The 121,896-nt window shown below is 57.3% G+C and overlaps 2 protein-coding genes across 7 annotated transcripts; one reads left to right on the top strand and one right to left on the bottom strand.

Annotated features, from left to right (window-relative positions):
* Nucleotides 1-6,840: 6,840 nt before the first annotated feature.
* KIDINS220 (kinase D interacting substrate 220) lies at nt 6,841-74,073 on the top strand. 6 transcript variants are annotated; one of them, XM_028517369.2, is made up of 30 exons: nt 6,841-7,006; nt 13,730-13,864; nt 15,062-15,160; nt 16,115-16,213; nt 20,381-20,479; nt 21,611-21,712; nt 23,969-24,067; nt 25,368-25,565; nt 26,283-26,381; nt 26,649-26,747; nt 28,034-28,132; nt 28,925-29,102; nt 31,795-31,959; nt 32,885-33,064; nt 33,851-34,016; nt 34,510-34,661; nt 34,822-35,111; nt 36,253-36,393; nt 37,103-37,346; nt 37,470-37,558; nt 38,861-39,005; nt 40,137-40,299; nt 52,729-52,907; nt 53,899-54,125; nt 56,656-56,769; nt 57,481-57,537; nt 68,937-69,065; nt 69,318-69,416; nt 70,375-70,611; nt 72,804-74,073. In XM_028517369.2, the coding sequence occupies exons 2-30, from the start codon at nt 13,757-13,759 to the stop codon at nt 74,055-74,057; spliced, it is 5,310 nt and encodes a 1,769-aa protein (XP_028373170.1). In that variant the 5' UTR covers nt 6,841-7,006; nt 13,730-13,756; the 3' UTR covers nt 74,058-74,073. The 6 variants fall into 6 exon arrangements, with proteins under 6 accessions (XP_028373170.1, XP_028373173.1, XP_035883522.1 ...); XM_028517372.2 differs by lacking the exon at nt 57,481-57,537 and having other exon boundaries at nt 21,614-21,712; XM_036027629.1 differs by lacking the exon at nt 57,481-57,537 and having other exon boundaries at nt 37,103-37,342; nt 37,466-37,558.
* Nucleotides 74,074-87,080: 13,007 nt separating this feature from the next.
* Nucleotides 87,081-89,577, bottom strand: ID2 (inhibitor of DNA binding 2). The gene is given in 4 exon segments (XM_028515715.2): nt 87,081-87,819; nt 88,614-88,677; nt 89,027-89,449; nt 89,452-89,577. Coding segments are annotated over 3 exon segments (591 nt in total). The 5' UTR covers nt 89,563-89,577; the 3' UTR covers nt 87,081-87,819; nt 88,614-88,620.
* Between the last annotated feature and the right edge of the window lie 32,319 nt (nt 89,578-121,896).

Here is a 121,896-nt window from a genome sequence, read left to right as displayed (position 1 = left end):
CCTGCAAAGCAAAGGGTTGCCGGTTCCATTCCCAGTCACGGCACATGCCTGGGTTACAGGCCACGACCCCCAGCAACTGCACATTGATCTTTCTCTCTCTCTATCTCCCTCCTTCCCCTCTCTAAAAATAAATAAAATCTTTTAAAAAAGTGTCTCAGAATGGGAGATGTTTAAAAAAACAAAAAACGGGCCCCAGCCCTGAGCTTGGGTGCACTGTTCACAGCCACCCCTGGGGAGACAGCTGCCCGACACCCAGCACCCGAGAGCCCATGAGAAGGTGAGCCCTCCCACCAGCCAAGGGGGCCACCAGTCCCCCCAGAAGTTGATTTCCTGTTTGTACATTTTCTCGGTGCGTGTGAGCCATTAGCCCCGAGGACCGAGATGCTCCCATCCAAAAATCACAGACAGACAAGCAGTGGGAACCTGCACTGCAGCCCACTCGCGGCATTGACGATAAAGCTTCTAAAAGAGTTGCCCTGGCTGGCGTAGCTCAGTGGATTGAGCGCGGGCTGTGAACCAAAGTGTCGCAGGTTCGATTCCCAGCCAGGGCACATGCCTGGGTTGCAGGCCATGGCCCCCAGCAACCACACATTGATGTTTCTCTCTCTTTGTCTTTCTCCCTCCTTTCCCTCTCTAAAAATAAGTAAATAAAATCTTAAAAAAAAAAGTCACCGGCACAGTCCCTCTGCTTCCTTACTCGTCCCCGCCTCCACCGAGGCCCCCCTGCAAGGGGCCACTCTGGCCTCTGTGGCTGACACGACGACCAGTCCCCCCCCCCCCCCATATGTGCAGCCTTAGGCCGCGCTGACCACTCTCCCGAGCACCTTCCCTCGGCTTCTGGGAGGCTGCCCTCCCCCGCCTCTTCCTAGACAGACGCTGGTGCCCCGTGTTTCCCCAGTAATTCTCTCTCGGGCGCAGTTAGGCCACAAGCAGGTGAAGTTAATGAGAGCTTTTCCTAACGTTCACCGGGAAGAGCCACAGAGCAGCAGTCAGTGAGGGGGTTCCAGACACAGCCAGCCGCTCTGGGGAGACAGCCCAGGTGATCAGCATCTGACTTCTGAGTCAGTTACCCAGGGAGAAGCTGCAAAGGACACCCTGGGGACTTCTGTGCCCGTGGTCAGGCGCTCCTGCCATTTTTTCCATTAGGGGTGTGGACCCAGGACCCCGTGATGTCAGCAGGGTTTTTTTTAGCAGACGGTGGGGGTGCCCTTGGGGGGGAAGTCCCTTGGGAATGGCCGAACAAGATCAGACTTCTGTGCAATGCCTGCTTGCCCTTGGGGGGGGGGGGGTTGCGTGCAAGTTTCTTCTCTGCCCGGAGGCACTCCACGCTTCTCTCTCTGACCCCGCGGCTCCATTGTCGTCGTTGGAAGCAGGAGCCTGGTGGTCCCACACAGCTCCGTATGGCCCATCTTCCACCCCCGCCCGGGCCCCCAAACCCTGGCCCTGTCCTAGGAACGCAGGGCCAGTTGTAAGGGAAAGAGCCCCCAAGTGCCTCTGGGGCTCCCTTCCCCTTTGGCTCCAACGAAAACCCAGGCGTCTCCTGAGACTGGTTCCCTGGCAGCCCTCTCTCCACCGGGGCCCGGAGGGGAGGTCCGTGCCCTCTGTCCCTCCTGTCACCTGCAGACAGTCGTCCCCGCTTCCTCCCTGAAACACCCGAGCCAAGAAGCTCCTGCCATCCCTCCTCGCCGCTGCTGCCCGGGAGCTTCCCGGGTCGCTCCCTGCTGGAAAAGACCGGACCCGGTCCCTGCTCCTGCCTGGCATATGGCCCGTGATGATTCTGAGACCCCTGCAGGAGACCCCGACAGCTCCCGGCCTCCCAGGCCCCTGGCCTGCTGGCCCCCGATGGCCATGACCCCCGTTCTACTCAGGCCACCCGGGTAGACGCTTCAGACCTGGTCACTGCTGATCTCTCGCTCCGGGCAGTGTTGCTTCTCGGCCAGCTTCCACTCTGCACCTCACGCCCTCTGGTCTGCAGACTCCATCACGTCCATGATCCTGCCTATGACCCCGCCATCCTCGCCAGCAACCTTCACTCACGGCCTTCCCCCTCCCTCACCAGCGGAGGCCCCTTGCTGTGCGGGGGCCCAGGCGTCTGTCCTGAGAGCAGAGGGACCCTGATATCAGAGGGAGGGGGAAGTGCGGCGCATCGGAAACTGCTGAAACGTTAGGTATCTGTATCGCTTTCTTCCAGAACAGTTCTGGATTGACAGGAAACGGGAAGCTAGCCCAGTGCTCCCCAACCATTAATATCCCACGTGTGGCACTTCCGTGGAGACTAACGCACCGATGTGGGCACGTTGTTACCGATGGCCCCCACTGCACTCAGACCTCCTTGCCTTGGTCAGACCCCCAGTGCCCTCTTCTGCCCCAGGGTCCTGGGTAGGGCGCTTCCCATGCAGTCATTGTGTCGCGTTGGCGGGGACGATGCTCAGACCTTCCCCGCTGCTTCTCAGGACCTGGCGGCTTGGAGGACGGCTGGGCAGGGGTTGCGGGGAGCGTCTCCCCACAGGATCGGCCCGGTGTTCTTTCTCCTGGGTGTATTTTCACAGGAGAGCGCTTCCTTTTTGAAGAGGCGTAGATCTTCCAACGTCGCACGTCTGTGATGGAAAGAGTGTGGCAGGGACGAGCTTCTGGGCCTGGCGGGGACACACCTGCCTGGTTCCCCAAGTACACAGCTGCCTGCGGCCCTGGGCACCTGCTCCCAAATGCACCCAGAACCCGACTTTCGATCCGTGCGTCTGCCACCCCGGCCCGGACCACTCTTGCTTGTAGCATCGCAAAAAACATCCCTGCTTCCACCCTGGCCTCCCGGACAGGCAGCAGGGGCCCTGCTCTCTCAAAGTCTCCGGGGGGCTCCCCTCTTCCCTGCAGCAACACTGACTTCCTTGGGGTCCGAAACGCCCTGCCCTGCGGCTAAGCCTCTGGTCCCCTCCGCTCCTCCCCTCGCCCCTGACCTCGCCGCCCCACCCCCTGGACCTCTTCTTGTTCTCTGAACACCCCTAGCTTGTCACCACCCTGGGACTTTGACCCCGCTGTCTCCTCTGCGAGAACCTTTCCTCCTGGTGCACCACCTCCTCCTCCGCCCCTTGGCCTTTGCCACATGCTCCTTCTCCACGGCAGGTAGGACCACCTGTGGCCTCCCAGCCTGTGCCTGGTCCGGTGGTTGTCTGCCCCCCCCCCCCACTTTGGGATGCAAGTTACGACAGCAGGGACTCGCCCTCCCCCGTGTCTGTCCTCGCACTGCCGCCTGCAAGAGTGCTGAGCGCACAGTAAGCACTCGGCCCTGTTGGTGGAGTGAGCGAATCTCAGAGAGGCTCCTTCCCTACCGAGAGGAGCCTGGCCTGTGGTGAGGGCTCCTTGACGGGAGCAGGTGAAGTGACTGAATGAGCGAACGGAAGCTGATCCCACTGTTGAAAGCCTCTGCTGGGACGTCCTACAGTGCCCCCCGTGTTTTCCCATGAGCAGTCTCTCCCGGTGGGGCTGCAGCAGACTCCGTGTGCGGGGGTCACCCAAACTGTGTGCTTGTTGCTCTTGCCTCAGGCTTCGTTTCCAGATATCTGATACACTGGTATTCGGCTAGTGTTACCTGCTTCTCTCTTCCACCCCTCTCCCCTCTCACGTTATGGTTAGACAGTTGCGTTCGTCATGTTTTGACTGTACATCACTCACCTCCCTGCTTAAGTAAAATACTGGCCACAGAAAGTTCTAGACAATCTGTAAGGGAAAACCAGCTCAAATCTTATCTTGACTAAGAAGTCCCTTCAGCTTCCTCCACATGCAATGAATCTCTTCCTCTTCAAAGCGTATATCCACATACCCAGAGCAGAGCACGAAGAGACTACACAAGGCAGGAAACACGGCGGCCGTAGTTAGTTCAAAGGTCGAGCACGTGAGTGACCGGAGTCCAGAGGGGAGAGAGACAGAAAGATGGTATTGGTGAAAGGCATCAGCGACTGGGAACTCAGAGAAGGTCACGCAGTGGAAGTGCAAAGGGCCAAGAAGGACAATCTTGGAGAGCTTATTCTAGAAGATATTGCAACGGATTACAAAGCGATAGTAATCTGAAGTGTCCTATTGGTTCCAGAATATCCAAACGTATACACAAATCATGTTGAAGTCAGTTTAATTCAAGAAAGAACCATTTAGTAGGCAATTTGGAAGTCGAGAGGAACAGGTTTACTTCTTCATGAGAAGCAAATGGAAAAGCAGTTATCTTTTAGGTTACATGTTGGTTTTAGAGGAAAAAACTACAGAGATAAAATAGAATTATTAATTAAAAATAATAATAAGAGTAGTTGAGCCCTGGCTGGTGTGACTCAGTGGATTGAGCACCAGCCTGTGAACCAAAGGGTTGCCGGTTCGATTCCCAGCCAGGGCACATGCCTGGGTTGCAGGCCACGGCCCCCCAGCAACCGCACATTGATGTTTCTCTCTCTCTATCTCCCTTCCTTCCCTCTCTAAAAATAAATAAATAAAATCTTTAAAAAAAATTAAAAAAAAACAAACCCTGAAGTCCTTTCCACATGAACTGATATGAAGTCAGTTATAACTGTTTCTCTCCTCCCCAGCTCTCTCCCTGCCTCTCTCTCCCCATCCCCTCTTGAACACAGGGCCCCACGGTCCCCCCTCTCCTGTTGCCTCTCCTCTCTGTCCTTAACTCTGTGCTGCTGTGCACCCCTCTTCTCCCCAGTGCCACCCCAGAGAAGAGGAAACCGCCATCTGTGTGTCTTTCATGTAGAAGGGATGAGACTGGCAAAAACACCATGAGGTGTGATGGAGACAGCCCTCATTGATTAAGACAACAAAATGACATCTCGGGGGCATCCCTGGGACGCTTCCCCTTTTCAATAATAGATGTTCCAAATAATGTCTTTGGTTAATAAAAATTGTGCCTCAAGTCTCTCTTTGAGAGGTCAGGGAACTGTGAGTGGTGAGATTAACAGAGACGTCTTCCTCAAAGTTCTGTATTTTTCAAATATTTCATAATAAACACATTCGCCTTTTATAATCAGAGAAAGACAATTTTAAGAGCAGAGCCCTGTGCAAACCATCCTAAGGCTTCCAGGGAAAATTCTACCCGTGATGAAATTAAAACCATGTGAAACCACTGGACTGCCGGCACCACCATCCCGGCACGCTGGCGCAGCCGAGAAGGACGGTTCCAGGGACCGTTCGCTCCTGGGCGAGCATGTGAGGAATGGGGAGATGGCTCCGAGTTTTCCTTCTACGTAAAACCACAGGAGAAGAAGAAAAGCCAGACTCTCGAAGTGATTTCAGTGATTTGCTGAAGCAAGAAACCCGGGAAAGTGAAACAGTGGGTAGGGGGGACTACTGTAAGGGGGGAAAGTGAAACAGTGAGTAAGGGGGGACTACTGCAGTTTGCTTCTTCGTCCAGAGCACAGGTTCCCACCCGGGGCGACGCATCCCTACGGAACCACAGATTCGTTCCCTGGAGCTCTCCGGACCGGTGGTCCCTAAACGGCCACCCGCCAGCCAAGGATCTGTGTAGGTCCTTGACAACAGTGTGACGAGGGCTGGGGGGATGGGCTGGGACGGGAGTAAAAGACAGAAAACTGTACTTGAACAATAATTAAAACAAAAAAAGGAAAAAAAAACAGTTTGACATTTAAAAGGGACATTCATATTTGAAGTCACTGCTTTGGACACAGTGGGACCAAAACCCAGGTCTGAGGATGGTGTTTCATTGGAATCAGCTGGGGAGACATTTTAAAATCCCCGACGAGTGTCGTGTTGATGTTTTTCAAAGGTCCGCAGATGTTTTTGATGCGCTGAGGTTCGGAACTACTGAAGAGCATCTAACTCCCAGTGGATAAAGTCAGCAGAGTATGGCTCCATCAGGCTTTGGTGCGACACGCATGGGACAGTGAGAGCATCCCGGAGTGCACCGCGGGATGGTGAATTGCTTTCTGCCTCAAAGGCTTGCCCAGGACAGACGCTGTTTCAAACTGTGTGAGCGGAATCGGTGTGGAATGAGCATGGAGTGAGGGGGGGGCGGGGGCGGGGGAATGGGTGGGGGCAAAGACAAGCAAACAGGCTAAAATCGGCTTTAAGGTGTAGTTTTGGGTACCTCCTGCGGCCCCAGTACCGAGGAGTAAGAGGTGAGTCCAGAAGGTGGAGTGACAAGCCTGCGTGAGGTCATCCAGGGAGCTGCCGGAAGGGGGGACTGCGTGAACTGTACCCTAAAAGACAAAGAGGCTTCATCTGTTGGGATCAGCCGGACGCAGGCAGGGAAGAATGTCCAGGTGTGGGAACACTTTGGAAAAGAGAGCAGAGGAGGAGGAAGAGCATGGCCCAGTGTTCCAGAAACTGCAAATATGGCCAAGTGGCAAGCGGGGCGAGTCAGACGTCACCTCTGCAGAGATGGGGGTGGAAGCCGGACCCCGGGGACTGCGGAGTGGGTGTGAGCGAGCCAGGAGCCGGCGGGCCCTCTGGACCAGGAGTGGGGAACCCCTGCGCGTTCAGAGAAGGCGGAGTCTCGCTGTGGGGCCCCGAGGAAGGGATGTGAGCCGGCCTGCATTTGCAACGTCTTCCGAAGTTGCTCTTGCTTCCTAGGTCTCTGCGGTAAGCTTAGGTTCTGATGGTGAATGGGGAATATAAATTAACCACGACAAGAGGGGTGACGTTGACAGTGACGTGAATATGGCCCGGCACGTGTCAAAAACACCTGTTTGGAGGCTAGAAGGAGGCGGCAGGGCCTGGGGACTCGCGTGCCCTGCACGCACCTGCGCGCGCGCGCCCGCCGGCGCCGGCAGCCCCTCCAGCCACGCCCACAGCGCCGCCAGGCCTCTAGGGGCGTGTCCACACGCCGCCCCGCCCTCCCGAGGGCACGTGATCTGTCAGCTCGGAGAGACGGAGGAAAATGGCCGCCGGGTGTGTGCGGGGCTACGTGCTGGAAGCCGCTTCGTCCGCGTTTCCCGGTTTCTAACAGCGCCTGCGGCAGAGCCGGCCCTTCCCGCCCGAAGCGTCCGTGGCCGGCTGTGAGACGGTGAGTGTCGTGGTCGGCCTCGCGGGGCGGCCGGCCGGGGAGGGGGCGAGCCCGGGGAGCCCGGGGGCCCGGGCCCCCCCCGCCCCCCGCGAGTGCGCGCCGGCGTGAGGGCCGGGAGGGCTCGGACTCACGGCCTCAGGTCCGTCTCTCCGGGCCCGGCAGGCGCCTCGGGGCGGGAACGGGAACGGGGGCGGGGGCGGGTGAAACAGTTGTTTCCCCGGTGCGGAGCCGCCACCCGCTCCCCGCCGCCCGGAGTGCCCCGCCCCTGCCCCCCGCCGAGCGGGCGTGCGCGCGCGCGCGGGGCCGGGGCCGGGGCCGGGGCCGGGGCTGCCAGGCCAGGGCCTTGGTTTCCCCGTTTGCTGTCCTCCCGGGCCCCGTGGCTCCGTTGTCCTGTGCCGCCGGCCTTCAGACGCCTGGCAGCAGAGCGGCGAGCCATCGATTTGTCCCTTATGCGATTTATTGCCACGGAGACGATTTCTGGGTCACCACCCACGTTGGATCGTTTTTCTTTCAAGTCGTTTTGACATACAGAAACGTGTAAAACAATGAAGATCATTTCTCTTGCAATAACCGTGTCTGCAGCCCCCTCGCCGGCCATCGGGGGCGCTGGTGCACCAGGCAGCCTTGTCCTTGGAGAGTCCGGGACAGCTGGCCCCGGGGTGTGGCCCGGCGACGCCCCTCCGGACCCGCAGCGGGGTTCGGATACGTTCTGTGGGTGCCCGCACGTGGGCAACGCTGGGGTCCAGACCCCCGAGGGTGTCTGGAAGCGCCGCAGGGCGCCCGGTGCAAAGCCCAGGTCGGGAATCACCGCGGCCAGGTGGGGTTCTTTGTTCTCCGGCGCGGCGGGCCAGGATGCTGGGCTGAGCTGGGGCGGAAGACGGGAGTGCCTTCTCTTGTCAGACGTGGGTCCTCGTGGGAGAGCCAGCTACCAGACAGGCAGGTGTCTCAGGTGACAAGTTTAGAAAAGGGTTGTAATGGGAACAAAAAACCCCACCCTAAACCAGAGGGACCCTGTGACAGGTGTAGCCCCGCAGAGGGGGGGGCGCTCAGAAAGGGGAGTGAAGAATCGGCAGCATTCTGGGGCGATGTGCAGGGGTTGGTAGTTCTCCAGTCCGCGTGTGCGCCGCACGGGTTGAACCCCTTTTCACCCAGACTGTGCAGGTGTTTAAAGACTGTGACACTGAGGCACTGAGGTCAAGAAATGGGCCCGCCGTGATAAAGTGGTGATGGTGGAGTCAGGAGCCCGCCCAAGGCAGCCCGGTTCAGGGTCCGTGCTTTCTGGCACCGTGCTAAACGGCGCTTCATGAGGAAGGCCTCTTTGAAGAGATGTCATTGAAATGAAGGTGGGACAAGGCTCCCATTTTTGTCGTGTGTTCAGACGTGATTTCCAGCGGCCTTGTTTTTGTCCTGATGTCATGGTCAGAGTGACCGCCCCCGGTGTTGGTGTTCTGGGAGGGGGTCTGTGTTCCCCCGAGGACACCAAGGCCCGACCAAGGGGCTGCTTTTCTCTCTCTCTGCCCCGGCTCCGGGATGCAGGCATCCAGCTAGAGGGAAGGTGGGTCCCGCCCCAGGAGGTGGGGGCTGAGGGCTGATGTGGACGAGGGTGAGTGGGGTGGGAAGCCGAGTGTGGCGAGTGTGGCGTGAGCAGTCTAAGTTTAGGTGTCCACGGGGGGTGGAGGTGTCCCAGGGCAGGGACACAGGCTGCTGAGCGTGAGCATTGTCTGGGCAGGCTTCCAGGAGACGGCGGTGCAGGAGGAGACGCTGTCCAGGCCCACATGTGGGGGATGGGCATCTAGGAGGAGGGGCAGTGAGTGCAAAGGCCTGGAGAGCAGGAAGTGGCGGGGGCAGCGCCAGACAGTCGAGCCAGGAGATTAGTCTGGCTGCGGTCAGTCCGAGCTGTGGCTGTGAGTGGGGAAGCAAGGTGGGGCAGAGGGTGGGAGGGCGACAGCCCAGGCTGGAGTCGTGGGGCCTGCCCTCGCCGTCACTGTGAATAACTGAGTTTGTGAGTCCTCACTGCCCTGCAGGGAGCACAGCCTTCCGCAGAGGGGACTGTGGAGTCGGACCTCTGCAGTGGCCGTGAAAGGCTTGCAAGGGCTTTGGGGCCTTGGCTGACTTGTGAGTAGCAAAGCCATAATCTCCTGTTCTCCCAGTGGAGTCTTTGGGGAACTGGCGGAAGGACTTAAAAGAGGAGTGTGTTTCTGATCGCTCTTGCTTCCAGGTGGCATGGGGGCTGGAGGAAGGGGAGACAGGCAGAGGCGGCACAGGTCGGGAGACAGTCCTGGGGGCGCCGTGAGAGGCGTCGCAGGGGGCCGGTTTGGGGCCGGCGTCTGGACCACAGCAGTTCCTCTTTTCTGCAGACGGAGTGGACACGGCGTGGCCTTGTGATGCCTGCCCAGCCCTGTGACTGTGACTGTGGCCGATGGGTTCCCTGTGGGCCCCTGACACAGTCCGGGTGGTCAGAGCCTTGTGGGGGACTTTCGGGTCTGCGATCAAATCCAGACTTCCTCTAGTTTTAGAAACTGTTCGATTTGGGCTGCCGAGCTGTTGGCAGCCACACTCCCGCTCGTGTGGAAGTCGGTCTAGAACACAAGTGGATGAAGCCACAGAGAATGAGAGTTCTGCCGGCACCCAAGGTCCAGGGGCCCCCGTCTTCCCGCAGTGCGGTTGTGGGAAATAAACCAGCCTCCTTAAAATAAATGTTCCGTTTTGCCTAATCTAGTGTAAGGTTGTCTCTCTCGCTGTTGGCAGTCTTACTTAGCATTTAGATGGTTCGGGTCCCAAACCGGGGCCCTGAGAGCGGGGCTGGCGGAGGTCGGGCGTGGGGAGGTGGATTGGACGGAGAGCGGAAACGGCCGTGCTCCGGAGAGAGAGGGGCGCTTTGGCCGGTGGGCGTGAGAGGGGTGCTCGCCGTGGGGGGCAGACGGGATGCTGGGTCCAGGGAGTGGTGGGCAGGGCCTCCTCTCGGCTGCCTCTCCGAGCGTGAGACTTGACCCTGGGAGAGGCTGGTGTACACGGGATGTCGGATGTCGATGGCGACTGTCAGCACACGTCTCTTACTGGTCTCCAGTGACGAGAGCACCCCATCCTAGGAAACCCGGAAATGAAGGTTCTAAAGAATATTAAAAATTACATTAATGCCATTTCAGTATTTGAACGTGTGTATATTTTAAATAGTTGAGGTGCTGTATATATAGTCTTGTTCAGCTGGTTTTTTTCTCCCTGTTAATACAGCACAGGCGTTTTTCTATCAGTATGTATTTTGGAGACATTTGATGACTGTATAGTTTTCCAGTGTGAATGTATCATAATTTATGTACTCGTCCATCTTAAAGGTTTTTGTACAAAATGTAAGATTAAAATCTTCATGTTTCTTGTGCTTTTAGAATTGATTTTTAGAATGAAGTTACTGGATCAAATAATGTAGCTTTCTGGATGATTATTTAAAAGTAAGGCATTATTGAGGCACAGTTTTCATGCAGTTCACTCTTTTCAGTGTTCAGCTTTGAGTTTCGACCAAGCCAGATAATCGTGCGACTCCCACCACAGGCAGGACGTGCAGCAGTCTGAACCCCCCCAGCTCTCTCCCACCCTGTGGTCGTCATCCCCCCCCCCCCCCTCCCCGTCCCTTACTCCCCCCCACTGTGCGGACTGTTCCTGTCTGTGGAGTTCTCCCGCTCCAGAGTGTCGTGGTAGTGGGCGGCAGTGCAGCAGTTTCTGTCTCCTGGCCCCAGAGACGGGCTTTTGTCCCACACCCGAACCTCGTGCACCTCGTGCCGGCCTCCCAAAGCCTTGGTGCACTGCAGGGCCAGCTCGGGGATCAGAATCTCTCGCTTTTAAGGTAACTTTTGTCAGCTGAAAAGCTCCCGTTCCCATTGTCTGAATCAGCGGGGAGGGTGGCCCTGGGGACACAGTCCTGCCCCGCGGGAGCAGGCGTGACTCCTCTGTGCCTGGGGACCTGTGAGACACTCAGTGGCAGAGCCTCTGCGCTGCGGAGCGTGGGTGAGGGGCAGGTGTGGTTCCTGTTGGGGGAAGAGGAGGGGAACGGAGGTCACCAGTCCCCTGCAGTGCCGTTCCCCCGACAGCAGCGGTTTGCAGTTTGGGTGGGCTCCGAGTGGTCCGTTGTCTTTTTTAAGCCATGCTTTTAGCATTATATATAAACAATCTGTGCTCAATCTAAAATAAATCTTCGTTTTCTACTGGAAGTTTTGTGCTTTTCTACGTGACGTTTAGGTGAACTCTGTGTTAGTATATGCATTTGGTGCAAGGTGTGAGTTTTGTTTGTTTGCATTTGCTGTCCAGTTGAATACAACCAAGTCCCTGCTCTTTGGGGACTCGGACTCTAGTTGTGGCAGACGGACAGTGAGCACACGTGTGTCACATTTCTGACGGTGGTGAGTGCCACGGAGAACACACGGAGGGCCGGGACTCGGGGGCGGGCAGTGTGGGGACCGCTGTGGAGCGTGAGGCTGTGACTGTTTTACGTGGCACGGGCAGCCCCCCTGGCGAGGCCACTGAAGGACGCGATGGAGTGGCCACGGGCCCGTCTGGGGGGAGAGAAGCTGGGCAGAGGAAAGGCTGGTGCGGGGGCCCCAGGGCGGCGCAGTGCTGGGCGTGTTTGAGCAGGGAAGAGGGTGAGGAGCGGTGGCAGGTGAGGTTGGAGGTGACACGCGCTGCCCCTTACACTGAGGGCCTGTACCCCGTGTGCTCGGAGAGGCCAGCGGAGGGCTGTGAGCGAGGAAGGACCAAATGGGACTCAGGGCCACTCACGAGGGAGGTCTTCAGCCGGCAGCTGCAGCCGCAGCCTCGCCTGGGTGCTCGTTAAAGATGCAGGGTCAGGGCCGCGCCCAGACCCCGGCAGAATCCCTGGGGGAGCGCCCCCTCGGGGCTCTCCGAGGCCTCTGCGGGATTCCGAGGCGTGTTCCAGTTTAAGAAGCTCTGGGCCAGCTTACAGCTTCACAGGGTTGCTGTGCTTGCCTTGCGGGGGGTAGACTGTGGGGAAGGCAAAATGGAGGTAGGAAGAGCCGTTGGAATCTAGATGAAGGTCATGGGGGCTTGGACCAGCACGGCTGTGATGGAGCTGGTGAGTTGTGCCATGTATTTTACAGGTAGAACCAAAAGGGTTTGCTAAGGGAGTGACCCTGTGTGAGAAGATGGGGCCAGTCATAGGTTTTGGTGTTGGAAGACGAGAACTGGAGCTGCCGCCTCCTGGGGGGGAGCAGACGGCAGGGGGAGCAGTAGCAGGGGGAGCAGAGGAGCCCCTTCTCCTCTCTGGGGAGGGTGCGAGGGAGGGGTCCGGAGTTGGGGGTTGGGATGAGTTAGAATGACCCGAGTGTGCGTCTCGGAAAGACAGGGTGGGCATTTGGAAGCTTGTAACTGAGCAAACCTGGGCCCGTCCCTGTGGCGCCTGGGTGCATGACCCAGCAACTCGTGTGGAGGAAAACAGGTTTTTATTCGCAGGATTCCAGCCTCGGGGGTGCTGGGAGCTCTCCTGCTCAGAGCCCTGCTCTCCCACGCGACCCAGCACTTCCCCTGATCCCCACCGGGCTGTGAGCCGCACCAGGCCCAGAAGTTCCCCGTGGCCTTATCTGTTCTTAAGCCGGCCTCCCCAACAAGTCTCCACCCCCTCTGGAATGTGCACTGTGGGTGTCGGGGGCCCCCGCCAGGGTCCCGCAGCAGCCCTCTCCTCCAGCATGTGGGGTGTGTTGTCCTCAGCCTCCATGTAGTGGTTCAGGAAAGCATGTGCCGTGTCTCACTGCACCGTGGTGGGGTCCAGGGAGGCACGCCTGCAGAGAGTGGTCTCCATATGTCCTTCGGAGATGCAGAAGTCAGCATTCCCCAGTCACAGTTCAGCATTCCAGGCGTCCCCCACGAATCTGCGCGTGGTCAGGCAGGTGCCCATGATTCCCAGCTCCATCAGCTCTGCCGCCGGGCTCCCCAGGCCAGCTTCCCCAGGCCGGCTTCCCAGCGGGGCTCCCCTTTCTGAGTCCATCCCCCACTCACTACCGCACGCCTCGCCTCCTTCCTGCCTCACCGGGCTGCGTGGCGGGAGCCCGACTGCAAACTGCTCAGCTGCTTGTGCTCTCTCCCTGGGGCCGCGTGGCCCAGCCCCCAGGGCCCCTGCCCCACGGCGGCCTGCTCAGAGGAGCGGACGTAGCTCCCCGCTGGCTACAGGCGGCGTGGCTGAAGCTCTCACGGCTGCGTGTTGCTTCCTCGAGACCCCGTGGAGGACCACCTTCTTTTCGCTGCCCTCCCTTATTTTAAGTGCCGACCCGGAGCTTCCCACATGACCTTGTACCCAGCCCTTCCTGTCGTGGGCTACTCTTGCCAGTTCCCCTTTGTTTCTGGTCTTCCTTCGGCTGCCGTCTTTAGTCAGGGCGAGCGCTCTTCCTGGACACAGGGGCCTCTGCCCCTGCCTCGGGAGCAGGTGCTGTGTCAGGGCTCCCTCGGAGTCTCACCCACATTTCCCCCTGGGTGGTAGCACAGGTATTAGCTTGCCCATTGTGATGCCAAGTATCTTAAGTGCCCATGCGTCCCCCCGTGCATGGCTGTGGGGAGTATGCTCTGTTTGGGGGGGTTGGGGGGCTCGCTCCGTATCCTGTTACGGGCTGAGCTGGGGTGCTTTGTTTTCAGTCCTGCCAGGGGAGGTGTATCGGTACGAGTCAAGGTCAGACTTTTGTTTCGTATTCACCAATTATGTGTATTTTCTCTAATCTGCTTTCACAGGCATTGGGACCACAGCGCTCTGTGAAGATGTCAGTTCTGATATCGCAGAGTGTGATCAATTATGTAGAGGAAGAGAACATTCCTGCTCTGAAAGCTCTTCTAGAAAAATGCAAAGATGTGGATGAGAGAAACGAGGTGAGACCAAGTGTCTGAAATTCAGTTCTTTCATGACCGTTTGGGGACTGCCTGCTGCTGTGTGCACGGAGGTGCGCCGAGGACGGCGGCTGTGCGGGCGGTGCCAGCGTGAAAGCAGGGCACCGTTTCTCACAGTGGGAGGGCGTCAGACTCCTTGTTTTTGGAACGCGTTCGAACTTACGTAAATGATTGTGTATTGAATTGAGATTTAGGGGTGGCTTTTTTGCAGATGGAATAATCGATGTTCAGGAAGTTTGATGACTAAAATCTAGAGTGTTTCCAGGAAGCTTTAGAGAGCTTCCAGACCCAGCGTTCCTATAAATAGACTAACCAAACAAAATTAGGGCTTTCTGGGATGTTTTCTTTAACGGGGCCCCAGTTCTCTTTCTGAGCTGTTCCTTCCGCACGCCGTGGGGTTTAAAGGCCCCCCATCTCTGAGAGGGAGTTAAATAGGCCGTGCGTCCTCTTCGGTAGACAGGGAGGTATAACATATACTCACCATTTTCATCAGCTTTAGACACTTCTCTTCGACAATACCAGTAAATAAAATGTTGATCTTATTTCATCCTGAACAGCCACGCTGTAACATTTTATGGGCTAATAGACCTTTTGTATGAATTTTTAATGGCAAAGTATGTATTTGTTTTATAAAACTTAATAAAAATAATTTTGGTTCTTAAAACTGTGTTTTCAATACAGTGTAATTTTTTTTGTCAGTGGTTAAGATAATAAGAAATGATTTTAGTTTTCACATATACATACGTAGATATGAATGTGTGAACTTTTGTGCCTTTAGTTCTGGTGATTTGTCAAATATATATTATTAAAACCACATTCTGTATTATAACCTAACTGGATTGTCAGAGACAATTTGGTTACCATAGGTATCCTAAGATTTTTATATACATGTGGTAATTCCTTTCAGAGCCTGGTAATACTCATATACTGATTCCAAATGAAATTTCAGTGCCATAAGAAGATTACTCATGCTGTAGTAAAAAAAAAAAGTTTTACTTTTTTCTTGGTTGCATTATTAGGAAACTGGAAACTTGAGATGTCAAGGGTGTTTCTAACTTAAAGAAATTCCGTAACTGGCACTGAACGTCACGTTAGGAAAATGTAAGCGTGTGCCTTTGACTGGCAGTTCGGTCGCAGCGCGCACCCTGACCAGCTCTCTGTGCCCTTTGCCCCCTGCAGTGCGGCCAGACCCCGCTGATGATAGCCGCGGAGCAGGGCAGCCTGGAGATAGTGAAAGAGCTGGTGAAGAATGGAGCTAACTGCAACCTGGAGGACTTGGTGTGTGTCGGAACAACTTGCCTTTGTTTTCTTTTCCTTTGCTGTTTGTTTTACAAAGGGACTCGGAAATAACAGGTTACAAATTACACTAGCAGTTATATATCACCTGTGGCTGCAACGGGCCACGTTAACCTTCTGAGAAGGGAGAGGTTTTCACTCTGGACGAAGGTTCTCAGCACCCCCTGGGTTCAGACGCCGACGGTGCGGGCGGGGTAGGAAGCGTGCACACGAGTTAAACGCCTGCCTGAGAGACGCCCGCCTGGGAGCCAGGCCGTCACACGACTCCCTGGGGTGTCCCCTCATTGCCATGGGTGTCATCGCATCCGTCACGTGGTGGCGGCCGGGAAGCGGTGCCCCCCCACAGCACTCCGAGGGGCGGCCCGCTCGGGCCCCGCAGTGGTTTGTAGGCCAGAAGGTTTTTCCACGCCTGGTTTTTAAAACTTATTGTCTTAAATCGATGGTTTTTATTGAAGGGTCATGTGAATTCAGCGGCACCCAGGAATGCAAGTTCGGACAGCTCGCTTATGGCCTGTGTCTAAAAGGGAGAAGAGCTCTCTCTCTCGCTAGCGCGCACTCCCCAGCTGTCGCGGGGCGCTCCACTGCCCTCGCTTTGCATCGCAGTGCAGCGTGGGGGGCTGGCCACGAGACTGGCTTTGAGGTTGAGACAGGCGCCTTTTCTCCCTTGTACAGAACACACTGTGTGATTAGAAGTCTGGCGGAAAGACTGAGCCAGCAGCTGTGGGACCACGTCTGCGCCGTGCAGTCATGCACGCAGATGGGCCCCCGCGGGGCTCGGCCCCCTCGCGGGGCTCGGCCCCCTGTGGGTTGGGAGTCGGTGGGTCGGTCGTGTCAGTGGGGTACGGCCGTGTGGTACGTACGTTCGGCTTTCTCTGTCCTCAGCTTGAAGCAGTGCTTCGGTTTTGAAACAGCAACACCTGTGTTTGTGTGTTCAAGGATAACTGGACAGCACTCATATCAGCCTCCAAGGAAGGGCACGTGCACGTGGTGGAAGAGCTGCTCAGGTGTGGGGCCGACGTGGAGCACCGAGACATGGTACGCGGGCCCTGGGCGGTGTGCGGGAGCCGGCTGCCGCGCGGCGACGGTGACGGACGGGCGGGGGCTCTCGTGTCGTTGCGTGTGTGGGGCTGTCACGGTGCCTTCAGGGGCTGGGGCTGGGCGTGGGAGTGACCCTCAAGAAGCTTTCAAAACTCAGGTGGTATCATATGCCTCTTTTAGAGTAGTCTCAGTCATCACTTTCAGAGTTTAAAATTCAGAAATATTGTTAAAAATACCCATTACCCTTTAATGTGTCAGTGTTTTGGAACTTATGAGAGAATTGTTTAAAGAGGAACTTTAAGAGGGACATAGTATAGTTTTAAAAATATTTTTGTTGTAATTTTCAGTATAATAGTTACAAATTTATTTATATATTTTTAAAGATTTTATTTATTTATTTTTAGAGAGGGGAGAAGGGAGGGAGAAGGAAAGGGAGAGAAATATCCATGCATGGTTGCCTGTTGCACACCCCCTACTGGGAACCTGGCCTGCAACCCAGGCATGTGCCCTGACTGGAAATCGAACCCGTGACCGTTTGGTTCACTTGCTGGTGCTCAGTCCACTGAGCCACACCAGCCAGTCTGTAACTTTATTTTTAAAATGTAATCATGTTCAGACATGCTATCTATACCCATTGTAAGCTTAATGATATGATTCTTAATTATCTTAGCTACTTATGTATATTGGCATCTGCTTAGAGCACAAAAATAAAGAAAGGGATTATTTCTGGCTTATTCTGCAAAATGTTTAGTCTTCTCAAAAGTTAATTTTCACAGTGGGAGAAAGAAAGGAATCGATCTGCTTTGACATGTAAAACCTGGGTTACTTTGCTGATGACGTTTCATGAAGCATGGAGGGTCCGCGTGTTTGAGAAGCTGCCGCATTCTACCACCTCGCTTGGGCCGTGTGCCGTTCCTTGTTCTCAGGCCGGGCCGGCAGCGGGTTCTGCTCTCGGCGGCACGGCTCCAGGGGGGGCAGCCTGGGAGAAGCGCCCTTTGCTCGGAGTCACTCAGCTGCGAGGCAGGCGGCTGAGGTTTGAGCTCGTGTGTGCGAGAGAGTGAGGGTGTGTGGAGATGCGTGACAAAGGTATAAAACCTCATACACTGTGTAAAAAGTGATTTCTTAAACATTTTTAGTTCTTCACATTTCTGTTTCCCCTAGATAATTATCACGACACATTTGGACATTTAAAGGGTGTGTGTGTGTGCCTGTAGGACCCCACCAGCCGGGGAAACCGAGCGCTGTGTCTCGCTGAGGGGTCAGTGCTGGGGGGCCCTCACCGCGGAGGGCTGGGGGGCGGCGGGAGCCTTGAGCTGTGAGGGAAGGCGTGGCCCCTGCAACTCGGGTGGGGTGAGGAGGGTTACCCTGCAGGGTTGCTGGGGTTCGGGAGCCATTCCGGGACCCAGTGTCAGCACGTCTCGTGGGGAGTCTTTCCTGAGAGGGCCCGAGTGACTGGCAGACCGCAGCCCCTGCTGAAGGCGGCGGTCCCCCTCTTCTTGCTTTGCCAACCTGGGCAGAGTCGTCGCAGCGGCAGATGGGTATCTCGAGTCTTGCAGAGGGAGGGGCGTGGTATTGGAGGGAGGGGCGTGGTATCCAAACAGGTCTGCCCGGAGTTTCACAAGCGGACATATGGGGGGGGGGGTGGGATCTGACTGGACTGAACCGTCCAGCCCTGCGGTCTGACCGACACTGGGTCGGCCTCTCCCGCCTCTCCTGGCGCCGACACCGCCACCGCCACCACTGCAAATGGCTCGTCCGGCATCTGTGGGAAGTCTCCTTCCCCTTGACTGGCCGGCACTTCTCACGGTTGGGGTGGGACTGCGCTGCACTGGGCAGGGCTCCACGGAGCCGAGCGGCCCTCCTCGGAGCCCCGCGTCTAGGCACCTGGTGGCGATGCTGACCTTGATCTCCCCACTGTCAGATCACTCTCTTTCCCTTCGTGGGCACTCAGTGTTTGGGGGGGGGACCTTGATACTGTACACAATAGCCCCGCTTTGACGACACGTTCACTGACGTGTTGTCTCGCCCGCCGGTTTGCCGGCCTGCAGCGGCGACTCCCGGGTGTAGTCGGCGGCTCATTTCTTCCCCTCGTCCCCCTGCTCGTTTGTCGCGCTCTTCTGGGAAGGAGTGCTCCCTCCCTCTGTCTGTCTCATACATAAACACACATGGGCTCACGCATGTCTCTTTCACTCTGTGAGCTGTCATTCAGTTCTCTCCCTGGTTTGTTGCTCAGGCTGCTCCGGCTGTGGCTGTGGGAGCTTTTGCGCCCTTGTGAGACGCCCTGCCCTCTGATGGACTTCCCGTGTTGTTTAAGTGCCCCCTACTGCCTGGCACCACGAGGTGCTTCAGGCCCAGGTTTATCTTGCGGGTTCCCTCGCTCACCTTCCTGACTGCCTGCCCTGGACTGTTTTCCATGGGGCCTCGGTCCCCAGTGCTGGGCAGCGGTAGTTAGAAGTCAGTCCTCAGGTGTTAGGCGTGCGTATGGCTGCCGGGCTTCGCTGGTCATAGCCCTCCTCGACGGAGAGACGTGGGAGTACGTGCGGGCGCTAACTCGAGCGCGGGCGTGCGTTCCTCTCTGCGGCACCTGAACGTGTGCGCGAGTGCATCTGTGATTCAGGGAGAGGCCGGCTGGCGCCGCCAGCTCCGTCCCTGCAGCCTCCTTCCGTTCCTCCCTTCGTGGCTCCTCTCGGACGGCGACAAACCTGGCCCTTACTATGTTCGCGCTGTGTTTGCGTATTTGTCAGCCCCGGAAGACAGATAAAGTAGTTTCAGGATTCTTAGCCCATGTCCAGAGAGAAACAAGTTTACCTACTAAGTACGGTGTTTGTGTACAGTTATTTTGGTTTTTAGCATTATTCAGTCCAAGTATGTTTTCCAAAGTTACCAAGGGTCAGCTTCTGAGTAATTATGTGCTTCAGTCGTGACATAGATTCATTTGTCCCAGGCCGTGTCTTCGTGTACCCTGGTTGACTTTTACAAATATTTCCTGCAGTAGGATTCGCTGTCTGTGGCGGGTGTGTCTTTGGTTTCTGACGAGTGCGTGACGCCGTGTGCCCACCCCACGGGCCTGTGGGGGCAGTGTCACCGCTTCAGCTGCCCCGCGCTGCTGCGGCTGCTGCGGCCGCTGCGGGGCCAGCCCCTCCGCTCACTCCCCCGCCCCTCGCCGCCATGGACCTGGTCTCCCGTCCTGCACTGCTGCCTTTTTTAGATTAGGACAAGCACTTCTTCACTCTCTTTTTTTAGTGATGGTGAAACAAAATCAGAAGAAGTGATTTATATTCTCAGAATCAAATGTGAATTGGCCCAAGTACTGATTTTTAAGGAAATAAAATGTTTCTTATAATTTGATTACATTGGTCTCTTTTATTGAATTGTATTATAGCTAAAGGGAAAATTACTCAAGAAAAGAAGATTGCTTCTGTAGCATAGAAAACAGAAAGTTACCCTGCTGCTAATTCACACTGATGACATCGTTTGCCCCGGAAACCCTGATCCGCAGGTTGCTGCCGGAGTGCCCTCTCTCTCAGCAGGAGGCCCTGCGTGGCCTGGGCCTGCCAGGTGTGCTGGGCCTCGGGAGCAGGGCGTGCTTGCCGGGACCCGCTCCGGGAGTCTGGACTCAAACAAGGAGGGGACTGTCTCAGGACAGAGCAGGTTCCGAAGAAAAGGTTTCGAGCAGCTAGGACAGATGTTGGGAAAGGTCCGACATAAGTGTTCCACGTTTCAGTTTTTGTGGTGCAGTGCTGCGTTTGGAGTGTTTATTTGTGGGCTCGAGAGACCGGGCTGCTTCTAGGTGCTTTTGTGCGCAGGGTCCAGCAGAAGGAAGGCCTGTCTGCGTGTGGATGGTGGGGTGACAATATCGGCGTAATGATGCACAGTTTTAATGTGAACACTTCACCTGAAATGTCACATGCTGTGCTTGAGTGTGATATCATTATGCTATGGAATTACATGCTTAGGACTTTGTAGTAAGAGATTTTATAATAAAAAGGGGTGTTATTTGTGCCAGACCCTGTATTTCTCTGGGGAGCGTGGGAACTGAAAACTACACAGTAGTGCCCTCATAAAGCAATGGTTTTATAAATAACGGTCACAGAAGGAACTTCATTAGTGGCATTTTTGTGCCTGGAGACTCTTCAGATTTTTTTCCCTCCACCACTTCCGCAGGGAGGATGGACGGCTCTGATGTGGGCGTGTTACAAGGGCCGCACCGAGGTGGTGGAGCTGCTCCTTTCCCACGGTGCCAACCCCAGCGTCACCGGTCTGGTAAGCGCGGAGGGACCCCTGCTGTGCTGGGGGCGGTGCGTTCTCCTAGCAGGTGCTCAAGGCTGGTCATACTCTGGGCTTGACGGCGAGTAGAAGTGACCTAGATTGTCGTCTTTGCTTTTAAGATTTTACTTATCTATTTTCAGAGAGGAGGGAAGAGGGGAAAAGAACGGGAGAGAAACATTGATGTGCGAGAGATACATTAATCGGTTGCCTCTTGTACGCCCCCTACTGGGGACCCGGCCTGCAACCCAGATGTGTTCCCTGACTGGGAATCAAACCGGCAACCTTCTGAGTTGCAGGCCAGCACTCAATCCACTGAGCCACACCAGCCAGGACAACCTAGATCTTCTTAAAGATAAAGATAAAGAATGTGATTTTAAAGTACAGTGAGACTTTTTTCTCAAGCTCAGCTTATTTCTTAGTTTTTATCGACAAAAGGCAACCCTTAGAGCTTAAATGATAATTATAACTGGTATAACATTTCAGAAGGAGTTTTAAATTCTGAAGACATCTTACCTGTTTTCTGTGGGCACATATTCTTCATCTAAACTTTTTTTTTAAATAGACATCTTTCTGGGCATTTTCCAGATGGTGATACACACATCCCTACTTGGTGTGACTCTTGATCTCAGACTGCAGATTAAGAGACTTTCATTGATGGGATCCTTTCACAGTATGTGTGTATCAGATCATGCTGTACACTTGAAATGTCTCACAGTTTTACCAGGCGCACCCTAATAAAGCTGAAAAAAGAAATGTATTTTTATTCAAATTAATGGAGGGATTATATAAGAAAAGTTTCCTATTTCTATTGTTAGTCTTACCCATTGGCTAGATAATCGCATCAAATGTGTTGACTCTGTAAAAAAATAAATGAGCTCATAATATTTATTTAAGGTTGAGTGCATCTTAGCTGTCAATTATATATTATGAGTATTGTGTGTTTTTAAAGTAGAGAATGGTCTGTAACTTGATTTTTAAAACATTACTTTGTGTTATTCCATTTATTTACTTTTCTTAGTGAATGCATGCTGTAAATATCCACCTAAAAGATTTTTTCTCTCCCCCGCTCCCTGTCCTCCTTCCTTCCCTCTCCCCCTGGCCGCCCGCCTGCGCCCTGCCTCCCAGCAGCACAGCGTCTACCCCATCATCTGGGCGGCAGGGAGGGGCCACGCCGACATAGTGCGCCTCCTGCTGCAGAACGGCGCGAAGGTCAACTGCTCCGACAAGGTGGGTCCGGACGGTGCCCCTCGGTGCGCCTTGGGACACGTGTTTGCGTACATCTCACGAGGCTGCCAGGACGTGCCTTCCAGTGACGCGTATCAGGACACTTTATATGGATACACACCTCACAGACGGTCCCTTCCGTTGCTTTCGTGTCACGGTCATCATCCTCAGGAAGATAGATGGGGCACTCGCCGTCTTCACTGTTTGCTTTTTCTTTACAACTTTTCTTCCTAACTTTAGTCCCGTCTGCTTTCCGTGTTGTTGCCAGAATGATCTTTCTAAAATTCGAGTTATCTCTGTCCTATGCTCAACGTCCTGGAGACACCAAGCCCCGTATGCCATGTGAAGGTGGGCCCTGCCTCCCTTCCTGCCCCTTCTCCCGCCCTCTGCACCCCACACGACCCTGTGAGCCCTATCTTACCAGGGCGGCTTGTTGGAACGTTGCTTAGGCTAGGAGAGACCTAAACCCTAAACCCGTTCGTAGGAAGGGGGAGTAAAGGGGAAAGACTGGGTGATGGGGGAGGAAGTCACTGAGTACATTTCTAGGTGAACCAGGAAAACGGGATCCACAGTGCACAGGGAGGGGTTGGCTTTATTGGGGGTGGAAGCCAGGAGTTGGGGCGAGACAGACTTGTGGAGGCGGTTCTGAGTGCCGCCCGTGGAAACGTCTGCCATGCCGGGCGTCTGGGCGAGAGGTCGGGAGCCTTTGGTGACGAGAGGGGGAGGGCCTGCTGAGGAGGACCGGGGGATGGGGCGCCGGTGCCGCCCAGTGCTCTGCGAAGAGGGAAAGGGACGTGCAGCGGGCGTCCCGTGGATGGGTGAACGACCACGCCGTCTTTGAAGACGTCCGAGGTGTCTGATTTATAGACTTGGGGAAGGTGTTTCAGCCAGAGGAACGTTATCCACAAGGGAAGAGGCTAGAAAAGAATTTAATTCTGAGAGAAGGTAGATGCCGGAGAGAAACTGGGAAGCTCCTCAAGGGTTCCTTATTCTGTCTAAGGCTGCTCCAAGGCCTCAGCCGTGACCTCTGCCCTCCTCCCCCATGTCCCACCCTTCATTAGGCTCCGCCCCCGAGGGCTGTCCTGGGCCCCGCCCTCCAGAGCCCCGGGCTACAGCTTTCCGCAGTTCGGTTCCCGAGACGTTTGATGTCCGGGGGTGTCCAACCTTCTAGTGTCTCTGGGCCACACTCAAAGAGGAAGAGTTGTCTTGGGCCACACGTTAGATACACAAACGCTAACGAAAACTGGTGGGCAAACAAAAAGGTTTTAAGTCAGTTCACGGTTTCCTGTGGGGCCGTGTTCATAGCTGTTGGGCCACATGCGGGCCATGGGCTGGGCACCCTGAGTGGGCTTCCCGGCGCAGTAGCTGCCAGCCACATGTCGCTATTTAGACTTAAATCAATTAAAATAAGGTAAAATAACTCAGCTCCCCAGTCAGACTTGCTACATTTCCAGTGCGCGATAGCCTCAGGTGGCTAGTGGCTGCTGCTGCGGCTGCTGCGGGGCAGGCTTCACGGAGGTCCGTTTCCATCTGCGGTCTCCCGGGCAGTTGAAGGTCACGGTGGGTGTTCGTGTGTCTTCTGACTGCCAGGATCCCCAGAGGAATAAAAGCATTGCCATTTTATGCACGATTTATAGTCTTTGGTGCCTTTGGAGTCCTGTTCCAGCAGAAGGTTCTTAGTGCGGTGTCTAGGCTGCAAGTGCGGAGCTGACGCGGGCTGTGGGTGAGCGTGCAGGCTGAAGCCGGGCCTGCTGGTTCGTCGTGGGCCCGGCTCCCCCTCCTCATAGCGCTGTGACCTTGAGCCTGCAGCTAGCCTCTCAGGGCCTCATTTGCCGTGGCGGGAAAGCGTGACACTGCCCCCTCTCCTTATTCGTGTGGTAAAGATTCCAAGAGTTTACATTAAAGCAGTTCAAGCTCTTATTGCCTGTAGTCAGACTGTTGAACTTGCAGTTGTATTTCACAAAATACGGGAAGCAACGGAAGCTTGTTGAACACTAGAGTGTGTGCCTTCACGATGGAGGAGTTGGCACTCACCGACTGTCGAAGGCGAGGCCGGGTAAAAGACGCTCTGTGCAGCGGTCAGCCGCCTCTCCCAGGAAAACAAAGGGGGTGGTACGCTTCCGCTGCGGTTAGGGCTCTGCCGGGTGTGCGCGGCGATCTGAGACCCTTGAAGTGTAGGACCTCTATCAGCATTCAAGGCGAAAGTTTCTTTTCATGCAGCGTTGGTCACAATTTTACATGTATTGTTCGTTTTTACAGTACGGGACCACCCCTCTGGTGTGGGCTGCACGGAAGGGCCACCTGGAGTGTGTCCGGCATTTGTTGGCCTCGGGGGCTGACGTGGACCAAGAAGGCGCTGTGAGTGTCTTCCCTGTTTCACCCCTGGTAATGGGGACGTGCTTTTAGTTGTAAGGGAGAGAATGTTTTTTCCTTAGTGTGCACCTAGAGAAATTTCCCACAGTTTGTAAGTGATGCTTAGAAAAATAAGCATTTTCTTGCTGTTATCCTGATAAATACGTTATAGATATTATGTGCTGTAAATTTTTGCTCTTAAAGATCTATTCCTAATGCACGTAAATTTTGGGAGACTACAAATAAAGAATATTGTTCAGTGATCTTGGTGTAATTAAAATAGTCTCAAATCAAATAGTTTGAAATACATGAATTATGGGAAAAGAGTTTTGTTTGAAATGTACTTAAATTATTAAATAAAATTAAAATTAAAAATTTGTTTAAATTAAAAAGTAATACTGTAATATTTGTATATTCTTAACTGTGAATTATTTTTGTTCTTCAATAGATTTAAAAATATAAAAATATCAGAAATTGGAGGTCTAAACCTAGAAAGCTTTAAAAGTGGTTCAAATACAACCAACTCACAATTATTAGTCGCTCCCTGAGCCCCTTGCTGTGGAGCCAGCCGGGTGAGGGGTGCCGGAGGAGCCCCCACACGCTGCTTCTCTGTGCGAGGGGCGGGGCTGCGCCCCAGGCGCGGGCTGCAGGCTGGACGGGCTCTCCCGGTGAGGGTGCGGCTCACAGCAGAGCAGAACCCGCAGAGGTGACTTCAGTGCTTGCAGTAGTGAGGCAGACTCTCCTGTTAGGTGGTCATGGTTATAAATCGGAGGTGCCGTTTGTAAAAGAGCAGCTGAAATACGAGTCTTCAAAGATGGGGTCTCCGGATCACGGTGAAAGACAGCAGACTACATTGTACTTCTATTAAAATGTCCTGTAGCCAGTCAGTCATGTTTTCAGTTTTTTCCCATAGATTTTGTTGTAGACCATTCTTGGTTGAGTCTGAAAGACCGCACTCGGGGTAAGTTAGTTTAGAAGGAGTTTAATTTTGAACCATCCGGTCAACTGTGGAGACCTCGTCACGGTGCCGGTGCCGGGAGGGCGCACCGCTGTAGCGAGCCCCTTGCAGGGCAGCGAGCGGAGAGCTGAAGGGCGGGGCCGTGCTGCCGACGGGGGTGCTCTCCCTTCAGAAGTGCAAGCAGGCCTCCTGGCCCCTTCGGCAGGCTGCTGGTTACTCATACGGACGTTTCCTGTCAGAAGTAACTGGTAATAGGCCACCTCCTTGCGAACACCAGTTTTATGATTGCGGCTTGAATCGCATGTTTCCTAGAATACGCTGACTTCTCGTGCTTCTCTCTGCACGTAGAACTCCATGACCGCGCTCATCGTGGCCGTGAAAGGAGGCTACACGCAGTCGGTGAAGGAGATTCTGAAGAGGAGCCCCAACGTGAACCTGACGGACAAGGACGGAAACACGGCCTTGATGATCGCGTCCAAGGAGGGGCACACGGAGATTGTGCAGGACCTGCTCGACGCCGGGACCTACGTGAACATGCCTGACAGGGTAGGCAGCCTGCGTGTCTCCCCGCGGTGACCCTGCGGGCAGGGTGACCCTACCTAACCTCACCACCTCGCACGGCCCCCCATGCAGGCGCACTTGGTTTTAGGATAAGTTTTATCTGCACCTTCGGCACCAGTAAGTTACAGACTGTCGAGTCACTGCGAAGGGTGTCCTTTCTGGTTTTGTCGGATGGTGTCGTTACTGAGAAGGTCACGTGTGCTAGTAGTCTGCACCTGTCCTCGATGTGTGTCACCGTGGGTGTTCTCCATGGCCTCTGGGCTTCAAGGACCTCCCCTACACTGGGGATTTTCCAGTTCCGTCTCCTCCCAGAAGTCTACACTTGTGTATGCAACTCCATGTGAGCCCTCTGCTCGAATGGGCTTGTTTTTCTTTTTAAAGATTTTATTTATTTATTGTTAGAGAGAGGGGAAGGGAGGGAAAAAGGGAGGGAGAGAAGCATTGATGTGTGGTGGCCTCTTGTGCAGCCCCTCCTGGGGACCTGAACCTTCGTCCTGGAACTTCGGGGTCTTCGTCTGGAGGGCTCGTCTTCTGTCTCTCGCTCCAAGGCAGCAACTAAAACTTCTCTCTGTGTTTAGAGATACCTTTTTCCCAGGAAATTTTCAGGAAAAACCTGTTGTATTGACACGTGACTAACCTTGACTTCCACCCGGTGTGTGTTTGTTCTCACCATGAGCTCACCTCGTCCTTTTGCCTCCTCAGAGCGGGGACACCGTGCTGATTGGAGCCGTCAGAGGTGGGCACGTGGAAATCGTGCGAGCGCTCCTCCAGAAATACGCCGACATAGACATTCGGGGGCAGGTGGGTGCGACGATGGCGCCGTCACGCGTGTCTCTGGGCCCGATGGGTCTACGTGGTGGCCGATCTGAGTGCCACTCCGCCGACTCTCCTGCGGAGACAGGCGAGCGGGCACTGCCGGGCCCAGTGAGTGCCCGAGTCACCCCGTGTCCCCGCCGCGGCTGCGGGGTCTCTGCGTCAGCGTCGTCAGATCTTTCATGTTTACGTGTAGCAGTGTTTAAACGCTGCTTCTCACAGGAAGCAGTTGCTGATTTTCCCTTTCTGACACAGGACAATAAGACGGCTCTGTACTGGGCGGTAGAGAAAGGAAACGCAACCATGGTGAGGGACATCCTGCAGTGCAGCCCGGACACGGAGATCTGCACCAAGGTACGGCGGCCGGGGACGGCCGGGGGTGAGCGGGCGGGTGGGCCCGCGTGTCTTTCCATCGTCCTGGTCTGGGGTTAGCATCATACCGGTCTCGCTGGCGACATGCTGTGTTACAGTGAGGAGCGGCTTTGCGTCCTTCCAGGGATGTGTGCTCACAGGGAAACCGAGTGTGCGGTTATCACTTTAGGTAACTGTGCCCAGAAAGGACGTGCCAGCTGCTCGTCAGCCGAGGATGGACCACGTGCCCGGCGTTCCTCTGTGCTCCCACTGTGCGGGGCGCAGAAGGCGCCAGGCGTGGCTGTGGGCCTGCAGACCGGCCCCCTGGTCTAGTCCCTGAGAGCCCGTGAAAACAGAGGCCCCCGTCAGACGCTGGCAGTTGCGCCTGGCCTCGTGTGTGAGGTTCTCGGTGGGGAAGGTGTACTTGGAGTTTTAGAGCGAAGTGGCAGGAACTCTTGGTGAAGAACACAAAGTTTGGGTGTCCCCCGTAAGACAAGGCTGTTGGGTCTGCTAGCGGTGGGGACGAGTGTCTTCCCGCACCAGTGCTGGCGACGCGGCGCCCGGCAGAGGGTCCCTGGGCTGCCTGCTCCTGTGCAGGTGGTTCCCGGTGACCTCGCTTCTTCCTCTGTGGCCGGGTCTCGGCCACCATCACCACCTGCAGCTCTGGCCAGGCTTCTCTCTCAGCTCAGTGCCAAGCTGTGGTCTCTTCCTGTTTCTCTTGGGTTTTTAAAGGAATCGTGAATTCTTGACGTTTTCCAAAAGCGTACTGCTGGGTCAGATTGTTCTCCCTGCTACGCACAGGCCTTCACAGAAGGGCACAGAAAGGAGAAGTGGCACAGGTGTGGACACTGGAGGAATCTAGACGCTGGCCTGCCTGGGCCCGGACGGCTGGGCTGTGGACAGCTGGGCTGTGGTTGGCTGGGGGGGCCGTGGTGAGAAAGGGCGGCGTCTCTGGAGGTGTCGCCCGCATGTCCGCATGGGGCCGGGGACACGGGGTGGGGGATGGAGCAGTATCGAGGGCCAGCACCTGTGGCCAGAAGTGGCAGCGAGGCAGTGGGTCACATCCCATACTTGGCTGAGTGACATCAGATTATTTTGATACAAAAGAATGGTTGTGAAAGGAAAAGCAGTTTTCTTGTTAGTCTTTACAACTCTGTTTTCTTGGGAACTTTGTTGACATCGACTGGTTCCAGAGTCAGATCACGAAATCTTGCACATGCGTGTGTGTGACGTGGAACATCCAGGCGTAGCACTCTCAGCCTGGCAAACCCTTGTGTGTGTGCCCACAGGACGGTGAGACCCCGCTGATAAAGGCCACCAAGATGAGGAACATCGAGGTGGTGGAGCTGCTGCTGGACAAAGGCGCTAAGGTGTCTGCCGTGGACAAGGTGAGGCCCTGTGGGCGGGACACTGTCCGGACTGGAAGGTGGCTGGGGGCTGACCTGTGCATCTGGTGGACAAGGGGTCAGACTGCAGTGGTGCCGGGAGATCCCAGGGCTGCAGCCGTTTCCTGGCGGTTCCCTGCGTGCTGCGCTGAGGGGCGGGGGGCGGGCCCCACGGGCCGGCCGGAAGCTGCCTCAGAGGACCCCGTGCTGCTGGAGCCAGGTGGGGGCTGCGCGAGCACTGCAGGCGGGGGGCGTGTGAGGGCGGAGCCTCCTGCAGATGCGCAGCGGGGAAGACCCCGCAGGACTGGAGGAGACGGACCCCCAGAGCAGCCGGCATCCCCGTGCCGGCAGGAGAGGGGCCTCCGTCCCACGCCCAGGCTCTGCTGCTCTTGCGCTAGGTGGGGCAGCAGTGCGGGTCGCGGAGCCTCCAGGCAGGAGAGGGGAGTCTGCAAGCCGGAGCCTGGGCTGGCTGAGGGGGGCAGCTGGCATCTGCGGGCAATACGTGCTGGAGGGGACCGGGCCGGGAGGAGCTGCGGGGTGACTTCGGGGACGGGGAGGGGAGGCGGGGAGAGTGACCTTTGTTTTGGACAGTGTCCCCAAGGAGAGCTGGGTGAGGAGAGGGAGGAGGACATTGCCAGGGAACCTGAGATAAAAACCCACAGTGTTTGTGCGCTCCACCTGAAAAACGCGAGGAGTTCAGGTTTCCAGCTGTTTCACAGAAACAGGACAGTTGTTGCTCTGCATGTTCCGTATTTAAATACACGGAGGTTCACGTCTTCTGCCGCTGGTTTCCAGAAGGGGGACACGCCTTTGCACATCGCCATCCGCGGGAGGAGCCGGAAGCTGGCCGAGCTCCTGCTGCGGAACCCCAAAGACGGGAGGCTGCTCTACAGGCCCAACAAGGCAGGCGAGACGCCCTACAACATCGACTGCAGCCACCAGAAGAGCATTCTCACTCAGATATTTGGAGCCAGTGAGTACTGGGCTTTGTTCCCGCCTGAGCTTTTAGAAGAATGAATGTTCTGTGAAACAGTGTGGGGGCCAGCAGCAGTTTCGCATCTGTCACTTGACCGGGAATCACAGAAGTTGAGGAAGTGGTTGTTGTACTGCGGACAGGTGCTCCCCCGTGTCTGGGCTCTGTTGCGTCCTGTCGTAGCTTCCTCAGTGCGGTGCGTTCGGAGGGCCCAGTCGGCTTCCGAAACTCCTTCTGCCCTCACTGTCCCTCCAGAGGGACTCTGTGCTTGCAGTCCCGGCGCGCCCTGGTTCTGCGCGCGGCCCAGGCAGCTGCATTCTCTGCCCCTGTGGGCACCGGGCCGGCCTGCCCCGTCCCGTCCCCACGAGTGCACCCTCCTTGTTCACACCCTCTGCCCACGGCTCCTGTCGCTGCCGCCTCCGCAGTGGCGCTCTGTCTGCCCGTCCTGCCCCGCTTGCCCTGCCTGCCCTGCCCAAGCAGGCTCAGGCTCTGCCCTGTCGGGTACTTGAGCGGTTGTGTCTGTATTTTCTGTTTTAACACTTACTATCTATATGTGGCTTGTTATCCTGTCCCTTTCAGAATTTTCTCACGTCCAGATCCCCAGTTCCTCGGGGCCCGCTGGTTACCCCTGCGTCCTCTGGAACATGTAGTCAGTGCCTTGGCTGCTGGGCCGAGGTAGTGTTTGATGGACAGGAATGCACGTGAGAACGTAAGACTCACGTGGGGTCTTTTGAAACTGCTAGTAGAGCAGTTGTTCCTTGAATGAGAAAAGAGGCGTGTTACCAACATAGCCAACAAGGAAACCAACAGGAGGTGGCAGAATCCCGCCTGCCACCTTCCCCGTAGCTTCTCACTGCATGTGGTCTGTGAAGAGGACTCTTGCGTTGTAAAATATTTTGAATGATAATAACACATACTCATTAAATCTCAAGAATGAGGACACACATACAGTATCAGTACTACGAATCTCCCCATCCCTATCGCCTACTACATAGTGGTTTGAATGACCCAACATTTTTGCCTTTCTAAAAATGTTTTATACCGTATCTGTAATGTTAAAAAAATCAGGTCATACTGTATTATAAAAGTTTTTAATAATGAACTGAACCATATTTTGATTGTACAGTCTTTCATTTGTAGTATTTTAATAGTGCGTTCAGGCCTCCGTTGATAAATATTTGGTTTGTTTTGCTAAAAGCCGGCACTGCAGTGACCATCTTTCTACCCACATCCAGTAACTCTTATCTTGGGGTTATTTTCTTAGAATAAGCTCCCCAGGGGAGAGCTGGCCGGTCAGCGCTTGTTCGCAGCCTTGGTAGCCTCTCCAGAAGGGCCGGAGCGCCGTCTGCTCCCGCGGCCCCGCCCACCCGGTCCCTAAGGGGGCGCTCACTGCGGCCTCCCTGCGCGGTTACCGTGAGAGCACAGTCACCGTCAGAGTGTGGTCCTTCCGCACGTTCCCCGCTGCTTGGGTTTTTGCCCTTTTTCTCCTTGTATCCCTAGCCAACGTTTTTCTTGCATTTTTAATATTTTTAAAAATGGATTTTAAGTGTCTGTGCGTGTTACGGATAGTGATCCTGGATCTAGCCTATCTGTCGCATCCCTGCCCCCGCTTATTCTGTATTTCATTCCCTGTCCAAAAGTTACAGTTTCTTTTTAGTTTGTCACTCTCCTTCTGCAGTTCTGGCTTTGGTATTCTGTTGAGAACGGCTTTTTCCAAGGAAAGATTTAAAAAGTTTATTCTGCCCTGGCTGCTGTGGCTCAGTGGGTTGAGTGCCGGCCTGCAAACAAAAGGGTCTCTGGTTTGATTCCCAGTCAGGGCACATGCCTGGGTAGTGGGCCAGGCCCCCAGTAGGGGGCGCATGAGAGGCAACCACACATTGATGGTTCTCTCCCCCTCTCTCTCCCTCCCTTCCCCTCTGTCTAAAAATAAATAAATAAAATCTTTTTTAAAAAAGTTTTTTCTCCTATTATTTTTATGGTTTTCTTTTTTACATTTAATTTTTTAATGTTTCAGAAACTTTTATTATGTAAGGTATGAGATGTTTGGAGTAGTAATTTTATTTTTTTTAAATGCATGTCTGACTTCTTAATACCAGTTACTAATTCATACTTTTTCCACTGATTTGAAATGTACATGTGTTCATATCCTGTGTGAGTTCTATGGTGTTTTAGTTATTGTATCTTTACGGACAACTACTTTTTGGAAGTCTTCACATTTTCTTTTTAGCTACTCTTAATGTTTTTGCTCTTCACTTTTTCAAAACATTCTCTGTTGTTTTTTTTTATTGGAATTGCCTTAAAGTGATAGATTAATTTGGGGAGAATTGATAGCTTTAAGCCATTGAACCTTTCTGCCTGGAAGCGTGGAGTGTGTCCTCTTCTCGGGTTAACTGTGGTCTTTGGTGACTTCTGCAGGTTCGTTCATGCAGCCGTTACACGCATTGCATTTGTCCCCATGGACTGCTTTCTGTTTTACCCGTATTGCGCTCGTTCTAACGTGTACCCTGCTCCGCATTCCAGCATCTCCCAAATCGGACTGCATCTTGTCCTTGATGTCAGTAGGCATCTTAAGTAACATGTGGTATTTAAGACTGTCTGAACCCGTTTTTACACGGGTCCAACCGCTTACGATAACTCTTTCCCCTAATTAAACAAACAGTGGACGAGAACTGACGTCTCCCTTCACTCCCAGGACACTTGTCCCCCACGGAGACGGATGGGGACATGCTGGGCTACGACCTGTACAGCAGTGCCCTGGCGGACATCCTCAGCGAGCCCACCATGCAGCCGCCCATCTGCGTGGGGCTCTACGCCCAGTGGGGGAGCGGCAAGTCCTTCCTCCTCAAGAAGCTGGAGGGTAAGGGGCCGCTCGTGTGCTCTGGCGGTTTCGTGTGCTGTGAGTAGAGGGAAACAGAGTGCCGTGTGTGGGTACGTGTGTTACACCGTGCACTCAGTTGGAAGGAGTGGGTTCTGACTCCCCTCGTCGGTCCCCCATGCTCATTTAAGTTCTCTTTCTGAAAAGAGGCCCAGTGTGTCATGAGCCAGTGACCCCGTATGCAGCAGCAGTTTCTGCCTGTGCCGTTGTAGACCGCACGTCCAGTGTCCCTCACGCACTGACAGCGTGCGTGGCCGCACCTGCCCGCACCGCCTGTGCCTGCTCCGTGCTGCTCGCTCTTGCAGACGGACCAGACGCTCTTCCTGGGGTGGTCCCTGTACCAGACTCTTCCTAGACAGCTCCCCACTTCCTGCCTCCCAACACCCTCGTTCTCGCTCAGCAAAGTGTCAGTCGTCCCTCAGGGGTAGGTTTCAGCACCGCCTACAGAGTTTGCACCCGGTGTCGTAGAAAGAACGACTTGTTTAAGGCTCACCTGGGCTCGGCGCCCACCCGGAAGAGCTGTGACCCCCAGTGTGATTGGAGGGCACAGTGTGGCAGGGGGGGCGGTGCGGCGAGGACACAGCGAAGTCACCTTCCCGGTGTCCCATCCAGAGACGGTACCTTGTGCTGTGTAAGGCAGACCTCAGCAAGCAAGTGTCAGCAAAGCCCCGCGAGGGACCTACCTGGAGGAGGACTCTGTGCCTCTTCCACAGGACGCAGAGGGGGGGTCGGAGAGGCGGGTGCCCCTCAGGAATGGGACTCTTCGCTGGTCACAGGGGATCTTTGGTTTCATCCAGGGGGGTAGCAAGGGCCCAGCAGCTGTTCACATTCAAACGCGGCGCTTTCGGGTTGAGCTAGGAGTCGAGTTTCTTAGACCAGGAGTGACGTCTTCGCCCTTCCTCTCCAGATGAAATGAAGACTTTCGCGGGACAGCAGATCGAGCCCCTCTTCCAGTTCTCGTGGCTGATCGTGTTCCTGACGCTGGCGCTCTGCGGCGGCCTCGGGCTGCTGCTCGCCTTCTCGGTGGACCCCAGCCTCGGCGCGGCCGTGTCCCTCAGCGTCCTGGCCCTCCTGTACATGCTGTTCAGTGAGTCTTTGCTTCGTAGCTCCTTCGGAGATGTGGGAAGTAGCGAGACCGTTGTTTTACTTAGAAGATTGTATCTGTCTCTTAAAACCTGTGAGTTTTTTTCATAGTGAGGTTAGAAAGTTGATGTTTTTGCTGTTTTACAAGCCGGCCTAAAGGGACGCTGCCCACAGCTGGGCTGGACTGGCTTTAAAACTAGCGTTCTGCTTGTTCCTAGGGAAGCGGAGCTCGGATTTAGGGTGCTCACTGCCCTTCTATATGTCAGTCAATGATTTATCTTTAAGTCGTTTTTGAAAATAAGTCCTCATAGCCATCACTGGCATGCTCTTGAACTTTCGCATGTTATTTAAAAACAAAGTAAAAAATGTGTGTGTGTGTATATACGTATATACATGTAGAGATATATATATACGTGTACATATATAATCCCTGTCTTCAGGGTGTCTTCAGTTGTAAGACAGGAAATAGATCTAGGACTGGAGGAACTGGTCATTTCAGCAGTTGTAAATGGTGGCGAAGTCCAAAGTATTCACATTGGAATCTGAAGTAGGCCATGTTTCTGAGGCATTGTCTTTCCTATGTCGTATTTGAGTCTGTCAGCTTTCCAGTTTTCATGTGCCTTCTATATGTTGGTGGAGGTTCATTGAGGAACTTTTTCAGTTAGGAAGTAGCATAGAACATGAAAAATTATGTAAACCTACCAGTCGTACTTGATACTTGTTTGGAGAAAAGAGGCCGCTGGACTGATGGTCGTTTTGGATAGTTATTTCCTTCAACTGTGCATTTCAGTCGTCATTTACTTCGGCGGCCGAAGGGAGGGCGAGAGCTGGACCTGGGCCTGGGTGCTCAGCACCACGCTGGCCAGACACATCGGCTACTTGGAGCTGCTCCTGAAGCTGATGTTCGTGAACCCGCCCGAGCTGCCGGAGCAGACCACCAAGGCTCTGCCTGTGCGGTGAGCGGGGCCCCTGTGACGTGGCTTTGTTCTCTTTTAATCCTCACCCGAGGGTATAGTTACTGATTTTAGAGAGGGAGGGAGAGAGACATCAATCAGTTCCCTCCCTCCCGAGCACGCCCCAGCCAGGGTTCGAGTCTGCAGCCTTTTGGTGTAGGGACCAACCGAGCCACCTGGCCGGGGTGGGGGTGCCACCTCCTGGTCGTGTCACGAGGCCTGTGAGATGTCTGGTCCCTTCCCAGACGCGCTCATAACCTTTGTCCTCTCTGCCTGTAGTCAGAATTGCTTTGTGTAAAAGTGCCACACGTGACTTTCTCACTGTCTTGCCAAAGAAAAACGTGTGAGCGGTTAGAAGTGGAAGATGCCTGACTTCAGGTTCTTTTCCCTCCTTTGAGTTTAACGCAGGACTGGGAATGCGACACAAGGAAGCACGGGGTAAAGGATGGGTGTTGCCGTGGCTCCCTCGGGCTGAGGAAGCCCCTCCCGCCCCAAGGTTCTTGTTCACAGACTACAACCGGCTGTCCAGTGTGGGCGGGGAGACGTCCATGGCCGAGATGATCGCCACCCTCTCGGACGCCTGCGAGCGGGAGTTCGGCTTTTTGGCCACCAGGCTCTTCCGCGTGTTCAAGACGGAAGACACGCAGGGTAGGACTTCCCCCTCCCCTTCCCCCTCCGTGTGTGGGGGGGTTCGGGGTGTGCCTTGAATGTGCGTGAGCATCAGGCCTGTCGTGCGCTGTCCCCACGGTGCCCGGGATTCCCGGGTACGGCAGGGTCAGTGACGGTGAGGCCGCCCGTTGTGCCGCAGGTAAGAAGAGATGGAAGAAAACGTGCTGCCTCCCGTCTTTCGTCATCTTCCTGTTCATCCTCGGCTGCATCGTTGCTGGGGTCACCCTTCTGGCCATCTTCCGGGTCGACCCGAAGCATCTGACAGTGAATGCTGTGCTCATATCCATTGCGTCCGTGGTGGGCTTGGCCTTCGTGCTGAGCTGCCGGACCTGGTGGCAGGTGCTGGACTCCCTGCTGAGCTCCCAGAGGAAACGCCTGCACGGCGCCGCCTCCAGGCTGCACAAGCTGAAGAGCGAGGGGTTCATGAAAGTAAGCGCTCGGCGGCCGCCTGCGGGCTTTGGGCTTGGGGGCGTGCGCAGTGTCGGTCGGGTGTTTCCTGTGGACACGCGTGTCTGAAGTGGGAAAAGTTGTAACAAGGACACGTTTTTATGAAGTAGACTTTCCTAAGACATCGGAGGAGCTAGCGCGTTGATGACTTCATCGGTGGTAACCCCTACCTAGTAACATGGGTTCCTCAGAGCAGCGGTTTTCAGCTGGCGCGGCGCTGCAGGAACTCCTGGAACACCACGCGACACCTGGCTGTCGAGTCAGGGGCACGGGCCCTCTTCCCTGAGACTGTCAGATAAAAACAACAGCCGCCCACACAATGGCCGCCGTCCCGTGGGAAAGCCCTGTCTTGCACCGTAAACGTGCAGGTCATGTAGCAGAGTTGCATCTTACTGGTCTCGTTGCATAATAAAGCTGCATCTGATTGGTTAATTTTGGGGACCAGAAATCTTAATATACAAGTATAGGCACCTGATTTTTTAAAAAGTCACTTTGGAGCAAAAAGAGTAGGTAATTACTATTGTTTTTGTGTAAATCAAAGTCACACCTTTTTTTTGTTTTGTCAGATCAGCCAAAAAATAAATATTTTGTGACGTGCCCAGGATTTAGTTGTTAGTGGATGTGTGCCGTGAGGTGAGCAGGGCTGGAAACTGCTGCCCTGGAGCCAGGAGAGAGAGAGCGGCCTGAGCCGCCGAGTCGGGAGACGGAAAACGGGGTGGTTCTTTCAGAGCCCGGGGGCAGAGCACGGCATCCGCCGCACCTCCCTGTGGTCAAGGCCACGCCCCGTCAGGGAGCCGCCTGTGTCGGCCATTCAGATTTGCATTCGGATCTCAGACGTTAGACGTTGGAGCCTGTGATCTTGAAGGAGGTCACTGGGCCCAGTGTAATGGAGAACGGGCTGCGACAGGGCCTGCCTCGCTGTGAGGGTGCTCGCGGCACTCGCGGCACTCCCGTCCACGTGGAGTTGCCCTCGGGGCTGTGACCGCCCACTGCGGTTCCAGGGGACCGTGGCTGGTGGCGGGGCTGTGGGTCCCTTTCTTCTCGGTAGAGGACTCCCGTCAGGCTCCGCGGGGACCGTGCCGGGCCCCCTCGCGTCTTCAGGGCCGCCTCTCCTCCCCACCAGGTCCTGAAGTGCGAGGTGGAGCTGATGGCCAGGATGGCGAAGACCATCGACAGCTTCACGCAGAACCAGACGCGGCTGGTGGTCATCATCGACGGGCTGGACGCCTGCGAGCAGGACCGAGTGCTCCAGATGCTGGACACCGTACGTCTCCCCACCCTGACACTTGCGGCTGTCACCTGCGGCCGCTGGGGGGCGTGGCTTCGTGAATAGCTCACGTGGAATCAGAATAGCGCTTCTTCTTTTGTGATAATGACCGTTTTCATGCTGAAACACAGCGAGAGTAAAGAACTCGTCCCAAACAGGTTGAGACCATTGTACCTTAGTGGCGGAGTGAGGAGAAACCCGCGTGGAGGAGCTCTGAAGGCCACCCTCCGTGGGACTCTGGCCAATGGTTAGGGCTCCAGTGGGCGAGGAAGGCAGGGAGCCCACAGAGCCCGTGGGGTTCTCGTTCACGCCGGGCACGCCAGGGCTCTCTGTGGTGCGTCGTGTGCACCGGTGCGTAACAGGGCAGAGACCGCTGTGCCCAGGGCCTTGTGCGTGTTTACGGCATCTCTCGCGTGTGTCCGTCTTACCTCTCACGTGGACCGTGCGTGTCCGGCGGAGGGCAGGGCCCGTCGTTTCCCTGGGAGGCTTTGCCGCTGTGCGGCGGTGAGAGCCTGTCAGGTGGAGGCAGTCCAGGCGGACGCGCGAACGACGCCTGTCTGCATGCAGAAGAGCAGCGCCCCGGCGCGGAGCAGCTTGTGAGGAGCACAGTCGTCGAAGGGTGGCGCGGATTCCGAGGAGACCTCCTCTGACTCGGGGTAACCTGACGCTTGTGTGGTGAGCGCACGTGTGTCCCCCCCCCCCCCAGGTGCGGGTCCTGTTCTCGAAGGGCCCCTTCATCGCCATCTTCGCGAGCGACCCGCACATCATCATCAAGGCCATCAACCAGAACCTCAGCAGCGTGCTGCGCGACTCCAACATCAACGGGCACGACTACATGCGCAACATCGTGCACCTGCCCGTCTTCCTCAACAGCCGCGGGCTGAGCAGCGCCCGGCGGCACCTCGTCGCCACGGCCACCAACGGGGACCTCCCGTGCTCGGACGCCATGGGTGAGTGGGCGGGGCAGGCTCCGTGGGGCCTCCGGGACGGGGTCTGCAGTTTCTCCCGGGGTCCCGCCGCCTCGTGCCGTGGTGAGTCCCGCCGGCACAGCGGCGCTCTGCTCTGTCGTCCAGGGGCCCAGGAGGACGCGGACCGGCGGGTCTCGCAGAACAGCCTCGGGGAGCTGACGAAGCTCGGCAGCAAGACGGCGCTCAACCGGCGGGTGAGGCGCTGCTCGTCTCGAGCACGTGTTGCATGTCGCTGTCACTCGCATAGAGCGGAGGGGGCGTCACTTTACAGTCTCTCGTGAGCCAGACTCATCAGGTGACCTTTGTCACTGGTTCTCCTTCTGCTCGGCGGTTCTCGGGAGCGTCCCGCCCCGAGCCTGCTCCCAGCCGCCTGCCCCTCCAGCCCCCGCCCACTGGCACCCGAGTCACCCAAGTCGCTGCGGGGGGTTGAGAGCCCCGCGGGCACTCACCCTGGGCGCCGCTGGCCCGCAGCTGTGAGGGGAAGGCAGGGAGGCCCCGTGCCCCAGCTTCCCATTGGCCTTCCCCCGCCCCGGGTGGCTGTGGGGTGGGGGGCTGCCTGCTGCCCCCACACAGTGACTGCCTGCCCTTCCCCGCCGCCTGGCTTTCCTCCTAGAACACTCTAGTGGCCCCTGTCCCAGCCCACACCTTCACTGGCGCTGTTTTTGGGTTGTTTGGGTTTGGGGGTTTTTTTGTTTGTTTTAAGTGTGTGATCCATAAATCTGGATATTTTACATTTAAAAATGTGCCTTCAGTGACGTTTTGACATTCTGACTTTATGCCTCACCCCACGCAAGTGTGGATGCAGAATTAGTGTCACGAACGGCAGTTGATGACATGAACTCAGGTGGGGCGTGGCTTGCCCTTTGAATTCCTGCCCTGAGAGTTTGCGCTCCAGGGTCCCTGGGGGGCGACCACCGTTCCCTCGGGCCGTGACCTCTGAAGAGAAGGCGCCTTGTTGTGCTGTTGTGCCCGTTCCTCCTCACTAGGTGGCACTGCTCGCCCTGTCCCCCGTCAGGTGCCTTTCATTGACGTAGTCCCTTTAATGGAGTGCATTCAGTGCAGACGTGAGGATGGGTACAGCAGCCGTGCCTTTCAGATAGTTGTCACACATTAAAAAATAAAGATAAGAACACTGAGTCCTGAAAACTAAGCAAGGAGCTATTTGCTTTATTATTTCAGGGTTCCTATAAATCCTGAGCTCCTACGAGAGTTCGAATTGAATGCTCTTTCTAGAACTCTGCCTACTTCCCACCTTCAAGGCGCTGCGCTTTCTCTGGCTCTGCAGCCGCGAGTCGAGCTGTGGCTGAGCTGCGCCCAGGCTGCTGTGCAGCCCCGCCCTCGGGGGTGGGGGTGCACCCACTCAGTCTGCAGCCTCTTCCTCTCCGACCGCAGACTGAGGCTGCGTTGTCGGGCCGTGAGCACGCGTGGCCTCCCCCGGACGCCCGGCATCCTCAGCCTGGCAGGGCGGCTCACCCTCCCGACGGCGTCTGTTTCAGGACACCTACCGGCGGCGGCAGATGCAGCGCACCATCACCCGGCAGATGTCCTTCGACCTGACCAAGCTGCTGGTGACGGAGGACTGGTTCAGTGACATCAGTCCGCAGACCATGAGGAGGCTGCTCAACATCGTGTCTGTGACAGGTGACTGCTTCTTACCGCCTTCCCGGAGGGAAGGGGCTCTGACGCTAACCGAGCGTTCGGTGTCCGAGGCGAGGCGTGCGCTGCGCTCACGTGTCGCCACGGCTGGCCTCCGGTTTCATCTGCACTGAGTGCGTCTCGTAAAGCCGGTGTCCGCTTTGATGACAAAAATCAGCTGTCAGTTGTGCTCTGTTGTTTTAAAACTTGAGGATTTAAAACATCCTTTCTTCCGTCTCAGGCTGACTTGGGTACAAGGTATAGACCCTGCCGCTGATCCAGCAAGCCAGACCCCTCCAAGGAGGAAGCGTGCGTGAATACGCAGGGGGCTGCGGGGTGCGGGCCGCGGGCCTGGGGATGCACGAAGACCTGGGCGGGGGAGCGTGTCCGCCAGCAGTCGGGAGAGGGCTAATCATTCGTGGGTGAGCCGGAGCAGCCAGATCTTAGTGCACACAGAAACCGACTGGCGACCCCCCGGTACAGCTGACAGCCTGTGAAATGAGAAAGCAGTGATTCCTGCCGTCCGGAATCCCGGCTGACCCGAGGATAATGTGAAGAGGCAGGAAGCAGGCGGCAGTCCTGAGAGTGTCGGGGTTGCAGCTGTCCCCACGAGAGCTCGCCCCTGTCAGGGCGCTGCCGTGGGGCTCAGAAAACCCCAGGGACAGGCGGGACTTCGGGGAGCTATGTAAACGAATTTACAGACACGGCGTGGCCCACCTGCAAGTGGACGTGTGGGGTCACACGCTTATGCGTGGTGAAACAGGAGGGACCGGCAGGACTGGGCCCTCCTGTCCTGGGTGCGCCGGTGCCCCGCTGTGTGGCTGTGGGTTGAGACACGGCTGCCTGACACCGCGCTGCGTGTGCACGGTCAGAGCCGTGTGATCGGCGCAGCCCCCGTGGGACATCACATACAAGGCGACGTTAGACGTGGCCAGGGCTGGGGCGAGCCCCAGAAGCTTCCAGCAGAGCTTGTGGGTCGTAGGAGCTGTGGCATAGTCGGTCCGCGTGTGCCGTGTGACTGAGGTGGCGGGCCGCAAAGATTCCAAGTTAAATGCTCCTCGAATGTGCCAGGTGTTCTGCTCAGCAGCACAGCAGCTCACATCCGCTAACCGTAGCGCGTTCCTGTGCCCCTTGCAGGGCGCTTGCTGCGAGCCAATCAGATCAGCTTCAACTGGGACAGGCTTGCGAGCTGGATCAACCTGACCGAGCAGTGGCCGTACCGCACCTCGTGGCTCATCCTGTACTTGGAAGAGACCGAGGGTGTCCCAGATCAGATGACCTTAAAAGCCATCTATGAAAGGTACTTCGATCTCTTCACATTTAACTTTGTCTTAGATTGAGTTCACTTTTCAGAAGGAAGTTAATGCATTTAAGGCAAAATGAGTACAAAATGTCATGTATAAAATGGACACTTCCAAATTCAACTAATGTCTCTCACTAATTCCATTTGGAGTTGTATTAGCCCAAGTATGTATTTTTTTTTTTAAACAGGATGATTTTTTTTTAAAGATTTTTATTTATTTATTTTTAGAGAGGGAAGGGAGGGAGATAGAGAGAGAGAGAGAAACATCAATGTGTGGTTGCTGGGGGTTCTGGCCTGCAACCCAGGAATGTACCCTGGCTGGGAATCGAACCTGCGACACTTTGGTTCCAAGCCCGTGCTCAATCCACTGAGCTACACCATGAAGTATGTATTACATCTTATAAAATTTATAGCTCTGTCCTGGCTGGTGTGGCTCAGTGGATTGAGCACTGGCCTGCAGACTGAAAGGTCGCCGGTTCGATTCCCAGTCAGGGCACATGCCTGGGTTGTGGGCCAGGTCCCAGTAGGGGGGTGCAAGAGGCAGCCGATCGATGTTTCTCACACGTCGGATGTTTCCCTCTCTTTTTCCCTCCTTTCCTCTTTTTCTGAAAATGAATTAATAAAATATTTTAAAAATAAAATGTAGAGCTTTATTTGGATATATTTGTCCCTTTTCATTGTAAGTTGTATCAAAATTTTTAATAGTCCTATAGGCTTTATGAATTTATATATAAAAGTGCAACGCTTAAAACACCATTATTTGTTTCCATCATATTTTTTATTCTAAATGTCTTTTAAGGCAGTTACATTTTCCAAGTCATTAGTACAAGTATTTTCTCAGTTTTATATCTGAAGGGTTTTAGGAACTGTAAGTACTGATTGGAAAACGTTCTTTGAATTAAATAATAAAGGAATGTATTGTTCTTTTATATTCAGACATTTGAAATACTTTTAAAATTTCTACTTTTGATAAAGAAATTGATTCCATTTTTGAAAGACGTGCAGCTAAGGCTCAGGGAAATGCCAGGTGTGTGAAATATCAGAACTAAAATTATAATCCTTTTTGTTCAGCAGAACACTTAATACCTTCAAAGCTTTCAACTGCTACTCTAAATAAACCATCTCTTAGAAAAAAATATGATACAGAGGAACTATATAATTTTATAAAACTCAGTAGGATTGAAACTACTGTTTTGTACCTGTAAATGAAATGTTAACCCTAAGAAAGCATTTAGTTTTATAGTTCACATACTGAAAAAGATTCCACACCACTCCCCCCCGCCCCCGCCCCCAGTGCCCTTAACTTCCCTCCTCACTGGCCGCAGGGCCTCCCTCTCGGTCGCGTCTGTAAGTCTCGTCTGTACTGCACACATAGCACTAAAAAAAAGATTTCAAATTTTTCTTTCCTTAGAATATTGTCAGCATATGGCTTTCCTTACTTTCCAATCCCCATTTTTCACGTACGTGATCTATTTAATATTTTTTATGTGGATAACTAGTTCTGGAATTGTAGGGGATGGTTGTGGGATTAGTCTACAGATCTGAGCATTGTGTTTTTCTGTGTTGTTTATGCCGAACTCAGTCAGTTGTGTGAGCCCTGGGCGGGGGTCCAGTAGGGGGCAGTGACGCGTAATTGCCACAGGGCGGCCAGCGCTGCGTCTGCCCTTTGATGGGGCAGAAATCCTATGAGGTATGTGATTGGCATGTCTCCCAAATACACATGTGCATCACAACACAGGTACTGTGTACTTATGAACGTTTGCTAGATGAGCGCAGGGTTTATGAAACAGTTAAAATAACGTCTAAAGTTTCAACTTAACAATAATTCACACCGTCGAGCGGGATCTACCTTTCGTGTGGTTGATTTTACACAGAGCCCTAGGTAGCACGGACAGGTAGTCCTTTGACACGCTTCTCTGTCCCTGAGACACTGTGGTGGTTTTGTGCAAATACCAACGTACCAGAGAACGAGGGTAAGCCTCCACGAGGAACCGTGAACTGGGTCTCAGGTCCCACTTTGCCCAGCCCACTCGGTGTTGCTCTGAGAGGCACGCACTCGGTCTCAGGGCACTGGCAGGTGGGCAGGAGAGCTGGCTGTCCGTCGCGGGGGCGGAGGAGGGCGAGGCTGCTTGTTGGAAGCGGCTCCTTGCGGCGTGTGTGCCGCAGCCGGCCCTCCTCGGCGCCAGGCTCCCGCTCTTGCCTGAGTGATCCCGTGGGCCTTTGCAGGCTCAGAGACGTGCTCGGGCGGGGCCGCCGCCGCGTTGTCAGCACGGACGTGTGTGGTTCGGAGAGTTCGGGAGTTCGCAAGGTCACCAGCTCTCCCGTAGCTGAGCTCCTTCCATCCGACTCCGCGAGCACTTTCCGCTTAAACCCCCTGTGCCCAGCCGGTCCGTGAGGCGGGGGTAGCAGGGATGGCAGGAGGAGGGACATCCGTGAGAGAGAGAGACACCTTCCAGTTGCCTCTCACACACCGCCCGCTGGGGACCAAACCTGCAACCCAGGAATGGGCCCTGACCGAGAACTGAACTGGTGACCTTTCAGTTTGCAGGACAACGCCCGGCCCGCTGAGCCACACCTGTCAGGGCTCTGTTAAGTTTTCTTCTGGGGTAATGACAGGAAGACAGATACAAAGAGAATGAGGACCAATTTGATCTCGTTTTAGAAATTATCGTTTGAGTATAGCATGTCTTTCTGAAATCTTGCCTCTTTTTAAAGAAGCCAATAAATTTAACAAAAGATTTAAACATAAAATAACTTAAATTTTTGTAGGGAGAGTATTTTGCTCAAGTAAACATAGATTATTGTATATTGAAGGTATATGTACGAGAAGATGACTTTGTTTTGCTATTTATTTGATCCACCATTGTAGACTTCAGCCCTTGGTGGGCCTGCTGTCTCTGAGTGGGCTGTATTCTGGGTGATTGTGAGATGGGTTTTTTTCTTTTTTAATAAATGAGTATGTCTTACATGCCTACAAATGCTCACAGAGAATGTGCTGTGGACACTCGCAGGAAAAGAGAAAGACGGTGTAGTAAGAACCGTTGAGTGTTCATGAAGAAATTGACTCAAAATAACTAAATTTAAGATGATTTAAATGAAAAACTGTGAGAAGACAATTGGATCAACATATTGAAAGATCGAGTATTGGAATGTGTTAAAACATCATCAGTGACCGCTTCCACGGACTGTGGTTGAGTTCTTCGATGCTGTTGTTTGTCACTTGAATAATAAAAAGTTATTTATAGCAGACAAGAGCAGCCGTATGTAATTGGTATCCATTTATTTTTATCCATTAAAGAAATCTGATTTGGTAAAAACAGAAAATAACATTTTTAACGTTGGCAGTAAGTTTTTCCATCCGTAAAAAGCCTCATCTGTCTTCATGGCGGTGTGTGGCGCGCCTGCCTGCCCCGCTGCTCCGGGAAGGGAACGCTGGCTCTCGGTGTTCGGTGAAACCGCGCCGTCAGATTATCTTTTGGGCTGTCCGGCTTTAACATGTGACCTTTGGTACTGACACTGGAAGGCAGTTTCAGCTAATGTGGTCGATCCCTCTGTAAACCATTGGAGCATTCAAGATTATTTTAATTGGTACAATTATTCTAGTTTTCTTGCAATTATGTGTTGAGCTAAAAGCTTTTGTCTATATCATTTGAGGGTTTTTTTTTGTTAACATACAGTTAGTAAGGAGAAAGAGTAAAATAAAAATTATAGATAAAGATTTTCTGTCTTTTTATTATAGTGTTTTAGACAACCACGGAAATATTTTAGCTGTGAAACTTTATTTCTAGTATTTTTCAGTAAGCACTTTAAGCAATGATAGAGGTTTTGAAAAGGTGGATTTTAAGAGTTTTCTTGAAGGTGATGTTTAGCATTTTTGCTTTGACACTACTCAAGAAACCTTACTTGGGATGATACAGTCAGAGTAGTTTTGTGATAAGAATAACACCAGCCTTTATTTTGTTACTAGACTTTTATTTTATTTTATTTTTAAAGATTTTATGTATTTTTAGAGAGGGGGGAGGGAAAAGGAGAGAGAGAAGAAACATCCATGTGTGGTTGCCTCTCACGCAGCCCCTGCTGGGGACCTGGCCGGCGACCCAGGCGTGTGCCCTGCCTGGGAATCCAACTGATGACCCTGTGGTTCGCAGGCCCGTGCTCAGTCCACTGGGCCACGCCAGCCAGGGCGGTAGGTTTTGGTTTTAAAAACAACTGAGTAAGTTTGGGGGGAGCCTGAGAGTGGCAGCCGTCCTTCATTTCATTGAACTAGCTGTTTGTTGAACAGACAGTACAGACATCTAGTTCACCACGTTTGTGTGAAATTCAGTATCTTTATTCAAATGGCGGTGTTTCTGCACGGAAGGCATTTTTATAATGAAACGTCATCTCATGACTCTTCTTCCTCACATTCAGCCCGAGTTTTCGTGAGCTTAGTCCGACCACTCCTAGGTTGTCCCCGCCTCTCCTAGCTCTCACCGGCCACCTTCCTGGCTCCTTCACGGTGGGGGGGGTTGTTGGCCGGCCCCCGGGCCCCGCGGTGTGGCCCAGGCTGTGCACGGGTTAGTGTCTTGGCGTGTGGACTTGAATTACGGATTTGCATAGCATGGGAAATGGGGCACACGCTAGTTGACATGGGTGGAGAGGTCCTCCTTCGTGACACAAAGGATATCCTTTGTACTGGTGATTCTTCCCTTCATTCAGGTCTGAGATGCTGTAGACACTCCACACACTGTTTCCTGCTGCTGGTTTGCTTTTTGTATGTGTAGCTTAGGGTCTTAATGCAGTTCTGTCTTCCTGGCGCGACGAGACTTCTCCGCAGGTGTTCACGCTGTCCTCGGTCGGGATGTGTTCCGCCGCTCCTGCATGCAGTCACTGGTCTCACCTCCCTGCCCCGAGCGCGTCTGTGACGCGAGTGTTTGCCGGGCCGTGCGGCGCTGTGCCGGCAGCATTCGCTCTCTGTGACGATGGCCTGGTCTTTGCGAAGCGCGAGCTGACTCTCCAGGGAGGAGAGGAAGCCAAGCAGGTTTGTGGGAAAAAATACCTGAAGTAGAAGTTGCCTTTTATTTGGGTAGACATGAACGGCATTTGTGTTTTTGCCAGGGCTGTAGTGAAGGTTGAGCCTTCACACTGTGCACAGAGACGCCTGTGAGTGGATGTGGTGTTGACAAGTAAGGTGTGGGCACCTGGCGGTGCACTGTGTGTTTTTGCCTGTTGTCTCCGTGGAAGGTAATTGGAAAATCCAGGTTCCTGAAGATAAATAAAGGTGAAGGGCAGAATGTTCTAGTTCATTTTGATGTGGCTACAAATCATGTCTGCTTTGGTTTTTTGGAGGAAAGAAGGGGAACATGTTAGACCAGACGTGTGTCACTGTTTGCTGAGTTCATGTGTTTCTGTGTCCGGCCACCGCTCTGCGCTGCTGTGGCCACCAGGCTCGCAGCAGGCCCGGACGTGCAAGGGAAACCGCGGGTGGGGCCTGGCGTGCGCCTGCTGGTTCTGAACAGAGGTATGGAGCCCTGTCGGGGGTCAGGCGCCGTTTCGGGAGCCGGGTGCGGCCACGGACAGACAGACGCGGGTCCCTGCCCTCGGGGGCTCGTGCCGCATGGAGTGCTGGGCAGTAGTGCCTGCGGTGCGTGACTGACAGCATGTCGGGAGGTGACGGGCGCTGTGGAGGAATGTGGGCCGGAGTTAGCGAGGCGGGGAGCGCGGGCTCCGCTGCCCCGGAGGCTCAGCCAGCCCTCCCCGAGGAGGGGAGGAGGGAAGTGTGGAGCGAGGACCGGAAGGAGGCGGGAGAACTGGCCGCGCAGGTGCCTCCGGACGCAGGTATCAGCAGAGGGCAGTTTGGACAGAGGTCCTGGGTGGCTAGAGGGGCCTCGGTGAGGGCGGGGGTCGGAGGTGGGTCAGGGGAGTCGGGATGCGGGGCGTGGACAGCTTTCGGAGGACCCTCCTCCAGACTTTGGCTCGGCCCAGGGGGTACAGTGGAGACCCCCCACTGCGGGTCCTGGACACACTGCCTCCGTGCTCGGTGTGCTCGGTGTGCTGTCCCGGGGTCCTGGCTTGTTTGTTTTTTCCCTGAACTTACTTTTTCAACAGGGGTTTGTGATCTCATAATTTCAAGTCAAAATATTTTCAGGGTTTTCACAACATGAGAATAACCAAAGGTAACGCACAACCCGAACGCCAGCTCGTGGACACTCGCAGGTGAGGCGCTGGGGGGAGCCCTGCCGCCGGCGGCCTCGGCAGCAATACCCCAGACGCCCAGGAGATGGCAGCGTCTCCCCGGGATCGGCACTGGCACTGTGGGCCGGCCTCTCCCTGCGTTTCCCTCCCCGTTTCCTAGCAGAACAAAGAGAACACCCAGCTTACAGAATATTTTAAACTCTCAAGTTCAAGTTCCATTTCTACTTTTTTATAAAATGGCTTCACAGGACATTTATAAGCACCAAGAATCAGGATTGTAGGCAAATGAATAATTATCTAATCCTATGTGGCATAGTTTTTGTTAATTTTAATATACCTTTTCTTCCTAAAATTCTTTTAAATTAACTTTTGGGGAAAGGGTGAATGTGGAAAAAGAGGAGTTTTTAAACTTGATCTTACGAATTTGTATTCACATTTGAAAGTATTAAGCCCCAAGCACTGTGGAGCTGGGGCTCTGTATGTACCGGGCGTCCACCCTGCCTGTAGGCGCCCGTGTGATGGAGGCGCCGCCGCCCGCGGAGACGCGCCCGGGCAGGGTGTGTGCGCAGCGCCGGCCTTCTCCGTGCCGCCGCCGCCGCCGCTCCGAGCGTCTCTGCGGAGCGCTTGCTGTCTGTGTGCGAGTCACGTGAGACTTCTAGAGATTCGCTGAAGGCCGCAATAAATAATGTGAGCATTTGCTGTCCCTTTGCAGAACCTTGTATTGTTAGTGCTTCCCAGACAGCTATGGAAATTGGATTTCATTTACTTTCACCGGGATATTTTTAATACCGTGCTTTAGTATGAACTGTCGACATGAGACAGTGGGATTGCCTTTTTAAATGACAGATCCTGTTTCCATAGTGAGGCAGCCGTGACTCGTTTGGCCTCTCCCAGCCTCTCCGCTGAGTCCCCTCCGTCACTGCAGCTGGAAGAGACTGCTTGTCACCTGAGCCGCTCTGCACTGCTTGGAGCCCTGGCCTGCTGGCCGCTGGGCGGGCATCCTGCTGTCGCTCGCTGCTGCCCGGGCTTCTCCCTGCAGCAGGAGGGATGGAAACGGATTGCTTTAAACTGGAGCACTCCCCGATGCCTCCCGGCACTGAGACGCGTGGGCTGCTCTGCAGAGGGCTGAATGGGAGCGCGCACGTGGTCTGCCCGCCGCCCCGGTTCGGACAGCTCCTTGCTCCTCTGCTCAGGTGTGGCGATACAATATCAAGAAAATTCTGAATCCTGACTAGGTGCAAATGTTCCCAGTTTTTAAACTTGCTTTGCATGGTAAGATGTTTGCAGTTAATCCGATGCAGAAACTTGAAAGATTAGTTGGGGATTTTGCTTCACAGGTGAATCACCAGTGTAATCTTAGACATGCACCTGTTTCTTATAACTAGTCGAAGTGCTGGGTCTGCCTCTTGACTTGGCCCAGGCACCTGGGTCACTAGATATCACTTGGCCTCTCAGGGGTCTCTGCAGTCTGTGCTCGGGCACGAAGTACAGTCTGCCCTCGGGCGGGGTGCTTGCTCACACGATTCTGTGAACAGAAAAGTGCTGGCCTGGATTAAAAGGAAAACAGTGGAGGAACTTACACTTGCACTTGAAGGTGGAGGAGAAACTTTACTTCTAAGTCTGCAAAAATCTGATACAAAAACCAGGTGACCTGGTAACACAGCTTTACTGTATGTTGGTCTTCTTCAATGTCTTAACGTGTAGTAAGTAACATTGTTTCATTACGTGTACATTTTTTACTTTTCAGTGACAGTTGACATTCAGTATTGTTTTATATTAGTCTCAGGTGTACAGCATAGTGCTCAGACACTTATGCAATTTACAAATAAGTCTAGTACCCACCTGGCAGCAGTCATAATTATTACTGTATTGACTGGATTCCCTGTGCAGTACTTTATATTCTCGTGAGTGTTTTGTAGCAAGTTAGCTCTGTCAGTGATTTCTGTGGCAACTTAGACAAGTACTTTCTTTTTTTTTTAAGATTGTATTTATTTATTTTTCAGAGGGGGGAAGGGAGGGAGAAAGAGAAAGAGAGAAAGAGAAATATCAATGTGTGGTTGCCTCTCATGTGGCCCCCACGGGGGACCTGGCCCACATCCCAGGCATGTGCCCTGACTGGGAATCAAAGCAGTGACCCTTTGGTTCGCAGCCCGCGCTCAATCCACTGAGCCACACCAGCCAGGGCTAGACGGGTACTTTCAGTTTGTGTTGTTGGCCCCTGATTAGCCTGTCTTTACATACCTCCGTCAGACACTGGAAATCAGAAACGGATGAGCCTGGAGGTCTGGCGTGGTCCTATTCTGGGTGTGCACACGCTGTGCCCGCGTGTCGTCCCTGAGCAGGATGCCCAGAAAGTGCCACCTGGCCTCTGTCAGCTCTGCGAGCAGCTGTGGGGCGGACACTGGGCCCACACGCACTGCCGCCTCGAGAGCGGCCCCGGCCCCCTGGGCGGGAGCCCGTTGGTTGCTCCCCTCCCGCCGTGCGCTCGGCCCCAGTGAGGGCCGCTCTGCACTCGGCACAGCCTCTGCGAGGTAGACGTGTGCGCGCTGCTGGCCACGAACACCGGTCAGGCGAGGGTCTGAGGGAGTGGAGGGATTCCCTGTGGTCACGGAGGGAAGACGGAATGTTAGGCTGTTAGTGCTACCCAGGGCGACCTGCCGAGGCAGCGGGACTCCTCTCCAAGGTCCAGTGGCCTCTCGGGGCAGAAACAGAAACCCGACCTTCAAGTTCATGTGAATCACAAGGGAACCCAAGGAGCTGAAACAGTCGCCAAACAGACTAAGCGGGGGGACTCTCAGCTCCACAACCGACCGCAGAGCAGCAGCCGTCCGAGCAGCGTGGGGCCGGCAGACGGTGCCAACCGAGGGCCCCGACCTGGGGGTCCAGAACAAGCCTGCTCGCCCGCGGCTGGTGGAGCTTCAATGGGGGAAGGGTCAGTCTCTTCCCCGCAGAGGGCGCCGGGGCCACTGGAGAGCCACAGGCAAACAGAGCGAAGTTGGACCCCGTGTCACAAAAATCGACTCAGAATTTGGATCATCCTGTGCTTTTCCAAGGTTTTTTTCTCTGCATCAGAAAGTATAAATGAAGTGAAAATCATTGTTATTCTTTAAGATTTTATTTATTTTTAGAGAGAGGGGACGGTGGGGAGAAAGGGAGAGAGACGCCCATGTGTGGTTGCCTCTTGCGCACCCTGCCCCGGGGACACAGCCCGCACCGGGAATCGAACCTGCAGCCCTTCGCATCGCAGGCCGGCCCGCAGCCGCTGAGCCCACCAGCCAGGGCAGAAGTGGGACTTACTGTAAAAGGATAAGTCCATTGGGAGCAGTGCGCTTCCTCGTGCAGTTTGTTTACCCTGCAAGCGCATGCTGTGGGAAAGGCCCGAGGCAGGGGCTGCCCCAGGCCCAGGAGATCCACCGCGAACAACACCACACTGCTCCCAGCTCGGACGGGGTTCGTGGGGTCTCCCGTCTGGGGGGACACACGGGAATGAAACGGTGCCACAAGTGACTGCAGCGGGCCGCTGGTGCTGTGTGGGTGCGTAAGCGCGCCCGTCCTGGGAGGGCCCGTGGTAGAGGGGAGCCACCTGGGCTCCGGTGGGGGGGGGGGGGCAGGGGCGAAGGGCGCGGAGCAGAGCTGCAGAGGGCGAGGAGGCACTAACTCGGTTGGGACAGAGCGGGAAAGCAGGGAAAAGCAGGGAAAGCGTAGTCAGTCAGCCCCCCTCCAGAGTTTCTGGTTGTCCTCCCACAGGGGCAGTGGGCAGGTCACAAGGCTGCATTTTGTCTGTGTGTCTGGCCCTCGGCGGCAGCTCGGAGTGGCTGTCCCTGCCCGCTCTGTCCGCCTCCCAGACCCTTGGAAATGCTCCGTGCACCGAGCGTGTCTGTTAATGCGTGGGCGTTCGCCGGGGGAAGGGTTGGGAAGTCCCCCAGAAGTCAGGTTTGTTTCACGGTGGTAGAATTCTGGGGCAGTGACTGGTTTTTCCTGTTTTTAAAATTTTAAGGAAAATTTATCTTAATTTTTAACCTCGTGATTAAATAATGGCATTTTAGGCAGCTACTTTTAGATAAAGCGCAATAAATAATGTCATCTCCATAAATTATGCTCTTAGAACCTATTTATATTTTGATTTTAAGTAGAATTTTTTGCCATGTGATTTAAGACCTCATTCTGAATGGAAGTAATATGAATGGTTTATGTAATTTCTGCCAAGGAATTAAAATGGACTTTCTATAAACCACTAAGATGTGTAATCAAAATGGTTTTAATTTACACTGATGTTGGCATTAACAAGCACTGCTGGATGGCTTTTAGGCTGATTAGAAGCTCATTCCTGCCTGAGGTTTCATAGTGCTTTCTGTGGGCCATTTGACTGGTGGCAACGTTAATTCACGCGACTCATAGTGCTGGGAAGGTAAACTCACTCTTAATTGAAAAGTGAAGTCACTTAAATTCTTTAAATACTACCCTTTGGAAAAACATCTGGAAAAAAACAGAGGCACCTATGATTTTGGTGGCCTACTGCCAAAAGCTTCTCACCTCCATCAGCGCCTCTTTCGGGAGAAGAGTGTGACGTGCTGAGGGCAAACGAAGGCCAGGATGGGGACTCCGTCTGGGGGCAGCCTCGGGCCGGCGGCTGGCGCACAGCGGCGTCGTTCTTGTCCGGAGCAGGGCGCACGGGCGCCCGCAGAGCTGGCGTGGCCACGCAGCTCCCTCGTCCCGTGCGAGCTGTCAGCCGTGTGCCTCTGCCTGCATCTTCCCGGCTTCTCCCCTGAGTGTTTCGTGTCGCCCTCCTGAAACCGACGGGACACCTCAGCTGTCTGCGCGCTGACTTGGGGCCACTTCTGCAACGGTCCTGAGCAGCCACTGTCCAGGTCGCCCGTCCCACCTTAAATATACGTGACAATCAGGTCCAGCGCTGGTCTGGGACGAAGTCACCCCGCCTCAGAGGGCTTTTCTGCTTCGTGCTCACGTGCCGAGTCTGTAAGAGGGACTCCCGAAAGTTATTAAGGCAGCATTGCCGTCCGTAGTTCCTCACTGGTTCCCCAGTCTTTTCTCGTTTGCCAGTTTTGTTCTCTGGATTTTCCCTATAGCTTGTAATATTTGTCTAGTCGCCAAATACGGGGTCCTGGCAGAACAGTGCTAGCCCCAAAGAGGTCATAGGGCTGTAACTACTACTAGAGTGAGATCGCAGAGAGGTCAGAGCTATGACTCATGGTAGAGTCACTCAAGCTGCCTTTCGAGTTCTCCGCCCCCGTTTCTCTGTGCTGCGCCCGTGCTCACTGCCACGGGTCGGCCGAGGCCTTGTGTGCATTGGGTTGAACCATATGTAATTGTCAGTGTTTGACCATTTGGGTTGTAAAAATGGCAGTTTTGTATAGTTTGACAGAAAGAAGTAGTTTATTAGGTATTTCTTTAACCTTTCATTGGAATTTTTCCCGTTGTGGTTTATCCCACAATGTGCCTCTTCTGCCTGCGCACACCTGCCCCCGTCCCGCCCGATGCACTGGCCGTGCTGCGGCCCGCGTCCGAGGCGGTGCGTTGCGTTTCTCCGTCGGGCCTCTGCTGGGCACCGGGCCGCCGACACACAGACACTCGCCGCGTGGAAAGTCTGCGTACCGACTGCCATTATAACACGTAAATTCTGAGTGGCACTCGTGAGTGGGCATCATTATGTCTGATAAGATCGTGGGTTTTTCCTTCTATTTTTCTGCATTTCTCTGCCTTATGAATATGCATATGTAGTAAGCACATACTACTTTTGCAACAGAAAATAAACCTTTTTTTAAGAAGGGAAAGCCTGTGCTAATAACTTGTTTCTAGCTGGTGTAATTTGTTTCAAAGTCATTCTTCATTTCGTCTTTGTGAAGGCAAGACCCCTGGCACGCCGTCGCAGGCACGGAGCGCGGAGCTGTCCCGGCGCTCCTGTGGCCCGGGGCGGCCAGTGCCGCCGCCCGAGGCCCACGCGCCCCGGGCGGGGAAGGACGGCCCGCTCGGCCCTCGCTGCGGGCTCGCCGGCGTGTGCGGGCCTGGCACGCGTGCCCCTCCCCTTCCCGCGTCCCTCGCCCGAGTCCCGCCCTTGTCACTTAGCCGTTTTGTAGCTGTGCCACTTACTTCAGTTTTTCGTTCTTTGAAAAAAGTTTTAAGGACAGCAAAGTATGTGATCTTTATTTTTATAAATAACAAACTTGGTTATGTGCAGAATTTGCCTTTCTAATGGCGACATTAATGACCTTCCTGTTTGTTGCTCGTTTGAAGAATATCAAAGAACATCCCGACAACGAAAGATGTCGAGCCCCTGCTTGAAATAGATGGAGACACACGGAGCTTTGAAGTGTTTCTGTCCTCGAGAACCCCGGTCCTCGTGGCTCGGGACGTGAAGACCTTCCTGCCGTGCACCGTGAACCTCGACCCCAAGCTACGGGAAATTATCGCAGGTGGGTCTGACTTCCCTTCCTCAGGTTCTCAAACCGCTCCCGCCTGTGTGTAGTTCGGCTGCGGGAGTTCCCCCGCGCCCTGGGAAACCAGGAAGTGCCCTGCACGGGCGGGGGTGGGGGGTGAACGGTGAGGGTCTGAGGCCCTTCTGGGGACTAAGAAAATGGTACCTGTTTAGTCCCATTGCTGGGTTTCCTGGTCCACACACCTGAATCCATACTTTGGGTCAGAGTCCTTTTAACCTTTAGTCTCCACCTTAAGATACCAGTCTGTTGTAATTTTTCTGTCACCAATTTTCAGTCCCTAACAGGGATCTTTACCCAGAGAGGTAAGGAAATCTTTCTGTCACTTTTTAAATTTTACCTTAACCGTGAGGACTGGACCTTGAGGACGGTGGCGTGGCGCTTCGGGAGTAGTGTAAGTGGTTCTGGAGGCTCCACTGTGTGTGCTGCGCACACCCTGTGCCGAAACACACGGTCCTCGGCTGGATCTGCATGGCCGACCCACCTGGAGTGGCCCGGGGTCAGGGAGCCCCCGCTTTGGACCCTGTGTTCCGTGTCCAGACCCCTGCTCGAAGGCCACCGCCGCCGCCCAGAGGTGGGTGGGTCACTGACCTGCCAGCTCCCGGTCTCAGCGAGCACCGTGCTCGCGCACACTAGCCAGGCCTGAGTCAGCAGGAGATGCTGGCGTGTTAGGAATCCTTAGAGCAGCTCAAACACACACCGTGAAGAGTCAGAGAACGCCGTGCAGCTCTGATGCCGAAGAGGAGTCCGACGTTGGTGCACGCAGCTTACCTGCAGCGGAGCTGGGCTTCCCTGGCTGGGCCCGAGTGGCCCGAGCGCCAGCTGCCTCTGTGAGGTGGGGGGGGCCCTGGCAGGAGGGGCCTCCCGCTTCTGTCTGGACACTGAAGGAGGCGGTGGTGCCGGGACTAAAGACCGATGTCCCCCTCCCTCCCCCTCTCTCCTGCCTGCCGGGGGCCCTCTTGTCTTTCAGATGTCCGTGCTGCGAGAGACCAGATGAACATCGGAGGGCTCGCCTACCCCCCGCTGCCTTTGCACGAGGCCCCCCCCAGGCCCCCGTCGGGCTACAGCCAGGCGCCGTCCGTCTGCTCCTCCTCCACGTCCTTCAACGGGCCGTTCGCGGGCGGGGTGCTGTCGCCGCAGCCTCACAGCAGCTACTACAGCGGCATGACGGGGCCCCAGCACCCCTTCTACAACAGGGTACGGCGGTCGGGGCTTCCGCGGCACTGCTTCTGCTTGGGGGGCCTCCTGTCGTTTCGAGACTGTCCTTCAGCTTTAAAATAAGGAATCATTTAAGTTTGAATTTAATGTGCGGAGGGGGAACCCAAAAACACTGGAATTACCTTCTTGAGGACGGACCCCTTGTAGCACAGGCTTCCCTCGCTAGGTGGGTGTTCTGGGAGCCCATCTGTGTTGGTGGGGCAGCTGGCGTTGTGGTGAGAGGCTGCGTTCACATTCAGTGCGTTTTTTGAAGTCTCTTCCAGTGCACCTGCCTGTTTCGTGATGGTGATTTACGAGCGCACCTGCCCACACCGCGCTGAGTGTTCAGCAGTTTTTGACTAAAATCATCATGACCCCCGTGCCCCACCTTCCCTAGTCACCCAGTCTCACCTTGAGCGGATTTTTTTTGTTTGTTTTAAACAAACAAAATGAAAAAAGTCCCCAAAGGGAAATGTTTTGTTAATGTTGAAACAAGTGAAACAAAAAATGGCAGGAGCATTAAAGAGCATTAAAATTGACAAGTTCAGAAACTGTTTTGAGCAGCGGGGAAAAGGTCTCGCTAGGTGTATTGTATCAAATGGAGAGTATTTTGAAGGTGACTGAAGTTCACAAACATGTAAGAATAAATACACAAGTTTTTATAAATAAATTCCACGGTTTTTTGGGTCCCCCCTTGTGCATGATGTTTTAAAAATTAAAAGCACTTCAGTGGGTTCTAGATACCAGTAGAATCTGAATATTAGCATGCTTTTTGCGTTTCTTGACTATCATGATAAGAAAGTGAGCTCTGCAGGGTCAGCAGAGACTGACCTACACTTCAGAGGGACCTGTGTGTCCATTTGTTGATAAACAAAAGTTCGATTTGCTATATTTTGTAGAATAATTTATATTGGCACTGAAAACGATGATAAACATAAATTTCTGCAGTAGTTCAGTAAACCTGTATTTAATATATATTGTAGTTTTTAAATGTGAGATGATAGTGGAAAATATGCTCGTAGCACTCAGATGTCACTGCCGCGTAATAGCACTGCAGCCCGTTCCAGAGCCTCACTTCAGGCCGCCTGCAGCCACGTGGGGCTGCTTGCTCAGTGTGAGCCGGCGGCTCTCTGTTCGGGGGAAGGAGGCGCAGTCCGCCCCGGGTGCTGGGCCCCGTCAGTGCAGCGGGCCCAGGCCGCCCTCGTGTCAGACGTTCTGGGACTGGAACTGGCTCTTTGGTCCGTTGCAGCTTTTTTTTTTTCTTTTTCCCTTTTTTTTTTTTTTTTGTCTCCCTCTTTAGTCTGATTTGAGGAAACATAGGGACTAGTATTCTAGAAACCCAGTGCCTGCCTATATAAAGTTCATATGAGCTAGGAAGAAAGAGAAGTTTAGAACAAACTGGCAAAGGAGGAATCCCAGAATTTAAATTGAATTTTCCATTTGAAAAGTGTTGGCCACATAAGTGATTAACTGCACCGTCCCAAGAGGCCCTCTGAGTGTCACTCCACTCTGTGCTCTGACGAGGAGGGGAAGGCAGGACAGTAGCATTTCATTGTGTCCCGTCCCCGTGCACTGTGCCTGCGTGGGAGGCGGTGCGAAATGCAGGCTTTGTGTGCCAGTCCCGAGACCTGCGGCAACTGCCCTTCCAGGGCCTGCGCCGGTCTCCGGGGGACGGTCAGACCTCTGAGGCCCGGAGCCACCCAGGCTGAGGCCTTGCGTCCGCCTGCTTTACACGAGTGACAGTCACGTGCGACTGTAATAACTTACTCTCGGTAAAACATTTACATTTTTTGTCATGTTTTTAGGGCTAGTTATTTTTTTTGCTGAGGTTCTCAGATAACTGAAAGTAGCAGCAGCATAATTTTCTTAAAATAGCAGGAGTAATAAAGGTGTTACTTCAGTGTAAGGAAACTTGGGGAATTTTAATCTTTGTGTTTAGCCTGTGTAATCTGACGGTGCCTGTTACCAAGGAGCTTGCTGGACACGCTCGCTGTAGTTACAGTCTCACCTGAACCGCGGATCCCTCGTGTAAAACACGCCCGCCCGTGTGGGACCTGAGTCCGCTCCAGCAGCTCCAGGCAACGGGCGTTCCTGCAGTCCGTGTGGGTGTTCTCACGTCACCAGGACTTTTTGTTAAAAATCGGAAGGCTGTTTTGGTAAAGAATAGTTTTCTATTCAGGTTCCATCCTGCTTTTTAAAATAGAGGTTGTGAGTTAATGTTTGTAAACCCCTTAGAACCTGACACAGAAAAACAAGCCAGTAAGAGGAACTCTTGTGTCAACTGCTAAGGTGTAAGACTTTTGTTGTTAAAAAAAAAAAACTTTTAGCATTTCAACAGTACAAACATTTAAATAAGATGCCAGGTTTGGGTCTGTGGCTTGCAGAGCGTGAGGAAGGCCTTTTCCTGTTGTTTGTCGCTTGCACCGAGACTCGGGAGCTGTTTGTCGGTCAGTTTCATTTGCTAGCGCTCATCACACTTTGATTTCTGTGATTGTTCATCCCGTTCTTTTGTTGCATGTTTTCTCCATAGCCGTTCTTTGCCCCACACCTTTACTCGCCACGGTACTGCCCTGGCGGCCCCCACCACCTCATCTCACGTCCGTCTGTAAAATCGTGTCTGCCCAGAGAGCAGAGCAGTGGCCTAGTAAGTATGCACAAGGGGAACTAAAGTGGGAATCCAGTAGGAAGCAGCCAGAACGTTGGAGTTGGGTTCTGTCCTGTGTTATAAATCGTTTTAAGAAACATAAGCTAGTACTAACCATAAAATGTGTTTTGCTTTTGTATCTGTTAAATAAATGTCTGTGGAGGGGACGACGGGGTAGCCTCCGTGGGTGGAGGTCGAGGTGTGCGGCCAGCGCTTGTGGTGTGGGATGCGGCGTTTGCTCCCAGGCCGCCAGCGCTGAGCCTCCACGCCCGCTCACGCCCAGCGTCTGTTTGAAGGACACACACGTGGTGTCTGTGTGTGTGTCAGCTCTGTCGTGTAAAAATTGGATGATATACTGAAAGAGCATTTTAAGCTAACATTAGACATTAAATAGGATAAGAAAATTATTCAAATGTGCTATTGAATCTAACCCAAAACAAAATACATTTGTGCCTAACATATTAGGTGTTCCTGTTGGTAATTAGTTTAATAAAAAAAAAAGAAAGTCCCTGTTAATATATTTTTATAAATTAGGAGGCAGAAGATACAGGACCTAACCTTCCGTGTAAATTTTTCAATGTTGTCACCGACGGAGAAACCTAACCCCTTCCAGGTTCCGTGTTCCGTGTTGTTGTTTTGCCATCGCGTCCACCCCTCCCCCGGCGTGGCTCGCCCTCGCCTGTCACCCACGCTCTCGTTCTGTGTTGGTAGGAGGCTATCCAGGAGGACGCTGCGGAGGGGCTGCCCTCGCCCACAGCCTCCTCGAGGGTAATGCGCAGCCTGCGGGGCGCCTGCCGTTCTGCACTGGCCGGGGTCACTAACTGCGTCTGGGGTGTGGCGGCCGCGGGGCAGAGCTGCTGGCTACTAACCCTCGTGCTCCCACCCGTTAACCCCAAGGCTGACGCCCGCCCCTCGTCTCCTCCCGCTCTCTCTTCCTGCCCTCCCCATTCTCAGGGACACGGGCGGGGCTTCTCACTGTCCAATCAGGAGGCTCTTGCCGCAGCCCTCAGGGGCGTGGCCAGTTGGCGCGGGTGGTTCCGCCTGGGCCTGTGTTTCTTTAGCCTGCACTTAGTGCCCCTCGCGGAGGAGGTTTGCGACAACACTCCAGGTGGCCCCTCAGACTGCGGAGGGCGCCGGGTGCTGTGTGGTGCCGACCACCGGTGGCTGCTGGGCGACTCCGTGGTTTCTGACGCCCTGGTGTAAGCGTAGCGCTGCTGCTCACAAGTTCACGTGCATTTATTGAAATAAAATTTCCAGGTAAACACGGAGCTAGTTCAGCGTGTAAAGGGAATGATTTAACCAACCCTTTCCCCAAACACCCTAAAGTAGATTAAAAAAAAAGAAAGCAAACCAACTTGTATAGGAAGTCATTTCGTGTTTTTATTATTCAAGACTTTATGCTTAATAAGAAATACATTTAATGTGGTGAGCCTTAAAATCTTCATTTACTCAGTGTGGCATTTAAGAATGCAGTTTGTATTTTAACTTCTGCTAATTTGCGTGTAGAATGTTATGCCCGTGCAAACACAACCAGTTTAATGCAGAGCTGTGCTGAGCTGGGGCATGGCCACTGGAATTAATGTGATAAAACATGCACGCTGAGTTTATCCATAATGCTTTAACTTAAAACATGCATTTGGATAGACAGTCACTTTTTTAACTTTAATTTTGAGTTAATGTTAGTGAGAAAGAGAAAGAGGACCATTTTGGTGTTTTCATTGAAGAGTTGATGATTCTTTGTAAATCATTAATATTTTAGCTGAAGCACGTGAGTGAATTCAGTTATCCACAAATGACAGGCACAATAAAACACAGTGATTCTGTGTGGGTGTCGGAGGGGTCTGTAATCCGTGGATCATGGCCACTCTGTGCAAGAATGACGTCAGTCTGACAGTTTTCGATACACAGATGAGATGCATACGTGCGATGCAGTTCTCTGAGCTGACGCTCCTCAGCACACTTCTGATGCACACCAGACACTGTGAAGAGCGTGGGGGCCTAGTGTCACAGACATGCTGGGACGGTGGCTGTTCCCGTGCTTAGGAGCGCGAGCACACAGGCGGAGTTAACAGGCGCCTGCGTGGGCGCTCCAGGGCCCAGCGAGGGGGCGTTGGGCCGGTTTGCAGTGAGTTCCGGGGCAAGGAGGAGGAATGCGGCTCTGGAGACGTGGTGAGAAGCCGAGTAACAAAGAGCGAAGATGTTCTAAATATATTAGCGCCTTTGTTTAGTGGAATAACCATGCTATTTGCTTTCTTTTAATATTAAAAGATAATTTTGTGATCTGCGTAGTGAATAATAGATATTTATGGAGCTTTCTTTGCTTTTGAGAAATTAACAGTGACAGCAGCCTGTAAAATTTGTTCTGTAGGAGACTAGTGGAAGTAGACACTTAATTCAAAGCCAAAGTCAAAGCACTCAAAGCAGTGGTGGAAATGTGAAGAAGCAGCTGACTGGGGGATGCTGTCCGGGGCCCTTGTGGCTCTGAGCTGCCTTCCCGTGCATAGAGCATCCCAGGCCTGTCGAGGAGAGCTGCCCCTGTTTTGGGGTCACGGGGCTGCGGACGGAGCCCCTCTCTGCTCACTCACTGCCCCTTAAAGGGACACTTGACAAGAGCAGCTTCTGGGTAAGTCAGGAGCCGCACGAACAGTTTTTGACAAACTGTCATCACAGACACAGAATACTGAGTTAAAAAAGTACAAAAACACAGCAAAAAAGCCAGACCGTAAAGCGTTAACCAACTGTAGACTTTTCAGTGTGGGGGGGCCCCATCTTTTCCATCATGAGGCATTTTGGACACACCTTTATAAAGGGGGTCCTCGTGGAGATCACCGGGCGTTCTCACGCTAAGGCCCACTGTAACGGTTGTGTCCTGTGGAGGCCGGCCAGGACGTACCGGAGAGACCCCAGAACCGTGCAGCTGTCCGACGAGGGAGGGGAAGACGTAAAATACAAGCCTGCGTGCTAGCCTCTGGCTTCCCTATGGAGAACATCCGCCCCAGACCTCGTAGAACCAGAAAAGAATTACGCTGGACCCAAGGTGTGCTGCTCCCCAGAACATCAGAGCCGGAAAGGAACAGTTTCTTCCCACTTTTAACGCAGAGAAGCCTGTTTTAGAAATGAAATCTTAACCAGAACTCCAATTTATAAAACCAGTAAAAAGAGAGCTCTGGCCCCTGCCTTCGACACGCCTGTCTTCTGGAGGGCCTCTGAGGACCCTGGGCCCCAGAGTGGAGGCCCAGTCCCACTGTGAGGCTGCCTGAGCCGGGAGAGGGGGTGGGGGGGCGCCAAGGTGTGGGCGGGCAGCCGAGGGCCACTCTCCGCTGCTCTCCACCGGGGCCCGGGCCTAGCTGTCCTGTTGGCACTGGGTGTGACTTGGCGCTGAGTTTGGTCTTTCGAGTTGCACAGACCCTGCTGACCGGCTCGTCGCTGGGGCAGGCCGCTGACCCTCCGGGATGCGTGGCTTCCTGCGCCGGGAAAAGCAGCCCTGCCCCCTAGGTCCCGGGGAGGAGGAGCACTCAGCTGCTGCTCGCTTTAAGCACTGAACGATTTTATGACCACTGCCCCCACGGCCAGATTCTCGCACGGAGCTTTAAAGGTCAGAAACTAAGAAACTAAGACTGCTTCGTGCTTAAAGACCTCTGTCTCGGTACGACTACTCCGGTCAGCTCAGGCGAACTCAGCCTTTCGTCTGCTCGTGCTCCTCTGGCCGAGAAGGGGTCAGCTGGTTTGTTTTCGTAGGAGTCAGCAGGACTCTCGGCTCTGCGTGCCCCCAGTACTTCCCGGCCGTGAGAGCTCTCCGGGGTTTCACCGGCTGCTCCTTCCGGTCCGGTCCGGTCCAGCTGGGAGGCCGCAGCGGTCGGCCCATTCGGGGCTGAGATGGGAAGGCCCCGTCATGCAGGGCCCGTCTCCAGCGCGGCCTCCTCAGGGGCACTCCCTTCCCGACTTCCAAGAGGTGCCCTCACAGGTGCGGTGGTCCAAGTTTGCTCAGGGCGGGCTGATGAGGCCCCTGCCAGCGGGTGGGGGGGGGCGTGCATGGGAAGGCCTCCGGGGAGCAGCACACTCGAGTCCTTCCTCAGCCTTCTCGAACGCAGGGCGACTCGGTGCCTCAGACGGTGGTATTTGTGTAGGTCACCTTTGTGCCTTATCGAAAAGGCAGGAAGATAAGCAGCACAGAATTGAACTGTGAAGGACTTTGGAACTGCAAAGGCAGGGTTAAAACCGTGCATCCCAATTTCTATTGGGCCACTGCTTTTACTTTTAGAGGTCTGTGAAAATCAGTGAGTTAGTTAATAAAGGCATTAAAAATGAAGGTCTTGGTTTTCATGAAATGATTAAGAAGTCAGTGGAGTGACCGAGTGAAAGGTGAGACAAGGCGGGGCTCGGCTGCAGATGGTTCTCATTTCCACCACTGGCTTAGAACTTGCCCCCTGTCTTCAACGAGCACGTGCCGCTATTAAGCAAGCTGTCTCTCATTGTCCAGGAGCGGGCTTGGACGAGAAGGTTAAAGACGCCGCGGGTAAGGCGCGGGGCCAGTGGCACTCCGGGGGGGGTGGGGGGCTCGGGGGGGGGGCCTCCCCGCCAGCTCCTGGCAGCACCCCCAGGAGGCCCTTGCCCTCCCTGGGCAGTCGAGACGTGCATTTCTATTCCGTCTCGGTCTGGGCAAGAGCTCGTCTCTTCTGCGATGGCACGGTGGGCAGTCCTTGGCCAGACTTCAGCCCGAAGGAGCCTTGTTCCTAAGCAATGAGTGGACCGCAAATGAATCGATGGAGGAGTTTTCCCAGCAGTGTGATGTCGTAGTGGTGATAGCGTTGAAATCCGAGAGCATGGTTAAAGGTTAAAGAAAAAGACAAAATCATATTCATTGTTGCTGTTTAATACTTGTGTTTTTTAAAACATTGCCCGTAAAATGTGACATTAGGCCTCATCTGTCAGCTTGGACCTAGTTATTATCTCTCCGGTATCTGAAGAGCAAGGCGCATCTTCCAGCCAGGTCAGCGGTAGCTCCCTTTGGGGCGTCGGGTCTTTCGCAGTGAACTGGACCTTCCTTAGCACGCCTCTCTCCGCGCTTTTACAGTCCCCACGCTGACACGCGGGGTCTCTCTCAAGAGCCTCCCTGCCCTAGGCTGACGGGGGAACGAGGAGACAGGGCCCCGGGCAGGACGGGGAGGGGACGGGAGCGCGGAGGGGAGGGCGTCCCAGGCGGCCGCAGAGCGCTGTCCTTCCTCCGGCTGCAGCAGCACCGGAAGTGGCCGAGTCAGCCCTGTCGCTTGCCTCTAGGTCCCGGGAACTCTTGTGAGAGTGTTTCCTGGCGGCCTGGTGCGTAGGGAGGATCATTCCTGGCACCGTGTCTGCTGTGAACGGGAGTTCCTAAAACTGTCCCCCCACCGGGCCGTGATGTTAACCGCGGAGGCAGGTGGTGGTCACCGGCGCGGCTGAGCCGCCTCGAGCCGCAAGGCTCCGGCAGCCTTTCTCTGTAAGGGCCTTTTCTCAGGGCGTATGCGTGCCTCCAGCCTCATGGGACAAACCCCAGATTTAAAGTGTGTGTTTTCAACATTGACTGTAGTGTAGCTAGAGAATACTTCGTTTTATGGAGTGATCGTGTGAATCCCAAGTATTTAGATCTCATTAAATTGGTCTGCAATACATCACTGCAATTTTAAACCAGAATGTTTTAACAATTAACTTTACATTTGTTTGTGGTAAGATTACTGACTTTTCATAACAAATTTGATTTACCAGCCTTTCTTGTTAAACGCATGGCAGTGACTGATTCTTTTAGCAGAGTGCAGATTCTGAGAGTGCAGCGTTAGAATGTGCACGCATGCGCTGACGAGACGGAACCACCGTGTGTGTGTGGGGGGGGGGGGGGGTCCCTCGCTTGGTGCTGCTGTGGAGGCGGGTGGTCCGAGGTCACGGGGAAGTGGAAGGCATGCAGAACGCTGCTTGTGTTTATCATATGTTTGTGTATTTGATGTTCTACTCGAAGCTCGTGTCCTTCATTCTGTTTTATTCCTTTTTTAAAGCCGTGTGACTCGGGGCTTAACAAGCAGAGACAGGTACAGAACCTTAGTGAGACCGCTAGAAGCGAGCGTCCGTGCCGGCTGTGCAGACGTCCGTGCTCGTGGCCGTGCTTTGGGCTCCCTGTGCTGGCTGTGCTCGGCCTCCGTGCGGCCCACCTTGCCGGCGAGGCAGTGCTAAGCTTTTTAGTGCACTTACCAGAGCTGTGCTTCGGAGTGCAGTTTTAACCTACTCACGATACAGAATTGTGTCGTCACATCAAGGTAGTTTTAGTCTGCTTTGTTAGCTTTACTTTTGCCTGGAGAAATTTAGATTTGTATGCATTTTGGAATTCATATTTAACAGTTTAAACAAACTAACATCTTCTGCATTCAATTTTGTGTGTGAGAAAATTTTTGAAAAGTAAGTTCTGGTATATGCTGAAATTACCTGTCCTTGACTTGGAACAGGTAATTTTCAAGTAAGGATGCATGGTGAACTTGAGAGGGTCACTGTTCTGTGTCCAGGTGTTTCCCTGTTGGACTCACTGCGTATGCTTTTTCCTGTCACTTTTGTACTCCTTCCCTTTCCTTTTATGAGAATCCCTCCCAAAATTCATTATTTTGGTTACTTTCATTTGGTACCAAAATAATGTTATTATATGTGATTATTTTAGAAAAGACCTGCGGGTTATGACCACTTCTCTTTTATTCAAAGAAGCATATTGTCACATTTAATTTATCGGTGATTTACCCCGTACCCTGATAAAGCCCAGCTCACACGGGCCGGTCGGGTCAGACCTCGGCCCTGAGGGGCAGCAGGGCCCACACGCGCGTCCCCTCTGCTCACAAAGCTCCCGAGAGCCATCCGAGGACGGTGCGTGTTTCTGACACGGTCCTCAGTGAGGGGGAGAATGTGATTTAAAACATCTGATGAAATGTAAGTTTTGAAGGGGATCATGGAAGTTAAGTTATGTGGAGGTTTCTGTTTTAAAGAAAAAGTCTCCCTCACTGAGTTCTCAGGCACATGCTACGTGACGAGCATACACCTTGAGTTTTATCCCCCCCCCCCCGCCCCCTCTGCCTCGCGGCTGCCGCACTCACCCCCTCAGCTCTGCTGGGGATGGAGCTCCTCTGTGATTTCAAAGAAGCCTTTCACTCTAAAATAATGTTAGACATAAAAAGGTACAAAAACAGTGTTCTTTAATGTTAACATCTTTCATAACTACAGCAGACCTTCAATAGCAGACATTAAATTTGACCCAGTGCTGGAACTAAACCACAAATTTTGTCTGAATTTCACCGTCTTCCCACTGATGCCCTTTCTCTTGTCCAGTCCCCAGTCCAGTGGTGCTTCGTGCCTCTCCTCGGGGTTCCCTGGTCTGTGACAGTTCCTCAGTCTCCCCTCGTCTCCCACAGCCTGAACTCACACTTTCGGGGGATGCCGGTTAGACGTTTTGCAGACCGTTCCCCCGTACGAGTGTCGCTGCCGTGTCCTCATGATCAGGAGAAGCCGGAGCCCTGATCCCAGGAGCCAGCGACACCGAACACCGCGGCACAAGGAGACCTCCTGCGTGGCACGTCACATTCAAGCCAGCAGAAGTCAGCAGCGAGCAGAAAACTCTCAGGGCAGCCAGGGGAGAAAAGACTATACCCCACAGAGGCAGCCCGTGAGAACACCGTCAGGTTTTCGGCAGGACCCTCCCAAGCCAGGAGAGAGCAGAGGGGACAGTCGCTCGCAGCTCTGACTGGGAAGCGCCAGCTGAGGGCAGCTGACACGTCATCGCACGTCGTGGTCGGGGGGTCGGGGGGGGGGGGGGGGGCTCGTCCCGGCACGAGGACGGCTCACACGTGCAGAGCGGTCAGGGCCATGCAGAGCGGTCAGGGCCGTGCAGCGCGCCGGTGAAATAGAGCTAGAAGTCCATGAGCGTGACAGTAGACAGGAAGAAGCACCCGGTAGGATGTGCCGCCCACTCATGATGGGAACCGTCGTCGGATGGGCCGGAGCAAAGTGAGGGCCATCTTTGCCAGACTCTCGCTGACACCACACTCCGCGGGGACCCGGAGCGCCCTCCTCTGGCATCGGGACCAGCACTGGGAGGCCACTGTCGCCACTGTGGTTCAGCGCGGCGCCGGGGCCCAGCCAGAGCGTCCCGGCAAGGGGGAGAGGGAAAGGCGTGTGAATGGGAAGCAAGAGGTGGAACCGCCACTGTCTGCAGGTGACGTGATTCCACGCGGAGGACACTCTGAAGACGGCGCCGACGGACGTCCAGGAGCAGCACACGATGCCGGGAACCGCAGGGTTCAGAGGCAGCGCACAGCTCTGTCGCGGCCGTGGCTGTGTCTGCCAGCGACCAAGTATTAGAGGAGGAAGTGGAGAAGACAGTCCCGTGTGCAACGGCAACAACCAGCGTCGGGGACCGGGGAGCGCACTTGCTGGGGGCGGAGGGCCCGCGCGCTGACCTCCGGTGCTGCTGGGAGAGGCCGGGCAGGCTCGCAGGAGGCGGACGACGCCGTGTTCACGGGTGGAAGGGCCGGCGTGGTCCGAGCGGTGTGGTACTTACAGCCGTGTGCAGATGCAGATGCAGGGCATCGCTCGTCAGAGCCCCACGGCCTTTCCCACGGAAACAGAACCAACACCCTCCCAGCCTGCGTGGAACCACGGACGACCCCGAATCTCAGTGAAGCCCTGAGAAGAAAGAGAAACCTTGACTTCAAGCCGTTCTGCTAAGCTACCGTGATCAAAACCACAGGAAAACAGACGACAGAATCGAGAGCCCAGAAGTAAACCCACACGTATGGAGGCAGCTCGTTTTCAACGAAGAAGCTGGAAGCGTGCAGCAGAGCAAGGAAAGCCTCGTCAGCGGGTGGCGTGGGAACACGGGCGGCCAGCGGACGAGGCCGGGCGGCTGTCGGACACCACGCGCCAACACCGGCATGCGGCGAGTGAGAGGCTTAAACGTGGGGCCCCGAACACTGAAACACGGGGACGAAAACATGGGCACCAAACTTACGGGCCTTGGTCTGAGAGAGTTTTTTGTGAACTTGACCCCGAAGGCAAGGGAGATAAAAGAGTAGATGAATCGGACCACTTCTGACTGAACTCCGCCCTTACCCTGCACGCGGGTGAGTGATGGAGGCTGAGACCCGTGCCCTCACTTAAGCAGCTGCAGTGAATGTTGACCCGTTCTGGCCAGGCCTATTGGCGAAGGCTCGGGCCGCGGTCAGCGTTGGGAGCGCCGTCTGCCGTGTAGGGGCGGTGGACCCGCCCTGGCAGCTGGTGCTGTCCCAGCACGAGGCCCTGCCCCTGCCGTGGCCGCTGCCGAGACATTTACACAATGCCCCAGCTGAGGATGATGATGGGAAGCATAGAGAGGACTTCGGTCTTTTTGATTAACCCTCTTTTGTAACACATTCAGCAAAAAGCTGAACTCTGCAAATAAATAATAAAAAGCTTCTGCACAGTAAAAAAAAAAAACAAGAAGGCAGCCAACCAAATGGGAGGAGAAATTTGCAAATTATACTTCTGATAAAGGTCTAATGTCCAACATATGTGAAGAACTCACACAACTCGACAAAACAACAATCCACTCAAAAAACGGGCAGAGGACCTAAGCAGACACTTGAACAAGGGAGACATACAGCTAGCGAGCAGATGCACGCAGAGATGCGCAGGGTTCATCAAGACCACACTGACGTACCACCTCTCCCCCGCTGGAAGGGCTGCCGTCAACAAGACGGGCCGTAACACGGGCTGCAGAGGGTGCGGAGAAGAAGGGCCCCTCGGGCACTGTCAGCGGGCGCGGAAACTGGTGCAGCCGCTGCGGGGGACGGTGCGGGGGCGCCTCGGACAGTTAGGAGCAGAGCTACCGCGTGACCCCGCAGTTCCTCCTCTGGGTGTCCACCCGAAGTCTTTGAGAACTCTTACGTGTAAAGGCACACACACCCCCCTGCGCTCACTGCAGCACCGTTCATCGTGGCCAGGACGTGGAAGCCACCCGCGTGCCCTCTGTGGGGGGTTGGATGAGGGAGCGGTCCGTGCCCACAGCGGAGTGCCACTCGGCCAGAGTGGTGGAAAGGTCCCACCTGGGACAGCACAGGTGGGTTTGGAGAGTGTTATGCTGAGGGAAGTAGGTCGGGTGGAAAAGGACAGAGCCCTGTGGCATCACTCGAGTGTGGGATGTGTTTAAGGAGCAGCAGACCAACTAAGAGCTATAGACACCAGAATGGTGGTCCCCAGTGGGGGGGCAGGGGACCCAGAGTGAAGGGGTCACATCCGTGGTGATGGAGGGAGACTGGGTGTCAGGGACGACGCACGATAGAGCGACAGATGTCTGGTGTGAGGCCGGGCGTCTGGGCCTCGCACGACACCATCGGCCAGTGTGGCCCGGGTGGGTTCAGAAACGCCCAGGGAGCACGTTGCATGGCCACAGTGCGCAGTGCACAGGTAACACCGAACTTGGGCTCCGTGTGTCGATAGGAAGACTGAATTATTGAAACACTAGTGTTTTGCTGTTAGTATTTCTGGAGGAATTTAACCTCAGACTGTGTAACACGCAGCGTATTTTAAATTTATATCTCATAAAACAAACTGAGTAAGTGTGTTTGGTACGCTGTGCTCCAGGGCACTCATTCCCAGGCCTCTGTGGGCCTGTCTCAGGCTCGTCAGCCGGCTGAGACTCCCGCCCCTCACAGAGTCCCCGCCCACCTGGCGCTCCCTGGCCGGCACCGCATGCGTACGCAGTACTGGGGGATGCCGTGTGCGTCCTCCCAGTGTGCAGGCTTGTCGGTTCACGGTAGGACGGTGTGCTGTAGTTCTACGGGACGACCACATTTTAACGGCTGGCTGACAGCGTGTGCTGACAGGTAGTTGGGCTGTGGTGCGGTCTGCCTTTGTGCTGGTGCTGATGGAAGAGGCAACGGAGAGTGCAGATTTGCATAGCCTGGGGGATGGGATAAATTCGATCACTGTAAAGTTGGATTGAACGGTAAACAGGATAGATCATTTGGGAAATTGTCTTCATCCTCTCTCCCGGCCGGTGTGTTCTCTTTGTTGTGGTTACTACTTCCCTGAGCTGTCAGAAGTAGAGCTCGGGACATTGGAAGTTCAGACGCGTTAGGGTTCTGGTCCAAAACTGCCGTAGCCGGTCCCTCATTCTGTGACTCTGGGGATGAAGGCGGCCCCTCTAGACCTCCGAGGCCCCCCTGTGGTGGGGGACGTGCTTGCCCAGCCGACTGCGGTGAGCACTCCTCTGGTGCACCGCCGAGGTCAGAGGGGACTGTCTTCTGGGTCAGCAGGACAGTTGTCGGTTGTTTCGACTTTCCTTTTGGATAAGACCACATTTAATGGGTGGGGTTTACTCTCACTTGTTAAGGAGTAATCCTGTTGTTTTGTGTTTACGAGATTATTGTGTAGATTTTTTAAAAGATCTTATTTACTTACTTTTAGAGAGCGGGGAGGGAGGGAGAAAGAGAGGGAGAGAAACACCAATGTGTGGTTGCCTCTCACACGCCCCCCACTGGGGACCCGGCCCACAACCCAGGCCTGTGCCCTGACTGGGAATCGAACCGGCAACCCTGTGGTTCACAGACTGGCACTCAATCCACTGAGCCACGCCAGCCAGGGCCATTGTGTGGATTCTCGAGGGGACGTTTTAGATCCCTCAGATGTAAAATGTGATCAAGATCTGGAAACTGGCTGCCAGAGACTGTGAAGTTAGAGTGTAGAGACATCTAAAGCCGTTTAGGTGCTTCTTATGTCACTTCACATGTCGACCTTATGTCGTTCTGTGCGTAGGCATCGGCAGTGCTCCCCTTCGTCCCTGCTCTCTAAAACAGAGGAGCCCTCCTGTGAGGAAGGGCCGCCCCCTCTCCCCGGGGGTCAGGCCGTGAGCACCGACGCTGGCCTGGGCTCGGTCCACGGGGCGGCCGCCTTCTCGAGGGGTGTCCCTGGCAGGCGGTATCTGCTGTGGCGCGAGCTGCTCGCCTGTTCAGGTGCAGCGGAGGCGGCTCCGTCCCTGGTGCCATTGCCCCGTCCTGCCCCCCCCCCCCCAGGGTTGTGCTGTCACCAGGGCACGCCCCAGCACCACCGCCTGAGTGTCGTGGCCTTGTGGCCGCCTGTGTCTGACCTTGCGTGCTGTTCACACACGCGTGTTCCCTCGACTGTTGCAGGGGCCGGGCCCCGCCCCAGGAGCAGTGCTGCTGAGCTCCATGACGGTGGACGCGGTGTGCGAGAAGCTGAAGCAGATCGAGGGGCTGGAGCCGAGCCTGCTGCCCCAGTACTGCGCCACCATCAGGAAGGTGCGTGCCCGGACCTGCCCTGCCCCCCCCCCCCCCCCCCCGCAGCCTCGAGGCTAAGACACTTGGGGAAGCACGGAGTGACACGTGCTGTTTGCATCCAGCTTGGTGGCTGCGTGGTTAAGTGGGGTGGCAGCCCCTTCAGGTCAGATTTTCTGGTCTCCCGTGATTCTCTTATGCCACGTATATAAACGCACTTTTAAATCACGAGTACTCTGGAATATGTCACATTCCGTGTTTCTTTGTTTTACTCAGGCAAACATAAACGGCCGTGTGTTAGCTCAGTGCAACATTGACGAACTGAAGAAAGAAATGAATATGAATTTCGGGGACTGGCATCTTTTCAGAAGCACAGTAAGATATTTTGTATTTACAACGTTGCGTAAAACAAGTGCCCGTGAGTGTTGGTCTAAACTGGAATGTGTCTGTGCCTTTAAAAAGCACAAGAGAGCTGCACTTCGCACCTCTGCCCAGTCCTCGTGGGTTCCTTTAGGCACGGTGTCCAGAGCAGCTGGTGGCGGCCTTGGCCTCGGGCGTTTCACCTGGAAATGTGGGGGAGAGGCCCCTGCTCATTCTCCCTGCTTCACTGACAGAGACTCCATCCTTGACCCGCCTCCAGTCCCGCTCCTCTGAGCCTCCAGGCCTCGGCGTCTGGCCTGCACTGCCCAGTTACGGCAAGAGCCCGGTCAGGCCCGTGTAGGAAGAGCTGCCGCTCCGTGTCCCACCACCCTTGTACGGGGTTGGGCTCCCCCTGGCCCACCGCCCCCTGCCCCCCCTTGCACCCCGCTGTCTCCAGCAGGAATCCACCTGAGCCGCTGAGCCGGCCTCACACGGCCGACCCTGAGTGGTTTCCCCTCGAGTTTCCATCCTCAGGACGCCCTGCCCACCCCTGCCGCCACCCCTGACTGCAGCGCCCCGATCCACGTCACCTTCGGGACCCAGCCCAGCTCTAGCCCCAGGTCCCTGTGCCCCGTTGCCCTGGTCCCCGAGTGCAGCCTGCTCTAGCCACTGCCCCGCCCCAGCTTCCTCTGGCACCGCCCAGGGGCTTTTGTTTTGTCCTTAAGTTAGATGTTAAGCTAAAATGAGAGTGTAACAGTCAGAGTAGAGGACGGTGGAAATAGGGTGATTATCGCCATGACTCCCTTTAGCATTAAAGTGAACGGTGAGCCGACAGAGGAGAAGCTCACTTACGGGAAGTGTGCTTTCTCATGGCCACTGGGTAACTTGGTGATGCTCTGTTTTAAAACAACCTCTGAAGCTTCCCAAAAGCGACCTGTCGGTGTGGATGTGAGTGGTTTCTCTCCTCCCGAAGGTGCTGGAGATGAGGAGTGCGGAGAGCCAGCTGGTCCCGGAAGACCCGCGGCTGCTCAACGAGAACAACAGCGGCCCCGCCGCCCCGGGGGACCCCGCCCGGCGGGCCCCGCACAGCGAGCTGCCGCACGGCGAGCTGGCGGCGCAGACGCCCTACACGCTCAACTTCAGCTTCGAGGAGCTGAACACGCTCGGCCTGGACGAGGGTGCCCCGCGCCACAGCAACCTCAGCTGGCAGGTGGGTGCGCGACGCCCTGCCCCCGTCCCTGAGGACGAGGGCGGTGCTCGGTTCCTGGAGGCTGTGTGGGCTCACTGGGGGGCCACTCAGAAACGGCGCTGGGTGGTGCCTGAGCGGGCACGACGTGGGTGGGCGCCCCGTTCCCAGGGGGCCGTGCGGGGACGCAGGAGTGCTGCAGGGGCGGAGGGGGCGGGGAGGGCGGGGGCAGGGCAGCTCGCAAAGGCACCCCCGGCCTGCTGGGGGCCGTCACGCTCGCTCAGGGGCTGGTGGTCAGAACACGCCTCCCGGTGGGCGTTCCCTTTCTCTCCGTGTCCCACGCTCAGGTGCGCCATGAGTTCCTCCTCGGGGTGTTCGGAGGAGTGGGCGGCCGGCCGGTGGGGCGGAGTGCAAACGCAGGGAGAGGCCAGGGGAGAGTGTGCGGGGAACCAGGAGAGACGGAATTTGGGGGACAGCGGGGGCGGGGTCGGGGGGGAGAGCGAGGACACGTGGGGGAGGAAGCCCAGTGCGCAGGTACAGGGACGCCCGCTGAACGGGAGCGCGCTTAGGAAGCGCGTGCGTGGTCGGTCTGCCGATTTTAGGGGCGGCTTGTTTAGGTCGGTAGTAAAAGTATTTTTTCCGTTGTTATTGTCTTCTCCTAAATACTGTCCGCCTTATTTCTTGGAGTAAGTTGGAAAACCGATCTATTGCTGGGTGTTGACAAAGATTAAAAAATTCCCTTCCTTCACGCTGCGACAGGCCCGCGCCTGCGCCGTGGTCTCTGTGTGTCCACCGCAGAGGCTCCTCTTCTCCGCCGGGACTCTTGTGCGCTCCTGTGCCGCCCGCGCCCGGGGCCTCCTGCCGCGGCCTGGGGGCTCCCGGCCTGCCTGTGACTGCAGCGGTTCTCAGACCTGCTTCTTTCTGAAAAGGACAGTTTCAGAATTCTTTCCCACTCTTAAAAGTTATTGGAGACCTTAGGAGCTTTTGTTCGTGTAAATTCTATCTGTCAATATTTACTATTAGAAACAAAAATGGAGAAACTTTTGAAATATTCATTTATTTAAAAATAAACCTATTATTAACATTTCATGAAAAAATGACAGTATTTTCTAAAGCAAAACAAAATTTAGTGGAAACGACGGGTTTCACAAGTCTTTCTAGTGCCCGGCTTAGCAGAAGACAGCTCGGAGCCCACGTCCACGGCCCCGCTAAATCTCCTGTGACAGCGCCCGCCCCGGAGAGGGAGGAGGCGGGTGGCTTGTTCATCCGTATGGAGGCAGTCTGGACCCGAGGGTCCCCCCAGAGTGGGAGTACCCAGTCTTTGAGAGCAGAGGGTGCTGAGTCCAGGCCGAGGTGTCCCTGGGCCCCGGGCCTGCGGGCCTACAGCAGCCAGCCCGTCCTCTCCCTGCCCACTGACGGACCCACAGTTGGACACTCCGCCTCACTCCTGTGTCTCGGCCTTCGAGCGTCCCTTCAGCCCCTCGACTCTTTTCCTCTGTTCCCGTCTTTTTCCGGATCTGTGCCTTTTACTCCTCGTTTGTTAGCTTTTCTGGGATCAAAAGCAAGTCTAAGCAGAAACCTTCACGTAGGAAATCAGCCTGTTAGAGCTATCTCACGTCTCTCTCTGCTCTGATTTCATGGCCTGGCTGCTGGCCCCGTGGCTTCCGTTCCTGCTGCTGTTTGGCTCCTGGGCGTGTTTACCGTTTCCATGGCACTCCGTGTTCGGTGCCTTCTAAACCTTTTTTTTTTTTTTTTTTTTGGTACCTTGAGCACATTTTCTTACTCTGAATTGAAATTTGACAGAACTGTTGTGTCTTACAAGTTGAGAATGGTTCTTTTTAATATACTTGGAAGATATGAGTCTTGTTTTTAAGATGTAGCTTAGCTTTAATCTCTTTTCTAAGGGGGATTTTTACATTTTATCAATGGAGGTTACTTTTTCCTTACATAAAAGTTAGAAGTTTGAAGTTATGAAAACAAGTGCTAAGATTATTTGTTAATACAACATTTAATTATATTTAAATATTAAGCCAATTTTATTAAAATTTGTGTAACACTTTCTGTTGACAGTGAAGTTTTCTGCAGTTCACAGCTTTTGCTACACTGTGTTATGCAGAATTCGTCCAAAAGACTTGGGTGTGTTGAAGACTGAGAGTGCCTAAGCTGGTGTGTTTGGTTCTGGTTTTCGCTCACTGAGATTTTTCCCCTGTTCACAGTCACAGACGCGCAGGACCCCGAGCCTCTCGAGCCTCAACTCGCAGGACTCCAGCACCGAGATCGCCAAGCTCACGGACAAGGTGCAGGCCGAGTACCGGGACGCGTACCGGGAGTACATCGCGCAGATGTCGCAGCTGGAAGGGGGCCCGGGCTCCGCCGCGGTCAGCGGCCGGTCCTCCCCACACAGCGCCTATTACCTGGGTCAGAGTTCCTCGGGGGGCTCCATCCACTCGAGCCTGGACGCGGAGAAAGGGAGGGACAGCGAGCCGAAGCCGGATGACGGCAGGAAGTCCTTCCTGATGAAGAGGGCAGACGTCACAGACCACTCCTCGTCGGGGGTCTCCACCAGCGACGCCTCGCCCCTGGACCCCATCACGGAGGAGGACGAGAAGCCCGACCAGTCGGGCAGCAAGCTGCTCCCGGGCAAGAAGTCCTCGGAAAGGTCAAGCCTCTTCCAGACGGACCTGAAGCTCAAGGGCGGGGGGCTGCGCTACCAGAAGCTCCCGAGCGACGAGGACGAGTCGGGGACGGAGGAGTCCGACAACACCCCGCTGCTCCGGGACGACAAGGACAAGAGGGCGGAGGGGAAGGCCGAGCGCGCGGCCAAGTCCCCGGAGCACAGCGCCGAGCCGCTCAGAACCTTCATCAAGGCGAAGGAGTACCTGGCGGACGCCCTGCTGGACAAGAAGGACTCCTCCGACTCCGGGGTGAGGTCCAGCGAGAGCTCGCCCAACCACTCGGAGGCGGCCGACGACCCGCAGCTGGAGAAGGCCAACCTCATCGAGCTGGAGGAGGACGGCCGCGGCGGGGCCCGGGGGGTCCCGCACAGCCTCAGCGGCCTGCCGGACCCCCTGGTGGCCCGCATGTCCATCTGCTCCGAGGACAAGAAGAGCCCGTCCGAGTGCAGCCTGACGGCCAGCAGCCCCGAGGAGAGCTGGCCCGCGTGCCCCAAGGGCTACAACCTGAACCGCACGCCCAGCACCGTGACCCTGAACAACAACAGCGCGCCGGCCGGCAGGGCCCACCAGCACTTCGACGACCGCGACGGGACCCGGGAGACGCCCCCGGTCCTCCTGAGGCCCGCCCCCAGCTCCGGCCCCGCGGCCGTTCAGAATGAAAACCTGAAGAGCATGGCGCACAAGCGAGCCCAGCGCGCCAGCTACACGCGGCTCTCGAAGGACTCCTCCGAGCTGCTCGCCGTGGCCGCCTCCGAGAGCACGGGCTTCGGGGAGGAGAGGGAGAGCATCCTCTGAGGCGGACGCCCGGGCCGGGCAGCCGCAGCCGCAGCAGCCGCAGTGTGTTAGTGTTAGTGTTCGTGTGCCCCTGGCACGCCGGCCCCCCGGGCGCGTCTCCCCCGCGTGTCCCTCACAAACGCGTGGCCGGCGAGGAGGCCTGTGGTGGCAGGGGCACGCAGTGCACCACGGGGGACGGTGCTGGGAAGGCCGGGGCCGTCCGCCTCCACCGTCTGTGCATTGGAGGCTTTAAAACCCACCGCTGTCACCTGCCCGCCGGAACACCCCCGTGAACGTCTGTGGGACGAGACCTGCGTGCAGAGATCGGTCAGAGAGGTTGTCGCGGGCGGAGGGTTTGACCGGCCGGACGGCAGCGGCTGGCGGCCCCGTGTGTGCAGCGCTCTCTCCTCAGACTTTCGGGGGGGGGGGCTCTGGAAGGGGGGCCGACGCCGGTTCTGCTCGTGAGGCGCTGACAGGCTGTGGGGTAGCCGGAGCCTGAAGCAAATCAAGAGCCAGGGCTCCCCTATGTAAACGGTCACACGGCTCATCACAGGGTTCTGAGTTTTAGGAACAAGGTGTGGGATGAAGAGGGCGTTCAAGATTGATAAGCCGGTGGGTCGGAATGCCCCCGACCCGGTGCTGCCCCCGAGCCCCAGACCCGGCCCAGGTGCCTGGGAGCCCGCCCTGGGCCACGCCGGGACCCTTGAAACCACGTGCCCGCGGTTTCTCGGTGGCCCGGCAGGGAGAGGGGGAACTGCACGCCCGCCCCTGGAGGGTCGGGGGGGGGGGACGTGGGCAGCACGGGCCGAGTGCACGTCTGCGGAACGGGGGCACGGGCAGGCGACGGCGTCCGAAAGGCCGGTGCCCAGCCGGGTGGGACGAGACCTTGACCAGCCTCATCCGCTCCTGAGTCAGCGTGTGAGCTCTTTCCGGGGGAGGGTCTGGGGAGGGGGTCGTTTCTCTAGGGTTAAAGACCTGGAATGAAGCAAGGGTAAGGGTGGAGGGATCCCAGCTAGGTTCCCGTGGACCGGGAGTGCACCCTGCCGTCACGCACTGGGGTGGGGGGGGGGGTTGCTGTTTTAACGTAGCCGATTGGTGTGGAATTCATTCTGGCAGCGTATCAGTCAGACTTTAGATGGTGAGACTGTAGATGCTGATTATCTGAATTTAGTGTTGCATTTGTGATGCTTTTCACTTCGTGGATTTTTACTTATGTGCTGAATAAACTATTTCCTTGACCAGACATTGCACTGGATAGCTGCTCCTGGGGGCCTGGTTGCCGTGGGGTTGGAGCGGGGCCCACCATTCTCATGACGTGTCTCTGTGGCATGCCCTTAGCAAACGCCGCAGCCAGTTACAGGAAGGCAGGACGTTGTTGACATTAATATATTGAAATGGTGACATTTTAGTACTCACGGTGTTCATTAATTTGCAGTGTTGTATATTTACTAATTTTGGAGGTAATGTTTTGTGTCTTTTTGGGTGGGTGGAAGCAGCTTAATGTCATTGTAGTGCGTTTATGCTGTTTGTGAAGTTAACACTATAATATTAAGTGTGCAAATAGATTTAGAAATAAATAAATTGCATGCAATTCTGACTCATGGATTTTTATTCACTACAGTGGCAATTATTCACATTCGATTAAAAATAAGGAAGTAACGGGTGTGTGTGTGTGTTATTTCCGATCTCCCAAGTTTGTCGGGCCCCTCGGGTGCGGGCACTGGCCATGCAGCCGGCCCGCGGCGCTCCCCTCCCCCGACGCCCGGCCGCAGGACTCCTGGCTGCGCGCTCCTGTAGCTGCGGGAGCCGGGCCGTCCACGTCCTGGGGGGGCCGGTCATCACATGGGCGTCCCGGAGGAGTCCGCGCTTCCACACCGTCTGTCGTCGCACCGTCCTCCCCTCGCGTCTGCGTGTGTGTCTGGCGGACAGCTCCGCGTGGTCCGCACGCGTGCACAGGTGCAGCGCGCTGGGTGAGAAGTGGTGGAGCAGGGGGCTGATGCTCAGCCGTGCGACTCCTTCAGTGCCTGCATCATCTGCCGTCTTTAACCGGCCATGTCACAGGCCTCACTCTGAGCTGGGCGTCCTGACCGCGGAGCAGCGGGACCGGGAGCCAGACCTGTGCTCCCTGGGTGCGCGCAGTGAGCGGGCGCTTCCTGGGGGCAGGCAGGAAGGGAGGCGGAGCTGTTGCCGTCTCCGCCAGCTGGCCCTCTCCCGACGCCCGGTGCACAAGGGCCAGCTCGAATCCTGGGGGGCGTGAGCAGCCGTAGCTAAACTAGCATTTCCGTCACCGATGGGAGAATGTGTGTTGGTGGCATATTTCACTGAGGCGTGTTTTAGAAGCGGGCAGAGTGATTCCAGTTGCCAGCCCCATAACTGGAGCCGCGTCTGCTGCCGTGCTCGCCCTGCACGGAGAACTCCCCGCCATCCGCGTGCCACGGTGCCGCGGCGTGGCATGTTTGTGGCCGTGATCTCCTTTTCTCCCTGACCGTGTAAGAAAACACTTTTTGGATGAAATCGAATCCTTCATTCTTCTGGCTAAAATGCTGAATTTAAATAGTTGTAAGATGACCTGATTTGGGTAGGACCAGGAATTCTCAGCCCACTTAGAAGTATCCCTGAGCCGAAAAATCCCCGACTTCCCGGCAAGTTTTGGGCAAACCCACGGAACCACCAGGAGAAGAGCGAGCCGCTGGGCACTGTGCCTTTACTTCCGGGGCGCATGATGCCGGGGGGAGTGCGCAGGGGCTGCGGGGAGGGCGGTAAAACTAACCCCCTTGGCAGGCGGGCTCCTTTGTTCCCCCCTGTGCTCCTAGACCGGGGCTGCTGCCTCGGGGCAGTGGGGGAGAGGTGGGGGGACGTTCTTGCCTGGGGTGTATACGGGAGGCTAAAGGAGGTGATGGCATGTTTAACCTCCGGGGTGGGGGGTGTGCCTCGCTCTGCCCCGCCCCTGCACTGGAACCTCCGCATGGGAAGCAGAGACTGGCGGTGCAGATGAGCTGGACACAGGAAAAACACCCGTGTAGCAGCGAGCCCGCGCTGGGTGGGCCTTTCGTGGGCGGCGTCACTTCAGGGAGGTTGAGGGTCCCTGGCTTGGCCTCGGCTGGTTAACTAACTAGAGAGAGTTGAGAGCCTCACGTAATTGTGACCCCTTTCGTGCCTAGGAGCAGAGCGCCGCCCTTGAGGTAGACAGATCGTCCGAGGATCCTCCCGTGTGAACCCAGGTATGTGAAACGTCAGCTTCAGAGTCAGGTTTTAGGCCAGCCCTTGGAGACAGTTCGCACCAGTGGGCAGATTTCTGCTCTCCCCATCTTAAGAAACAGAGTTAGGCAAGAACCATCTGGAACAGCTGCTGTAGGTCCAGCTCTGTCACCTCCATGGCCAGAGCGTGTCGGGTGACTGACCTTCGGTGAAGCCCGGCCGTGAACGGTCCGCCGGGCCCGGGCCTGCGCGTGGGGACCGGGGCCGGAGCTGCAGGCTTCAGTGGAGGGGGCGGTGGTGCTGGGCACCCCCGGAGCAGAGCGCTGTCTGAGGGGGGCCCGCCCCCAATTCCCAGGTGCAAAGAATCCATCAGAATCAAGGTGATTTCCAGGCAAACATCAGTGATTCGACCCAACTGGAGGGAATGAAGACTGACCAAAATTGGCAAAAACACGAATTTCTTAACACTGTGAAATAAAGGCAGTGCAACTGTTTGGACACACACAATATTTTGAATCCATCTGGAGTATAACTAGTAGTCAGTTTTCTAAAAAATCCTCACCCAGTGTCACAGGTTCGATTCCCAGTCAGGGTACATGCCTGGGTTGCAGGCCATGACCCCCGGCAACTGCACATTGATGTTTCTCTCTCTCTCTCTCTATCTCCCTCCCTTTCCTCTCTAAAAATAAATAAAATCTTTAAAAAAAAAATCCTCACTTGAGGTTGTATTTATTGACTTTGGAATGAGAGGAAGGGAAGGGCAGCACCAACTGCCTCCTGCACACGCCCTGGCCAGAGAGCAAACCGCAGCCTGGGTGTGCACCCCAACCAGGAATCGAACCCACGACCTTTGGGTGCGTGGGGCGGTGCTCCAACCCGCTGAGCCACCTGGCCAGGCTGGTTGCTTGTTTATAAATATGCAAGTCTTCAGTTTTCTGGGGCTAAGGATGCTTTTTACAGGTATTAGCACTAATTCTATACATATTAGGAACCCTTTCTTGGTCTTGAACGTCACAAAGTATCAAACTGATTTATTAGAACTTGAATAAGTGAAATTTTCCTTTAAAAAAGGTATAGAGCCACGTGCTCCCTATTACTCAAATTAAGCTATTTGGAATAGTTAAGACCACCTTGCTTCCTCGCTGTCATTTTCTAACTTGAACGCGTATTTTGTGCTTATTTGCCTCATTTTCTTTCAAGGCAGCAGGGCCCTAGACCTCAGTGCCCCCCGGCAGTTCGGCGAACCCCTCACCGTTGGCTCCCTCGCCAGGCGCACGGCACAGAGGACGCCGCCGCCACCACCAGGCCCGCGGCCGGCCAGCCGGAGAAGGCGCCGGCTCGCTGCCGCCGGTCGTCTCTGTGCTGAGCCGGTGCTGAGTTCGAATTCGCCCCAATGAGATGCCCCGTCCCTAAGACTGCAGGTGCAAGCCCAGAGGCAGAGCAGAAGGCGCGTCAGCGAACTCACGCACGAGACACTCCTGTCTCACGCGGCATCTTCCTGGGCAAGCGTCGAAGGAAAAGCAGCTATTTTCAGAACTGTGGTTTCCGACACCTGCCCTTTCCCAAGCTGTGTCCCTGGGCGTCTGCTGTGGAGCGCCTATCGTTAAACTTCGTGCACGTTAAACTGTTTCTGTTTTGAAAGAAATCACTTTCTTTTGAGTTGTTGTGCTCTTCCTCCTCTGTCTTTACCTGGGTTCTTCCCACTCGTTTTGTCTTAAGTTTTTTTCTATGTTGTCATGCCTTCAGCCCACATCACATTTACCCTGACACGTTCCCGAGAGCAGGGGGACGGGACGGGACGGGACCTCATGACAGACGGTGCTGAGACCCAGTCCTAGGTCTCGGGCGGCCGGCAGGACCGTCCGTGCTGGTGGTGCCTGTGAGTGGGTGTGGTCGGCCACCCGAAGGGCAGCCCACAGGCCTGCTCTCGGGTCCCTCACGGCCGGCCCCCCCACCATTGCTCCATGCCTGCTGGGTACCTGCTGGCCCCGGGGGGGAAGGTTTCTGCTGGCGGCTGTGGGCATCTCTGGAGGCGCCCCGTTGGTCCTGAGCTCCCGGGGAAGGACGCCCCAGCCCATCTGGGCGGGTGCTGTGCTGTGGACTGGGAGGCGCTCGGTTCTGCGGGCCCGGGCGTTACCACCCTCCTGCGCCCCGTCCGCCCTGCGCTCTGCCCGGCCAGTGGGGGGCACCCGTCCTCCGACGGCGCCTGACCGTGGAGTGGAGTCGAAGTGGCCCCACGCCGCCTGCCGTCTCGGGGCATCACGGGCATTCTCGGGGGCAGTGGCTGTGGGGCGCACTGCCGCACGTCACGTCCATCTGTACTGTTCTCGGGTGGTCGGGGGCGGGTCAGTTCTCACGCTCCCATGACGCGTGGGGACCACAGCTGCGTCCGTCCGTGGTGTCTGCGTCGTCCCTTCGGGCGGGGCCGGGCTGGGCCTGCACGTGCCGTCCGCGTGGGCACCCTAACAGCCTCTCACGGACCCACGGGTGTGTTCACAGAGAAAACAGCCTGTTTGCTTCAAACCTCAGACTCGCTTGTTCCTGCTGATGATCGTGGAACAACATTCAGGTTCTGGCTGGAAGTCTGTTCGCTTTTTTAACGCCCCTCACCCCGTCATCACTCACAGACTGGACGGCTGTGGGGGTTGGGGGGACCCTGTGGGGCCGTCGCTCGTCCCCGATTCACCGCAGAGAGACGGTGACCCAGGTGGCGGGCGGGTGGCACCGGGTTGGGGGAACCGCCTGCCTGATGATCTGAGCGCTCGCCCGAGCCAACTCGGTGGTCAGCGCTTCCACGGGCTGGCTCCCGACCCCTGGACAACGGCCCTGTCGTCACCCGGGCTCACAGTTGAGGATGCGCCGTGTGTGAGACGTTTGTAGCTGCCCCTAAAACACGGAGCCGGTGTCACTGTCCTCACCTCCCGGAGAAAGGGACCCGGGGGTCCGAGGCCGCCCCGCCCCTCCCGGCCCGCGTGCGCGCAGTGAGCAGCCAGTGAACCCAACGAAAACGCCCGCCCTGCTGTTCTGAACCCCGGCCAGCGCCTGGCCCCGTCACTCTGTGCTGCGGGCCGTGCTGCCTCGGTCCCCACGCCCCCACGTGGCCGCAGGAGATGGCAGCGGACTCCGTGACTCGGCAAGGCCTGGCCTCTGGAGGGAACCGGAGCCAGAGCTGCGTGGGGCTGAGGGAAGCAGCCGCCGGGGATGGGGGTGGCGCTTCCTCGGTGACCCAGAAACAAGGGGTCGGAGTTCGCACTGGAAAGTCACAGTGTTCTCAGCCCTGGCCGGCGTGGCTCAGTGGATGGAGCGCGGGCTGCGAACCAAAGCATCGCAGGTTCGATTCCCGGTCAGAGCACATGCCTGGGTTGCAGGCCACGGCCCCCAGCAACCGCACATTGATGTTTCTCTCTCTCTCTCTTTCTCCCTCCCTTCCCTCTCTAAAAATAAATAAATACAATCTTAAAAAAAAAAAGAAAAAAAGTCACAGTGTTCCCAAGAGACCCAGAAGTGCACTCGGCAACATCGCAGGGAGCGGGCGGCTCTGTCCCTCCGCCCCCCGCGGCACCGCCAAACCCGGGGGTCAGACATCCTCCCACGTGGTCACACGCACGAGCCCGGCGTGCAGGGCCCGACGCCCGCTGGGGGACCCCCAAGTCCTCGCCCCTGCTGTGCACCAGTTGCTTCGCCGCCAGGTGCGGACGGGGCAGGGGCACGTGTGTTTCTGTCCTCCGTCCACACCTGCACAGGTGTGGTGACTGCTGGCAAGCAGGCCCAGCAGACCTGTCCTCCAGAAAGCAGGCGGGAAGGCGACACCCAGGGCCCCGGGGCTCCCTGGGGGGGCAGACGGCCTTCCCTGAACAGCAGGGGGCTCATCATCTCGGCCTCCTCCCTCAGAGAAGGCGGCACTGTCGGGGGCGGGGGGACAGGACTCCCCCAGTGTGGGGGGGCCCTAAAAGGCACAATGCCCCAAAGGCAGGTCCTCCTGGGTGAGGTGCAGGGGTCCCGCTGCCCAGTCTTGGGGCCCGGACAGTGTGGGTGGGCGGGGAGGACGCTCACGTGGGGGAAGGGCAGCAGCCCTGGCCACACAGGAGCAGGGGGGGCCCGGGGCCCAGGCCCTGCCTCAGCCGCTGTGAGGCCGGTTGAACATGGGGTCTGGGGGACACTGGGGGCTCTGGCACCCCTTGGGGGGCAGGACTGAGAGAGCAGGGCCAGACACTGGGGCCAGCTGGCCAGAGGCCACGGAAGAGGAGGCCTGACGTGGCCACCTGGCCGGGGGACAGGCGTGAGCAGGAGCATGGGAGGGGCCAATGCCGGGCTGCCCGCAGGCACCCAGGATGGGACACCCACCCGGGACCAGTGACACCCCCCAGGGTGAGTGGAAAGCGTGGGGTCCTTTGCCTTCCGTGGCCGTGGATGTCACTCTGTCTGCAAACCAGGGGAGGCGTCGTGGTCTGGTGGCAGCGGCAACCCCCCCTCCAGGAGTGTCCTTGGGAAACCACGGCCGTCCCCCCCCCCCCCCCCCCCCCCGCTGACCTGCACTCACGGAGCGGCCCCACCGCACAGAGGAGAGGGGCCCGAGGGTCAGAGGGACGGGGGCGGTCTCGGGCGAGCCCGGCCCTGGGGGGCTGTCCAGGGTCAGAGCCCAGGGTCCTGGGCCCTGGTGCGGGTCTCCCGCCCCCCATGACACTCTCCCCGGGAAGAGGAGGGTCCCGAGAGCCGGGGGGAGTCCGGCCCTCCCTGCACACCCCCAGCTCCTCTCTGGGTCACCCCCCTACCGCTGCGGGGCGCTGGGCGGGTGCCCCGAAGGCCAGGCCTCAGCGCACCCTGGAGGCCCTGGCTCATCTGCCCTGTCTCCTGCCAAGGGCGGGGGAGGGTGGGCAGGCAGGGGGGGTGGGGGGGGTGGGGGGCGGAGCAGACCCGACTGAGAGTGCAGAAGCCCACCGCCGAGAGGCTGAAAGCTCCCCCGAGTGAACCTACGACAAGATCGGTGATGAGTCTCCAGAAGGCGGGCATTAGACACCATTCAGTGTCGCTCCCGTGGGGATGACCTCACGGCATAATCACAGACCTGCTCCGCACCCCGGGGACCGTCAGGATGTGGGGCTGCACGCCCCGCCCGCCACGCTGGCAGCTCCCGGCGTCACGCTGACCGCCCTGTCCACCTCGGGGGCCCTCGGGAGGGACAGAGCCACAGAGCCCGGGGACAAGCCGCAGCCTGTATGGCCCGGGAGGACCCTCAGTGGTTGTAATGGACGGAGTGAAACGGCCCGCTAGGTGTAAAGCACTCACGGGGTCATTGATGCGGACCTTGCTTCTGGAAGGTTCTCACGGGCATTTCGGGGTACGCACCACGGGCATTGTGGGGTGCACCCCAGGGCCTGACAGGCTCAGCCAGAAAATCCCCCTAAGTCAGGACAGTTTGAAATGGGATGGACTCAGCCAGTTTGGATTAAATGTAAATGTGAGGTTTCTCGCTCCTTCACCTATTTCCCGTGGGGGAGTGAAGTTCCAGCTGACACGTTTGGGAGTGATTTTCCCCGGGAGGCCGGGGTGGGGCCGGGGCGAAACCTGGTGAACGGAGGGCGGTGGGCGCGGCCTTCCCTGCCCGTGGCCGGCAGGGCTGCATGGGGTTCCCTCTCTCTCTCTTTTTCTGTTGAGACCTTTGAAGGAATGTGTAAGTTTTTAAGAACTTTCTTCCAGAACTGACGAAACTTACTTCGAAGACTCTGTTTGTCAAATAACATGTACGGCGTGGGCTCCAGGGGGAAAAGCCTTCCGACCTTGGACCGTATTCCCGCAGGCTGGCGCCCGTGGAAACACGTGCGTGGCAGGGCAGAGGAGAGGTGGGCAGGACGCCCGGGCCTCACGGGTGTTCTTTGCTGCCGCAGGGGGACCCGTAAGAGGTGCCCGCGCTCATGGAGCCGAGTCCCACCTCCGTCTCCGTGGGTGCCAGGCCGCCTGGCCCGGTGACATGGGTGGGTCACCATTTTTTTCAAGTGTTTTTTTCAAGATTGTTTTAGCTATTTGGGCTCTCTTGAGATTCCATGTATATTTTTAAACGGGTGTTTCTATTTCTGCAAAAAACAATCACTGGGGTTTTGACAGGGATTGCACTGACTCTGCGGATGGATCGCTTTGGGTGGTATCGACATTTTAACCATATTAAACTCTCCGATTCACGAATGCGGAGTATCTGCCCATTCATTTATGTCTTCTTTCACTTTTTTCAGCAAGGTGTTGTCATTGTCATGGCATGTCTCTCCTCGGTCGATTCCTAAGTATTTTGCTCTCTTTGACACTGTGGGAAATGGGTTGTTTTCTTAATATCATTTCAGGTTGTGCCTGGTTAGTGTATAAAATGCTCCGGTAGTTTTTAATCTGGGTTTTAACCATTTCGCTTAGTTTTCAATTTCAGTAACAATTGCTTGTGATTTTCTTATGTTTTCAATTAGTTCTTTGATTTCTTTAATCAGTTTAATCACCCTTATTTATAGCCTTCACAGTTCTTTGGTTTCTACTCTTTCCCTTCATCATCTCTACGGAGTCTTTCGTGGCAAACTGCTCTCCGGAGGTTTAGAAAAATTTTAAGTTTTAAACGGACTTTCAGCAAGCCACTAACTGTGAGAACTGGGTGTGGGCTCTGCTGAGGGCTTCTCTCTCCAGATGCCAGCTGTGTTTGCTACTGTCAAGCACCAGGGGGCCGCCAGCCAGGAGCCCATTTTTATGTTAATGTGTCTCAGACGGATCCCCTCCTCAGGAAGGCCGCTCTAGGGCTCTGAGTGTTCCGGGGAGACGTTGGTCCCCTCCTGCGCTCAGGCAGACAGAGCCGAGATGGCGAGATCACCAGCCTCCACCATCCTGCATGCTGGTCTCAGCGCCGATGTCCTGCTTCTGGCGGTTGCAAACCCTTGGACCCCAGCTATGGTCGGGCCCAGGCCCCTGACGACTCGGGTCACGGCCTCCCGGGCACTCTCAGCGCACGTGCGCACTCGCGTCCCTGAGCTCTCTCTGCGGTCCTGCCGCCCTTGGGTCTCAGGCTGGTGCTCCCCAGGCCCTCACACAAGCTACACCCCTGTGCCTCGCCGGAAGCCCCTTCTCCAGGGGCCAAGGGAGCCTGTCCCGGGTCACTGCCTGCCCCTGGTCATTTGCTTCTCGCCTCTGCGCCCATTTTCTGCAGAAATGCGGGACCGCAGGTCTGCCTACCTCTGAGCATCTGTCCGCGGTTGTTGGGAACCGAAACGAGATGTGAACTGACCTGCACATTTGTCGTCTGCGGTCAGGGAGGCCTTGGCTGCTTTTCTTTTTTTTAAAGATTTTTTATTTATTCATTTTTAGAGAGGGAAGGGAGGGAGACAGAGAGAGAGAGAGAAACCTCAATGTGCGGTTGCTGGGGGTTATAGCCTGCAACCCAGGCATGTACCTGGCTGGGAATCGAACCTGCCACACTTTGGTTTGCAGCCTGCACTCAATCCACTGAGCTACGCCAGCGGGGGCCCTACAGCTCCTTTTCTAGTAAAAGACTGGCTAATGGAACTCCACAGTGTCGGCTCGTTCGAGTGGCTTGCATCACAGGCATGCACGGAAAAACCAGTGCGGTCTGCTAATATCAACACAGTAAAAATGTTTTACCAAACCCACCCCCAAGTTATGTTTTATGATTCTCAAAAAACCCCACAAAACAAAAAGCCCACCCTAACCCTGAAGCGCTCCTCCTAAAATTGATAGACTGCATCTCCCAACCAAACCCTAGAGCCACGCGACGCACGGCGGAGAAAGCCGGACCTATTCTCGTTAGGCTCTGGGAGAAGAAGACACGGACACAGACTGCTCCTTCGCCTTCGCCGGGGAAGTCCCGGTTAACGCTGTGAAGCAGCTGAGAAAAATAAAATAAAATTACACAAAAAGTTGGGAAAAGGGAGGGAAACGGTCTGGGTTTCACTGGACTTCACAATTCATTTTTCTCCTCCACGCAGTTGTAACCTCTTTGCAGCCAGAGGCCGTGTCCGATGCATTTACTAGAATCCGGGCCGGCAACCCAGTTTTCGAGTTGGTGGTAGGTACTCGTTTACAACAAGGATGCGAAGTGGTGGAGGTGAAATGAGATTCACACGTGGGAACGACTTGCACGTGGTAGAGAGGTAATCTTGCGTGACATCACCCCTCATTACAAAAGACTGTGCTTCTCCCCAGGCGCCCAAGGCCCCTGCTCACGGCCCCGCCCCCGCCCCCGCCCCTCCCCCTCCCGGGCCGCCTTCCTCGGGCCCGCCAGCAGGTGGCGCTCGGCCTCCACCGGCCGGACCCCACGGGCCGCCCGGCCCCGCGCCGCCAGTTCCCTCCGAAAGGTGGCGCTCTTCCCCGACGCTGCTGCTCCTCGGGGTCCGCGTCCGAACGCGGCCCGCGGTCCTCGGCTCCCAGCGCCCGCGCGGGTGCTCGGAGCGGCCCCGCCCCGGCTGCGCGGCTTCCCCGGAGAGCCCAGGAGCCGCCGCAGGAAGCCCTCCGTCCGGGCAGCCCGCTCGCCCGCCCGAGCCGACCGCGCGCGGGTCACCGAGGCTGGAGGCGACCAGGGCTGGTGTCTGCGCCCCCCCCCCCCCGCCGCCCCCGGAGGGAAGACGGAAGGACCGGGCTGAGGGCGGCGGCTGACCCCCGCGCTTCCCGCCCTCGCCCCGCGGGGACCCTGCGAGGCGGCGCGAGGCGGGCTGGCGTCCGGCGGCCAGACCTGGGGTGCCAGGTCCGGAGCGCGGCCTGCGTCCGGACCACCGGCCCCGGCCAGGTGCCGCCGCCGAGCCCGCCCCGCCCCCGGAGCACCGGTATCGACCACACCGACGGCCCCGGGGGCTGCGCGCGTTCCCGGCAGGGCTCACCTGCGGGCGCGGCCGGGGTCCCCAGCCGTCCGGGCCGCCCCCGCCCGGTGCCCCTCCCCCCGCTCGCGGGTGATGGATTCCGCGTCCGGGCAGGAAGCGCCGCCGCCGCCCCCGCCCCCGCCCCCCCCCCCCCCCCCCCCCCCAACACCTGCACGGCTGGGCCCAGGGGTGGCCCCAGGTGAGACGACTGCCATGCCTCTTCCCTCCTCCAGGTCAGTGCTCCTCCCACGGGCCTTCCAGAACCTACCACCCCGACCCTCAAAGGGGAGTATCTCCCACTTTGAGAATATAAATACACGAGGACTTTTGAATTTTAAAAACGTATCTAGATTAACCACCCCTTTTAAAGCAGGGTCCGAATGTGCCACGTGGGGGCTCGCCGCAGCCACGGCACGTGGGTGTCTCTCTCCTCTCCTTCCCTGGGAGTCGGGGAGCGCAGTCAGGGGTGAAGGGCGAGCGCGCAGCCACCTGCGCGGGAAAGCAGGCCAGGCCCAGCCCTGCCTCCGGGCGCTGGGCGGGCCGCTGGTGCACCCAGTACCGGGAAGCTGCGGAGGCCCAGTGCTCGGGGCCCCGCAGCTCCGCCGCTGGGAGCCAGATGACACCCGGGGGTCTCTTAGCCCTTCCCCTGAATCTTCCGTCACGATCTGAAACCTATGGACCCTTTTCTTTTATGAGGAACAAGCAGTTTCCTTTACTCCAGAAGTGTCTGAACACCTCCTCAGGCAGGCAGCCCAGGTTTACTTTGAGTGAGCGACTCCTTCTCAGTCTGAAACTCAGCCACAAGGCACGGAACCAGTTCTCCCTGAGGAACTAAGAGAAACTCGGGTGTGTCTACCCTCCCAGCCCCGGGCTTGTATCAGATAAGCGTCTCTGCTCCGGAGCCACAGACAAGGCCTGGAGAGTGGCCGTGGCTGCAGGGGTGAAGGACAAGTGGTTAAATAAAATGGGGGGCGGGGGGACACCTGAAAAACCATCCAGAATTCAGATATCGGCTCCAGACATGTTTTATTATCATCTTACACAGTCTACATAAACTTGAACTTGTATTGGTTCAGGTTGGGTTATAACATAGCATAATAAAAATCAAAGCACTGGTCCTCTGAAATAAAGCGAGCAAATCACCATTCAATAAACACACTTGATTTATTCCGTATAAAAGGTTAAGTTTACAACTAAACTTTTATAAAAAGTTTAGCATAGGTACATCATTACACTTTGTACGCAGAAATAGACATCTCTGCCGCTATACAAGGAAACTCTGATTAAAGAGTTCACAAGGTTTCACTCCATATATATATATATTTATATATAAATATATACACAGCATTCAGCAGGCTTGCGTCCAAATGGCCATTGCTGACCGAAAGACTTCACTAAGTAACTGAACACTGGATCCTTCCGGTATTCGCGCTCCACCTTTGTCAAAGGCAAAGTCTGCTAAGATTGGGCAATCCCTTGTGATTTTCACGTTGGCGCTCCCCATGGTGGGAACAGTATATAAAGAAAACCTTCCAACTGCAGAAAGGGCATTAAAAGTCTTTTTCATAAATAACTACCACAGTCCGGCCTCCGCAGAAAACTCCCCGGGGGAGGAGGATCTGACCCTTCTTGGTTCTGCTTCCATTTTTTAAAAAGGTCCATTCAACGTGCTGTCCTCCTTGTGAAATGGCTGAAAAATAAGTTCCTGTGGGTCTGTTGTTGTGCAAAGTGGGGAGAGTCATGAACACCTGCAAAAGATTGCGAGAGAGAAGAGGCAAGTTTAGGAGAACGCAAGCTAAGGGCAGAGGCGGGCAGGCTGGCGCCGGGAGGAAGCCACAGTTTGAACATTTAACCAAACACTCCGAGATTGGGCAAACCCTGGCGTCCAGATGCAGCCCACACAACCCTCGGCCCCGGCAGCGCAGATTAAACACTGAAACAGCAGCGACTCCAGGGAAAAACTTCCCCGCGCAATCTCCTCTTCGGATCTGCAGCAGCAGCGCTCCCAGGCGCCAGTCTGCTTCTTGTAACAATTATTTGATTGAAAACAGCCCTTTCGTGAACAGATAGGGCAGCCGGATCCCACATCACAGGCAGGGCTGGCTGAGGCGCAGGGCAGCAGTGCCCGCCGCGCCGAATCCCACGGGGCCACAGTTTTGGGAAGGAGGGTCCCTGTGGAATTTGCGGCGATAAGATTAATCACACGGAGGTTAGTACCTCGTAGTACCAGGGCAGCAGCACACAGCAGCTAGGGCGCTGCATTCCAGACAGAAGCCAACACACACTTTCTTCCACCACCTTCCTAGGAACTTACTGGCCTGTTTTTTTTTGTTGTTGTTGTTGTTTTTAAGAAAAATACCCTGGGATCTTGGGTCACCAGGGCTAGAAGCTCCTACATGCAGACAATGTACTCACATTCATTTACTAGACCCAGTTTTTTCCTGATACACAAAGTACCCGCACACGCCAAGAAACACTCCAAGGGGCAGTTTCGCCAGTGGGAGCCACAGGCAAAAAAAAAAAAAAAAAAAAAACCACTCACCATTTACTCAGCCACAGAGTGCTTTGCTGTCATTTGACATGAACTCAGAAGGGAATTCGGAAGCCTGCGAGAGACAGGGGACAAACGGCACGACGTTAGACAACCTTACGGAGAAAGGGCCTCTTTCTCTCTCCCTCTCTCTCAAAGTAGTCCATATAGCAGCAAGTTCCGTGAAATATGTCTGGGCTCTAATTCAGATCAGAGAGAGAGAGAGACATGAGCATGTCAGAACTTAAAGCAATTTCACGCACGGCTCAGTCTGCAGCAGATTGGTAAGAAAATAAAGTTAATTAGCTCATCTGTGCAGTCACCGACTACAGCCGTTTGGACAATGGGGTGTGCCCGCGGCAGCCCGGGCGAGGGGAGCCGGGGTGCGCGGCGGCGAGCCGGGGGGCGCCGGGGGCAGGTCTTACCTGCAAGGACAGGATGCTGATGTCCGTGTTCAGGGTGGTCAGCGGCGTCCTGGACGCCTGGCTCTGGCCGGGGCGCGGGTGGTGCAGGCTGACAATGGTGGGGTGCGAGTCCAGGGCGATCTGCAGGTCCAGGATGTAGTCGATGACGTGCTGCAGGATTTCCATCTTGCTCACCTTCTTGTTCTGGGGGATGCTGGGCACCAGCTCCTTGAGCTTGGAGTAGCAGTCGTTCATGTTGTAGAGCAGGCTCATCGGGTCGTCCACCGGGGTTTTGCTCCGGGAGATGCCCAGGCTGTGGTCCGAAAGGCTGTTTTTCCTAACGGACCTCACGGGGCTGAAGGCTTTCATGCTGACCGCGGGGAAGGAAGCAGAGACCGGGAGGGAGCGGGCTGCCCTGGAGATCAGGCCGCCGCCGCCGCCTGCTGAGCTCCCGCGCTCGGCACCGGGCTCGACTCAGAATGAAGCCGCGAGCGCGGCGGGGCGGCTTTTATCTGCGTTAGCCGGGGCCGCACGATCCAGCTCTCCTGCGTCCCCATTGGTGGGAGGAGACGTGTCCATCAGGCCGGGTGGGCTCTCCCATTGGCGGGCGCGGGCGCGGGGCGAGAGCTCGGTCCTTCCGCGTTTGCAGCCAATCCCCGCGGGGTGGGCGGGGCGAGCGCGAGCCCAGCTGGGGTGGTAAATAGAGTACAGTACGCGCGGGGCGGGAGGGGGCAGGGACGCCGGGGAAGCGGGAAGGGGGCCCGGGAGGAGGGGGCGCGGGGTGGGGTGGGGAAGCCGGGGAGGGAACCGGGTCAGTAAGGAAAGGTGGGGGAGGGGGACTCGCAGCAATCTAAGTGTGCATCTGAACTCTCATTCCAATGGGGAGGCAGGACCCTCGCCCTAGGGTGTGCCGACACCCTGGAGCTCCCCGCGGCCCTGGATCCGCAGCGCCCCCGGCGAGGTCCGCGCTGCCCAGGCAAAGCCACAGCTCCCTGCGACCCAGGCAGGGAATGTTACCTAGACAGAAAGCAATTGTGCACAAAGGAAAAACGCAACTAAGTTCGTCATTGGCAACTGACATTTAGAGAGAGACTTGGGTCTTTTAAGGAAAAGCTTTGTGGGGAAAAATAATCCACGCGCGCACTCAAGGACGGGTTTGGTGCGGGATCTGCCACCCCGAGCAACGCGGGAGGCGTTCCTGTGAACTCGGTGGAATGTGTGCGCGCTTATTGGGAACGGAGCCGAGCGCTCAGGAGCTCTGAGACGCAGGGCGCTCTGGGGTGCCTTTTCCAGAACTGGGCAGAACTATTATAATGATCCCACTAATCGGAAATCATTAGGGTAATTTGCATATTGAAGCCGTATTTACATACACTGCCCTTGAGGCTGCGGGTCTGTGCCCTGCAGTGTAGGTAGCAAAGGAATGTAATTAATTATGCACAAGGAGTGATTGCGGGTGTCACATTCCAGCACCTCCAGTATTTTTAAGGCTTTGTGACAGCTACGCGGCCCCAGCCACGGACCGACATCCTCACACTCTCTTCTTAACAATTCCGTCCTGCATGAGGTTGGGAGTCTTTCCAGGGCTGGTGATGAATGCAACTTGGGGGGTGTTTTCCTCCCCCCCCCTTTCCTGTAAATCTTTAAAAACTCATTCCTGAGGTCTAAATTTTTATTAAAGTTCGCAGCTCTTTACTCAAACACTTCGCAGTTAATGCACACGTAATTCCAGCTTAGCTGAAGCCCACAGTAATTTGTGTGTTTTGAAAATCGTGCTCACCCCGGCGCACACTCCACTAGAAAAATCCGAGAGCATCTTGTTTGTGTTTTGCCAGGACCTCCACCTTTTCCACAGTGATCTCCGCCTCCTTTGCATTTGAGAAGAGGAAGGGGGCACAACTGGAGAAAAAGCAGCGCTTAATAGTGGGGAAACAGCCTTTCCCCCTCCATCAGTGATGAATTCCTCCGCCGGTGGGCCAGCCCTGTGCCCGCCCCAGGGCCTCTCCTTAGGGAGGCGGGGTGGGTGGCACGGAGGTGCGTGTCACTCACTCGCCCGAAAACCCAGCCACCTCGCTTTGCAGGAGGGAGGTGGGCGGCTTCCTGGCCAGCGGAGAAATCTGTGGAGGGCCAGGCCCTTGCAAGTGCCGCGGCGTCTGTTTCCTGGCAGAGTGTTCGATGAACACCGAGTCTGGAAATGACTTCATGCCCGAGTCCCCCACAGTCCCAGCCTTTGATGGGCGCCGTGTGCATGTGTCTCTCTCACAGACGTGCCACAGGAACAGATTTTGTTTTGACACTATTTCGGCTCGTGATGTTATACTTTGACTATTTTACAACAATAGCCAATGTAAACACACATCTTTGGGATTCTCGGATTATGACTTGGGATTCTTGGACCTTGCCGCTCTGAGATGCCGACGCGTTCCCAGCTCTTCCCGGGGACGCCGCGCGCCGGCACCCCCTCCCCGCCCCCCCGCCCCCCCCCCCACGGCCCGGCTCTGCTGGGGGTAAGGAGAGCGGAGCCGTGTGACTTGACCCCTGGGGAAGTTGATGAGGGTAGCGCCTCCTCCCATGACCGTCTTTGCGCCCTGGGGTAGTACAATGGCTAAACAGGGTGCCCATTTTCTGGCGTTTCTTTCTTTAGCTGCCATGTCAGAGTCCAGGCAGCCCGACGGTGTCGAGGTCGACCCCACTGGCACGCTACCCAGTCCTGCGTGCATTTAAAGATCATTTTAAGGAGATTATGAGGCTGTATAAGTTAATGATTAAAAAAGAAAGGCTCCAGTCACTGGTAGGTCTGTCTCGGCGAGCCCAGCACGGAATCGCCTCTAAAATGGGGGTTCCGTGGGGGAAAGGGCGCCGGGGCGTCGCGGGGCGGGCCACCAGGCACCGAAGGACCTGCCAGGGGCCGTCTCCGCTGATTTGCAAGCGAGGCCGCCGAAGTTCAGACGGTCCCAGCTGCAGAAAGGGCCCTGGATTTGCGCGATCCGTGGGTGGTGGGAAGGTGTGAAGGGCTTCCGGTGGGGGGTGGAGACGCCGCCCCCCCCACTTAAAGCAACACACCGGCCCTGGAAGTCCCCCTCGCCGGCTGCAGGGCCCGCGCGGGCGCTCCGTTTCCATCGCGGCCCGGCCGGCGGCTCGCAGCGCGTCCAGCCCCACGCGTTAATCAGAAGCAGCCCCGGCCCGGCGCGCGTGATGCAGCGGGGGGGGGGGCGGGAGGGGCCTGGGGGGGAGCCTGCGGGGGGAGGGGGCGCCCCGAGGTCCCCTCCGCACATCTGGCCCGATTGGGAGCGCTCGCCTTTCTCTCCCCCCCCCCGGTTTTGTTCTCACAGCTGTGTCCATTCCGCCCGTGACCCCCCGAGTGATCCCTGACAGGTGATGAATTGGCAGCGGCGGCGGCGGCGGCGGCGGCGCGCGGGCCAGGCCGCGGCGGGGCCGGAGCCCGAGCCCCGGAGCAGACTCTCTGGCGCCAGGCGCGTGACGCCGCCCATTCACGCCGCCCTGCAGCCTTGTCCTCGCGGCGCCGCTCAGGCGGCTGCCATGGCAACCGCGCCGTCACTCAGCGCGCGCGCCCAGCTGATCAATGCCTGCGAGGCCCGGCGGTCCCAGGCTCGCCCCGGCGCGGCCGCCCGCCCGCGCGCACCTGCAGCCGCTGCACGTCTTAAGTTTCCAGCGATTTGGGGAGAGGAAGAACGCAGAGGAAAAGAAAAGGGGGGGTCGGGGGCAGAAGAAGAAAAAAAAAAGCAAGCCAGGAGAGGGAGAAGAAAGAAATCTTCCTTTTGCCGAAGGAGGCATAGGGGGGCGTAGAGGTTGCCAAAGCAAAAGGTTTTGCTTTATTTTATTTGTTTTTGCAACCTAGGTCTTCGCGGGGCGGGTTGGGGGGGGCAGAAGGTGGCTGCCATAGTTGACGGCGACATTTATTTATTGCTTGGGGTCCTAGCGGGGATGGCTGGGACGCTGGGCTCCTAAAAATACCTTCCCAAGGTCTCTCCCCGCCCCCCACCCCGTGCCCCCTGTGTTCCTCCTGGGAGCCTTCGGAGGCTGCACTACGCAGCACTAGACTTTTCCAAAAGAACAGCATCCCTGCGGCGGCCTGGGGGAGGCGGGCGGGCGGACGTCCCGGGCGCTCCGAGCCCGCCCGCGGCGGGGCGGCATCCGCGCCCTCGTCACCACTACAAAGCGAGCGGGCGCCTTCGCCCCTTTCCGAGGCTGGGTTTCCACTGAGCACGTCGACAGGCCAGGGACGTCCCAGGCAGCCCGCAGACGCTGACGCCGCCTCCCTCCGTCCAGGCTTTTATCTCTAGGGAAAGTTCCAGGGAAGGACCAGATGCCAACATTCCTGGCGGCTCCGCGCGTCCCCGTCCCTCCAGGGGGCTCCTCTGCAGGCAGAGTGTGAGCCGCGATTGCGCGCCGTGGGTCCCGGAGAGGCCGCCCTGCCCGCAGCCGCTGGCTCCGAGTCAGGGGCCGGGGCACGCCTGTTCCCGACCCCGCTATCTGGTTCAGCACCGCGCGGGGTGGTTTTCGAGGAAACGGCCTGTGGATTACAAGAGGATTCAAGTTTTTGCTTGCATTGTTTATTTAATATCTTGGCAAGAGAGAGCCCTTGCCCTCAAACCAGATAACCGAATTTGGGCTTGAAACAGCCTTAACTACGGGGGCGATGAGAGGGGAGGAAAGTGAGCAAAGCCACAAAAAGCAAACAAGGGGATGTTTATTTTTCTCCCTCTGGGCATTTTTGAAGACCTGCCTAAACTCTCCTCCCTGTCGCGCGCGCGCGCGCGCGCGCGGAGCTAATGACATGAACAAAGCGCCCCCGCCCCCTCCGCGGAGGCTTAGGAGTCCTCCCTCCCGGTCCCGGCCCGGTTCCTTCGAGGATTCTCGGGGTCCTGCCCGCTCAGAACCTCAAGAGCACGCGGGAAAACGCGAGCCGGATCCAGCCCCTTCCAGGGGTCTGCTCTCCTCCCGGGGAGATCACCTTTCAACTCCCCGCGTTCAAAGAAAGCAAAGTTTGGGAAGTTTGGCCGAGGGGCCGAGTTAACGACCAACACAGCAAATATTTAGTTACAGATGCCGTGAAGGGCCCCGGTCCGTGGCTGTGTTTGGCTTTTCACAAAGGGTTTTCCTGGGACTTTTGTTCCGGTCACCAAATGAAAAAAAAAAAGAAAAAAGAAAATCGACTTGAGTGAGAGATAACGTCTTGGAGAACAGTCCAGGGCCGCCCTCGAGCTGGAGGGCGCGGGGCTGGCGTCGCCGCGTCTGCACCTCCCCCCGTGGGGAGCCCGGGTCACCGGGGGTCCCTGCCGCTGCCCCCACCCCCGCCGCGCACCCAGGTGCCTGGGGCTAACCGTCGTCCTGTGGGAATCGGTGGCCGCCCTCTCCAGCCAGCCACAAGGGCCGGCTTGTCCGGAATCAAGCTGCATCCTAATAGAACGCAGCGCCACGAGCAAAACCCGAGGCCCTGGCTTGTGGGTCCCTAACAAGAAACACATTGTGCTTTTTGGCCGAAACCACGTTTGCGCGCCACGCGGATGCCTCGCGCCAAGTCCATGACTTCAGTGGGGAGGAACCCGCCCGCCCTGCAACCCCCTCCCCGCCGCCCCGCCGCGCCCCACCACCCTGGCTCTTCAGCCTGATCCGGGGCTCAGGTCAGGGCCAGGGTTGGAGCGCGCTGCGTGGACACGTGCCCTGCGCCCTGGGCGCTTGGAGTGCTGCCAGCGCGGGAATGCTAATCACTGCCTTCCAAGGTGGGCTGGTGGAGAGACTTCTGCTTTTAAAGTAGTTTGACACCCAACGTCTTTGAGGCTTTCACTCTGATACTGGCCCCCCGCCCCCCGCCGGCTCCAGGACTATTTACAGACGGCCTCCTGTCCCAGTTAGAGAGAAACCGCTGGGGTGCTGCAAGACTGTCACGTGCCACCGCTGCCCTGTCTGCAGGGAGGTGAGCGCCGCCCCTGGGCACCCCTGGCCAGCTCTGCAGGGCCGGGGGCGGGGGGAAGGGCGCTCCTGCCCTCCTCCCAGTGCCCCTGACCCTCCGAAGCCAGGAACCCTTCGTCCATTTCAGTGCCCCGCTGACCACCGCCAGGACCCCGGAGGAAAGGCCACGGGAATTCAGTCAGACGTTTTACTTGAACCGTGCCCACTCTTCCCGGCGTCCGTGTGAAGGACACGGAGACATCCCGTCGCACAGACAACGGAGCGACACAGTGGGCCTCTTCACGGGAAGGTTAAACATTCCCGCCGGTGAAGAGCAACTGTTCACCAGCCTGCTCACCGCTGCTGGAGTCCGCGCCTCCCTTTGACCCCGCGCCCGCCACCCCCCTTCGGAAAGGCAGGGGCTGTCTTCGTCTTACAGGGGGAGAAACTGAGGCACGGAGGAACGGCAGACCCCTCTGGGCCCCACACTCCCTGTGATTCTGTGTAGCCATGTGACCTTCACCCCAGGTAGGGTATTGATTACTTTTTTATTTTGGAATTTGCTCCAGTCCCGCGGGCTGGCTCGCTCAGAGCCAGGAATGTGTCAAGCACTGTGTTCTCACCTTGCCCAAAGGTCACTCACACGAGTGACCGGGCTTGACCCTCTGCTAACCAAAGGTCCCTCTGTGGACTTCTCAAACCTCCGTGGGCGTAAGAGTCACCTGTCCGCGCAGAGCCGGGGGCCCACCTCTAGAAATTCTGGTTTGGGGAAGAGCCTCTTGTGCCTGCTTCCTGGGGAGGTGCTGGTGCAGCCATGCAGGGGCCACCCCTGAGGGGCTGGGGTGCCCTCCAGCCGCACCCCCCTCACCTCCAGGCCGCCACAGTGGCTGTGGTTGCCCCCCGGGTGAGGATCTCGGACCCCTTGAGGACCCAGGCATTTTTAAAAACCTCAAGAAGACAAAGAGTTTACTATATATTTACCCCCATTTTTCCTTTCCCCCCCTCCCGCTGTCCCTGCTCTCTTTGATCGATGACCTTCAAGGGCATCCGTTGGTCGGACGCTCTTCTGGGGCAGGCGGGCTGGTGACGAGCTCTCTCTTCGTCTCCCGGCACCTGAGAAAGTCTTGTTTCCTCCCGACCCCTAATGGCCGGTCTTGCTGGATGGAGACTTCCCGGTGGCCGTCTTTCCCCTCGGCATTTGCTGTGCCGCACCATTTCCTCCGGCCTCCACAGCTTCCGGCGAGACGTCTGCTGTCGCCCGAATCGCATCGTCCTCTCATCGAACACGGTGCTGCCTTCTGCCCTTCCTTCGTCTCCCGTTTTCAGAAATGTGCCCTGGCTGTATCGTGGCACGGGTTCCTTTGCGCTTTTTCCAGGCTAGGGTTCTCTCAGCGTCTCGGCTCTTGTGGTTGAAGTGTTTTGCCAGATTTGGGGAGTTTTCAGCCAGTATTTCTTCACACATTTTTCAGCTCCGCTCTCGTCCCCCTCCTAGGGTGCTGAGGACAGAGCACGCTCGGTCTTCCGCTACAGGCTCTCGGGCTGAGCTCGTCACGTTTGTAGAGTTTCCTTTCTGTTGTTCAGACGGGGCCGTCTCTCCTGTCCTGCCTTCACGTCCACTGGCATCCTCTCGTCCGCTCCCTCCTGTGCCTTCCGAGCCCAGCCAGTGAGTGCGTGAGTGAGTGTGTGTGTGTGTGTGTTTGGCTGTGGTTTTCCAGGTCTAAGATCTCCCTCTGTGTCTTCTTCATGGCCCCTCTTTCTCTGCGGAGATTTTCTGTTTCTCGTTGGTTATGTCCGCAGTCGCTCGCTGGCTCTTTTGATCGCGGCCGTGAAACCCTTATCAGTTCGTTCCAGCTGCACGTCAGCTCGGGGTTGGCGGCTGGGGGCTGTCTCTTCTCATCTGAGTGGGGCTTCTCCTGGTTCTTGGTGCGGCGGGACGAGGGGCTCTGACGGAGGCCTGGACGTGGGCAGTGCTGTGTCCGGAGAAGGGGATCTCACTCCCATCTTCCGTCAGAGCAGGCTTCTGCGGGCACCACTCTGGCCGAGGGCGCCAGGGGCCTCCTGGCTGCTGCCCGCGTGGCCCACAGGCACGGCGGGGTGGCGGCCTCTTACCTCTGGAAGGCAGAGGGTGCCCCAGCTTCTCACTCCGCCCTCTCTGGGCTGCCCCGTGGGCGAGGAGGACAGTGCCTGGTTCCCGTGGGTGAGAGTGGAAGTCAAGGTCCCGCGTGGTCTCCTGGGTGCTGCTGACGGGGCTCATTGGTGGCTGTCAGAGACGAAGGCCTCTGCTCGCCCCTCTGCCTGCCGCCAGCCCCGCACGGGGAGGGGAGACGCAGCTGAGCGCGGCTCTGCACGTGGCGCTACCAATGGGGGCGGGGCTGGGGGCGGGGCTAGGGCTGCGTTTCCTGCGCGGTGCTCGGGTGGGAGGGTCACTGTCTGCAGCTTCTCGCCTCGCCTCGCTCCTGCCCCCGTGGCTGCCCGTTGGTGTTTGGGTGCCTGTGTCTCCGGGACCAGGTCCAGGACATACGAAGCACAACGAAAACCAGAGAAAACACCACCTCGACGTTTCTAGGGCCCCGCAGTCGCTAGCCAGCCTGCCTGCCCTTCCCCCCACCTCCCAGAGCCTTGTGCCGCCCGTTCCACAGCCGCCAGGCCGGGCTTGGAGCTCTGCGCAGCGGGGCAGAGAGGGAGAAGCCGTCTACCCTGCCTTGCCCAGGCCCGGACGGAAGCCCCCACGTGGTCGCTGCCAACGGAAACAGGAGCACGGAGCAGGGACGCTGGCTTAAGAAAAGTGATGCACGTTTCTCTCTTTGAATCTGCCTAGCACTTTCACGTTTCCCTCACGTCGAAGAGTCCTGGGCGTTACAAAGTGTCACCCAGCTGACCCTGGCCGGCCCTGGCGGCCGTATGGAGGCCTCGCCAGGTCTGATGGCCGTGGGACCCCTGGCTGGACGAGGGCCTCCTCACCTTTGGCTGGGGGGTGGGTTAGAATTCTTCCGGACCAGGGTGGACTCATCCTCCAGCCAGGGGTGCGAGAGAAATCACCCCTCTCCCACGGCAGGGTCCTGCTCCTCTGTCGTCCCGCCGTGGCAGTGCCCACTCACGGCCAGGCCTCCTGGGCACGGGCACGTGGGCAGGGCACTGGGTCACAGGGAGGCGGCTTTGGTGTCTTTGTCTTACCTGGGGGGACCTCGAATGATGCAGAAGCAAAGCAGGTTGGAGCTCGGAGGGGAGATGCAAAAATCGGTGTCTGGGTGTCTTCCCGGGGGTGGGGGTGCGGTCATGGGGAAGCCCCGTCCGTAAAGGGGGTTGGCCCGCGGGCATACACGGTATATGGTATGTTCGTATACTTACCCCGAAGGAGGCAAGCAAGAGGAAACACGCAGGAAGCTGTTGGCATAGCTCTGTATTAACGCGAACGTGAGCTAGTGAGCGGGCAGACGGGTCTGATGAGAACACGTCAGCAGGAAAACAGCAAAGCCGGTTTCAGCGAGAAAAGTCACCCCCTCACGGGCACCCAGGACCCACCTCAGCTGGGCCGGGAGACAGGTTTTCAGGGCTCAGAGACCGCGGCCGGTGTGTGCGCGGAGTTCGAGGTCCGGCGTCCGAGCATCCGTCCGCCCCGGGAGTATTTACTGAACGCCCCCCCACGCCCCATGTGGTCTTGTGTGAGCAGAAATGACAAATCCCCCGCCCCCACCAGGACGCTACGTCCTGGGGGGAAGAGACAGAGAAACAGAGGCGGTGTGGGGCTCACACGGGTTGTTGGGTGAGGAAGCCGGCGGCAGTGCAGCTGGAGGGGGAGGGGCGCTGTGGGGAGCAAGGGCGGCCCTGGTCCTGCACTGGGACGGAGCCGTCTGAGCGGACACTGGACACGGAGGCGCGGCTCACACCACTTGGAAGGTGAGGAGGACACAGCGCAGGAGGAGAGGGGCAGGCGGGCGCTGGGCCCGCAGGCTGGGTCCGGACAAGGAGCGAGGAAGGACCTGCAGCGTCAGGGGCTCTGTGGGAGGGGGGTGAGAGGCTGAGACTCAGGGAGGTTGAGTAACATGTTGGAGGGCATGGAGCTGCCATGTGTTGGGGTTGGGGTCCAAGGCGGGGAACGGTGTGTCCGCTCTCCGCCCCTCTCCGCCGAGGACGGGACAGCACGGAGAAGAGTCGGTCTCACGTGGAGCGGAGTGACCAAATGCAGACAGCACTGCCTCGCCTCTCGGGGCCGCACTGTCAGGTAGCGGGGGTGCCTGGCTCTTCTGTTCTCGGAGGCACTGCCTGGGAGAGCCTGCCTAGAATGATCTGGAAGCTCCTGGGAAAGGTGGATGTGTAGACCCTGACCTTGGCCTGTCCCCTAAGGATCTGGGGGTGCAGTGAGGAATAGGGCCAAGGACTTGACATTTTCCCACATGATTCCGGGGTGACCCTGGGACCCTGCTTTGAGAAACACCGCTGAGCCCCCAGCCTCCCGGCAGAGCACATGTGACCGCAGATCCTGCATTTCCGACGAGACCCCCAGGCGGTGAGTGGAGCAGCCCCTTTCTTGGGCGGCGGGGGCTCTGACTTCCAGGGACGCTGGAGGAGCCACAGGAACGAGCCACTCAGGGGCCGTTTAAAAACGTAACGATTTACCATCAAAATAAACGAGTTTGCTCACTTTCAAATGTAAGCCATACAATGGGGACATCAAGGACCAATCAGGAGAACCACCACATTGAAGTGACCTTTGTGTTTTTTTTTTAACTTTTTTTTAAAGATTTTATTTATTTTCAGAGAGGGAAGGGAGGGAGAGAGAGAGAGAGAGAGAGAAACATCAATGTGCAGTTGCTGGGGGCCATAGCCTGCAACCCAGGCATGTACCCTGACTGGGAATCGAACCCGCGACGCTTTCGTTCGCAGCCCGCGCTCAATCCACTGAGCTACGCCAGCCAGGTGACCTTTGTGTTTTGATGGTGGTGACGTTCTGCTTCCTTTTTTTGCTGAATGCTCGTGTCTGTCCTCCGGCCCCTTGCTCCGACCTCATCTCCTCCCCCGCAGGAGCAGCTCTGGGGAACACTGAGCAATGTGACACAGTGCTGTGTGAGAGCGGGGGTGGGGTGGGGGGGTGGTTCTGCCACATGTGGAGGCGTCCACCCCTGTCCCTCCGTCCCTCCCAGGGGCCAGCCACGGCCCTGCGTCTGCCCCAGCCGGCCTGGATGACCCCTGCCCCTCCCCCGACCTCTCCGGGGGACTCACAGGACTCAGCAACCTGGCTCATCTCGGGGGAGCCGGGATGGTGTGTCACACCACCGACACGTGGCAAACGTTCACACTAGTTAGCACTGCAAAATCACTGCAAATCAAACACACGAGGACAGGGGGAGAAAAAATAAAAGGCCCGGATTTGCTCACAACCAAACTGGAGAGGCCCGTTCAAGGGTGTAGAGGACAAGGGGGAAAAGCCACTTTCTCCCCCAGCCAAAGTGGAGGGCTGCCCCCAGGGGGCGGCTCCGGAGGAGGAGGGGGAGGGGCTGAGCAGGAGACCCCTCCTCTCTGAAAATAAAACCGCTCAGGCAGTCGGATGTCAGGGCTCCCGCCGCCGCATCAGCTTGGTCTGTCTGCGGGGAGGGGGCAGTTTAAATCCAAGTGTTTAGGCTTAGCCAGCCTGGAGCTGCTTCTCTTTTCAGTGGCAGGAGAGGGAGGCTGTGGACAGCCCGGCGTGTCTCTCCCTGCGCTGCCCCCGCGTGTCTCCGGGACGGGGCTCTGCAGGCTGGGAGCCCCGAGGCCTGGTGCCCCCCTGGGCAGCGTGTGGGCTCGCCCACTCCGTCCCGCAGACAGTGCAGGGTCCCCGAGTTATACGGAGCAGCCTCCTCTTTGAAGCCGCCCACTCAGGTGGCCGCTTGGGCCCAGCCGGGTGCCCCGTGCCGGGTGGTGCCACTCCCGGACGCACGGAGAGCTCGGGGGGAGGCCTGGCCTTTCAGAGCTGGGCGTCTTCTGCCGCTGGGGCAGCCTGTTCCGCTTCAGGAAGGTTTTGCTTTTTAGGTCAAAACATGGAGCTGGGGGACTGGAAGAGGTTCTACCTTTTTGTTTCGTTGGCTTTCGTACCTTGCCTTTTGTGAGGGCGTTGGCAGGGCCTGGGAGTAAGGATTTGGAACCGGAGACAAGCCGGCAGAGAGGTCGTGCAGACGGGTGACCCGCCCCGAGCGGGTGGGGCTGGAGGTTCCGTCTCAGGCTCCGAGCTGACCCTCGAGGCCCGTGGGCGAGGGGCCCTCCGCGGTCATCCTCGCTCCTGCTGGCCTGTTTCGGTGCTCGCTGTTGCCTTGCGGGATGTTCTCATGTCTGTACCCCGACACCTGCAGGGGGCCGGCACTGAGCTCGGGAGGAGCGAGGGAGGCCGCCCCGGGAAAAGCCGCTCTCGTGGAACGTGCTCTGCATCAACGTCTATCGTTCGCTGAGTCTCGGTCCCCCCGACTCGGCAGGAAGGCAGGAAGGGGTGACGGCTGGTCCGTGGGTGTTCAGAAAATGTTCGGCTGAGCCAGGAACCCCAGGCAGAAGGACGCCAAAGAGCCGGCCCCAACACCGAGCACGGACTTGGGTGACCGCTTGCGATGGACTTGGACCACCTTGACCGGAAGCAAAGGCGATTCAATTCTGTGGGGCCAGGAGAAACCCGGTGATTGATTGCTTTTTAACAACGGTGATCTCACGCGGTCTGAGTTTCATTTTGTTGTTTAATTTTTAACTGGCAGTGGCTCCCCGGAGGCGGCACCTTTGGCTTTTGCCCAGTTTTGGGGGGAAGGGAAAGTCGCTGTCAATGCCCACGGCGGTGCCACGTGTGGAGAGAGCACTTCTCTGCTCTCCTCCAGAGGGCTCACCCACGAGGCCACGTGGGCGGACAGACACGCACCTGACGCTGGCACCTCGCTCTACCCCCACCCCCACCCCCGACATCAGAGGATAGATGGCGAATGGAAGACACCCGGCCAGGTCACAGGTGTGCCTGACATAGAAGAAGCAGAAAGACCTGGATGCACAGGTCTCCTTCTCTGGAAGGCTGACGCCAGATTGTCATGGGCTCCCTGACGCAAGTCTTCTACCTCTAGAAGATTCCACGTTGGGCTCGGGGAAGCCAGGGTCCAGACACCGGCTGCTGGCTGTGCGGTGCCGCTGGACAGCAGGAGGGCCAGACCCAAAAGGCAGGGAGAGAAAAATGCCTACGTCCCTGGGGATTGGACCGCTGAGAACAGACGGAAGGATGGGGGAGGGGGTAAGCCTGCCGCCTCGCTCTCACCGCCCATGCAGGGTCCCCGAGGCCGGGCGGGGAAGCAGGTGTGTGGGGCCTGCAGAAGCCCGAGCTGCTGCAGAATCCCTTCCCGTTGCCTTGCCCAGGGGTGCTCTGCGCCCAGAAATCTTAATTTGGAATGTTATCGCTGCCATTTCCAAAGGGCAGGGGAGGGCGTGTATCCCTTTTTCATTGGTGTTAATGTCAGCGCTTTGAAAGTTCATTCCTGGGGAGCACCCTGCGGTGCCCTGAAATGCCCGATTTAACACCCAATGAAAATCAGCATTTTCGGAGCGAGTCCACTAGTCCACGGCTGGTCGGGGAGCTGGGAGCTGGCCCCGACAGGGACGTGCCGCTGAGATTGGCACGAAAGTGAAGATCTTGACGTTTAGCTCCTTTGCGCCTATAAAACAGCCCTGCCGCCACTCCTGCGGGCTCTTTGTCCGGGCAGGATGGGGCGGTTCCAGCCTCGCCTTCTCGGTGCCAGGAACATCTCTCTCCTCTCGCCTGAGGTAATGATCTTTTAAAGCAAGATCGTGGGAAGTGCGGTGATTTCACTGGAGGAGAGGTCAGGAGTGAGTGACGAACGTCTTTCAGGGTTCTCGAGGGTCACAAAGGTGTAGCCGGCTTGCTCATCTCCTTTCCTGCAAAACCCCGTCCAACTTCAATCCAAAGAAACAAGTGTGGCGGGCAGCAGTGCATTATGGGGGCATTTCAGCCCACGCCTGTGTGCGAGGAAACAAACAGGGTCCCACGGCTGAGACTCTAAGCTGAACTGAGACCAGGAGATTCGGAGCCCGGCGTCCGCCTCCTGAAGGGGATGCATACCTAAGACAGCGTCTGTGGAGGGACCGAGCCCTCCGCTTCCTGAACATGCTGCTGGGGACCCTCAAGACTAGGGGTGTGCTGAGAGGTCGGTGTTCTGGCGTGGACAGGGAGTCCCATGCTGGTGCTGCACAGTCGGCCTTGTACTCTGCTTTGGCTTGAAGGCAGGGTGAGCCGAAGCCGTGGCCGGGAAGACGCAGTCGGGCAGAGTGATTCTCATGCTAACCAGAGCCACCCAGCCCAGGGTGGCAGGCGGCTCAGTTATGTCATTGCCCCATATCTTTAGGAAGAGACTCACCGATAAACTGACATCTGTGTGCCCACTGCAGGACACACATGTTCATTCCCTCATTCATTCATTCATTTATTCAACGTGAGCATCAGGGCTGTGGCAACTACTGAATAGGTGCACAGGACACAAAGATGAAAGACACAAATTTGTGGGTGAGGGATGAACGAAGGGATATGTTGTAATGCAAAATGGTAAGTTCCAGGGGAGAGGTGAACTTGGGGCACTAGGAGCCTGCAGCAGGGGGCTTACCCTAGCCTGGGGAGCCTGGGGAGCTTGGGGCACAGGAGGCAAGATTTCCTGGGAGGTGGGCCTTACAAGAGGGTGGGCGTGGTGAGGGTTTTCTCATTGAAACCGTGAGGTTAGGTAACTCAGCATGCCAGGGGCTGCCGGAAGTGCCTCCAGTGGTTACCTCCTGTGCTCCTTCCTCCAGAGGTGGCACTGCTGTTCTCCCTTGGTTGTGTGAGCCTGGGGCAGGGAGTTCAAGAAGAGAAAAGGGGGGAGGGAGGCACCCGTTGGGGGCATTGAAGAACCTGCTGTGAGGGGCAGAGCTCGGGCCAGGCCGCGTGGAGCTGGCTCTGTGTGCAGCGAAGCCCCTGGCAGGTAAGCACTGGACGCCGGTGGTCAGTGGTGATTGGTAACAGGTGGGTAACAAGGTGAGCGTCGGTCTTCAGGGAGCTCCCTGCAGTCTGCATGGAGGTCCCTCAGGCAGTGGCGGAGGAGAAACTGGTCAGCCAAGGAAGACTTCAGTGAGTAGGAGGGAGGGCACATCAGGACACTCCATCAGGGGCTCCAGCCCTTGTGCGGACGGAGATGCTGAGGCTCAGAGGGGACAGAGAAGCACAGCAGGTGTGTTGTGTGATTCTAACGCAGCTGTCTCGACTCCCAGGTGAGCGGGCTTCCGCTCGCTCAGAAACTGAGTGTGACCCTCTGTCCTCCCTGTTCTGTGATTTTCATCTAAACCTTCCCATCCAGCCCTGCAGACTACAGTTGGGTCTCTTTCAGGGTCACGGGAGGGAGAAACCCTTTCCCCTAGCGTGCCCTGTTCTGTTCTGCTTCAGTAGGCATTTGTGGGCTGAGTGGTGAGCCAGGCACCTGGCTCGTGGCTCACACAGTGAACCGGCGGTTCTAGGAGCAAAGTGTTGAGTAGCGCACCCGTGGCCTGCCACAGTGGCTGCTGCTGGGGTCCCCGGTGAAAGCAGACAGGAGACCCCCACCTTGCTCGGGGTGGATCGTGGGACGGAGCAGTTTCCTGCGAACTCGTGTCCTCAGTGTTGTCTGGTCAGGCCTGCGGGACTAAACTGATTCCCTGTTACCGAACTACACCTTTTAAGTGCTTCGTTTCTTAGGGTAAGTCTTGCTTACACTGAGTTGAAAATCGGAACCTACGAGAGAACTTTGGAAAGAAGTTCACCTCCTGGCTGGGATTCGAGTCAGAACCTCCACGTAAAACTGATCACTGTCTTGGCAAGTGAAGGAGGAGTCAGTCAAGGCAGAAGAGGAGGGGGCTTGCCCACAACTCGCGACGAGCGCAGGCTGGGAGTCTGCAAAGGCGGACGGAGGGCGTTGAGAGCTGGGGGGTGGGGGGGTTCCATGTCCAGAGAGGGGGGCCGGGGCGCCGGCTGCAAGGGACCCCGAGGGGCTCCTCGGCGCACCCGCCTGGTGGCCGCTAGTCCCATCTCTGTGCCTTTAAGGGAAAGCGCAGGGCGCCCTCAAAGCCGGCGTTGCCTCCACCCTTTTCCTTTGCAACCTGCGATCTAATTCATTCCCAGATTCACCCCCATCCAGGCCCTTCCCATAAGCCGCGCGTCCCGGGCGGGCGCGCTCCCCGCCCCCCTCTCCGCGAGGCCCCGCCCCCGTGTGACTGCGCCTTCCGGCCCCCTGGGCGGCCGCTTCCGGCAGGATGCGCCCACTTCCGCCCGGCCGCCCGCGCACGCCGAGGCTGCGCCTCCGTGGGACCGCGGCTCGGGTGACCGAGGAGGCGGGCGTCGGGCGGTGTGCACGGTGGCGGGGGGCGCCCGGCCGCCGCGGCGAGCTGCTGAGTGAGGCGCGTCCGACCCTCCGGAGGGGGCGGCACCCCCGGGCCGCCGGCCGGGATCGGGCCGGGGCGGAGGAGCCCGGGGTGCCGCCTGCGCCCCCGCGTCCTCGTCTTTCCCTCCTTTGCCCCGGAGGCGAAGGGCGTTTTCGGTTAAAACAACAACGAAGCGTGCACCAGTACCCACAGCAGCGGGCGCACGCGGAGTTGCCTGTGACCAGTGACAATGAGCCGGAAACAAACGGCGGGATCAGTAATAGCTGATCCCGTGTTGATGCGGAAAACGCAGTGCTTTACGCAATAACTCGGGTCCTGCATGAGAGCCGGGCTCGTCTCCATCACGGCGCTGCAGGACGCCCCCTTGGGGGCTGCACCCAGACCTTCCCCGCGGCCTCAGTCCGGGGCTGGCCCACTGCGCCCCAGCGTCGTCGGTGTGGCCCTAGCACAGGTTCACTCGCGGAGGTAAAGGAGTAGCCTCCCGGGGCCCGCTGCCCGCCCCCCTCCTCCCTTCCTTATCGGACAAAACTCATCCTTCACTGACCCGCTCAAGTCTGCCCTTCGCCGTTAAGCCTTTGCAGCCCCTCCCACCCCGGGAGCGTCCCCTCCCCCGCGCTCTGACAGCGCCGTGCTCACCTGTGCGCGAGCCCCCATCTCCCTGCGGGTGAATTTTCCTCATGCCTGCCTCTGACTTTCCTCCAGATGGGGAACTCTTCAAGGTCGGGCACCATGCTTCACTTATTTATTTGTTTGTGTCTTGCATGCCTTTCCCAGTGTGTGGTTGATGGGCGCCCACGGAGTGGTTCACATGGAATTCTTGGGCACTAAGGTGGGTTTTCTGGGTATTAATACACCGTGAGTTTGAAAAAGTAACTGGCAGCGTGTGAGTTCTGTGTTCTGTTCCGGCGCCCGTGGGGCCCTCCAACGCATTTGCGTGGTCCCCTGAGCGGCAGTCTCTGGCTGGCGGCCGTGGGGTGCAGCTGGGGCGGGTAGGTGGCTGCGCCCGGGAGTACAAGCGTTTGGAAGCTGGAGAAAGTGCTTCTAGCAGGAAGTCCAGTGGCGGGCTGGGGAGGTATTTGGGAGGGCAGCCCCCATGTGGAGCTCATTCAACAAGCGCTTGCTGACCGGGTAGAGATTTGATGGATAAGTGAGGCCAGCAGTCAAAGCACAGGTGTGATGGATAGAAGGGAGGGGCGTTGGGAAAGCTGGGGTGCCCTCAGGGTGGGGGGGGCGATGAGGGAATGAGGAGGCATCTTGGGGCACGGGAAGAAGGAAAGGGATGGGTATGTGCCATTTCCCACAGATGTGGGTCTTGCGAGTGATCTGTCCATGTGTTTTCCCGTTAGACTCAGGTCAAGGAAAGGGGGAAGTTACGTGTGGAAGGGCCATTGGTAACTCCAGCCAAAATAACTCGGTCATATTTTTAGTTTTACTGCTCTGGGATATTTAAGGAAGACAAATAGGTTTTGTAGTGACACTACGGTGCACAGGCTTTTTGGCTATTAAAAGCTGAACTTCTGGAGGAGCCGTGATTTAGGAAGGTCGTAAAAAGGAAAAAGCAAAAACCAAGAACACCAGCAATAAGTCAGAGTCCAAGATACGGGTCAGGCTCAATGTTATGGCCTAACTCGGCCCCATGGCAGCCAACACCTACAGGCCACGGTTCTGGGGGTCTGGGACTGGGCGAGGGCCCATGGGGACGGAGGGTCCAGTGCCTGCGCCGAGGCCTGGCCGTTGGCTGGACTCTGTTTCCTCTGTGTGGCCTCCCTTTGTGGACTCGCCCACCACCTGGCTGCCTGCCCCAAGTTTCTTTGGGGGCCATCTGCAACCCAGGGGGCCCCATCCTCCTTGGGGGCCAGCAAGCCGCCCACTGGTGAAAGTGCACGAGCAGGAGTGTGAGGCTTCTGTCGCAGGGACACACCGTGGGACTCCTGAGGGACAGGGGTGAGGGGAGGAGGGGCGTGGGAGCTGAGGCCCCAGGAGGCTGCAGAAGGGGTGTGTCTGCTCTGGAATGACAGCCCAGAGGAGCCACGCCCTGGAGTCCGGGGCCCCTGAGGCTTGGAAAGGGCAGCTGACCCTGTGCACTGCTGATTCTGCAGCTGCGGGGGAGGGGGCTGTGAGGCAGGCAGGGGTCTCTGAAATGGTGGCAGGCCGGTGGCTATGGGTGCAGGAGTCTAGCCCAAGTGAGTAAGGTTGGCTGAAACCCAGTGCTCCATGTGACCAGAGGAGGACTCGGCCTGCCCCAGGTGGCCGGCCCGGTGAGGCCTGCCGTGGACCAGGCCTGTCTGGCGGAATCTGGGCTGAGGTGGTGCCTGGCGAGAAGACAGCTCTCAGCTCCTGGAAGCTGCCGCCTGCAGAGCCTGCGGCTGACTGCTCACATCTTGCGGTGGGCACACAGCTCCAGGGAAGGGGTTGTGTTTCAGACCCTGGGGCGGCCCCCCGGGGCTCATGCCTGCCCGTGTCACACACACAGGGGCAGCTCGGCCCCACCTGCTGCCGGGGAGGGGGCACTGCTCAGGGGCCTCCTTGTACACCTGGGGCCCGCACCGGAACCTGGGAATGCGGCAGGGCTGCCTGCCTGAGTGCAGGCTGAGGCCGGAGAGGGGCGGGTCCTGCATTGGGAATGAACCTGAGTGGGAGAGTGCTGGGAAGTTAGGGAACAGGGGTATTGTCCTAGATCCAGAGTTTCTTGTCATCCTGGGGAGAACCCCTGAGGCCGGGAAGGTGGTGGACTTCCCCTGCTCCTCCCTGCGGCCCAGCCCTCCTGCTGTGAGGGGGAGGGTGACAGCTGAGCCAGGAGCACAGCGGGGGAGGGACAGGCCCACTTCTGATATGGCGCCCCAGGCTAGGGGACAGCCAAGGTCCTGTCCTAGTCTTCCCCCTTTTTCTCCCCACCTCCCAGTCTACCTGCCATTGTGAAAGGGTCTGTGAGTTGCCCGTGGACACAGCCCTTGGACCCAAGCTCCTTCCCGATGTCCTGCAGAAAGCTGGTCCGCCGGAACTTGGGGTGTTTTTGCCGGTGGCGTGGCTGCCCTGGGCGAGGCACGCATCGACGGGGCCTGCTCGGGCCCTGGAATTGGGTCAGATCCTTCGGGCAGGGATTTCCACAGCCCCCAGTCCCCAGGCCGGTTCCAAGGGAGGGGCCTGGGCCCCCAGTGGGTGTGGGCGGCCCTGTGCGGGTGCCCCAGCTTGAGCAGCAGACAGAAATGTGTCCCCTTATGGAGCCCCAGTGGAGGTGCGGTGGGGCGGGTTCCCTCTGGGGGCCCGAGGGAGAATCTGCTCCCGCTTCTCTCCTCGGCTCGCAGGGGGCACTTCCTGTTCACAGGGCCTCCTCCCCGCCCGTGTGTCTGTGTCCAAATTCCCCCTTTTTATGAGAACGCCATTTTATTGGATCAGAACTCACCCTAAGGACCTTACTTTAACTGTTTACCTGTGTAAAGACCCTGTCCCCAAACAAGGTCCCGCTCTGAGTTCCTGAGGGTTGGGGCTCCCATAGAACTTGGGGGGAAACAGCGCCACGCACAGCATACCCGTAGCCCGGTGGGGCAGAGCCCGGCCAGGTGACGGTGGGGTGGGTCCCTTGAAAGTTCAGGATCCAGGACAGGCCCCGACTTCTAACCGGGGGAGGGACGAGAGGAGAGCTCAGAGAGTCGTGAGTCCTACTTAGGCAGGGCCGAGGGGCAGCGGGGCAGCTCTGAAGAGCCACTGGGTGGGAGCCACGGCCATCAGATCTGGCTTCAGGGCCCACGTTCCCAGCCCTGGCTGTACCCTGCACCGGGGACTTCTGGTGCTGGCCAGACCTGCCAACCTTCCAGGCGCGGCAAGCCCGGCTGGGCAGCGGCGGGGTGGGCTCAGGGCCCCCAGGTAGGAGGTTTCAGCAGTTTCCCGGGTGGGCCACCTGGAGGGCCTGAGCCCAGGGCGTGACTCTGGGGACCGGAGGAGGAGGAGGGGACCCACTTAGGAGACCTCTCTGAGGCACACCCTGTGGGGCTCGTCCTCAAGGTCCCAGAGACGATCTCATGCCCAGGTCTCCGCAGTGGGCTTCGGGTCGCCTGAGCCCCCGGCCCCTGGAGGTCAGTAGGCGGGAGCCGCCTTTTACAACCTGCCAAGGACGCGTTTCCAGGTGCTGGGCTGCCTGAAGGAGGCATCGCGGTCTGGGAGCTCTGGGAAGGCGTTGAAAGAGAGAACAGGCACTCTCAAAAAGCCGGGGTCAGCTGGCCTGCGTCTCAGTCGCCCTGCAGTCGAAGCACGTGGCTTCCCGCACGCCGCCTGTGCGAGCCGGCCCCTCTGTGCCTCCGGCTGGCGGCCGGAGTCCGTCTCCTACCGGGTCTGGAACACCGCATTCAAACCGCTGTCCGCACTTGGGCACGGGACACACGGCAACCAGCCCAAGCGCTCGGAGCCCGAACGGGCCTGGGCTGTGTCACGGGAGCGTGTCCGAAGCCGCTGCTTCCCGCCCGCCTGCAGGACGGCCCAGGACTGCTCGCGGTGAATGTGATGTGTGTTCTCGGCTGTGCGCAGGGCCAGGTGAGGTTACGGCAAATAGAAGAGAGAAATGTCCGTCATTCCTTCCAAAAAGGGCTCTTAAATGCCAAATCAAATCGAAGGGAGTCCTCGCACGGAGCAGAACACATGTGAGTTGCAGATGACGTCCCCCTAAGAATCCCCCAACCTCCCACCACCCCTCCCGTGCGATTGGCCTGGGCCAGTTGAAACAAAGTTCAGACACACTCATTAGCTGAGCCAATGTCATCTGCTGGAGTCTGAGCACAACTCATTAGCTGAGCCCCCTCTGTTCTTCGTGGGGTTGAGCTTGCCCGACGGATGACAAGGCTCTTGGGCAGCAAGTTCACCGGACCCCACCTGGCTCTGCGGCCGCCTCTTACACCTGCGCAGGACCAAACGTGACCGGTGCCCGGCCCCCAGGCTTCTTCATCTGGGGGGCCAAGGGAGGGAGCCAGGAGGCTGGGGGCCCCAGCGCAGTGCAATGAGCCCTAGGGGGGCGTGGCGTGGCGTGGCGGGTGATAAACATGTACCCCGCCCCCCAGGGCAGGCACCTGTGCGGGGAGCTTGTGTAAGGTTCTGAGATACCGCTGGGGCCTGGGGCGGGCTGGGGACGGGGTGTGGGGGCGGGGGAGGAAAAGGGGGTGTGTCGGAGAGGGGCACACCTCAGGTGTCCGTCCCGCGGCAGTGCAGGACTTCATGTCCTTGCCAGCCCCGATCCGGAGGAGGCCCTGCTCCAGCGCAGCCGTCGCCCGATGCGTGGGGGGCGGACGGACTGGGAATGAGCAGTGAATGGGGAACCGGCTAGACTCGGCCTCCAGCTTTGTTCGCGGGTGACCCCCAGCAGGGGCCCTGGAGCTCGCGGCACAGTTGGGCGGGGGAGGCCCTGTGTCCTGTCCCTGGGCGCGCCACCCCCACCTGTGTGCGCGCCTATTTCAGGTCTCACCGAGTCTGTTCCATTCCTCGTGCCCCGAGAACCAGCTTTGGGGGAGTCCGCAATGAAAACAGCACCAGCAGCCATGAGCATGTACAGTTTCCCCCCAAACCGAGGTTTCGGATAGTCCTGTGAGGTGTAGAAGAAATGGCAAATGGAATTAAGAAATCACGAAAAGAAACCATGAAAAGTTTGGGCGACACATCCGGCGTCGGCTCTGCAGGGCTCCCTCCTGGGTGAAGGGACCGGCGGATCCCCGTGCCCGCGGGCAGCAGGGCGGCCCCGGAGGGCGGGAGCTGTAAATCAGAGCAGTCTGGCATTATCTGGTTTCCTCTCTGGCTGCAAAAGTCAGACCAGATGTCACCAGAGAGGACAGAAGGGGCTTCACCCACCCAGAGGGGCTTTCTTGCCTTCCGTCACAGGAAGTGCCTTGAAATGCTAATGCAAGCAGTTGGCGTTGCCCGGGTCGCATGGCCATGGTGGGAAACAGCCCGGATCCCAACAAAACCTTTTGTTATTAATCAGGAAAATCTGGTCTCCTGAAGCAGAAAAGAGCTGGAAATTAGCGAGGCCACTGGCAACGAGGCCGCGGGGAGCCGGGAAGGCAGGGGCAGATTCTGGCGCTTTGCAGAGAGACGGGGTGCGGGCCTCGCTGGATTTCCACGAGCCCCCCCCCCCCCCCCCCGCTTCTCCGCACCCCCCAGCCTCTGTGCACAAAGGGAGGGGGCATCTCTCCGTCTCTGTGCTTGAAAGTCGTGTGTTTTCTTCTTCAGCAATTTCAAGAAGCCGGCGAGAAGCACACCCATTAACAGCATGCTAATGAAGCGTGCTAAGAAAAGAAAGCTAAGCACCACAAAATCAGAGTGGAGCATTTTGCTTGGCTAATGGGCTTGATTATGAGATTTTACAGGCCCTTTTATAAACTTGAATTTTATTTTGTGCTGGGGAAACAGGAAATTTCTGTTTGGTTTTAAACATACATGATCGCACCACCAATATTCCTAATTTAAAGCCGTGAGCGTACCAGCAGCAGGCTGGAGGCGGCAGGGAGGAAGGGGACAAACAGCCCCCTCCCCCCAACTCCGTGTCCTTCACGCGCGTGGCTCTCCCCCTCTGACCCCCTCGGGAAGCGGAGGAGCCCGAGGCGGCGGTGCAGCCCTCGCGGGGTGCCTCTGCCTTTCCCCACCCCGGTGTTCTCCTAATGATGTCCGCCCTTCTTCCTTCGGGAGCAGGTGTGCCCACCTTGCCACAGGTGGAGCAGGTAACTCTGTCAGGGGGACCAGCTTCCGCCTGGTGGGAGCCTTGGCAGCACCCCTGGCTGTACCCGCCCGGTGCCAATAGGAGCCCGCGCCCGTGGTGAACACCCAGAGCGTCTCTGGGTGTTAAATCGCCCTGAACCAGGTACATCACCTGCCTGGGGGGATGGGAACCGCGTGTGAGTGCCCAGTGGCCGGCCTGGGGCGGGGCACAGGGTGGACGTGTGCTGCTGCGGTGGTGGGACTCAGAGCCCGGTCAAGGTCGGACAGTTCCTTACAAGCAGCGGGTTGGTGTCTACGTCCAGTCTCCCCACACCCACCCCATGACACCCAGGGTTCGCCTCCCCGCCCTGTCTTCCAGCCCGCAGGCCGGAGGGGGACAAGCGGAGGGAAGAAGCCAGGAGTGGCCGCTCAGGGTTGGATGCTGACGGACGTGCCTTGTTCTGAGGGCTGTGGGTGCCCTCCCCGGGGCACCCTGCGCCCTCGTGGGGCAGAGATGCGGCTGCCATTGGGTGCCCGGTCGAACCTCCGGAAAGATTTCAAATGAGGCTCCGCTGGTCTTCGAGTGGCGCTCCATCACCCTGTGGAGACCCCTCGCTTTGGGGAGCAGCGAGTGGGTGAAAAGTCGCCCGTCTGGAGGGTGATGAGCATTCACCTGTGACAAACGTCTCCGGCACACCTTGTGTACACCTCTCAACAGAAAGCGAACTTAGAGAAGACTCTGCTGTGAGGAATTTAACTGTGCCCCGGACCACCCTCCCACTCTCCGTCTGGGGCTGGTCTAGGCCGGTGCAGCCTAGAGAAAACACGGGGTCCCCGGGACCGGTGGCCTCCTGCAGGCAGCACGGAAGCATTGTGGTCACCCCACAAAGTTTATTCACTTTGGCAGGAGCCCGGTGAGAGGGCCGAGGTAGCATAGGGAACCGGGAACGCCAGCACATCGGGGAGTGGCCAGTCCGTGCTGATGATGCCAGCAGCAGAGAGCAGGGACTGGCGAGGTGGAGAGAGGGCGCGGGGGGTGGGGGGGGAGAGGACGCAGCAGAGACGGAGGGGCAGGCAGGCGTGTCTGGCCCCCCTCCCCCCACAGGGTGCTGTGGAGCACGCTTCTGGTCGGGGGTCAGGGTCTCGTCCCCAGGGAGGCAGGGGTGAGCAGCAACTGGCCCCCTGTGCAACGCCTCCCCCCCAACCACGCTCACCTTATGCAGAGTGGACAGGGGACCCCCTGTCTGACCACCCCCTCCCCTGTAACAGCCCCATTCTGGCCATCACGTGGGAGGCCGGCCACTCCAGGGACGGAATCAAATGTTGGGGACAAGCTGGATCCCAGGGGACAGCTCCAACGTTGCTTCTGAGGGACAAAAGCACTTTGCATTTGAGTCCTTCAACTTCCCAGGGAGTTCTCGGAACTCAGCGTGTAGGTGGGTCAGGGCCAGAGGGAGAAGCAGGCGCCAGCCGGCCCCCTTTCTGGCCTGGTTCCTGCCGGCCTCGGCCTCGCAGGCAGACGCGGCGGCCTGGTTAGCGCCGGTCCTTAGCACTTCTCCCGGCTCCCTGCCGCCCCCACCGCTCCCGGAGTGCTGAGAACGGCCCGCTCAAAAGCAACCTCGTTTCCTCGCAGGCACGAAAAAAGCTGCTGGCGTTGGAAGCAGCAGCATATCCTCCTAGACGGAGGTTTCACCTCGCAGGGGGGCGAGCAAGGAGCAGAAAAAGGCTCCATTATAAACACCTTAAAAATAGACAACAAAGGGGACGCTGGCGGGAGCCGGCTCCAGCGGGCAGCCGGGGAGGGGGAGGCTTTGTGCCGAGTTCAAAGCCCCGAGTGAAAGCTAATGAGGACCATTGTGTTTGGGCAGAAGACAGCGCGGCGGCGGAGCGCCTATCGGAAAGGGGTGTTGGGTTACCGTCCTCGGGCTCCTGCAGGCTTTGAGAAGGCAGCCCTCGGAGCCCCCGAGGCTGTGGAGGTGTCCGTTTTCTGGGGACAGTTTCTAGGGGACCCTTTCAGGGGGTGTCTCCTGGGGATCACGCAGGGTGTGTGGTCTGTCCCCGCAGCGAAGGAGCTCACGGGGGTGGGGGTGGGGTGGGGCAGGGCGGTGGGGGCAGCAGTGACTGCGGGCGTCCGGGAAAGTCAGCATAGCTATGGGGCCGGCAGAGTCACCGCTTGGGGGGACAGGGAGGCTGCATGGATGGGCGTCGGGAGAGCGCGTGCACGCGCACGCACGCGGGGTGAACCCAGCGCTGCCGGCTCCGTTTCCGGTGCGTCTGGAGGCTCCACCCATCAGTTCTCCGATGCTCAGCCCGGGAGCACCGGACGAGGTCGGGGGTGGGGGGGGCTGCTGTGACTTCGCACGCATCCCGGGGTGCGTGGTGGCACGGGTCAGCTCTCAGGGCCTGCCCTGGCCTCCGAAAATGCCCACCGCAGCTGGGAATCCAGGGCCACCAGGGACCCAGCCACGGAGGCTACGTGCAGACATCCCCGGGGAAGCCTTTCGGTGCTCTGGGGACCCCCGGGTCAGGCCCCCTGCAGCAAGGTCCTTCCTCCTCCCCTCTCGGGGGCCCTGGACACCTGCCGGCCTCTGCCAGGGGCGCCCAGGGGAAGCCTTTCTCTGCCCCCGCGGCCGAGTGTTGGGGGGTGGCTGTGTGTGTGCGGTTCTCTCAGTGCCCATCCGCGGAGGGAGGAGGGCGACAGCAAGAACGGACGAAGCCTGTTGCCTCAAAACCGCACCACCCAGCCCTGCCCGGGGGACACCCCACACGACTGTGGGGGCGCACTAGGGACAAGCGTTAGGGACTAGGACGTGGCTGATTTGAGTGAATGACCCTGACGGACACGCAGTAGGTGGGCACGCGGTAGGCGGCCCCGCGGAGGGTTTCCCGGATAACGAGTCCCGTGCTCTTTGCATCGGCTGATGAAGTTCCTCGTGGGCTCATCTCATCGATTCTTCTAAAAGCCTCCACTGCCCTGCACGTGAACAGCAGTCCCGGAGGCGGGCCCGCAGGGACCAGACTCGGAGAAGACATTTGAGGAATGCGAGGGAGGAAGCTGCAGCCACGGGAAGGATTTGGGCAGCGCTGTCTCAGGCCCTAAATGTCAGACGCGGGGCAGGGAGGTGCTGGGGGAAGGTGGGGTGGGCGTAGGTGATCAGACGGGTGCAGGGAGACCCTGGAGGCCCAGGGTGTGTGAGTGCGGAGGTCGCAGGGAGTGTGGAAGGCGGGACGGTTGGCAGGTCCTGGTTCCCGGGCACAGGATTCTCCACCACCCTGGAGCCCTCAAGGGCTCAGAGCACCCTGTGGCATTTCCAGAACAAGGTCGGTTTCAGTCAACCTTTGGAAGTAGGTTCGCTGTCAAGGCTCTGGCCCGAGGTCTCAGGGTGGAGCTGCTGCTGAGCCCCCGAGTGTGGGGGCCCGGTGGGGGCCGGTCTGCACCCTCGGAGATGAGCTGGGAGAGGCGGGGCGCAGGGGGACCACTTTCTCCATGTAACCAGTTGTTGAAACCGGAAAAGACACCAGCATTCCGGCTGCCTGTCACTCCCAAACCCAAATAAGCAGAGACAGGGACCGAACCTTTATGGGTGCTTTATTCGGATGGCCAGCGATCTGAGAAGATGGCAGGTTTGCGCCCTAACAGACCATCTTGTCTCTTCTTTCCAGGCCCCAAGGCTTTGATAGCAGGGGTAAACAAAGTGTGGTGAGGGGCTTTGAAATGCAGGGAGGAGTTAATTGGATTAAACGAAAACCAAGTCCGGGCATTCTTGCCCGGGGTGGTGGTCTTAGGCTGCTCCCCAGGCTGGTCTGGTGGGCAGTCTCCCCCTGGAGCACAATGGCTCCGATATCTTGAATTGCTTGCCCTCCTCCCAAGGAACAAAGGTGGGTCGGCCTCCAGTTCCCGGAACAAAGCTTTCACCTGCACTGATTGCTAAGCTTCATAGCTATCACTTAAACTAAAATTTTCCAACTCTGAAGTCCCCGGTCACTCTCAGCCCCAGCCCTGTGCACTCCTCGGGGCTCTCCCAGCGCCTCCGCGGTGTCTGGCCGTGCTCGGCCACCAGCCTCTGGTTGGACTGGGCCAGTCCTTCGAGGACCGAGGGCCCCCAGCACCTCCGGCCTGGCTGCCTGGCTGTGAGCTGGGGTGTGCCCTCCCCCAGAGACCTGTTTGCACGGCTCCAGAGCAGCTAATACGCAGGTCCCCCCAAGCACTCAGGGTCCGCACATCTTCTGTTTCTGTTTGTCCTCACCACAGCCCCACGAGTGGGTGTTAGTACCTCCCAGAGGAGGAGGCACTGGGGCTCGGACTGCTGAGGGGCTTGTTCACGGTCTGCAGTGCGGCCAGTGGGCAGTGAGTGCGGACGTGGGCCAGACCCCAGCCCCGAGCTCTCGGGGGCCCTGCTCTGTGCGGGGGGGGGTGGGGGGGGTGGGGGGCTGTGTTGGGGGGCTGGGTGGGATGATCGGGGAGGAGCTGCGCTTTGTCTAAACTCCTGCTTCTTCACTGTGTAAGGACCAAGGATGTTTCCAGACAATCGTGATCTGTTATAAAGCGCCACGTTTGCCAGCGATTCCTTAATTTTAAAAGCATGCAAATTAGCTGCGATTCCGGGTTTCGTCTGGGACGTTCCCACCCTCGCTCTGATCCATGTGCAGGAGAGGCAGGACAGAGCTGTCCCCAACGTGTGCCCTTGCAAGAGCAGGTTGAGGTGTCTGTGCCAGGAGGTGGCTGGGTTCCACCTCCCTGGGGCTGGGGGTGGGGGGGGTGGGTATGGGGGCGGGGGGTCGTTACCCTAAAGATGAGGAAACCCGGGCTCCAGCAGATGCGCCACTGGTGTCCTGGGCACAGCCGTGTCTTCGCAGAAGGAATGTTCAGTCCTGACCCCCGGGTCCGGGAGGGGCCTGCCCGCAGGGAAACTGGGACAGACAGTGGGACACACGGGCGAGCAGCTTGCAGCCGGGGAAAGAAGGTCACCTCCCTGGAGATGATGTGGAGGCCTCGACTTGAGGCCCAGAAAAAGCAGCAGAACCAGGCGGGCGCCCCCAGGACCGGCTGCCATGACTAGGCCCCCGGCCCTGACGCCCACCGACCAGCAGAGACCCTGACCCTGAGAGAGCACCCCCAAAAGCCGATGCATATTCTGCTGAAACGGTCCCCTGAGATCCCCCTGTAAGAGCGAGAGAAAGACCCTCAAGACAGAAGGCCCAGCGCCTGCTCTCCCTCCGGGGAGCACGCCCGTGGTTCTCCCTCCCTCTTCTCTCCCCCACAGGCGTGCGTCTCCTGAACTCTAAGGGTCCCCCAGAGACTGGCAGCCAGGGGAGCAGTGGGCGGCGGCAGCTCATCCTGGGCTGACCCCCCACACCTGTCCCCAAGGCCCTCTTCTTTCTGACTTCCCAGGGAGCTGAGGCAGCCCCCGTGGGCTCTCCTGTTGCTTCTTCCGTGCTAAGCCCTTCCTGGTGTCACTGTCCCCAGCTGTGGTGAACGCACCCCCATCGTCCCCTGGACTCGTGCTGCGAGATCCTTCCTGCGCGAAGTCAGGAACCCACACGTGACAGCTGGCCCTGGGCAGCCCCGCTCCGGGCCGGGCCCCTGTTAGGTAACAGGCACCTGCGGATGTGACTGTATTTGGTCAAACGGTGTTGGCAGCTACAGTTGGATTAAGGTGAGGTCACAGGGGTGGGCCTAATCAATGACCAGTGTCCTTGTAGCCCGGGGCTGTTTGGACGGACGTGCAGAGGAGACTCTGGGAGAGCATGTGTGACTGTGGAGGCAGAGATCCGAGGGCTGTGCCTGCCGACCCCTTGACCGTGGACTTCCGGACACCAGCCTGGGGGCGGCAAACCGCTGTGGCGGAGACCCGTCCTTCCTCTCTTTCCCCCCCCCTCCCCACTCTGAAAATGAGTGAAATCATTAAAATAAATAAATAAATAAATAAAGGTTAAGCCCTGGCTGGCATAGCTCAGTGGATTGAGCGTGGGCTGCAAACCAAAGTGTCACAGGTTCGATTCCCAGTCAGGGTACATGCCTGGGTTGCAGGCCACGGCCCCCAGCAACCGCACATTGATGTTTCTCTCTCTCTCTCTTCCCCCCTCCCTTCCCTCTCTAAAAATAAATAAATAAAATCTAAAAAAAAAAGTTAAAAAGAAGGAAACCCAGACCCCCCTCAGCACCCAGGGGCACTGCAGTGGGCGGGGGGAGGGGAGGAAGGTGACCTGGATGGTGTGGGCTGACGGGTGCCCAGGCAGGGGTGGGGGTGCTGTGAGGGAGAGGGTGGGGAGAGGAGGCCCCCGGAGGGGCCGGGCTGCTGAGGGGAGGGGCGGGGCGGCCCCGGGCCCAGGTCAGGCGGGCTGCAGCCGGGCTTGCTGGGGCAGAAGCACACGTGGCTCCCGCTGGTGAGTGACCGCAGGGGCGAGAAACTCGGTGCTGCCACTGCCCCGCACGCAGGGTCCGAGGGTGCTGCTGCTCTCCTGACGTGGGCGGCCGGCAGTGTGGAGCGAAACGAAGGGGTTAGCGTCTCATGAACGCTCGGGGGAGGCCACCCGCATTGGAGAAAGAGTTAATAATTAAGCCGTTGGCACTGCCGCCGTGGGCCGGGCTGGCCAGGGTCCTCCGGGCTGACCCCGTTCCCCGCCCGCCCACCCTGCCCCGCGGCCTGCGGCCCACACGGGAAGACTGCAGGAAGCCCAGACCGCAAGGCCCGAACAACAAGGCGTCGGGGCGGTGGGAGCTGCCAGGACAGGAAATGAGCGAGGCTGATTAGGAAAAGCGGTTCAGCTAGACTTGCCTTCAGTAGGAGGCGGGGAGAGGTGTGGGGGAGGGCACCGGCCTCTGGTGGGGGCCAAGGGGCATGCGGACCCCCCCTGTGGGGCGGGGTGCCTCGCCTTCCTCTCCAGAGGGGAAGCTGGGGCTCTTCGAGGGTGAGGGGTTGGCAGAAGGCTCAGCTGTGGGATGGGGCGGCCCAGCCAGGAAGGAGGGTGCAGGCAGTGCTGGCTCCTGACCTCCTGACCCGAGTGCCCATGGTTGCACGGCTTCCCCCCTGAGCTCCTGGAGCTGGCGGAGGAGGCTCTCAGGTGTCAGCAGGATGTGGGGGGGCCCCTCTCCCTCCCCGGGGGGGGGGCATGGCCACTCTCCAAGCTCAGCTCTTCCAGCTACTTCCTGTCTGGGACTGGAGACAGGCAGACGTGCCACCTCCTGGAGGAAGTGTCCCACAGAAGACACACCCCCGTCTCCCCGCCAGCAGAGCACAGGACCAGCCCTGAGCAGGTCCCTCCCCGGCACCAGAGCCCAGGTGGTGTGGAGCGGTGTCTGTCCCTGATGACAAGGTTGACAGGCTTGTGGCTGTGGCCCCCGAGGGCCCCAAGGCCATCTGGCTCCTCCGTGGAGATGTAGGTGCCTCTTTCTCCCCCACAGAATGTCCTGGGGGTGATCTTTCCTTTGACTTTGGGGGGCAGCATGACGGTCCCCCAAAGATCCCCCAACCCAAACTCCAAGCCAGCGGTGTTCTGAGTGCAAAGGGAAGGGGTGTCGGGGAGGGCTCACCCCAGATTGTCCTGAGGGGCCCCAGTGTGATCGGCCCTTGAGTGTGGAGTGGGGGGGTGGGTGAGCCCGAGTCCCGGCGCTGTGGTGTCAGAAAGACTCCACCTGCCGGCTCTGCAGGTGGAAGGGACTCCCAGCCCAGGGGCGTGGTAGCCGCTAGAAGCTGGACAAGACGAGGGAACAGACTGTCCCTTAGAAGTTCCGGAGAGACCGCAGCCCTGCCACACCTTGGTGGGTGGGAGCCCCCGGGAGCCCCACGTAGGGCCTCTGGCCTCCAGGGTTGTACGATGATCCGTTTTGGGCCGGCCACCAAGGTCTGTGATGAGTTTTTAGAGCAGTGACGGAGAAAGAGCACACCAGGTGACATCTTTTCAGGGGACGCGTCTCCGAGAACAGATCTCTGGCCCCCGTCCGTGTCCAGGGGTGGAGTGTGGCCACAGGGAGTGAGGGGTCTGGGGGCTGGCAGGTCCTGGGGGCTTCCCGCCTGTGGCCCGGCGTGGCCAGGCGCCGTCCGAGCCTCGCTCAGACCGAGGCGCTCCCCGCACCTCTGCGTCTCGCCCACCTGGGCCCTCGGACCTGGAGCCACTCCGTCCGGCTCTGGGCGGTGGGCACGGAGGCCGCTCTTCCCTGGGCCCTGGAGCCAGTCTGCTCATCTGGACAAACGGGAGGGGCACCCAGGGGACAAGGGAAGAGATGGGGGGCGGGGAGGGGAGGCAGGGCAGGACCAGGGCTGAGCGGAGGATGCCCCGAGACCTGCGGGAGGGGCCTGGAGGGGGCGTGGAAGCCGGATCCACAGCCTGACCATGTGGCGTGGCCCAGATTCCTGGTTCTGTCTTTTTCCCGGGCACCTGGGGAGTACCCCCAGCCCCTCGGTGGGCCGCGGGCCATGCAGCTGTGTGTGGTCCACTCGGTCCCCGTCCTGGAAGACCCAAAGCCACACGCTCCAGGCTGGGCCCCACCATGTGCAGCCCTGGGGAGCCAGGCCGGCCCAGCCCTGCAGGCCTATGGTATGAGCGGGGGGCGGGGGGGGGGTGACCTTGGCCTGTGGAGCCTCAGAGACGCCCAGGTTAATGTCTCACCCACACACAGTTGGCCTATCTCGGGGGATGGACGGAATTCCGAAGAGCCCCCCGCCCGCAGAGGGTGGGCCGAGTGTGACTGCAGGCCCGAGAGTTAATGTTTACGGGAGGCCGGGCGCCGGGGGAGCTGTCTCCGGGTGGTGGCGGGTCCCGGAGAGATAACTGCTGAGGAGCGGCGGCCTCGGCGGCCTCCGGGGAGGGTGGGGGGGGCAAAGGCCGCCCCGGGCGAGAACCTGTAACTCCTCGAGGCCGAGATAAGAGGGTCCAGGTGTCTTCTCTGGGCCCGCCCTGCCCTTGGGCTCTTTTTCGGGGCCTCGGGGCCCCCAGCCTGTGCAGGTTCCCGAAGAGCAGAGAGTTGCTTTGCATGAGGGGCCACATTCAGGCACGGTCGGAGCGGGGACTTTTAAAAGTAGACAGTTTTGGAAAATAAACTTCTGGGACTTTTCACTTGGGTGGTGGCGGGGGAGGGGGCGTCTGTGACCCCCCGGCCGTCTCCCCTGCAAGGCCCACGGGTCAGCACTGGTTCTGTTACTGCACGAGGACCCGTCTGTCTAGCTCCCCGAATCCAAAACGGGAGCCTGTGCCACCTGCCAGACGGTCCGTGCGCGGTCAAGGTAGAACGTGAGGACAGAGACGCTGGTAGTGTTTGGGGGCTTCTGTGATGACCCCCGGTTCAGAGACTCTGGGACCCAGGAGGGTTGAGTCTGTGGGAGAAAGCCCAGCCTCAGGCCCCCGCCCAGGGCCGAGTCCTCTGGCCTGCAGGGAGGCCTGGGGCCATGAGTGGCCTGCCCCCCGACACAACTGTGTCCCCCAAGCCTCCGCCCCGTGAACATTTACCAGAGGGCCCCAGCCCAGGCCCGGCTCCCAGGCTGGGGACCAGGGGAGAGGAAAGGGAAGCTGGAAGTTGCCACATTTTTCGCTTTAGAACTTGCCACACCGACTTGTCAAGTCGAAATTAGCACCGTGCTGGATTCCGGGTGTTTGCACACCTAAAACAGTCTGGGAGGCGACAGACGCCACTTGCTCACTTCGTAAGGTGCGCATCCCGTAACTGGCACGTCTTAAAGGCACAGAGCTTCCTGAGACCGTCCCGGGCGTTGGCCTTGCTTTGTCTCAGAATCACGTCGGGATCATTTCTTTGTCTGAAATCAAACGAAAAGTCTGAGCCCGGGACTTAGAGAAGAAGGGTGGGGCTGCCTCAGCCCGCCTGTCAGCTGCCCCGGCTGATAACCCGTCAGCGGAAGGCTAACTCCTCTCTCCTGAGTGGCCCGAGCACTGTCCACAGGACCAGTGCCGGCTGC

The sequence above is a fragment of the Phyllostomus discolor genome, chromosome 6, assembly GCF_004126475.2.
Source record: "Phyllostomus discolor isolate MPI-MPIP mPhyDis1 chromosome 6, mPhyDis1.pri.v3, whole genome shotgun sequence".
NCBI lineage: Eukaryota > Metazoa > Chordata > Mammalia > Chiroptera > Phyllostomidae > Phyllostomus > Phyllostomus discolor.
The sequence above is the reverse complement of the archived record's forward strand: the minus strand, read 5'-3'. Positions and strand labels throughout refer to the sequence as shown.

Bases quoted from the DNA above. Each gene is read 5' to 3' on its own strand.
- KIDINS220 (XM_028517369.2), top strand. From the start codon at position 13,757: ATGTCAGTTCTGATATCGCAGAGTGTGATCAATTATGTAGAGGAAGAG. The intron at 26,382-26,648 runs GTGGGTGCGACG...TTTCTGACACAG, and splicing joins ACATAGACATTCGGGGGCAG to GACAATAAGACGGCTCTGTA. The intron at 52,908-53,898 runs GTGGGTCTGACT...CTTGTCTTTCAG, and splicing joins GCTACGGGAAATTATCGCAG to ATGTCCGTGCTGCGAGAGAC.